Source organism: Melanotaenia boesemani, chromosome 9 (genome assembly GCF_017639745.1).
Source record: "Melanotaenia boesemani isolate fMelBoe1 chromosome 9, fMelBoe1.pri, whole genome shotgun sequence".
Lineage (NCBI taxonomy): Eukaryota > Metazoa > Chordata > Actinopteri > Atheriniformes > Melanotaeniidae > Melanotaenia > Melanotaenia boesemani.
The window spans coordinates 20,032,570-20,154,465 of record NC_055690.1 but is presented as its reverse complement, the minus strand read 5'-3'; the positions used below and the strand labels follow the sequence as shown (position 1 = coordinate 20,154,465).

Below are 121,896 nucleotides of genomic sequence, written 5' to 3'. Positions count from 1 at the left end.
TCATGACACGGATGAAAATGTATTGAAATTCACTTGAAAACCCATAATATGCTAATTTGGGACAGTTCCAGACTTGGGTTGGGCTGGGCAGGTCAGGTGAACATAGACTGAGGCAGAACAACTATGGTCCTCGCTCATATACCGAAATCATCAAATGGAAGCTACAGCCAGACATCAAATTTCCTGAGATAGGGGTTGCTTCTTTGATGATAACCTGTGCGTGTATGTGTGTGTTTGATCATTCCATACAAGACAAAGTGAACAACAGACGCAGAGTTATGAGGGAAATAACCCAGAGCAAAAACTATAATTTGAGAAGTGCTCCACTCAACTGCATGTTAACCATGTGTTCTGTCTTGCTAATGTATTTAAAAATCAATTAGTTGATCCTTCAGCTATACCCACTTACTCCACCAAAGTCTCTCTCTTTTTATTGAAGCCCTACCTTTGTCTCCACATATATACAAACCCCAATCATACCCACACTCGCAAATACAACAAAAACAACAAACAAAAAAGCTATGTTTGATTCAGCAATCTAAATATTACATTATCTACCTACTGTGCATGGCAGAGAAATTGTTAAATCCATCACTGATTTCTTGGCCAACACACCTTTAGTCAACATGAGTGCAAGGAGTTTGAACTACATCTAATGGCTGTTCAGCTGTCGTGGATTGTAACTCAATAACTCTGTCACTGAATGATATAGTGGGTACTATTTATTTGAAACAACTGCTCCCTTTTAATGCAAAGCTTTGTCCTTGAGGGTTTGCAGTGGCAGCTAAAGAAAAAAGATATAGCTCTAAACTAAATATACCTCATGTGTTTGTCAATCATTCATAAACAATAGTTGAGCACAGTAAAATTTGGGATAAGTCTTGTCATTCCAAACCTAGCACTGCAACAGTTTAATCTGAATGCACTAAGGATCTCCCAAGTAAAAGATTAATCCAAGAAGAGGCGCTGACAAAGGATAATCCTAAACTTCATTTGATTTTGTGTTTAATGTTTTTTGCAAAACCATGAAACCTTGATTTATGTAGTTTAAGAACAATTTGCACCTCTGGAACATGAGTGCATATGCTTTTGATACACCTGCTAACATCTCACATGCTGTTTGTGTGTGTGTGTGTGTGTGTTTTAACACATTCTCGGCTGTCTTGCATTGAAGGAGATATGGAGCTTCAGGTATCAGGTTCTCATTTTAATAGATTTAAATACAAATGATGCCCTCTGGTGGTCACATAGGGTACTACAGGAGAAACTTGCTCTACTCTGTTATAAAGGACTTAAACCACAAGGTGGAAGGAGATGCCTTATTATTAGTTCGAACATTGCCAGGGGTTCACGCTATGCTGAGCAGGCTGTTTAAAAGACACTGCAGGGTTGTTTTTATAAGAAGTCAACTGTGTGGATGAAGGTTTTTTCCAGAGCTGATTTGGCGAATTTGGAAAAACAACAGTGCTTAACATTTATGGACGTACAGTTGTATGCATGCATTTATTTATTTACACACCAATATATATGCATAGGGTGAAGTGAGTGACATTTTTGTTCAACAATTATTTGACCAAAAAAAAACAAAAAAAACATTGTTTGGGTAAAGTTCACTTTTCATAATTTGATATGTCTGACTTGTTTTGGTAAATTACATATAAGATAGCGTATAAATGTATCCATGTTAAGGTCAGAGACCAAATACAATGTATATCCAATTTTCCAGATTTCCTCTTATGTCTTGCAAAGATTTGACTGTCAGTCCAGCACATTTTTTTCTTTTAGAACAAAATAAAAACAGACTAGACAAAAGTATCGTGGTCACACAAACTATGCTAAGTGTTTTGTTTGCTGTAGATTTTGGGCTCCAGGACTGTGCACAGTGGAAGATAACTGGAAGAGGGCTCAAAAACAGCATCTAGATTCACTAAGAGCTTTGCCATGGCATGTGTGTATCTGCTTTAGACACATAAAGTTATCATTTGTTTGACTCATTTAGCCTGTTTTGTGTCAGAGTTTTGCAAAAGACATGCTAAGAAGGAAAGCGTTAGAAGTAGACTAGACTTGGATTTCAGTGGGTTGATACAGTTTGTTTTTGTGCACATTATGTGTGAAATATACTCTAACGAACACCATCTGTGTTTCTGTTTGTTTTGATTAATCATTTATTTTGGCAGAGCCTGTTGTGATGATGTGGTTGCACTGTCATGAGGGTGATAATTGAAAATGTCAGAGTACAACGCAGGTCAAATCTTGCATTGCATATGTCCCCACATCCTACTCATTTTTTCCATATTAACAATAACATGTTTAATAGGGAATAAGAGAGCTAAAACTATATGATAATCCTCTGATCCACTCATGTTTTGATTAATCAAATAATCAAAAATAAACTGTGAAATGTCAACCTGACAAAAAAAAACAAAGGTGACAACATCAAGCTTACTGTTTTGTGTGACAGACAAAATGTTAAACTTAAAATGTCATCAAATTAATAAAGGGATACAATTTTAATACTATTGGCATATTAATTTGATAAGTTACTCAGTAATTAACCAGGCCCAACCTAATTAAATATCTAGTTTACTGTCTGTTTCAGAGTTAATGGGAACAACAAGTGGTTTTTATTATAGACAGCTTTGAAAATGCTTATATGGAAAATTACTGTACAAAAATGCTATTTGGTAATATAATTATGAATTCTAACTAATTTATGATAAAAAGAAAGGCTAAATCATTTTAAGCCATTCCTACATTTTAACGAACAGGAGAAGTGATCTTTTTATTTACTGTAAAGTATATAAATCAATGTTTTTTCCTGCAATATATTACATCAAAGAGACACTTTACATGTATTGATTCTATATAATAATGTATAACATTGCCATCAGTGCCTGAACACATTACAGCAGGGGTGTCAAACTCTGGTCCTTGAAGGTCTTCACAATGACCCATTAGTTTCAGTCAGGTGTGTTGGAGCCCCTGTGCATTACAGTCATTTCTAACAATATGTTACTATAATAATGGAGGAATTCCTGCCTTTTTTAATTAGTTATCTGACATTCATGAGAAAACTACCTCAACTGTCGTGGGACCTCCTGATAAAGCAGTCACGTATGTTCTTTCACTCTACACAGATTTTGTGATCTGTAGTTGTCTGCATTTAAAAATGATGCAGAATTCTTCTAAATATAGTAAAATTAACCTTTAAAACACAAAGATTAGAGAAACAAATTTAGGGAACAATTTATCTTTATTAAAGTTCAGAATTTTCAACCACAAAGACAGTCTCTTGTAAATCAGTGTTTGGTTATAAAAATGCTCAACATGCCTGTTGCCAAATGTTTCTGAGATCTGGACTGTGTCATAGAACACTCGCTCTCGGGATAATAATAACCACAATGACAGCAACTCTTCTCTACTGAACCACACACACTCAGCTTGACTGTACTGGTGCAGCTGATTCCTGATGCATGTGTCACTTTTTCATGTGCTTTACAGATTAATGGATCTGGATGAATTCTTCTTCTTTTGAAGCTTTTTTTACATAAAAGAAATTGAATAAAATGCCAATTTTTTTTTTTTTTTTTTTTTTGCTTAGCCAAATACTCCATCATAATGGTAGTTTGATCCCTCATGTAGAAAGAAACTGAAAGTGGTTGCATCTTTTCTATAAAAAATTTTCCGAAGCTGCTTTCTTTGTTTAATCATATATACAAAAAGAGGAGAAAAAAAAACTAAATTAAGCTGTGATTTAGTTTAGATCTTTTCCGAGGAAATCAATTACAATTTCCTTATGTACAAAAACAGGCATGTTTTAATTAAATACTTAAAAAAAATAGGCAAACAATTTCAATTTGTTCTCACTGTTTTAGTTTCTGTTGCATTTGAATATCATATTGTATTATCCAACATGAAAGGCATTACCCTACATCTTTAGTTTCATTGTTTCTATCATTTTATCGTGGCATATTAAATGATAAAGTGCTTTTAAAAACAAAACATAAAAACAAAACCTTTTGTTTAACCAACTTAACATACACTGGGACAATACTTGCAACCCTCTACAGGTCATGAGAATTTGTCTCATACATGTGCTAGAACACATTTAATACTCAATCCTACAGGCAGAAGTTTCACTCAGCAGTGTATGCTCAACCCTGTGCTTCACACTGGTTAAGGTGTTTAATTACTGTTTAGCTTTTGTTTGTTCTTTTTTTTAAAAAATATGTTTTAATCCATCTTTTGCCTTTGTGTGTCTTTCTAGGGCAGTTTTTTCAACAGCATCGACACTGGTCACACCTGTGGTTTCCGTGTTGGTCAGAGCACATTGGAGTCAAGCAGGATCTGCATACGGCGATATGAACGCACGCACGCACACACACACACACACACACACGAAGCGCACGTCTTTAAAACCCTGTCTTGACCGCTGCTGTTGAGTAGCTCGCCTTATATGTCAGGTGCGAGCCGTGTAATTCAGTCACGCAGTAAGAACAGCACAATAAGCATGTAGAAAAGCTTTAAGCACTCTTGGTTCTGTCTTGACAACTTGATCACTGAAAAGTGGTTTTCTTTGCATCATTTTGAGGCCCCTTTTCATTCTAACCCAGATGACATCCCGATTTGTGAACTCTACTTAGTGCTCTATGCAAAGTCAAACTACAGTGTAGAGTTGTCCTCATGTGCTGCCTATAACTTGTAAGCAGATCACTGGAATATTTAGGGTTCATCCTTGAGCCAGGACCGGCAATTTTTCCCTGCATTAACCATTGGATGTCTTGCAAAGGCCTGTCTTATTTTTTTTATACTTACCACACATACATACTTGCCCACATCATGAGACAAGGCCACTACTTCACATAGAAGAAGGGATAAGGAATTACAGGGGCATTAATCTCTGCTGCTTGTACCCCCCCCCCCACCCCCACCCCCTGTGTCGTCATTTCTGCTCCTAGTGTTTTCATAAAAAATAAAAAAAAATTACACCAAAGCAAAGTCAAACATTTATATCTCCATACATCACTAAATCACTGATAACTGAGCAGGCAAAACTGCAACAAAATAACATTGAAGAGTTTTTCCAGGTGGCTGTACTCATAGGTGAAGATGATCTTCGGCACCAACTCATATTTCTGACCTCACCTTTGCCGTAGCCAGCTCACTGTGCTCTATTTTTCAGCCCCATTGTTACATCACAGCTTGCAACGGTAATCTAACAGCTGACACTCAGCAGATGGTGGTGAAGAGCTGCAGCGATGACTGACAGTTTTATTGTGTCTCCCTTTGTAATCACAATGTCCATTAACAGTTCAGGAAGGCACGGAATACTCAGATTGCTCTTCGCTCACTTGAGTTTTATGTTCTGCTGCTTTGAGTGACAGGCACTTGAACACCTTTCTGTCCCGTTGCTATGAACAGAAACAGAAAAAATAGAGTCTCATTTGATGTCACGTTACATTAAATCTTAGCAAAAAAAAAGGTAAAACTAACTAAAGCAAAACTATTATGGGGATGCTTACCCAATTTGTACTTTTCTTTAGCCTCTGACCTCTCTTTGGCATCAAAGTACCAGACTGTGATGGCATAGCTGCAAAACACAGGAGATATTGAAATTAGACTTCAACTGCTTAAGTTACAGTGCCTTGTAAATTGAATCACTCTATTGCAATTTGTTGCTGTATGCCCTGAAATTTAAAAAGATTTGGGGGGATTTATTTCATTAAATCAACTCAACATGCTCCAGCTTATTCAAGCTGAATGGGTTCTGCTGGTGTGCTGCTCTATGGACAGACACTCTAATTTCACCCATGCAAATAATGTTCTCTTGGTTTTTGTGCTTTGGTTGGTATTTCTTAGCAGGTTTGTTGCAGTACCATAGTTTATTTGTTTTTTTTTCCTATCAAACAGTAGTCATAATCGTGCTTGAATGAGTAATGAGAATTTTTTAATATCATTTGAGAATTCAATTCTAAACTGCTTCAGACTCTTTGGCCTTTTCTCTGTCCTTACATGACTGATTGAACATGAGGAGCTTAACTGAACTAATTATGTGACTTCTGATGTAATTGGAATCAACAGATATTAATTATAAGCTTTAAAGCAAAAGGGGTGACTTTAAGACGCTTACGTTACATTTTCACTTTCTCTTAACTAATTTGTGTTGTGCGAACCAAAACATGCAACACGATTCTCGGTTATAGGGTAAAAAAAGTACAAAGTACTAAAAGACAACTGTACACAGTGTTGGAAATTTTGGAAATGATCAAATGTAAAATAAAAAACTGCAATGATGCAAAATGGCCAAAATGCCTGATAGATTACATTAAAAAAGCAAACAGTTTTATTTCCAACCAAAACAGGTACAACATCATCCTGCCTAACAGATATCCCAGGCAACAGAGGGTTAACTTCTACAGTTTCTCATCTCTCCTGTGGGGCTTTGTTGTTTATTCCTGTCTCTCATGTGTGTGCCTCTCCAGCACGAGTCGTGCTATCGAACCTTCCTCCCCTCTCCCTCCCACCAACCTACTCAGGAAACACATACTTCCTGCCTCCGGCCCCACCTCACCCCCCGGCAGTCAAATGGAGAGGAGAGGAAGGTATTTTTCACGTGAGCTTGACATCAGTCCGTCTAGGCACAGAGTGAGTCTATCTCATGTCATCATCAAGGAAACCACAACTGTTGTGGATCCTGCTTAAGCTATACAAGCATCTAACCAGTTGTATTACAATTATTGTTTAACTACAGTCATCACTGACAAAGTTGTTGAGTTCAGTAGGTTAAATCTAAGGTCATTTTGCTAACAAATTCTGTTTAAAAAACAGATTAAAGTAAGTTTAATTATGATGTTATAATTAGGCTATTGTGCATGTATGTAAATTACAGTGCTGAGGAAACTATATGCTTTGTTGAAGTACAATATAAAATCATGACACAATCTCATATTTGTGCATGTGTATGTATGTATGTATGTGGAGTATTAATTACTAACCGAGTGGCGTAGGCTGGCTTCACTTCATGTGGGTTCCTGCGGTCAGACCAGAAGATGAGCAGTCTGTCAAACAAAGGCTCAATGTTGGCCACCACATTTTTGCCTTCAGGGTAGATCTGCAGCAGACCTCCTTGTTTCTACAAAGACAAACACAAACAAAATAGTCAGATATTTGCAGTGCACACACTGGATATGCACGTCTAACATCTATCTATATAACATTTTGTAATGAAATGCTGAGATTATGTTTTTGTGCCTTCTGCCAGCATGAAACTTAGAGTTTAGTCAAGTGACTAAATGGAAAATGCAAAAATGACTGCTGGAAATGCTGGAACCACTCATCAAGATCCAATTTATCCTTTATTCTTTACATCATTTGTTATAAAGTGATTGATGGAGGAAATGAAAGTATGTCACTTTATCACATATTAATTGAGCTAATGATGCTTGCATGAGCAGTCAAACAACTCTTAAAAGTCAACGAACTGATCCAAAAAGCAGATAACCCAACAGGCTATGTACAGCTGTGACTGTCACATAACAGGACACTATATTTATTTCTGAATGTACAAAAATATTGGAAAACAAGTACAGGCCAGGTGTTCAAAGGCATTTCCAATTACAGCACATACCCAATGCAGATTAAAATAGATGTGCATTTTGAAATACAACAATAACTTTCTGTATGAAGCTGACTTAGACGATAAATATACCTTGACATCCCAGTTCTTGTTAAGATAGTAGATGCATGTGATGCAGCGTCCATCACCATTCGGGTTGTCGACATGGCGGACATAACCTGCCCCATTACCTGGATAACAGGCAACCATGGCCTAGAAACAGAAAAAATTAGATCATCAACTTTGCATTTGAAGATTTGTAGAGTTTTCCCACAATTTTTTAATGTGTGAGCAGAGCTGAGAAATGTGTCAGAGTTCAGCTGTTGTTCCCAGACAGAAACGATCTGCAGATACAGTATCCATTTTCAAACAATGGTCTCACGCTGGTATTTCCCCTACTTGACGTCTGAGCGTTGGAGGCCGTGAGGCAGGAGAGCTCTGCTTTCTCTTGGGAGTTTAAGGGAACCGAGACTTGCGTGTAAGCTTTTGGGTCATTGCACATACCAGAAAAGAGCCAGCACGAGACCATGCACCTGTAAATGTTCTGCAAGTGAAATCACAGAACTGCACCGCGATCAAAATGAGCCGAGTATGAGCCTACGTCAGTGTGACACAGAAGCCTGATACATGGGAACATACTCTGCTTTCAGGGCACTGTAAATAGTTTCCAAGCAGTTTCCTCTGCCTGTAATAACTTTTAGTCTATCTCTTAGTAATAAGAACAGTCTATAGCAGATGCTGACTAATGTTGGAAAATACAGTATTAATTATAACCCTGAAAGTTGACAACAAAAGATGGTGTCAGTGTCTTCACTTACACTGCTCCACACGAAAAAGCAAAAGAAAAAAACAACATTTTTTTTAGCTCAGCTCTGGGACACTAACCCTCACAACACTATCACTTTAACTTGACTCGCGCAATCAGTTATAGTACACATTGTGAGACTCTTAGGAAAGATAAACACACCTATTCCTGTGTTGTTTGTGAAACTCAGATAAAGGTGATGCCCTGTGTAGGAGGGCTTCAGTCACAGCGTAATCTTCCTCCTACACTCGGGATGCTTCCCTCCTCATTCACAGCCAAGTGAATTTGGCTGCATTGTATCCTTCTCTTTTTAGCCGCCATTGTCAGCCCTCATTACTGGCCAACGCTCGCAGTCGGAACTTATTAACCTCTGGACTTTTTCCCCCTGGCTCTAACTGCCATGGAGACTCTTAATTTACCAAGAAAATACTGCATGTAGGCAAAAGGAAACTAAATGTGCACATCTGAGCCATTAAAATAAATCATCTTTTTGACAGAAAACACTGAAGATGTACCTTCAGAAATTTGCTGATGCTGCAACATTGTGGCAAGTTGTGGCAGGAAAAATACCAGACAAGAGTTTGCTTTTAACACACTGCAGTCACTTTCAAGTTCACATATCGCCCTGCGTTTCTGATCAATGTGCCAAAGTGATAACAACTGACACTCTTGTGAGGAAACCTGCCCTCATGTACAAACAAGGACCTGCTCGGTTGGTCTGCACTACAAAGATATACACGCTTTCAAAGACAGATATCTTTGGGGTGGGGGGGCGGGATTACAAAATAGTATTTGATTCCTATTGATTGTTGATAAAAGAAAAAAATATTAAAATTATCCAAATACTTCATACATGACAGTAATTATTCAGCAGTGGGGCTTTTCAATAATCTGATCCTGAATGCTGAGAATGAACACATAAAAACTGTTCATCTTAATATATATTTACTAACAAGTTTTGCACCGCTGCGATGGACTGGAGAGTTGTCATCTACCCTGCCTCTTGCCTGCTAATTGCTGGGATAGGCTCCAACTTTCCTGGAATAAGCAATACAGAAAAGGAATCAATGAACAACAGGCTTTGCTCAATGATGACTTGTTAATTTTGGGTCTGCATGTAATAAAGCGAGCACATTTCCTGGTAAGAGTCTCAACAACAGCAATTAATCCCAATTAATATGTGATGTGCCATACGAGACAACTGAGCCCTAGTCTGAAGAATAAACACATTGAACACACATAAACATACAGATTGCCTGTATACAGACAGGCAAACCATTTAGGAGGAGGGTTATGTTATTTATTCTAAGACCACATGAGGCATGAAAAAGGGCATCAGTGTCATTTAAACCAGCTTCATATATATGCTCAACCTTTATATACACACTCAGTCAAACTGCCAAGAAAGAGCACATCCCATCAGTCCTTTCTGGCTTCTTTTCTATCACATCTCTGCTGATTACTGTGCCCACTCTAAGTTTAAATCTAAGTAAAACCTCTATACCAGGTGTTACAATTAATGCTTAAATGGAAGCTCCTGGTAGATACTAAAGCTGAAAAGGCCTCAGCAAAGCAAGATGTTCTGGAAGACAGCAAAAAATATAGGCAATGCTGCATGTATTTTATGATATACGCTCTCCACCATCATTGGTGGAGAGAGTTGAGGAGGCTTGATAAGGCTGAACAAAAACAAGCTAGGAGTATGTGAGATGGAGCTGGAGTTGAAATAAGAAGAAGGATGATTGCAAACACACAGGAGAGTTCTGAATGTTAGTAGATTTTCCAGGTTGCTCTTTTAAAATGTCTTCTATTTTTAAATATAAGTATGCAAGACATGATGACTCATTTTCTTTGTAATTGCTTCCATTTTAATGCTACCATAATATTCAAACTTCCATGTATAGTCTATAGCAGTGTCTCAAACTAGGGGTCACATAACTGTAAAAAATAGCCTATGTTTATCAAATAACTTAGAGATTTTTACCAGGGCTGTTAACTTTAAATTAAACCATTAATAAAGAGTTAAATCTTAATTTTTAGCACATTCATGCATAAACAACAAAGTCAGTACACATATTAAAAATCAGAATTTGACATTATCGTCATGAAAAAAAGCAGATTTTGGGCATGTGGAACCACTGGTCTACAGTCTCCTCTACTTCTCATTGGATGAGCACTGTCAGCAACAGAACTGGCATGTACAGGACAATGCTGAACTTTTAAAGCACAGTATGACCTCTTATAAACATTACCACTTGGAGGTGAAATGGAAAAAAAAAAAACTTTCACTAACTTTCATCTGCATCACCAGCCCTTTGTCCTTTGTAAGAACAATTGATTTCTAAGTCCATTTTTTTTTGTTCTTTTTTTTTTTTAGCAAAAAAAGTTTGAGATCAATTATTTATTCTTTTTTGGATTTTGTTACATATTACTATTACATAGTACTATTACTACCATAACCCAGCAGTTTAATCAGGTATATTTCAGAACTTCAAGTCACAGATAAATTGTTATGTAAATGCAAATTTACAATCAAGGAAATATACCTATACATGTTATAAAAAAAGAAGGAAAAATATGTTTTTCTTGACACCATCGAGTCAATCACACCTCTAAACAAGGGACCAGGCTTCCAGAGTACTATAAATAATTATGGCTTATAATACACAAAGAGCATTAAAGGATAGATTACTGCTGGAATTTGCAGATCCCTGCAGTTTTGACTGACATGCAGTGTCGATGGATTACATGAGGTGAAAACAGCTAAAGAGCCGTTTTCTTAAGCGATTAGCTCATAGTCACTTTAGCTGTTTCTCAGACTGAGATTCAAACCATCTGAGAAGAAGCTCTGCATCTCCCCTAATGTCCATGTCTGATCACCCACAAGCAGCCTGGATGACACAGGATGAGACAGAAATCAGGTCAGTTATTATTAGATCTTTCAGCTAAATTAAATTTGAATGGATTGAAGGGGATGGATATCTGCAAACTGAACTATGATGAACTGCTTAGTCACACAAAGCTTATATCCATATCAGCAACATTCACCTCTATATTGTTGCCCCGATCAGTTGATAATGTCTTTTATTAGTGTAGAAAAGAAAATCATTAGTATGGTAAAAATAAAATGTATAAGTGCTGGTTGGTATGAATTTATGTGTAATTATCTCTGTGTTAACCAATGCTTTTATCTATTTACAGACCCTGACTGTGAAAAGATTTAAGGATCAAGAAAGCAATAATTCTGAAGTGATTCAAACATTGTGAGAAAATACTAGTACAAAGTGTCCCCCCTGACAGGTGCTGAATCACATCAACCCCCCTGCACTTCAGAGTTCAGGGTGGAGCTTGCTGTTTTGACAGTCATAATATTTAGAGACGGTGCTGCTATCTGTATGTTTAGCACAAAATAAATTGGAAACCTTATTAAATATCCCTAAAAATTCTAATAAATGTCATACATTTGTACTGTTGTGTTTCATTTTCCATTGACAAAACCAATTTTTTAAAAAGTTGAGCAAATGTACTCCACCTTTATTATAACTCAGTGTCACTGTGACCGCAGTGACACCCATCATGACTCATCACTGAGCAGCAAAGGAAGTGTGTATGCATTTCAGTTGCTGAGTTTACAGGTACACAAACTACTTGCATTTTCAGAAAAATAATTCCTAAAATGATTAATAACTTAAGTGTTCTTTTGAGTTAATTTACAAAAAAAACAATATGACTATTATATATTCCTCAATTAGTCTACAAAATAATAGAACACAGTGAAATTTTCCAACGTCCCTGAGTCCATGTCCAGCAGGACAGAGTCCAGCAGGAGACTCTGTTGGAAGAATTTCAAAATCAAATTTATAATAATGCCAGCCCAAGTGTTAAATTAAAGGAAAATAACACTAGCAGTCACCTTAGAATAAGGCACTTTATATCAAAATGTCCTCTTCTTTAGAGTCTGCCATGTTTCTATAGTAGCCCTGAATGGACAAACTAGCATCTGGAAATAAAGAAGAACTTCCACCTTTTAAAGGCAATCTTTTATCTTACACTCGTAGAAGAGGACAGTAAAAGACCGTGAAAGTCTACAACCTCCCCATCAGACCTTTCTAAATCCTACAAACTTAATAACAACTTAGATAACCTGACTACTTAAATTCATTGAGGTTTTAACTGTATGGTTGTTAGACCATTGTTTTCTACATTGTACACAAAACCACAAAAAAGAAGGAAAAAAGCAGCATTTACAGCATCATAAATACTGTAAAATAAACCTGGATATGAACGTCGTCTATCAGCCAAGAATAATGTGTGTGCCATTATACTGAAATACATTCAGAATAACAGGTTAATATAGCACCAGATGAACACACTGTCACGACTAGGACAAAAATGAACTGGGAATGATTATAACATACCTATGTTATTAGTGTTTTTTTTTATTATTAAATATTATTATATTTTTTTAGGTGTGCAGAATGATTTGAATAGAAACTAAATGTATACCCAAGTGTCAAGTCTGTCTTTCAATTTATCCATCCAACAATCTATCAGAACAAGCTCACAGCTCTGTAGCTTCACTGCGTAACAGTATGACTTCAGACTCCTGCCTGCATGGTGGCACTGCTGAGCATTAGGAGGGACATCTTAGACTGCAGTGCTGCAGCTGACATAATGCCAAAGCCTCTACTGCATCTCCCTCATTGACTCGCTCAAGTCTTGCTGTTCCCCCTTTCCCTTCTACTCTCACTTCCAGTCAGTCTCCACTCACTTCTTGTATCTCATTCTTTGTGCCGAGTTGTTTCCCACCATCACCTTGGACTTCATTAACTGCATTACAGTTCTTTTTGTTAACACTATAATCCTTCTCACTGTACAGCTCACAGCCCTCAGAACCTGGCTCCTTCCAACGAACAGAAGACAGGCCTCAGAAAGAGTACTCACCACTGGTGAGGCAAAGTCTGGGCACTGCCAGCCGCTCTCTGTTTCTCTCCATCGCTTCCTTACACAATACCCTGTTCTACTCTGTATGGACCTGTTACCAAGGTAACGGCACGGAAATATTTTGTTCAAGAAGCAAACAGGGTTGATAAGATGAAGAAAAAAGGAAGAAGACAACAGAAGAAATAAAAAGCAGGCCAGAATAAAAGTGAGGAAAGAGGGGAAAAAGACAGTTTGGGGAATAACTGACAAAGAAGAGGAGGACGGAAAAGACGCAGAGACGCAGTGACCTCATATTTAGCTGCACTACTGCCCGATCCTCCTTTTTTCCTCTGACCCATGCAGACTCCATCACTTTACCGTTTGCCACACTGTCTACTGAGCTCACCAACAGAAAGGCCCAGATAGAACAGTTTGTACAGCAAGCAGTTGAAAGTTTAAACCAAGGAATTTCTCACAAATACTGAACCGAATAAGAAAGAAAATCAGTGAAGAAATTCAGTGATACTACAACAAGGACAGTTATTTAACCCCCCAGAAACTATTTATGAGTGGATTTCTGAGTGAAACTCTGTGCTGATAAGCATAGCACATTAATTAATGTTCAGAGGATGAATAAATGAATGAATGAATGAATGAATGAATGAATGAATGAATGAATGAATGAATGAATGAATGAATGAATGAATTGAAATTAAATTATGGTGGCACCGTTCATGTTTTACTGAATTCACAAATCAAATGACTCAGTTCTAGAAGCAGCAAAGTCATCCCAAATTGAAAGGTGCAAAGGCCGCTGATGCGCCTGTGTTTAAACACTGCCTCGGGCTTATGTAAATGACTAGACTGCACTCAGGGCAAGGTGCTACACTTGGTGCTGAACAGATGGGGTGAGCAAGGTCGCAAAGCAAATACTTAAGAATATAGGGAAACATCCATATATCAAAACATGGGACAGGTTGATAGAGGCAAAACCCATTTATGAGTACAGATGGATGAATTAGATACTGAAGTTGAATTATCAGTACATTGCTGCTCTGTATATTTAATAAGAACTCTAAAGGTCCATTTATTACCTATCTTATTAAGCAAAATCCAAACAAGTGAAGTTGTGGCTCTGTATCTGCATGTGACACCTTTTCCCAAATTTTCCTATAGGAAGTAGTAATGTGAAGACTACTTAAATCAGAGCTGACATGCATCAAAGTTCCTCCTGGATCTATTTTCCTCATGGCACTTAACATCATACACAGTCTAACATGAATGAAACTATCTCAGCAAAGATTGGACTAACATTATTAAATGTAATTTCTATTTTTTTTCCCTTGCAGCCAGATATTTAAAAACACTTTGAGCAGAGTAGTCTAGAGGCATAACACTGTAAATTCTTGCTGAAGTCAATGGTCTGCTGAAAACTGAAAGCATGAAACAGTCTCACTGGCATGTACTGGTTAACTCCCAGTGTACAGAGACCTATATGCACAGCCATTATGACAGAACACAAAGCTACAAACACAGAGAGGGACTGATGTACAGCAGAAAGGTTGGGAAAGATATATTGGAGTGTTTTTAACTATAATTCAATGTTTTCCAAGTTACATTTAGCTCTCGTGACATGAAGTATCAGATAAAGAAAAATAAACAAAAAGAACTACCTTCTGCCATGACAGCATCACATTTGTGTGGTTAAAGCGATAGTAGAAAATTCTGGATGAGATAAAGTGATGGAAGTAAAGATATGGGCTTTTTTTTTCTTGTTACCAGATTTTTTTTCTAGGTACTAGAGGTATGAAGACAGGAATGGGGGCAGCAACCTTCCCGTCCATGTGCCACCAACTCACATGGCTCCACTTGACGTGCTATGGTGTGAAAGTCTGTGTGTATTTGTGTGTGTGTAAGTATGAGTGTTTACCTGCCCATATGCCGGCATTATAAAGCAGAATGGACAAGACACAACTCATAAGCCACAACCTTAATGATGTCATCAGACAGACGCTCTTGTGTTTACATGCTTGCAGGCTTTGTTTTGCCTGTGATGCAGCTTGAAAAACCTCCCATCTGTAACCCCTCCTCACCCCGTGCATGCTCTTACCTTTGTGCGTCCATTGATGACACAGTTCCCCAGCTGTCCATTGGCAGCGCTGTACATGACGGCCTCATCGATGTGAGCCATCAGAGCCCCGATGTTCTTGCACCCAGGCTCTTGTCCCTCCACCCAGGCAATCTGGTCTCCGCGGATGTTCCTAGAGGGAATGCTCTTCTGGCTCACCAGCTGCCCTCCACGAAATTTCCCACTGTGATTTAGAACCTCCACCTCCTCCAGGATCTTGTTGCCCAACTGGGGGCCCAGGAAGTCATCCTTCACACAAATACCATAGTACTTCATGCAGGGGATGACATACTGCTTGGCAATGCGTTCTGCTGACCAGCCAGTGTCTGCATGAGGTTGTGGGGTTTGGATGGTGTTTATTTCTCGGGTTGAGGTCAGGCTGGTTGGAGCTGGTGAGTCTGAGGATGCCATATAATGTCCATTGTGCTGGTTAATATGGGAGGCAGCAGGGTTGAAGTTTGGGTTGCTATGGGAACCATTGCTACAGTTGCCAGTGGCTGTGAGCGGGGCTACTGCTCGGGCCACTCTGGAAGCCTCTGACGACTTGCTAGCAACAGTTCCATCTGCCAACTTCCTCCTCTTACAGTCTAAATCCCCGGATGTAAAAACTGGGTCTGCAGAGCTTCCTACACCAGTTGACCCTATTGTGTGACCATTAAGGTTTTGTGACCCTATGTCCCGGTTCTCCCCACCCCTCCTTTTTTGTTGTTGTGCCTGTCTGACTTTTAGGTCACCATTGATTCTTCTCATTACTAAAGAACAGTTCTCGTGAGCAGTCCTGTCCCCATTTTCCATCAGACAGCCCCTGCTGGTAAGAGGGAGCGTCTGCTCCGCCACCCCATTCACTTGTACGGGGCGGCCATGAGGAGCTAAAACGTTTGCCTCGTTCCCCTCCACGGTGGCAGAGGTAGACATCATTCCGCCGTTATAAAGCGGCACGCCGGTCTTAGTCAGACCTTGCTTAGTCAGGGTTGTGATTCCATTAGAGTCGGTCTGAGAGGCCAACCCCACGAGTAACTCCTCGGCCGCTGGACTCCCGTTGGACACCGCACAGAATCCGTTAAGACCCATGGTCGCTTGGTACGTGTGGTGAATCTCTGTCGGTCCACCGATGAGCTGCTGACCACTCGTCTTTCTCTCTAGCGAGCCTGAAAACGCTACGGATCCGCGAGAAGAGCTTGGCTTTAAAAGGTCCGCCCGTCCCAAACTCTCCATTTGATCTCGTCATCAGCTGGGTGCGCACGTACCTCACGTCCTCGCTTCATTTTCTAGCTGAGCCGCTGCTTTCTCTTATGATGAGGAGCCCTCCTACAGACAATATAAGTTTCATGTCCCAATCCTCTTCCACTGGCTTTTATCCTACCCGTTCTTGCATTTAGACACTCTAAAGCTGCGTGTTCGTTTCTATGCCCCGTTTAAATAATTTCAAACAGAGAGGGGTATCTGTGGAGAGTAAAATGACACACTTTAATGCTATAAATAGAATATTTACAGACCACCTGTCACAATGACCAGAAGTAAATAAATCAAGAATATTTTGTGGATGAATAAATAAATAGTCACATAAATAAATAATAAAAAAAAATATAGCGTAAACCTACAGCATCCTATTAGGATTTTCATTTAAACATAATGTATTATGAGGTCGTGCCGAATATTAACACCATAATCAAACGCAGACTATCGTACACCAACATGATGGTCAGACTACACTGTTAATTGCAGATCTATTTTCATATTTTGGCAGTTATCGTTTAAAAAAGGAGGAATTGAGGCTAACAACTCACCTTTATTTATTTACATGGGCTAAATAACACTAAATTATACATTTAACGCTACGTAGTTTATTTTTTACAAGTTTACAATGTATATAAATGTATATATTCCAATTACACACCCATTAAAAACGGTATATTTCGTCTTTGTCTGATATGGATCATCAACTTTACATCCTCTTGCCTGGGTTCCCCAAACAAAAAGAGAGGCTTATTAAACTATGTTTCCATTATGCTGGAAAGTGCATTTGTAAAAATGTAAGTTAAGTTAAAAACACAACTGTAACAGTTTTAAAAACATGTCAAATATCTCCCAGGGAGAACACGATCCTCTGCTTACCTACGGTAGTCATACAGCACTGCAAATCCTCAGCGAGCGTACGTGACAGGCTGAGAGTACGCATGTTATTTCCGGGATTGTCTTGGCCGGGTGTGCGTCCCATCCAATTTTCGTGTCGGTTATAAATAATATCCAGGTGGTGACGGCAGCCAACGGCGACTTGACACAGTAAACCTAATCGAGGGACGAAGGCAAATGCTCTGGGCCGCAGAAAGCCCCCTCAGTCTACTAAAAAAGCGCTCCCCGTTGTGTCGATGAGCGCCCCCACTTTCTGTCTGCCTCCCCCCTCCCCCCTCCTCCCTCAGCCCTCCTTCTCCGCTCTTGCCGCCTGCTATTTGTATGCATACAAGCCATGTGACCTCCTACTAGGGCCCACCATCAGCTGTAGACAGACACACTCCTGTATCATAACAGATAAAAATAAATTGCATGTAGCCCCTGCAATGCCGTAAGGTCAAAACACGCTTAACTGCATTAAAAATGTCCCCTGACATTACGAAGCTATTGTATGTACTTAACGTAAAAGTAAGACTTCAGAACAAAATGTTATTTGAGAGATTTTCCGTGTGGTGGAACTAATATCGCGCATTTACTGCTGTAATATTTATTGCATTGTTTATAATAATGAATATAATAACTGCAACGGTGGCTCACTTGTATTCTTAAATAAATCACACGGTATTGCACCAATGACTTTTTTGAGGCTGTAAAAAATAGAATATTTAACAAGGAAAACCATTGTTTCAAATGAATATATGTTTTCAATGGCATCGTGATTTAAAATGCCTTGGCAACATGATGACAAAATGAATGACTTAATAAGTACAAACTCTTTTTATCAGGTATTTTATCTGGTAATAACGGTGTATTCTTACACAGTTTGTCAATTTCAGCTGTTTCAACCCAAATGTATGTGATGTAAATATATTTTTGAGTTCCCAGTGGAATTATACAATTTTATGTAATGATTACTACTAATTTAATCTGATTTTCACGTAAATAATTAAAACACATTTTTTTACAGACCCAATTTATAGCAAACATCACACATACACACATTCTTATTTACAGCAGAGGCTGGAAAATATGTGAAGTTTATAAGGGAAAAGATTTAAAAATCCTGTCAGGTACAACGTTTGACAGTCAGTTGTGGAATGGTTTAAATAATCAAAATTCTAAGAATATAAGTTTTGATATGAGGTTTGCTTCACCCACGATTATCTGACCTCAGTATGACCTACCAGATAACTGCTCACAAAGAATTGTTCACTTATATTTGTATAGCAAGAGGAAATGAGGTAGTGTGCTGTTACAGAGCCAGGCCAGGGGTTAGGGCACTGGATTAATGCCTCACCCTGGAGGATTAGGTAGAGAGCAGGCCACATCCATCACTGTTTCCAGTGCAATCTTATCTCAGTTTATTGATGGACCTGGACAGCGCTTAACTCACATACCAGCAGCTGTAGTGCTTTTTTATGTAAATCCACACAAACACAAACGAATGGCTTGTTAGCAGGCTTCTACAGAGCTAAATGACATCTGCATGAGGGAATGCAGCCATTTGATTCAGGTGTACCGGAGAAGGGTTGCATCTAATAGTTGCAGAATAGTAGATCTCAAGGACTTGACACAGTAAACCTGATGGGCACCCTGATGTAAATGTTTACATTTTTAAAATTTCACATCTTCAAATGTTTCAATCCAGGACCTTTAACTTCTAAAACCTCTAATGCATATTGTTGCATATACAATACTGTTTCTGTGATGGTGGTAGGGGGTAAAGTGAGTACAGCTGAGCTGCTGTGCAAGTGTCTCTTTTGCTTGGACTTTGCCTGCGAGCTGAGAACGTTGTCCAGGGGCTAACTGTGTTTATTCTGAGCCCTGTGGATGCAGCTCCTATGTTTGGATATCACCTGTCTCTTACACAAAAGCTCTTTGGCTCAGCTCAGTATTTCCATACCCAATAGCTGGGCTCTTACACTTTAATCTTTCACTAATGATCAGTGTTGTATCATTCTATCAGTTTGTTACGTGTTGGTCCTTGTTTCTGATAGCTTTTCAATAATCCACCTCTCATCAGCATGAATGTTACTCATTTCCTAGTTAATGCAGGAAACATCTGACTTGATATGACCTAAAGTTTTTTTTTTTTTTTTTTATGTCGAGATGTAAGTTTACATAGTCAAATCTGGCTTAAATGATGATAACTAGATGTGTCAGAAAGTTAAAGAATAAGAACCTTTAATTTATTCTCACTTTATTTAACTTTAACTCATTCTAGCATCTTAACGTCCTCCACACAACACAGTGAAGAAACAGGGTGTGTTCAGAGAGAGGCTTCTTCAAGTTCACTGCAAGACAGAAAGGTGCAGGAGATCACTTCGGCCAGCAGCCATCACCCTCCAAAACGATACTTTGAGTTTTGTAAATTAATTATTATTTCCTTAAGAAAAAAAAAAAAAAGAGAGAGAGAGAGCGAGAGAGAGAGAGAAAGAAGAATAAACATTGCAATTTCCATCCATCCATCCGTCCGTCCGTCCGGCCATCCGTCCGTCCGTCCATCCATCCATCCATCCATCCATCCATCCATCCATCCATCCATCCATCTTCCACTGCTCATCCAGGGACAGGTTGCAGCGACTTTCCTATCCTTGGCCACTTCTTCCACCTCCCCTGGGGGAATCTTGAGGCATTCCCAGGCCGGTTGAGAGAATGAGTCCCTCCAGCATATTCCAGGTCTTTCCCAGGATTTCCTCCCAATGAGACATGCCAGGAAAATCTGTCCAGGTGGTATCCTAACCAGTTCCCCAAACCATCACATCTGTCTCCTTTCAATGTGGAGAAGAAGGAGTTTTACTCAGAGTTCCTCCGGGAGGACAGAGCTTCCCACCATATCTCTAAGCGAAAGCCCAGCCACCTTGCAGAGGAAACTCATTTTGACCGCTTGTATTCACAATCACAGCTCAGACTCCCTCATCACCTTGGCTGCAACTAGAAATTCTATCCATAAAAGTTATGAACAGAATTGTGACAAAGGGCAGTTGACCAAGTTTTGACACCATTCGCGATCAAGACACGATCAAATAACTCATTCAATGGGTCCAGTACTCCATACTCCTTGTGCACCCACAGGACCATGAGAAGTGTGAATCCCCCTGGAACACACCATGCTAGTCCAATCTGCCAGTCCCGACGCACTGTCCACGCAATGTTGCAGAGGTGTGTCAAGCAAGACAGCCCCACCTGATCCAGACCGTTGAAGACCTCCAGGCAGATCTTGTACACCCCTGGTGCAGCTGGTCAGGTGCCTCAACAATGGAGGAAGAGAACACGGCCTACTCCGGCTTAATTTCCCCCTTCTCACCCAGGACATGATTAAAACTCTGACTGAGGTGGGAATTTAAATAAAATAAAATAAAATAAAATAAAATAAAATAAAATAAAATAAAATAAAATAAAATAAAATAAAATAAAACAAAATTAAATAAAATTAAATAAAATTAAATTAGACTTCCAAGAAAACAAAATAAGATTAGTATAGATAGACGGATTTTACCATAAATAATTATGAATAGAAACTAATCATGATCCAAAGCATAAATGGGCCTGTATGTATTGAAGTTTTGGCATTGCAGTTCAATTGACTGGCAAACATGTTGCAGGGGACCAATAACAAATGATTATGCTAAATCAGAAGGTGGTCAATTGTTGAAATTTAGTGTTTTGAGTAAAATAAACTTTACTCATTTCTGGACACAGTAAATTCCTAACACCATGAAATTGATTTTTTTTTTCTAAGTTAGCAGAGTTAAGCAAATCTGAAAAATATTTTAGGATCCTAAACACTGTTTGGAAATTGTTAAATTAAGTGATCTTTCTCTTGATCATTTCAGCCTCATGACAGCACAAGATGGCCATAATGAATGATGAAATTATCACACATTTGAGCGTAAAGGTGAGATTTTATTGACGTTTTAAAGGAAACAGAGACCATCCCATCAATTTGTTGTACTGTTGCTTATATGGAGATGTAGCATATCTGAGGATGTGCATGACTCTATAGCAGCCTTTCCTCTAGTTGGCCAAAGGTCGATTTTGATTGTAGGCAGAGAAATAAGAAGAGATAGTGGGAATATTGGAATAAGGGAAATACTTCTAAATACAATTCGGTGACTGAGTACTTGAGATCAGGTTTAAATCATATAGCACAGCAAGTAGAAGAAAGTACCCTTTCACTCTGAGATTTCTCACTGATAAGCAGCCAGAGCCTTCAGATAATTTCTGTAACAATGATATCATTGTTTCCACAGCATGGAAGATGAGAAATGATTCATTGTTTGGTTTTAGTTGTAAGGGAGAAGCAAGTTCCTGTGCTGCTCTCACTCAAGGTAGTGGTAAGAAAGCATACAAACTGTGTTATGTATGCCGTATGTTATACGGGAATTAACACAGACTCATTCCCAGCAATCATGCTGTGACATAACACAATCTTACATGCACACATGTGCACATGGTATTTTATGACTTACAATGCAGTTTTTACACAATGCAATGTGGGGAGAAAAAATAAATAAATTAACTGAAAAAAGCACATCTGTGTTTACATAAAGCACATCTGAATTGTTTTACATTAGTATTCTTGTGTATTTAATAAGTAGCACACCTACTTGAAAAACACTAACCTTTCTCAGTTCATTAATGTCAGTAAATCATTTGTCTGCTGACCAGCTGAGACTTGTATCTAACACTTGTTTGTCCCAGGGACTGAAAAAACAGCATGCTCTTTGCCAAGGTCAGTGCTCCCTGTGCAGCTGGCTGGAATCCCCCAGACTGTGTAACACAGATTAGTGCAGCTTTGCACGTATACACATCTCCTCCACCATCCCTCTCCCTATCTGTCTTCTGTTGATGCCACAGGACTCAAGTAGAGATAATAAAGGGTTAATGTACACTGTCAAGGCCTAAAAGTAGACTTGCTAACTCTGTTTTTTGTTGTGTTTTTCTGTGCTAATCTGTCTGAATTCCTCGAAAGGCCAATACAGCTTTTCAGCTATTCAAGTCTACTTTTTTTCCCACTATATATATATATATATATATATATATATATATATATATATATATATATATATATATATATATATATACTTGTGCCAAGTTGCATAAATAAAACAAAAGTACTGCTCGCAGCTCAAATGAATGTCCTTGCCATTCAGATAGCTAGCACTTTAAAAATACATGGCAACTTCGGTGTCAAGGAGAGGTTGTATTTTTTTATTAAGACGGAAGATGGTAAAAAAAAAAAGTGTCATGAAAAACACTGAAGGAGAGCGTGCTGGTTTAAAGGAAGTTGAAAGACACATCTTGAAAAATACATCTTGACAGTTTTAAATGTGTGACTTGAGCTAGCCTTAAGATAAGAGGCTACGTTTGGACTTGCAAGACACAAAGATCACCATATAGTGAACTCTACAGGTCAATACCTATTTTAAGTAAAGAAACAGAAAGAAAATTGAATTTGAATTATGCTAAAAACAGCATTGTAAGTCTTGTCTTCTTAACTTGCATAATACATGAAAAACTAGGTGGGAAAACTGAGAATAGGTTGTTGATTAATACTCAAAGAAAATAAAGAGAGTTGCAGCAGAGTTGCTTACAGGAAGTCGATATGGGTTTATGATATCATGAGTCAGGTTAATCAGAAGAATCAGAAGATCAAACTCTGTGTCCTTAACTGAAATCAGGAAGAGTTTCTGTTTGCTTAAACAGTTTTGTTCATGAACGTGAATCTGATACACAGTTAAGATTCATAATAAGGACTTAAATTTTCCCCAAAGAAAAAAACAGAAACTCTTTGTTCTATAACATTTGCCTGTTTTTTTCTCCGCCAGACAGTGCATCATACAATATCATTTCCATCTACATTTTTATTTCTTTATACTACACTAATATCATAGACTAATGCTGGAAGATGCTGTCTGATCTTTTTGCTGTGAGGCTGCGGTACTAACCACTACACCACCGTGCAGCCCAGTTTAATCTAATTTAAATTCATCTAAGTGTTGTCACTGAATAGCATGATTTTTTTAGACTTGTGAACAAAAATTTCTTTCATTCTAAATATGATAGAAGTGTTTTTTCTTTTAATTCCTTGAGCATATATGAAAAAAAAATCTTGTCTTTAAAAAAAAAACTCCTGTTGCATAAAACAGCTTAGCTGTGTTCTTTTATATGCATTTGTACACACAAACATCACTCTCCCATTGTGTTGGGAACAGTGGCGTGACAGTCACCAGTAGGTCAGCTGCGGCATCACATCAAAGATTCGGCTAAACAATCCGGTGTGATGATAGGTGTGGTGTCTCTCTGTCCCAGTGGGCTGAGAAGGTCAGAAGACCATCCACTATAGACCACCTCATCATCAATGAATGCATGTGGAGCAAAGCCCCTCTTTCACAAGTACACACATTAATATACATTCAGCTTATATGCACATACCCTTATACAGTATCTGTATCTGAGTGTTTTTGTCTCTTTGTGACCTTCCTTAGCTTAAACACTGATTTTGCTGGGATCCATAGTGCCAAACATATTTTCTGATGTCTTGATTAGGGTCGGAGTAATGTGCACATTCACATTCACTCTGTTCATTAACAGAGGTTAGTACTACAATAACTCTACGTGTGCAGTTTGTTTTATAATGTTTGAAGACTTTCTAATTCAGAGTATAGTTCCTCCTAACCCATGATAAAGTTTTCACTAAGATACTTTACATTCATTGTTACAGTCACTTCACAGTTTGGCTGTTAATACTAATAAAAGATTTCCCATGAAAATGTGTTGTTTGGATTTCCAACATAAATAAAAAATAGTGAACTTGAATTCTCTACAAAATGTAGAGTCTTTAAATGTCCAGAGTTTACAAATACACATCAAAATGGGACAGAGATAAGGATGAAATTGACAGAAAGCTATTCCAAAAGTAGGGCTGGGCGATTAATCGATAAAATCGATAAATCGAATTTTTCATTTCTGGAGATTAATTTTTTTGAAAATCGGGATTTTTTTCCATAGTTAGTTAGCAGCAGACTCAGCCCTCCCTCCACACCAGAACGTTGTTTGTCTGACAGATTTTCAGTAAAGTGACCCTTCACTCACGCCTGGGATTTAGCTGTACGTATAACTGCAGTGAGAAATGCTGCAAACACTAGTTAAGAGACAACCTTCATCAGGGGAATTATTTCTGCAGTGGATCCTGTACGATAAGGATCCAGATGGAAAGAGATCACGGATGCATTGTGTCGCATATTTCAATGTAAGATATGAAGTCGTTTATATGGTGGAAGAGCTATGACATTATATGCTTTATTTTTGCTAGCATTCATCTATATAAACAAATGAATGTTTTAATAAGTTTATTTATGTTTTGTACAAGAAAAGGAAAAAAATCGGAAATCGGATTTGGTTATAAAAAATCGGAGATTTTATTTTTAGGCCATATCGCCCAGCCCTATCCAAAAGCATTTCTTTTCTGATTTATAACAAATAATGTAACATCTCACTAGTCAGTTTCCCTTCCACAAGAAGGTCAAAGCCTAAGTGGGACATTAGAAGGTGTTAGTTTTTATATAACTTGTCGAGTAGTATGTTTTATGCTCCTATAACAAAAACATTGTTTAGAATTTTAAAACTCACTTGACATGGCATGGTCTAAGGAATCAGAAAGAGCAAACCAATCTGCAGCCAAAGCCTTCTGTCTTTTATTTTTCACACTTTCATTAATAAAACACACTTGTAAAAGAAACTTTTTTTTAAAACTACACACATTTTTCTTTGTTTCTTTCTGATTCGAATAAACATCACAGAGGTCTTGAGTTATTTGTCCTCTAGCGACCTCGTGTGGCCCAAATATGTACTTTCACATTTGAGTGTGACTAAAATCCTACAGCTGTTTGATTAAGAGGGAGAATTTCGTTAAAATAAACGTTGAACATAAAAATATTAAAACGAACAACCACTAAAATTATATTTAAATTAGACCAACACTTCAAATAAGCTGTTTGTTTCGTGTCTGACGCAGGATGGCGCTGTGTTAATCTTGGCCACCTACCACGGAGACTCTTCCGGGTTCTCGTTGACCAGGTGAGAGTTCAGAGGGCATGCGGAGGTCGTGTTGTGTTTTTGCTTTCAGATCGTGTTTTAGCTAGTTGGAATTAGTGATGCGATGTCTTTCTTGAGTCTCTTCACGAGAAGGCAGCTGCCGCAGACCCTGAGCCACTTCGCCCGGGTTGTGAAGCTGAGTCGGCCTCCCTGTAGTTGGGGCTCGTTGAGGAGGCTGCATGGATCGTCTCGGCAGCGTGTCGGGGAGAAGGGGCCGTGGGGGAAGAGTCGGGGGCCAGAGCAGCCGCAGTACCAGCTCACAGACCTTGATAAAGCAGACGCTTTGGTAGGTCTGTCCAGACGGAGTTCCTAGCTTTTTTTCTGCTCGTAGTGACGCTACAAGTTTTTTGCTTTCGTTTCTCTTCTTATTGGCTATTTCCTTCAGGGGTAGCCACAGCGAATCATCTACCCCCATCTCAACCAGTCCTTTTATCCCACACTAGACAGCTTCATGTCCTCTTTCACAACATCCATAAATCTCTTCTTTGGTCTCCCTCTAGGCCTGGTAGTCTCAACCTCAGCATCCTTCTATAGATGTATCATCCCTATCTATACCTGCCCAAATCATCTTAGTCTGGTCCAGTGGTTCCCAAACTTGGGGGGAACAATGACAAAAAAGCTTGTCATTGTTGTCGAATCTGGTCACTCTGACTTTGTCTCCAAATGTTGCTGACAGGTTTCTTTTTCTGATTTTTACAGATGCTGAGAAAGTCCCATGAAACAGGTAATTTCCATTCACCTTTTGTGTGCTTTATATGGCAGTTTGGTACTTCAAAACCCATTGATACAACCCCCCAGTTTATTTCTGTTTTGCTTTGCAGGATTTCTCTCGTGGTTCAGGAACGGCCTGCTGGCAACTGGGATTGGAGTCATTGCATTTGTCCAGAGTGAAGTGGGACGAGAAGCGGGATATGGTACGGACTCTTAAAACATTGTTTTATATACCATAGAGTCCAGCTGCAAATGAGCTCAGTCAACTTTATAGATCAGATGGAGATATATTCTCTACTGTGGAATTCTGTGTGGGCAGATCATGATTATATATTACATAATCTAATGAAATGATCTAAAGTGACAAGGCTGAAAAATTAATATTGATTGGTAATGAGTTCTTTTGTAAAAATCCTTGTGTTGGTTCAGGAACAACTCTTGAGAATCCCTGTAAGTTAACCCAAACTTTTTGCTACATCCACAAATGAACTGAAGACAACAAAGCAAAGAAAATGACCCATATCCAGAAATTTTACCACCTTCTCCGAGCCTGAGATGAGTTAAAACGAGGTGGATAACCTACTTGTGTATGTTAAAAATCAAAGTTTGGAATGATTTTCACCGACTTAAAAACACTAAGGACTATCCAGCTTGTTGTTGGCATACAGTTTAATAAACAGCATCTGTGATTGTATGAGGCTGCATTAGTGCACGTGGAGCATAATTTGCCCCAATCACTTAAGGATATTTAAACCAACATATACTGTTAATATTCCAAATTTCCCAAATATTCCGACTCCACCCAATCTGGCTTCTTCTCAGATTTAAGTGCAGAAATGAATTAGGTCTCTGCAGTAATACCTTGTTAATATGTTTTCCTTCAGCCTTCTTCATCCTGGGAGGTGTGTGTGTGTCGTTTGGTGGGGCCTCATACATTGGCAGCCTCTTTGCCATGCGGAGGCTTATGCTGCTTTCGGTGCCAGCTCTGCTGCTTCAAGGATCCGTGGTGGGCACTGTCGCCCTCTTCTGGCTCTGCGCCGTATCTCTGTACATCGGCCGACTGGAGGTGGAAATCATCCATGAGGAAGAGGAGGGAGAGGACGAGGGAGAATGCCAACAGTGCCGCGATAGGCGTGAGCACCGGGGTTACCGTGGCTCTCATGACAGCGAGGACAATGACGGCAATGGGCAAAACAAGTAGAGATCTTCTAGGAATGGAGAGTGGAAAGTTGTGTGTGTGTTGCTCTGATTCAGGGTTTGTGTAATGTGTGTGTGCAAGCAGATTGCTTATTAATATGCAGGTTGTGTGTGAGTGTGTATGCAAATCTATTATCTATTGTTATAAAAAATATAATTCAGGTGAATTAAGACTTTCTGGACCTTTTGGAAAACTGGTCGGAGAAAATGCTGAAATATGGTGATAATTTGGTAGTTAATCTACACTTTTGGCAATTTGTTTTGTAAGACTTCTTGTAATTCAATATATTTTATGCTGAATTGCTGACATTATTAGTCAATCTTAAAGTTGCATTGATTCTTGTTTTATTAACTTTTATTTGTACATCCTCAAATCTGCTTTCCATGGCACAGGATTAAGTCACTCGTCAGCCAACAGTTACTAGATGCTGTTTGTCTTGTCAGTTTATTTAGTTAACTGTGAATACTTGAAGTTTCACAAAAGTCTTGAAATAAAGAGAGAAGCCTTGAGAACTAGAAAGAATTGACAATGTGCATGTTTCAATATTTAGTTTGAATAAAGAAAACCAAAAGAGGGTTTTTTGTATTTGATATTTTTTTTCACAGTTGCAGTAGCACTTTCATCAGCTTTTGTTTGCATCTAGAGGTATGGAAACAGGATTTTTTTCTGTCATGTTACATTTTGTTCTGTATTGCTGATATTCATGGACAGCTTTAAACTGTAGCCATAAACATTATGGAGTACATTTATTAAATTTATCACAATAATTTCTATTAATGGGTGTAAAAAGTCAATGACGTTAAGTTTGTGTGTTTAAATGGAGTTTACTATGGTTTACTTTTGTGCACCACTTTCAGTGCACCCCACTGTGTGTACAGTAATAAAGCAAAATGCGTCAAAACTTCACTGTATTTCTTCCAGTAATAATGGTTATTAGCATTTGCAAGATTCACCCAAAAATTGTGAGCTGCTTAAATAGATTATTAAATATATTTCATGCAATAAAGAGTTATAAATTAGGACCTGCTGAGGATCATAGTCCACATCTAAATCATAATGGGAAAACAAATCAGGCAGCTTCAGCTTAGCTCTGCTTTACAAAGATCGGTTTTACATGCAAATGCGTATAGTTCGGTGATCCCCATCCCTGGTCCTGAAGGCCCACTATCCTGCAGGTATTTGATGTTTCACTGCTGCAACACACCCATGATTCAAGTTAAATGCATCTCTGACAAGATCTGCACATGGCTGCCATTGAGCCATTAATTTGAGTCAACTGTGTTGAAGCAGGGAAACATTGAAAGTGTACAGGACAATGGGCCTTGAGAACTGGAGATGGGGAACCCTGGTATAGTTAATTATTTTGCAATCAAATGGACATGGGAGAAGCAGATTAAAAGGGTTGGAGATTCATTTTAAAGGTACTGAAATACTGATTATTTTATTAGAAAATATATGCCTACAATCACTTGGTTTTAAACTTGTTTTATTTATCTAATTATTTACTAAGCCTCAGCTTAGTTTCTGGTATGCCTACTGTGTTTTACTGTTAAGAAATCATGTGCATGTTTACATGGCAGCGCCTTGGAGAACAGCCATTCCCATTCTGTGTATGTACTTGATGTGGCGAATTGAAAAGGAAACTTGACTACTTTTTCATAAACTAACAAAGCAAACTTTTAAATGTAATACTTTTGATTATTTATAATCTGAGAAAGAACTATTGTTCTATTGGGATTCACTTAAAGTGACTTTAAAGCTTAAAAAATCTAATTTAGAAATGCAAATCATACTATTAAAGATAAATAGTATACCTCTATTTCCATGAGTGTAAGACACTAATTTAAATTCCAATTTAATTTTATAACACAAATTTTGTCTGGAGTTGGTTGGTACAGCACCTTCCTGGTCTGATGCCTCATCAGGGGGTGGTTAACCTCCACAGCAGGCAGACAGATTAGCGGCAGGGAGCCATCGAACAACATTTGTGTTGTGCTAGTTGTGTCTGTAGGCCTTAATTGCATCACTTAGGCTGCTTTGCTTTTGAATTAGGAGGAATTTAGGGATTTCAGTGGGTTCAGTCTTTTGCTCTGGGCTTAACATTTTCCAGCTTTCACATTTTTGTACTTGACTTCACCTCCAGAAACAGGTTCATCTGCCATGCTGCTCTTGGAAAGATTTCCTCCTTCTGATAATCCTTTGTTAGAGCTGAGTTAAGTGGCTTGTCTGTCAGATAAGTGCAGCTCCATTTGGAATTTTACATGCTTTCATCAGGGATTTAAATGCTACATCACTATTGGGTTTTAAATAATTTCTAACTATAATTTCTCTGGGTATAATAATTGCATGATACACTGCCTGGCCAAAATAAAAGTCATCACCTGGATTTAAATAGGCACAAGCCTCCTATTGGACAATTACTGCATGGGCACAAGATGCACGAGGGGCACTCACCTGTGAACGGCATGTAGACATTCGTATTGTTCATTGTATCATATTGTTCATATTGATCCAAGGAGAGTAATTTTAGCAGGCTGATGGGTGGGTGTTATGATTTTGTGCATGTGTTTGTATGTGTTAAGAATTACTGACAAACATTTGATCACCAAGGCCTCACAATTACAAAACTTAATTACTATATTAAAATGATACATGCTGTTATAAAGACAGCAAACAACCTACTTTACACTTTAATTATTTATTTATTTGCAATAAATCACAGCTTCATTTGATTATAATTAACAATGTCACATTTCACTGTTTAAAGAAATACATATAAATAAATTAAGCAATACTACTCGATAGATAGATAGATAGATAGATAGATAGATAGATAGATAGATAGATAGATAGATAGATAGATAGATAGATAGATAGATAGATAGATAGATAGATAGATAGACAGACAGACAGACAGATTATTCTATAGTGTTGGGACTAAGGGACTAAGCATGGAAATTAGCTTTGCTGTAATCCTGCATATTTACATTATATATGTATATTAATATCCACTGTCCCTTAAAAACAAATAAAAAAGGAAGAAAAAGAAGAAGAAGCATTTACTAAAAATGCCAGGCCTTAGAAGCAACACAGGTGAATCCTTACCTTCTATATACAGGTAGGGGGTGTAGAAAAATGAACTTGTATGATGGAAGCATCATAACCAACATTGAAAACTGTGTGGCAAAGTTGAACTGGTGAAGGGCAGAAGTGACTCGTTTTTAAAAACATCTCTGCTATGGAATAAATACCATTTTCTATCTGGTGGGCAACCTTTGATGTTTGCCTGTCAAGATAAAATAAAAGAGTTTCCAGTTTTGCAGATGATTTTAATGGCACAGATTCCATTCATTTTCATTCCAAGATATTAGCATGACATATGACTTGTCAGACACACAAGACAGTTTGAAAAAAAAGGACTTGTCAGACACCTCTCATTTTTTCTACTTGAGACTCAATTCCACAATAAAGGCATATGGGATACCCTGGGATAAACCCTTGCCAGAACACCATGTGGGAGACTGGTCCTGGACAGAACGCTTGAAAGATAGTACATATACAGTATAACTTTCTGCTTGATCAACTTACAGCTGCACGGACAGTTGAAGGGTTATGGGAGAAAGACTTGCACAATGCTGGTGTTGAGCCTGATTGTTCCAATTTAAACATCATACAAACATAACTCATACATTTCAAGATGATTTGGAGGGCCTATGCCATCCCAACTACTTGCTTTAAGGTGATAATAATTACATGTTCTAACTGTACTCACTGCCAAGATAAAATGCTGGGCGCAATGATCCATACGATTTGGGAAAGCTCCACCACTGAAGGCTATACTGTCGCTGTGGTTTAATCCCACTCTCAGTTTAATTCACCACTGGATGGCATCCTACTAGAGTAAAGCCTCAGTAGAGGGTACAGCAAAGCAGCACAGCTTAATAGAGCCAGACTATTTACTGCACAGGCCTGGTCAAACATAGCTGTATCCGTAAGAGACTACATAAAAAAAGCTTTTCTTTTCCCACACTTAGCCATGTAGGGCCTGAAGTGCTCCAGCTTTAACAGTTAAACAGACAGGCCAGCGGTGCGCATTATGCACAATTATCTATTCTGTTTCTTTTCCCCCTTCTGTCCAGAATTGTTTTATTTGATAATAAAAATTTTGTATTTAAATTTTAATTTATTAATTAATTAATAAATTAATATTTATTCATATTCCCAGTGATTGAGAAATTTGAATCAATGCTGTATTCTTCTTGTATAGTATATTATTTACCTTACCTTGTTTAATTTATTTTGGTTTTGTTGGAATCCTATGCGGCTGATACTCTTAAACACTATTAGGGGAAACTGCCATGTTTGTTACTGTGTTAAGAAAGGGGGGGAAGAAGAACTCAGATGTGAACTCTGCACTGTCCTCTAGTGGATGTATTGTCTAACAACCATGCCACTGTAATGTGTGCAGTGACTTTTGACATTTAAGTACCTATTTAAGTACATAAAGGGAGCATAAATGAGCTCTTAAGGAGATATTGCAGCTGTCATTTCTGTTATTTACCTGCAAGCTTCAGTTTATAAACCATAAAACAGACTATGCAATGAGGTTAAGATTGTAGATTCAAAGATAAATGTTGGATTATTTTATCACAAAAGTGCACAAAGAATTACAAATGGGGTGTTTATAGTTGGTAGTGCAAAAGTACTCTTAACTAGTTAATGTAAAGCAAGTATGCCTGAATAAGCCATTCCTTTCTAATAAAAAGAATCCTGTATTCTAATTATTTAATGTTGAAAGATAATGTTATCCAACACTGAATGTTAGGCGTTATGGATAAAGATTAGATAAGGGTTTAAGGGTTAGTGTTTTGGGTTAAGTAGATAAAGTTTCGCCCACAACAGAGACTAAACAACGCTAGTTAAAAGATTCTTGAGCCCTAAAAGATGACGATATTGATATATAGAAAGTGAGAGAGAAAGGTGAAGGAGAGGGGGCAGGGGGAGCAAGAGGGAGAGAGGGAAAATACAGAAAGAGATAAAATAGATGGAAAAAGACAGAAAAAGAAAAGAGAATGGAATGAGAGGGAGGAAGTGCAGGAAGTTGGAAGGTGAGAGGTGCTAACCTCATGTCTCGCAGTAAGGGCAGGGGAAGAGGTTATGGGTTAAAAATGAGGGTAGGGACAGAGGTTAGGGGGTAGGGATTAAGTGTGGCACAATGCTAGAATTTTAAATTGAATACATAAATATACAGTGTACTTTTTATCTTCATAGTTTGCGACTATTATCTTGTTATGAAAGGGTCTGCATTCTCATTGCTTTAAAAATAAAACAAAGTTCAAAGCGTTGGGTAAAAATGAGAGCGAGAGCATTTTCTGGACTGAGTTTGTGTCTGCAGCTGCTACAGGTTATCTGTCAACCTTAAGAGCTTTGCAAAAATGATGGCAATTATATACACTGCTCAAAAAAATAAAGAGAATACAAAATCATTACCATGTAACTCAAAGTCAGTCAGACTTCAGGGATGTCAGTCTGTCCAGTTAGGAAGTAACACTGATTGTGAGTCAGTTTCACCTGTTATTGTACAAATGGAACAGACAACAGAATGGAACAGGTGGAAATCAGAGGCAATTAGCAAGACAACCCCTATAAAAGGAAGGGTTTGAAGGCACTAAGTCCACAAGTGGAACTTGTTCTTGCAGCCCAGCACCGTACAGCCTGGCTGGCATTTGCAAGACAATACCAACATTGGCAGATTCACCAGTGGAGCCCTGTGCTTATCATGGATGAGAGCAGGTTCACATCAAACACATGTGACAGAAGATCATTTGGCCAAACAGTCTTACAGATCTGAGCAGCATTACAGCTCACTAGCAAAAGCTCATATCTTTCCCAAAACTGTTTCAAAACTAGGTTCCTTTCCCAAGTAAAGAGTCAGTACCATATAACTGCAAAGATCCTTTTTAACTCTTTTGGCTCATTTGCATTCACTTAATGCTTTTGCCAAAATAACCTGGATGGTTCAGCACAACACCGTGGATCACATGCACAAGCTCATTTCTCTCCCAAAACTGTTTACCTAGGTGTCAAAACTAAATTCATTTCTCATGTAGTCAGTGCCCCTAAAATGCATCATCCCTTTGGCATTGTGTAAGCACTGCAAGTCAAAATGCCTAGATGATTTGTCACTGGGCATAATAAGAGCACACAGTAAGAGCAGCCTCCAAAGTTTTACATCACACACACTGCACTCATACTGCCAAGAAAATTGTAACCATTTTTATTTACACTTTCATACATTATAGTATATAAAAAGAAAAAAGTATACACTGTACTGTATATGTACAAAATATAAACACAAACAAAGAAAAATCAAATCTAGCCTAAAGTGCTGTAAATAAAGTTTCACTTTCTCATAAAGTAACACTTTTACTGGTTCCTGTTGTCACCCTCCTTCTCCTGGCCACCATCCTCCTCCTCCTGGCCATCCACACGCTGCTCTGTTTGGCCATAGATTTTCATCCACATCATATTCATATATGGTGTTCTTGACTAATTTAGACAGTTTAACAGACCATTGTACATATCATGACTTACACAATGAAATCACACTGACATGTTTTGGAGAGAACAACCATCCGACTGAGAATCAACTAATCCGTTTATATTAGCAAGATCTATTTATTTGGAAAATGAACTAAATGTGGGCTCATTGTGCTAACTGTAGGCTACTTGTACATAACGATTTGCAAAGATGCACTGAGACACTTGCATCATGTACTATGACATTTGCAATTTGATGAAATCAATGAAAAATGCCATTCTGTTTGGAGATTTGTCCATGTTATTTTGAGAATGTAATTTCTGTTTCATAAAATGAGCCAAACCAACAGAGAAAAACTGTAAAACATGTATTTATATACACAAAACTAAATTTAGATGAGAATTATTCACAGGTTCACTAGCTGTTGTACAATACTTTGTACACTAAAAGCAGGTCAGACAGTGATCAACTTTACAATCCAGTTCCTGTCTTCCTTGAATTGATTTCACTTTCTGAATGATAGAAATTCTCTAAGCTCAAGTACATAGTCTCACATTTATTAATTCCAGTCCCATTAATGACTGTATATTGATCAATTTCCAAACATTACATGTTGCACTTTGTAAAAAAAAAGAAGCAAATATCAAATAAAATCTATTATATGCTCATCTAATTTCACCATTTACATTAGGGTTGTTGCAAAATTACAGTACTGATGCACGTCTTGTAATTTGCTGTAATTAGGTGGTCAGTATTCAAATCTTAAGGTTTCTTGCTATTATCCTTAGCACCCATTTTATAATGGCAGGTGTTTCCCTTCTCCTGTCATTTTAAGATAAAAGATGAAAACAAAGAAAGCTCAAATGTTATCATCTGACATGGCTTGAAAAATGCAATCATGTCAACATGTTTGTGAAGAGATTACTACATTTAAAGATGATCCCAAAACTCTAATCTACCCCTGTTTTGGATGCCACAAAATGACAAATCCTTGAACAATGTCTGTGCTCCCACTGTGTCACTATACATGAGTGGAAAGGCTTCATTGCCCTCTTGTGGTGACAACATAACTTTGATAACAACTGTTTTAATAATTTTTTCATCCGGTATTTAATGAAATGAGTAATGTGTGAGAATGACTGTGGAATGAGGAAAAAGTTTGTGCAACTAAAGGGACTAAGATAGAGGTTTATGCTGACAATCTATGCTGTACCATAAAAGGAATCTTCAGGCTGCTTCTTTGTAGGAGCTGCAAGCCCGACTCAGCTGAAAGATGTACTGTGGCAAAGATCAGACACAGATGGAGGTCACACCACTTTTAAACCTTTTAAAAGAGTCATATCTAAAAAAATAAGACAGTTATAAGCAACAGAGTATACAGAGAAACCAGCAGTTTTTTTGTCATAGTAGTGCAACAGTGCTGGACCATCTCACAGTGTTACTGTGTCTACAGCCAAAGTCTGACCAACCCACTAAATAATGAACTGATCAATACAGTCACATCCTGCCCTCAAATTCTGAACAGTTTTCCATTTTGTTGGAGGCACAAATAAGAAAACCAATGGAGAAGATTTTTTAAGCATACTAAGATCTATTAAGATTTTAAGGATTAGTGTGGACCTATATTAACATGTCATTTTGTTTCATAGTCCCACAAAACGACACCTTCAAGAAAAGCTCAAAGAAAAAATAAGCAGGAGGAGGCATCTCACTCAATAACAATTTAATCTTAAAGTTAGTTTTACCTGTGTTGTACAGACATGCTGTACCAGTGGTTTCACGGTGGCAACTGCCACTCTGAATCAAGGGGCCACACTTTGCAACCCCAGTAGATCTGGCCATGCTGCAGGTGGTAACTTCAGATTTAAAACAGAGATATAATGACGACAATATCTTCGTCTTTACATGAAACGGAGAGGAAAATTTAGGGCTTCATGAACACAGTAGGAAATGTTACTATATATAGAATTATATCCATTGACAGCTCTGAATCTTTTGGCCTGTGTGCCAAATTGACTGCAGCTTTTCCTCTTTGCTTGTTTGTTAGCTCTGACAGGAGCCAACCAGGCATAATCCAGGAGAGCTCAGTCCTGCTCATAAATCTCACTGAGATGGCCATTCCCTCTTCATACACCTTCATTCTTTTTATGGTGTTGTAGACCCATGGTTCCCAACCTGGGGTCTGGGACTCCCGAAAGAGCATAGGTGGTTCCCAAGGCTTTGAACATTAAAAGCTATTGTGAGTAATGTCCACACATTTTCTCTATTTTATGAATAATAATACTAATAAAAACAAAGTAAGGGCTGTGTGCTGTTAATTTAACTTTGGCTTTATCAAAGGACATGAGTCAGCCAGAACACATTATTTATTGTGAGAATCTCCCTTTTGAAAGCATAAAACCAAACATGGTTTCAGCATGGGGTGGGGCAGGGGGTCCATGGCTTTTAAATATTTGCATGAAGGAGGTCCTCAAGGAAAATAGGTTGGGAACCACTGCTGTAGACCAACAAAAACAGATAAAATGTTATTAGTGACTTCAAATACTTATTTGTATGTGTTTTGAATTTGAAATGAAATTAAGAAATAAAACAACTCAGAATTTGGTTAAGGATGTGAAGGTTACATTTAGAAGATCTGGCATGAAAATAGAGTCATCCACTTTAAAGAGAAGTCCACTGAGCCACATTGCACTCTGTTGGTCTCTGAATGAATGAGGTACATACACAATGAGGTTAGAGTAAACACAAGGATGGAGCCTAGTTAAAATGGAATCAGATTGTCCCGTGTCTTTACTTTTCATCAGCCATCTGGGATCCATGCAGCATAGTCACACTGGGATTAATCAAAAAAACATCAGAATATGGCTACAGATGTTGCATGAGGTGTCTGACTTTAGACCCTGACTTTAGACCTACCCTGCAAGAGTGAACACAAGAGAATATAACACTACAGCAGCTGAAAATAAAATAGCAGCAAAAGCAAAGAAAATATTAGAATCATGTTCTCCCTCATAGAGAAGAGCAGGAGGGCAAAAGGAGTATTTTTAGGCTATAAAACAGATGTAACAGCCATTCCAGTTCAGCTCTTACGTGTTCATTGCTTACCATTTAAGATGCTTCTTCTGATTGATGGAAGATATTTGTAGAAGAATGTAATGCCTTAAAAGATGAGACAAAAAAACTTGACATTCTGTCTTTGTTCACAAGGTTAAATCTAACATTTGCTCATATTTTCTGTTTTACACTATGTCAAGGTTGAGCTACTTTTTCATTAATATTTGCTATAGTCTAGTTTAAAACAATGAGAATAAGTTACAACACTACACACAAGGGAAAGCTACACTCTGTATTAGACAGATGATATCACAGTAATAATGATCTCATTAATTTAGTGTTATTCCATCACTTTGGTGTCTTTATCTCTCAAAATTAATTTCAAGGAAATATATTCTCAATTTTAAATAAAGCACAGCTTCACTCAAACACTCATTTATCTCACATCATGAACCATGTCCTGAAGCTGATAACTAAACAGTGAGATATCTAGCTGTCTTCATCTAGAAAAAAATTGCCTTAAACTTGAATGCAAACAACCTCTCAAATGACTTCAGTATATCTTTATCCTCCATCTGAGCTTTCAGCTTCTTTCCAAATGAAGTGAAGAAGTGTTTTCTGTTGATGAATCAAGGTCTAACTTAGACGGCATCAATATCACCACCTTTCCAAACACACAACAGTAAAGTCAGAGAAATGAGTAACTGCACACGTACGGGCAACCCTTAATATCTGAAAGGCTCCCCAGGTGTTGCCCCAAGAATAGACAATCAAATACTAACAAATATTTAGTGTAAACTGACCTTTACTGGGATAAACTTCACATGCCTATGAGTGAGTCAATATAGCATGTTAAGCACTTCTATACTTTTGTAACCCAGCGGAGATGTTAAGATACATTTATTCTATATCAACAATTCCACATGCTTGATCATCTCAAACAACATAATTTCAGCATAATTACCTATGTAACTCTTTGCATTTAATGAAGAGGATATAAAAGTCATAAAACCATCAGATATGATTGTGTTAAACAGAAAATACTGAAAAAACTTGTTACCACTTTAGTTGTAATTAAAAATCTACAAAAAAAAAAAAAAAAAAAAAAAAAAAAAAAAAAATCTACAGGTTATTTTGGTTTGCTCAGATTTATAGTTACCTATAGACACAAAGTAGTCCCTGTCTTTTAAATAGGACTCAAACCAATTAATTGCTGTGCCAGAAAGTCCTACCCATTTTTTCAGCCAGTCTGGTTACCGCTGATTGTGTCAAATGCAGCACTAAGATCTAGCAGTACCAGGGCTGAAATATTTCCGCTACCTGTGCTCAGGCAGACGTCATTAAAGACCTTAACTAGAGCAGTCTCAGTGCTGTAGTGTGGCCAAAACCCAACTGGTAGACATCAAAACAATGGTTTAGTGTCAGTGAGTTGTGCAGCTGTTGAAAGACAGCTTTTTCTACAGTCTTACTAAGAAAGGAGAAGTTTGATATCGGTCTGTAGCTGCTCATGAGTGACAAGTGTAAGTTTTTCTTTTTCAGTAGTGGCTTGATAACGGCTGTTTTTAGGGTCTGTAGGAAGACACCTGAAATCAGAGACGTGTTTATAATCTGTAAAATAACTAAGGCCATGCATCCTGAAACATTCTTAAAAAGCCAGGTTGGCAGGGCATCAAGACAGCAAGTGGTGGTGTTCAGGTGGCCAATGATCTCCTCCAGGTTTTTAGAACTGATTGGAGAGAAGTGTGACATGGTGTTCATGTCTCTGAATGGACACAGGCAGATATGTCTTCCCTACCTGATTTTCTAAATTTTGTCTGTAAAGAAGGAAGCAAACTGATTACAGGCCAGGTTGGATAGAAGTTCTGGGGTTTTCTGACACAGGAGGATTAGTTGGCCTGTCAACAGTAACGAACAAGACACGCACATTATTGCTGTTTTTTAGCAGTGATGCTAAATTCAGAAAAGAATGGTCTGCATTTCTCAGTTCAAGATCATAAATCCTCAGTCTCTCTTTATAGATATCATAGTGAATAAGCTACTTTAGCTAGGCTGATGGGGTGGATGTGGTTTGCTGTGAGTTAAGGTAGCTAGCACAATTATTTATCTGTTTCAGTGTGTTAGTTTTACTTGACTGCAGGAATCACCAACTCTGGACCTCTTGATTCAGTGTCCTGCAGGTTTTTGATGTGTCCTGCTTCAACACACTTTACTTAAACAATGTGGTGTTAAGAGGCTTGTGCAGAACTTGACAACAAGCTGATTTAATTTAAACCAGATTCAGCAGGGAAACATCAAAACCCTGCAGGACACTGGCCGAAGAGGTCGAGATTTGGTGATCCCTGCGCTATGGGAACACTCAAAAAACACTTATCAAACCATTTTGAAGGATTGACACCAGACAACCTGGAAAAAATAATAATTTGGCAAGATTTAATAAAAAAAAATTTACCCTCAAAATGAAGCACAAAATATGTTCAAGTGAATCAAAGTACACAATCCCTTAAGTCAAGTTACCTTCTGATTCTAATTTAAATGAAATGTCCACCACTGAATTTGCAGATGGAAATAGTTAAATAAAATGTATGTCTTTCAATTAACAGTAAACAAAAATACACAACAGCAAAGCTCACTTATTAACACATATTAACCACTTAAACTCTCTTAACAAATGGGCCCAGACACTCCACACAGTGGAGACGACACTAGCTGACCGAGACTTACTGTGAAACTTACAGCTACGTCCAAGAAAAGTTAAAACATTAAAATAGTTTTTTTTAAGTCTTTTTTCCTGCAGCTTCTCCTGCCTCCACCTGCTTGTCCCTCCTCTGCAGCTACTACCAACTGAGCTGGACCTACTTTCAGCCTATAAAACGTTGGAAAAACAAGGAGCTCTCTGTGTGTTCTACATTCTGTTGCTCTGCATTACTGCAAGACATTTAGTCAAGTGATTTTACTCCACGTTTTAGCTACGCATCCTATATTCATAAATCAATTAAACACATTGATATTCTTTTATCAGACATAAATCCTACATTTACTTCCTACTTTGTTTAAACCTGTGTCGTAAAACAGATTCACATTTCAAATAAACTTTTCATCTTTCATTGACAATTGATCTTTCTTTTTTATTCATCACTCTTAAAAAGGTACTAATTAATTATCTTATTTTCCCCAGGAGCCATAGTGTAGTGACAAGTAAAACATGGTAAAATGAGTTTTTTTTTCTTACTCTGCAGATTAAAAGCTCTCAGAATAAACTGCCTCATTGTAGCATCGGTTTAGAAATCCGATAAAAGAACATGGAAAAATATTATCTTAATGCTGTGATTAATTTGCATTAGCATTGTTTATTTTTAGGAATGTAAACTTTTCAATTTTATGATTCTGTCTGGATGAATATTAAAATGTGTTAACAAACACAAATCCATAATCATTTGGGCAAGACTCCCAGTGATTTGTAGCTAGGTTAGATTCAACACTGAAACTTGGTGAATTTCTGTATTATGGGTATAAACATGACTGTAACTGGGAGAAAAAAAAAAAAACATTTATAAGTGGGTTGAATCATTTAACAAACTGCGGTAGTTGCACTGTACCAAATGTACGCACAGCACCTATACTCCCTCTGTCAACTTAACCTATACTATGACTGCAAACAAGAACAATAACATTAAAGGTTTTAAAATAACTGCATGCATGGAAAGATTATACAATAAGTGTTTAATAGGCTCTGTAGTCATCATACCCAGACAGAGAATAATGACAATGTAGACTCATATTTGTCAAAATTGTTGGGTTATTGTGTAACTAAACAAGGTCAAATGACCTTTTTTGTCATGGTTGTTGTGGTCCAGAGATTGGTTGGTTTGAATATCTGTGCATCTATTATCATTAAATACAACAATAACCTAATTTAAATGGACTTGAAAGTAAGAAAATTTAGACTGACCATAAAAAGACTGTGTGACTGAAGTCATCACATGAATTTTAACTAATTCATCAGCCATCAGCAGGGAAGTAAACAAGCATACAAACAAATAAATAGATAAACAGACCAATATAACATCAAATAAATAAATAATATACATCTAGCCTTTTCCGAACACTTTAAACATTTACACAATTATTTTTGTGTATCAGGAGTATTTCATACCCGTCTCATAGCCAGCAACAGTAAATTGCAGATAATGAAACTCCTCTTTTATTTTGACTTTGTCATGTTTTTTTTTGTTTGTTTTTTTTTGTCTTACTTGTTGTCTGTAGTAGGTCAAAACTAATACTTGACTTAAAACTTTTGCCATCAGACCCACCACATGTACATGGTAAATTGAGACATGCACCCAAGTTTGATAAAAGCAAAGTTACAGAGAACAAGACACACTGCTTTGCAATAGGAAAAGAAACACAAGGGCATAAGAGACTTTAAAGAGAATACACTCCATGACTAAGTGCTACAAACTTTCTCATGGAAAATGAAGACAAAATGTGCAAACAGCTCTTTCCTAGATCATAAGAAATCAAACAAATTATATTTCAGCACACTATTTGCACATAAAAAGCTTCCTCCTAAATCAATGTTTCAGAGAATGTGGTCACATTTTTCTTGATTATGCAAACCAAGGCCCAGTATAATATGTGAGTGCTGTCAGAGTCAGTAGTTACTCTCCCTATATGAGACTCAAAAGATGTACAAACTGTGATTGCTGCACATGTATAATTTTTATAATGAGCTGCTCATCTGCACACATATATATGAGCTGAGTGTAGCAGCATGTGGGTGTTGTGTGTGTGGGAGTGTTGGTGACGGTGGGGTTCTGTCTGTGATAACTATCTCTGACTAGGATGGGGCGAAGGTCTGTGATATCTCCCAGCCATCGACACACCGTGTTGCTGTTGAGACTCACCTCAGAGTCACCCCCTCTTCCTCTCCTCTCTTCTCCTTTGCTTCCTCACACCTCTAATTCACTGATTTCCAAGGCATTTCAGTGCAGTTGTGTTTCGCATGCAGAGTGCAACCGAATAGCTGCTTGAGTATGACCAACACCCCACCTCCTCCTCCTCCTCCCCGAGCTCCTCTCAGCTCTTTCAGATCCTCTTCTACCCTTTCACCCTAGAGTCCTCTTTTTCTGGTCTCCTCCTCACGTTCGCCTGTGCTCCCCTCCCTCCTCTCCTCCTCTCTCCTCCGTGGCTGCATCTGACTGCACAGGTCTGTTTGGCATGCAGGAGGCTCCCGAGGCCTGGCGCGTCTAAAGGGCAGGGTGCCCAGAGGCAGGAGACGCACCCTCACTGACAAACACCATCTACCCCAGACCACAAGCAGCTATAGAAACCACATCATCAGCCATAGTCTAGCCTTATGCATCTCCAAACCTCAATTTCACGTCTACACTCTCAGCCCTGAAAGTTGGAGTCGTAACCTCTGCTCATTTCTAGCACAGGGTGCTCATCTGCTCTCAGGTGTTAAATGCCATATGTATGGATCAAAGGATATGCCTTGAGAATGGCATTAAGTATGGATTGGCCTAGAAGACAAAGAGGAAATTGTTGGGAAACAATGACAAAGATGAAAACAGCAGTAGTAGAAAAAGGATAAAGGGAAAGAAGAGCAGGTGGGGAAAGTTGATGTCTCCTTCCATCGTTTACTCTGTTATCTCTTCTCTCATTCTCTACTCTTTTAAATGCATTTACATGTGCTAAGGTATTTCCCCTGGGGGCATGGCTGTAATTCAGGGGGTAAGATAAGCCATCAAAGTTAGTGACAGAGAGGGCATATGGGTGTCTCAATGACAGGCTGAGTAGAAGACAGTCAGGAAGGCTGTCATGACTTCCTGACTGCTCATGCACACACATGCACACAAATAGTGCACAGTGTTTTCAATTGCACAAGCCACACCTTTACTTCACTATACAAAGACGTTATGAGATAAAGAGGAAAGGTTGTTTTGCAGCCCTGCTCACAGTGTATCAGTCCACACACACACACACACACACACCCTCCTATACAGTGCATACGGTTTTGCACGTACAATGGCATTTTCTCCCCAACAACTGCTCTTGTTTAGTATGCGCTTCCTTTGGTCTTGAGGAGGAATGATCCTCACTCTAATGAACTAGGGCCTGCCACTTGAATGTAAAACAGGATTTAACCCGTCTTCAATGTCAGAGCCCCTCCCTGGGGCTGCTTCAGACAACACACACAGATTCACAGAGATGCATACGCACACCCATACACACACACATACACACACACACACACACACAATGCATACACACGCATACACTGTGACACGCACTCGCATGTATAGTCCCTTATAAGTGAGACGCTCTCCATACGCTCTCTGTTCTTTTGTGTTCATTTCGGATCAATTTATAGCTAAGTCTTTTCTGAATCCCTGACACTTGAGTGATGTCCTGCCAGGATTGCTCTCACCTGCTCCACACGCTGATTTTTATTAAGGATTAATAGTGTTTTTGTCCAATTCAGGGACACACAATATTGTCAACTTGCTCTATTAATAATAAGATATAAAAAGGGGCATGCATTTGCAGTAACAAAAATAATTTTGTTTCTACTACTGACTTGTCCCATTTGCTACTCTTCTCTGCATGTTATTTATATATATTTAATCAATACATATACAATGAAAAGCTATTTGTAAAGGTCAGTAAATTAATCAAGTGTGTGCTCTACCTCATGCCAAAACAAGAAATAATCTGCAATTGTGAGAACAGGCCTGGGTATCCTCCAATAATACCTTAGTGATATTTTAATCGCACATAAAACCTTAATAAAGCCCTTAGATTTTATGCGCTCTCACAAGCAAGAAAAGAGTCAACAAAAGCTTGAGTTGTGCTCCTCTACTGGAATATTTTATTATCATCATCTGTATCACTGTTTTTATTTTTACACTTGTTCATTTCATTTGATAGGTGGGTGAAGTATTCACAAACATGGGAAGATAATGTTAGATTCACAGTGATGGGCAAGGGGGTTAGCTGTTTTATTCAACAACAACAACAACAACAAAAACAAAACAGAGGACACCTTCACGCAAGCAGACACACACTCGCCCATTCATACAAGCATTTTAAACCAGTAAACGCCCGAGAATGCGTGGGCTCACAGACACACGTGCAGTGTTTGTATATGGCAGCTACAGAATGGATGCACACACCATATCCAAACTATTTTCTCTCCTCTTTTCATCCTGCCAGACATCGGAACATAAACATCAGTTTTTCACATATCAACTATAATCTCAATTTAGAGGCAATGAAAAAAAAGTAAGGAAAAAAAAAAAGTGCCAGAAACGTCAACAGATTACATAAATTTCTATGTATTTGATAGATTGGTTTAAAAGAATTTATTTCAAAGTGCTAGAATGGTTTTTAATATACATTTATCATAATACTTTAAACTCACTTCTTTTGAGTGTGTCTGGCTTGAAAATGGTTGCATTTTTTTTTTTCATTTTAATTGTAATAATTCGGGGTACATTTTCTCAGCAGTTTATTCAGTTGTTATGATACAAAAACTTTATTTCCAACTTTTGGAATTGGACTGAACCTTGTCTCAGAATAATTCTGCTGTTTTATTGACCTCTGACGGTCATATTTTTAATGGTAACATGTCATCTTTGTGTCAAATGAGCATTTTTTCACTCTGTTGCACTGTGGTTGGCTATAACATTAGTGACTGCTTCTGCTTTGTTTTCTGTTTTAACAGGATCACACATCCGAGTCAATGAAGTGCTTTGAGTACACAGCAGGACAAATTTTAGTAAGTGCTCATAAAAACACAGAGGTCTAGGTGATAAAAACACTTATGTCCACCACCATTACTCCCTCCTAAAACATTTTCAGAAATATATTTTCTTAGGCAATTTTAAAAAAAACAAAACAATAACAAAGAAAAAAAACATCAGATGATAGAGTCCATCCAGTATAACTAAGTTACTGTGTGTATTTTGATATATTCAACACCTTGCATCCATGTGTTTGAAACAAAAATCAATACAAATAATAAAAAAAACAATATGGCTTTCATACACAAACACAACTGCAGCATCTTAAAGAATATACTATAATTGACACTCATTTAAACATATTACTGTCCTATTATGAAATAACAGAAGTAAAATCCTGTCTGCATTGCATTTTCCCTTATATATACTGGAATGTCTGGGACTACGTTACTCATACTCATGTCCCATCAGTGTGCTTTAAGTATGGCTGACTGATGAATGTTTTTTTTTTTATAATTTTTTTATTATTATTATCTATAATTATTTTGAGTCTTAATACAAAACAACAAAAGGCTGTCTCCATCTATTTTAAAGGAAAGCCTATAATTAAATTCTCACCTGGAGCTCAGTGTAAGAGACAATTTGTGTAATACTGCAATGATAAAAAAAATTTTTTTATTCCAAAGTCGCTTTCATCCTGACAGGCAAGTGTCCACCTCTTTCGTCTGGTTTTAGGGTTAATTGGGTTAATTGGGCTGAAAGTAACAAGGATGTGAGCTGAGGGTTTTCATGGTTTTGTCCTTATATACATTATGGCTTCTCTGAGTGGAAGAGACACATAAATCAACACAGTCATCTAGAGAAAGACACAGAGCAGAGTTCATTATTGTTGTGGAGACGAAAAGTCTTGAGGGACAGCCAGTCAAAAGTTTCCATGTCCCGTGTTCTCTGAGAGTCACTGTCACTTGTCCACAGTAAATTCTATGGCAGCAGCTTGTCACATATTTTAGATTACAGTTATTCAGCTCATTGTCCAATTAGTAATGTCCTTAGAGGTTTAATATCCTGCCATTTCTGTCTCTCCTGCCCTTTTCAACAACTCTTTGTCTGTTTTGTCACTTAACGCCATCCTTCATTTTTATTTTCTCATCTCACCTCCTCCAGTTAGACTCAATCCTCCTCTGTCCCAGCAGCCCCCCTCAGTCCATTCATACAGAAAGGCAGGCCAGAGGAGAAAGGGCTGTCAGATGGGGTGAAACCACTGAAGGGTGGCAGGCCGGCCAGCCGCTGTAGGTGGGGGAAGAAGGCCGGTGGGGCTCCCTTGTGGTGGTCTGAGCGAAGCTGCAGGCCATCACTGTGTCCTGCACTGTGGTGGTGGGAGGGGGGTAGCTCGGGTGGAGCGTAGCGGATAGTGCTCGGGGCATACAGGCTCTGAGGGCCCTGTGGACCGAGGGCTAGAGGGTGGAAGAGGACCCGCCCTGCTGCACCACCTGCAGCCAGTCTCTGGAGTAGCTCAAAGTCAGGGCCGCTACCTGTATTGCTGCTACCGCCACTGCTGCGACTGACCACCCCGGACACAACCCTCTCCTCACGAGGCAATGGGGAGGGTATGGACATGGCAGGGGACAAAGAGGGGGAAGGAGGAGTGAACAAGCCTTTTGGTGGGGCTTCACTGCTGGAAGAGGAGTCAGGGATTGGGGTTGTGGGGCTGTCACCGTTCAGGCTGCTGGAAGGAGTGTGCGGATGTGACGGCTGGGGATGAGAGGTGTGTGTATGAGCAGTGGACGTTTGTGTGTGTGATCCCCAGCGCCCTCCGGTGGTTAGGACTTCATGTTCAGTCTTGATGCTGGGGCTGCCAGGCAAGGGAGATGGGGTCACCACACTCTTCAGCTGCTGGATCACTGCCCGGCCATTGTGCACCCTCCCTGTCCTCTCCCCTCTAGTTGGGGTGTCTCCTTCCCTGCTCTGTTTACCTCCTCCCCCACTGTCTTCCTGTTTTAATCTGTCAGTATCTCCCCCCTGGTCCCATTCTGCTTCTTCCTCCTCCTCTCCGTCGCTTTCGCTCGCCAGGTCTGAGGAGGCTGAAACAGCCTCTTCTGCGTGTTGAAGCTCCTCTAGTCTACGACGGCTTTCGGGGGGTGCACCAGCTGGGTCGGACCTAAGTGAGCGTTTCCTCCTGTCCTCTGATTGGATGGAAGAGGTGGTGAATTTCTCTCTGCCTTTAGTGTCAGGGTCAGTCTTTCCCGCTGAGCTCTTCACTGGCTGTGGACCTGAGGAGGAAGGGAGATGTTGATAAAAATGCGTTTGTCAAGAGACATCACAGGAAGGTAGTTATGTGTACAGTGAGTTACCTCGAATCTGTGGGGAACTTTCAGTTGGGGGCGAGCTAACTCGAAGACGCTCCGCTCTTAAGCTTTCTGGTAGTTGGAGCAGATCCAGGGGAGTATCAGGCAACTCTGTTCGACTGGATGGATAGATATTAAAGTGGAAAATGAAAAGGGAGAAAGAAAAAGTAGATGTATACAAAAATGATCATCAACCACTTAAAGCCACTTACATAAAAAAAATAGTAGTGCTGTGCTGATTTGAGTGAATACTTAGAGATGGAAACAACATATAATCAGCCTAATAACAGCCTCCAACAGCCAAAATGCCTCACACCCTACAACCTGCACCTAACACACACCAAACCCTTTAAATAGCCCTTAACACTAAAACACACACATTAACACATGCAAACAGACTCAAGAGCAGACCCCACCCTTCGACACACACACACACACACACACCCACACACACACAAACACTGTGCTCCACTCAGCAACCCACCTATACAGAGTTAAGCTCAGACAAGGAGGAGGCTGTTGGAGAAGTTAATGAGCTCTTGTAATTACAGCACTAATTAACTAAAACACCATTCAGACTGAAAATTCTGACATCCATTTGTACTAATTATATAGCTTCAGTCTAATTAGCACTGAAATACAGCCTACACCTCTTGTTTTCGTCAGACTGCTCTGTCAATGGGCTTTTTGCTATGTTCTGTATGCACCATGTGCATATATAAGCATATTTTGTAAAGGCTCACATGGAAAATAGATTGTAACCAAACAGAATATAAGGCAACATTTAAAGAGCCATTTAAATTCATACACACAGTAAAGAGGTCTGAAATGCTTTATATTAGTTTAAAAGCTTGAGCATTATAATCGCTCTAACTGGAATCTTGGTAAAAAAAAAAAAAAAAAAAAAAAAAAACATGCTTGTCAGATTTCTGCAAAAACTATATATTATTTAATATTATTTAATCATTTTCAAATTTCCAAGAATATTTTCGGCTTTCAGACGTAACAGCTAAAGGAAATGTGATTTGCTTTTATGTCGGTATCCTGCCCACTTTTCTTACATTTGAAGCAGGGAAACTCTTCACCACTAATTCCAATACATTTCATCATCATCACAGACAGTAAGGTTTCTGTATAAAATGGGCTCATATCAGGACTCCTTGACAACAGTCCATGACTGCACTGACCTCAAGACATAGTTAACCCAGATGACGTTGCGTTCATGGGGGGCTTTGTGGTTGATGGAGACAGTGGCAGTGGACTGGATCCACAGGTAGCCTCCTCTCCTTTGCAGCCAGCGATAGTAACCTGTCACTACCTGGCCTTTCCTCAACACTAATGGAGAAACAGGTGCAAGGAGGGAAAATAAGATGTATAACAGGAGAAGAGGGGGAAAAACAAACAAAAAAACAAGCTGTTAATAGTTTGGCAGTTCATGACAGTGGCAGCAGAGGGCGCCTACCACAACAGTACAATGTGAGACTTTAACAGGCTTTCCAAGACCCCTGTACCCCTCCAAACACCCCACAAATTCAGATCCTTTGAAAAATAAGAGGGATGAGGACGATTAACTTTTTACTACATATACATATGTATGTGACTTACAGTCCTCATGGCTCTGCCGGAGATTTTCCAGGTCTTCAACGTGGATGAAACGATAACAAGTATGTCCCACAACCTCTGCTGGGGTCAAATCCATATACTCCGAGATCCTGTGTAGCAATGCATAAACAAAGGAGAGAGAGAGAGAGAGAGAAAAATCTTTTGTCAATCAAACAGAGGCAGATATGTCTCTTAAAACTGCTAAATGGCTGGGTGCTCTGCCAGCTGCTCATGAAGAAACATGACTATGAAAGGGCTCAAAAAGCAAAGATTTTACACATTTTAAAAATGTGTCACGACATTTTACAGAAAACTCTTACCTGTTCTCACAATATGTAACCTGGAGATCCATGTTCACTCGGAAGACAAACATTTGGCTCTCCATGCGCACTTCATTAAGTGTGGAGGGTGGGAGCGTGTGAGCCAGTGCAACCAGACCCATCGGGCGACGGACAGAGCGTGTGGAGCCCGGAACAAGTGCAGGGCGGCAGCGGATTCGTCCTGTTACATGGATTACCTGAAAAGCAGAGTAGATTAATTACACACAAATCTAGTTTGTAGCACAGCAACTAATTTAAACAGACAGTTTTAATTCACCAACAGACAGTAAAGAACCAGTGAAGAAAATATAATCTTACATTCAACAATAAACACTGAACATGATCATGAATGGTTAAAAAAAAAAAAAAAGAACAGCAGCTCTGGTATTACAGCAGTGAGTGCAGTAAACTGTTATGTGAGGCAGTTCAGTGTGAAATAAGGTCACAACCATAAAACATAGAGAAAATGACCAACTTGACAGTGCTATGAAACACTGGCAGCACAACAGAAAATGACAATGTGCTGCTTGTATATTTTATCATCCAAACAACAAGCAGAAGAGTTAAGGTGTGCAGAACCTTGGTTCTAATTACTGGAAATCACTTCCTTAGATACCTTGTAGCCAGAAGACTTGACATGCAGGCCTCTTTTTGTAAGTGTAGACTTCATACGGATGAAGAAGCCACGGTCTGGAGGATCGTCAGCAGGAGAATGAGGACTAGATGGAGCTGCTGTGGAAGACAAAAATAACAATTCTACTTCATTTGTCAGAAATTAGATTATTTAATTTATGTTCATTGAATTAGTGAACATAACAACTGCTTTTTTTTACAAGAAAAAAAGTACCAGGTTCAGGGGTACCAGCTAGGGATGAGGTGGATGCAGAGCTGGAAGCGCTCTCAGGGGCAGTGTGACAGCCAGCCTCGGCTCGCAGATGGGGCCTGATTCCTAGCCTCTCTGCCATCTCGACGTGGTCCGCTGGGTGGATGTAGTCGAACACGCTGCTGCCGGTCAGCTCCACCTGAAGAGGAGCATATAGACCCATCAAAACCAGAGCCTTTGAGCACAAATAACTGCACGTGAACGAGTACAGTACACACAGAAAAAATCAATATATGTTATGACAGGAAAATGAAAGTACCACTATGGGTTACAACTCAACAAGGAAAGTGGAGGTTGTAAAGCATCCCCCACCCCAAACTAACACACACACACACACACACACACACACACCTACACACACAGTCCAGTCTCAGAGGACCATGTCACTACAGTAGTACACAAATAAAACCAGGGGAGATAAAAATCAATTGTATTTGCTGATTAAAAACAGGTGAACTCTAACTATCTCCAAAGGTCACATTACTATTCGTCTTACTGTCTGTATCCCTTCCTCCTCATTCATTCAGTTACAGTCTTTCCCAGCAGACATAAAGAGCAGAGCAACAACTCTATACGATCCTATCATCATAATGCATCATAGTCGCATCTCTAATCATTTAAAGGTAATAATGGTGCTGCTCTTGCATGGCATCCATAAAGCAGCACAATCTGAGAAGGTGTGATTCCATCTGAAGCTGTATAAATGTGTGTGTGTGTGTGTGTGTGTGTGTGCACATATGAGTGAGAGAAAGAAACAGAGAGAGAGCGGCCCGGGGGGGTGATGCATGCTTACACACACCAATGCAGCTTCTATTACATCTGTGAATGTTTTCTTGTGTGTGTGTGTGTGTGTGTGTGTGTGTGTGTGTGTTTGTGTGTGTGTGTGTGTGTGTGTGTGTGCAGCAATACCATTCCATCTGATAAAACCATGGCTGCAGCAGCCTCACACCCTTGTCTGTAGGACACAGCCATTTATTACCGGATTAGAGCCATTTACTGCAGGCTTTATGGGAGCTTCAGCAGGCCCTCAAGGACATCACAGTCAGGGAGAGGAAGAAAGCGAACAAGGGAGGCGGGCGTAAAGGAAGGAAAGCGACCGATGTGGGGAGGAACGATGAAGGAAAGCCCTCAGAGTGAGGGAGGATGATAAAAAGCAGATTTTTTCTCTTGTTTGTTTTTTTTTTTTTTTTCTTTTATTCCCAGACATGCTGGGTTAATTTATTGATGCTTTGCTTTTTTTCAGAATTGTGCCACCTGTAAGAAACCAGCAGATTCTCATGGACGTTTATGAGACTGTCACAAGACAGAATTTATTGATTAGTGTTCTTTGAAATGGCTTTCTTTATTTGTACAAAGTCCATATTTCGAGGGCGGATGGATATTGTGTATCAAACATGTGCATGCTGTTATCTGCACAAGTTCGAGAGGGACAATAGAGAATTTTCTCTGACTTTTCTCTGACCGACTATCCAGGAAATAAGTGCTGATATATAAACCTGGAAAACTAAAACAGTTGCTTTTAGATGTAACTTTAATTCTGGGATTTGGGTTTTGACAATAAATGTGCAAGGGCATTTACCGCAGAGACACACATTTATCTGTCATTATTAAAAGAGTGGGTTAGCAGAGACACACAGATTCCTTTTTTAAAAAAATTATATGTAGTTACTTCAGCAACACAGGAGTGACTCTTCTTAATGTTATGAAGCTTACATTTTTCTTTTCTAATTAAACTGGAATGCACTGACATAACAGGCTCTGACCTCAGAGTAAGAGTGGAACTACATGCACTTCTTTAAAGAGCTGTTTGGCTTTCTCATACAGATTTTTTTTTAAATAAATTAGCCTTAAAAACATTGTCACAGATGCCTCACAGCCAATATGCTTTCCAGATACTTTCTGGAAGAACTTCAAGTACAGTAACAATGTAAATTTATGTGTCAAATGCACCATATTTTTGCAGATTAACCCAACAAACTGTTCCTATGGGAGAGCACATGAAACAGTTACAAAGCATTTCACCAAACAGTCATGTATTCATTGCTACTTCATGTTTAGCAGGCAAAAAAATCACCATCTGAGGGAATGTGGGATGGTATTAGATAAGTGCTCCTGTCAAGTGGAAGAGCCCATAAAATTAAGTCTTGTGCTGATCACAGTGGATTTAGGAGTGAAACTGGTTTGAAACCTGTGTGTCACACAACCTAAGTTTATCTCCCAAACTGGTGAGTATACTTTACGGTATGTGCAACATATGAATGAACATCATGCTGGACTTAGTGAATTCATGTATGATAGTAGAGTTCATACAGTGTATGCATGATTGGTTCTGTGGATGGCTGAGATCTCTCCTCAAATGAGCAGGAATAGTGCAATTTGACACAAAACACAGCAGGTAAAAATTAAAACGGGCAAAAAGTTTTATCTTATAAAGATTTGAATTAAACAGAAAGGCTATTGTCTGTTGGCAAGAATGTAAAACAAATGGAAAATTTAATTTTCATGTTTATTTCTCATTTTTCTGTGTGGATACTGTGGTTTAAACGAAGCACTTCAAAGCAAAGATCATTTTACATTACACTCTTGACAACAAAAACTACCTGGTTAGGGTTTAAAAAACATCCCAGCTTGCCTAAAAATAGTTTATCTCACAATATCTTCTGCATGTTTGAAATGATCTTTTTTTTTTTTTTTTAGCAAAGTGAGATATTGAGCCCAGTTTCTTCTGCAAAAGACAAAAAGATTTTGATTTTATTATTTTTATTTTAAGAATCATGTCAGGTGTCACAATAATGCATAATTAACAGTAATTAGCAAAAACAATATAATTTCTGTTAGGCTCATTTTATTATTTACTATGAGACAGGGTAATAAATGTGCTATTACTAATGCTACTATACCTGATGGGGACCATAAGCTTAATCAATATATTATATGTTTGGGTTGTCACTGGTAAAAGCTTACTTACTTATTTTTCACCTTACACCCGCTCGTTGTGGGAATCACTTACTTCTTCTAGCAACACTGTGGTAAATTTCTTAGTTTTACATTTCAAGTGGTTTTTTTTTTTTTGGTTTTTTTTAATATAAATAACACCCTAAAAAGTGAGCTCAAAGGATAACCTTTTATTCTTTCTGACCCCTCTTTGCCTCTCCATGCAGATGTAACATGAGCAGTGTAATTACTTCTCTACTGAATCTCTTCTGATTCTGACATCAAAATGGATTCGCTCATTAATCTTTTAAAATCAACGTTAAGAGGCTGGATTTTTTTTTTTACAAATAGAATGATGGTGTTTGGTCTCTTAAACTTTGGATGAACCTCACTTTGAGCTTTTATTCAATTAAAGATTATGTCAAGATCTTTCCATCTCTCTGTCTGTTAAAATCTGTTTCATAAATTGCAAGTGAACTGTCATTTTCAAATGAGTCCTAACTTCATCTCTGCTCAGAGCACTGGACCAGCCACCTGAAAGGGACACAATCCCCTGGCCCTGTGATACTGGAAAACAAGGTAGTGAGACAAACAGGTCCTTATGGGCTTTACAAGGCTTAAGACCCATCCGAATAATATCACTCCATCACAGGCAGGAGGGAGGTATTGAAAAAAGATCAGATAGAAATGAGAAGATGAGAAAAAGACAGAGCGATTGAGAGGATGAGTCAGGCTCAGACATAAAAACAGGTATAGAATGTGGCGCAAAGGGAGACGTGAGGAGAGAGTGAGATCATTCAAATTTCTGTGTGTGTGACTGTGTGTATGCAAGCACACGGCATGCCTCTGTTTCTCTGCGTATGTGACTAGACTGTCTGTTTTTATGTCTCTGCGTGTCATTGTGTGTCATTGTTTGCGTGAGTAGTTGTCTGTCAGTGCATCATTGTGTGTGTGTGTGTGTGTGTGTGTGTGTGTGTGTGTAGAGAGATGAACGTGCATGTATGTATGGTGGTGTGGAGGGGATGAGGGGCAGCAAGCAGGGGAAGGAGAGACATGATATAAATAATAGCAGGGGGCTTTAATATGTATGAGGCATCCGGGCAGTGGTCCACAACATACTCTCAGCCCTCACTGACTGATGGGAGAGGAGAGAAGGAGGGAGAGTGGGGGAGGGATAGGGGGAAGGGGGACCGGGGGCTGCATACTAACCATTCGTAGATCAATTCCCTCCTCCCTCAATATCCCATCCTTCCTCCCTTCTCTTTACCCTATTTATCCTTTTTTTCCCATCGTGCTGGCCATTGGTCTTACTTCTCAGTCCTTCTCATATCGCCTCCCGTCTTTGTCTTTCTGTCCACTTCTTCCATCCATTCAGCCCTTCCTTCTCTTCTTTCCCCATTCATCTACTTTGTGGAATTCCGAGGTTTATTCCCATGGTTCCATGAGAGGGGGGAAAAAAAGATACCTGTAGCCGCCAGGGAAGCTGGTCAAGGTGCCTGACCTGGGCTAAGCCGGCTAAGCAACCCCACTGTCAGGGGAGCCGCCCAGGGTGTAAGCCAGGGCAGAGAGGTCAGACGGAGGGGGGGACAGTAGACACGGAACAGGGGCGGTCCACAGGGGCGACATGCCCTCTAAAACAAACTACCAGTTATACTTTTTTTCACTCATAGCATAGTTTGTTTGTCTGCCCTTCCCCTCTCCCCTGTGACTGTCTCCACTCGCCAAACAAAGCATACCAAAGTGTTTTTGTCCTCTCCCACCCACCTTTCTCTCTTTTTGTATGTTTTTCTTTCTAGTTGTTTCTGTCCATAAACACACTCTATACTCCCTCTCATATAACCCCCAATTCATTCTGCCTACCTTGTCTGGCTGTCTCTTTCTGATCATAAACCTCCTCTGTCCCCGCCTGGTCCCATCTTTTCAGGAAGGTAAATGCAGAGTTGTGTGTTCAAGGTTTTGAATGTAATCTTCGATCATAAATAATTTCATTAGAATGCTGATGGCTTAGGCCGTGTTTGAGTAGATGTGATGGGTTAGGCCATCTGCTCAGCTGATAAGAACAGCTCTGTTTTATTAGCATCTCCACCAAAGCCTCGGCTGCCTTGTTTACCTAGGCAATCCCAAGGCGAATTTCATTCCTACTGCACATTTAAGCTCTATTTACACACTCACTGTCTCACACTGTCTCTCTTTCGCTACCCTATTCCCTTGCTTTATTTTCTTTCTATCTTTTAATTGTCTGCCTGGTTCTCTCTTTTAGTCTCTTTATCTCCCTTTCTGCTTCTGTCTTCTAGCTGCCACCAGTTTTACTATTGGCTTATTAACTTTAAACGTATTGAATGTGCAAAAGTGTACATGAAGATGTGCATTTTTTTGTGTCTTTGCAGAGAAAAGATTAAAAGTTCCAGAGCAGGTCCAAACAACTCCTTTCTGATTTGTTAACACAACTCTGTTTAATGAATCCCTTTTTAAAATGATCCTGGAGTCATCCTGGAGGCCTTCCTCCACATTATTGGTGTGAGGCAATCATCACCCATAGGCTTTGGCAGATGTGTGACTTTGCCTGGGTATATAGAACTAAGGAGATATCACATAGGGACTGCAAATCTGTTAACAGTCAGCTTGTGTTTTTTCTACAAGTTTCAAATTCAACATTGTTATTTTTTATGCTCTTTGTTGGTTTAACTCTTCATCTGGCGGCAGTGATGTATAAGTGTACTTCAGGACTTCACAGTTGGGTGTAATGATGTAATGTAAGCAATGTGACAGGGGCTAAGTACACATACAGCTAATGTAGTTAATAAATTGTGGTTACATCAAGAGTGGGGAAGCCCAGCGCTGTTTTTCAAGTAAAAAGAAACAATCCAACAAAATCTTTACTTTTAACAAAAACAGGCACATTCTGTGGCACGTTCTGTATCTTAAATTTAGAAATTCTCAAATATTGTCAAGGAAAACTGACATTTCTATGTGTATAAATTAAAGCAGCATATAGTGTCATCTTCACTGCTCTTAGAGTCTCAGACAAACTATTTTTAGAACTTCATTATAGTAAAAATAAATGGTAATACAGTCTGGCCTTATCATCAAATTAAAATAAGAAATTTTGGTTGTTAGAACAAAGCAAATGTAAAAGAAACTCCACATGTTCCTTCTTAAGAGCATCTTGCTCTTGGATTACTGTCTCTATGTTTGATAGATATTTCCAGTTGGGACCGATGCGACTGAGTCTTGACATTGAATCAATGTAGACTGATGTGTTGTTAAATCCCTACAAGCAACCAAAATGGTTTGCAATGTTACCTTGAATAAAATGAGCTACTGTTCCTTCATTCATGTAGATGGATATCTCAGATGTATTAAACTTTTTACTTGTCTTGATATAAGCAGTACATTTTTAACCCAAAATACAATATCTACAATGTTATGTGCACAAAGGGCATGTTAGTGCATATACTGCCACACATGCATCCATGCATTAGCATGAAAAGTACAATCAGGACTGAGTTTTGATAACAGAAAAGTACCAGAAAAGTAAGTGTTGAAGTAATACAGATTATTCATTATTATTGGAATTTTTACTGAGTTAAATGCCAAGAAAAAGAACTAACTCAAGTTGGAATGATTATGTATTTATATGTGAAGCAGCCAAATGTTTGGTCAAATCTTCTGAATCAAATTGCAAATAATTGACTCAAGTTTTGAAAGTATCTTGTTTTATATCAATGTCATTGCTTTATGATTATTGTGGAAAACAGGGCAATGCGACCATGGAGTATTTGGCTTTTATACCAAAGAATATGCTGATATTATTTTATGATGTATATTAAAAAAAATATAACCCTTTAGACTTTTGCGTTTAGATGCTGTTTTGGTCTCGACAGGGATTGTAGTGGTTGTGAAAGTGGACTGTGCATATGTAGGATTTTTGTGCTGTACATATACCTTTAAAATCCACATATTCTGGGGGGAAATTTATTTCTAAAATTTACCTGAAAGTAATGAGAATTCTGCTGAGTTTCTGCTGATAGTTTTCAAAAGTCTTAATAATACAGAACCACAATACCTATCAGAGCTTTTAAACTTTCACAGTCCTGTCAGAGCACTGAGATCAACAAACCAGCTGTTCTTGACAGCTGCCAAAACCAGATTAAAAGGCAGAGTTCTTTTTGTTGCTGCTCTCAAACTTTGGAGCAGTCTGCCTTTTAATATCAGATCTGTAGTTAATCACTGATCCCTTTAAATCATTATGAAAAACACACCTATTCTCACTAGCTTTTCATCCAACGTGAGCATTTTCATTTGGCTTTTAATGTGTCTTATATGTATTTTTATTATTTTAATGTAATATATTTTGTTATAAATGTTTTACCTTATTAAAATATTTTGCTTTATTAGATATATTTGTTTATTTGATTTTATTGTTGACTTAGGGATTATATTTGTTTTGTCTTGTACAGAACTTTGGTCAACTAAGGTTTTTTTTTTAAAGGTGCTTTACAAATAAACTTTATTAGACTCGATTTATGTAAACAAAAAACAGCTGTCCAGAATTAATCCTCTGCCATGGCTTACTACCGATAACATATTCTTAAACTACGGTCAGATGATACAAAATACCTGCAATACTGGAAAACAACTATTTGATTTAGTTTCTTTATTTAACAAAGCCTTTTTTTGTATAAATTGTGGATTTTCGTTGCATTTCTTACATTGTTCTCATGTAACAATGGGCTTGATTAATAGTCAATGGGATAGTTAACAATCACCAATAACTTTTTTTTAACATGGTGTATGAATGCAGTACTCTGACTGTTGTACTAAAAAGAAAAAAAAACACATTTTTCCTTTAATCTTGCCAATAAAGACTAAAAAACCCACCCAATTTCTTCTTTAACTGTTGCACTAATTATTTCTCTCTCTCTCTCTCTCTCTCTCATGCTGTACAATCCCTCTTCATCTCCTTCTTATCACACCTCTCCTCCTTTCCTTCCCCTCTTTCTCTCACTGGCTGTCTCTATCTTTCTTCCCATCCCCCTTGGTGTTTTTCCCCCTCCCTACAATCAATGTGGCTTTTAAGATGCCTATCGATTTGTTCCCCTAGACAGGCCCAGTGCGCTGGGGCGACACTTTGATTGCTGGGCCAGTAATTACTGTTATTATTTATGCATCTGGGCAAAATGGCAGGACTTAACATTCACAGTACAAGAGGCCACAGGCAATCAACAGAGGTGAGCACCTGGAGCGGCGGGGGGGAGGGAGGGTGGGAGGTAGAAAGAGGTAGGGGAGGAGAGAAGCATTGCCCCTGTGAGAGTTGCACTCCAGAGATGAACGCAAGGAGTGCAGTCATAGATATTCACACTCACACACATAAGCACACACACTCCTGGGAGTGGATATGAAAGCGTGAACAGAAGGCACATATGTGCAAATGCACAGACAATACAAATAATTATTACAGTGTGTGTGTGTGTGTGTGTGTGTGAGAGAGAGAGAGAGAGAGTGAGAGAGTAAGAGAACAAGAAGAGGTAATCTTACCTGTGAGAGCCCCAGGTAAATAGAAACTGTCTCTGAGATGTAGAGGAAACGTCCCTCCTGACTGACCACAAACACAAAGCCATCTAGAGACTGTGCACACACACATCACACAAACACACATGTATACACACACACACACACAGAGACAAAAAGGTAAACAGAAACAAGACAGACAAATTAGTGCAATTAGCGCGTATCGAACAAATTACAATGAGCTAGAGAACAAACAACACGTCACCCTTCGGCCCTTTCTCTCAATTCACAAGTGCACCTCCACACATACACATGCATAATCGTGAACAGACATTAATAGACAACTCCCGTCCGGCTGCACACAACAGCTGTGAACAGGACCTGCATTATCAAACACAGAAGGATGCATGGGCACATGTCTACAAACACACACAAGCACACGTAAACAAATTGAGCAAAGAGACATGTGAAACTGAGCTTATAGACCAGGCCTGTTTCAATCAGCTGTAATAAACGCCGACTCAAAGCCACCTCCTGGTACAGACAGATAGAACAGAATCATTATAGTTTGCACTGACTCTAATGAGAAGTGAAAGGTATACAGCCAGCCCATTAGAGGGGACTGCTTCAGAGAATAATATTAATCGTCATAACAGGCTTCCAGGAGTGAGCCAACGCGGCCTCAGCCTCACACACGTGCACGCAGATCGGGCCACTTCGCTGCAGAAAAATGATTGCTATTTTGGCGGCCCAGTGCTTAAAGTGGCGGCGGTAATTTATGCAACTGACACATCCAGTATGCAAATGAGTGGCCGGGGTGTGGGGCGTCATGTGTCGTGGCGAGGAGAAACCAGCCGCCTGAATGTCGGAGAACTAAAGTGCAATTATCAGGCTATTACGGCAGGAGGGTAGCTGGGAGGGGAGAATCATACAGTTTTTCTGGAGCGTTAATTTGATTTCTATCAGTGCCATTCCCTAAACCTCCCTTCCTCTTTAAAATGCCAGAGGAGAGCAGTCACATGCGATGTTTCTTTGTTTTACCACAACCTTCTCACTTCTAAATTCTCAACCTCTGAAGCATTTCACCTGTTCCTACCCCTTCTTATCAAAAAACTCCTCTCTTCCTTTAAACTCGTACTATTTTAAAGTACTATCTGCAGTGCTACCTTCATTGGCCTTTCTCTGAATCTTTGGCTGTACATTCTACACTTCATCATTCCTGCTGCTCTCCTGCCCAAGAACACCCCTCAGGCTCCATTCATATCTCAGTGCAAAAGAGAGGCTCTCAATGGCAGCCAACAACGGCTTCAGAGCACCTGAGGTTTATCGGATATGTACGCCTCTGTATGTGAATGTGTTTTGGAGTTTGTGTAGAAATGAATGTCTTACACCGAGGACGATACTGACGCATTGAAGTTAAAATAAACCATGCACACACTTTATAAGCTTTACAGATACACATAGAGCCTAAGTAGTCTTTTTCTTTTTGTACAATCTGGTACAATGTACATCACAATCATCACAGAAGCATTAAAAAGATGTCATGGGTGCTGGGTTGTTACCTGCAAAAGGTGTGCCCCCAAGTGCTGCTCAAACATGTCAGTGGCCAGAGAATGAGATGATCGTCTAACTGTAAACAGAACAAATACAAACATGTATCAAATACAGTCTGACAATACAGGTTTTCTTTATTTATTAGTTTGCTTTATAACCAGTAGTCTGCCTTCCTTGCACACATTTTGGCTTACCATTGACGGAAAACGAGCAGGTTTTAATAATAATGATAACAAATAACAATAGAGTCCCAGTGAGCCATGGCAGTGAGATAGCAAGGCAGCATTTCTATCTCTGAAGCAGCTAAATGGAATTCATCCATTATCACTTTTATTACACACACCTGTTTTCCCAGCTGCAGCATGTCAAAATGTCTGCTGAGGAAGAAGTCAATAATGGAGGATAACTTCCATATTTGACGATAATAGTCAGGTTCTGCCATAATAAGACTGAGGCAACTTTGAAGGCAAGGCAGTTTATTTGTATAGCACATTTCATGCACAGGACAATTCAAAGTGCTTTACATAAAACAAAGGCATTACAGATTTTTAGAAATAGTAAAAGGCATCAACACATAATCACAATAAAATAATAAATTAAAATGATTAAAAGCAAGATAAGTTAAAAAAAAAAAGTTAACATGCATATTTCATGCAATACAGTACAATATTAAGGGGAAAAAGGAGGGAAAAAAAGCATTCAGAAAAAGAACAAAATAAAACAACTACTTAAACTAACAAAACTTTAAGCTGCTTCACTTTGTCTAGTTTTAATACTTGGACTAGCATGTAATCTAGTCCCACATGACCTGATGGAGCTGGATCCTTTTTAGTATACAAGTACATCAAAGGTCTATGCGGTATTTTGGAGGCTGATTTTAGATAGTATTTGTCAAAGTAGTGAATATTGTGGAGTACAAATATAAAGGATAAGGTATAAAAATATCTCAATATCTGAGATATGACTGTGAAGAATTTGTCCCCATTAAGAGCAGGAGTGGAATGTAAGACTATACTTCTAAAGTTTGTATTTAAGTGAAGTTAAGGAACTTATACTTTACTTGAGCACTTCTGTTTAATGATACCTTGAAGTCCCACTGCATTAAACTTTACCAGAAAAAACTCCAATACAGATTTAGTCACTATTTAGTTTTTTTTTTTTTAAGTTTAAAATGTTGCCAGAGATTAAACTGGTATTTTAAATCCTTTTTGGTTGTCAATGTCTGACAAAAGCAGTGTGGTCCCATTTTAAAGTGTCTATTAAAAGTTAAAAGCCTGACCAAAGAGTGTTTTTGTCCCATTAAATATCTCCTATGCTGTCATTAGTGAATGTTCACATGATCAAATATTTAATTTAAAAAGAATAAAACATTTGAGAAAAAGATGAAAATACATTTCTTCTTCTCTCTTATAATGTGTCATAGCCAGATTCAGTCTGATTATTCAGGAAGCCCAGTAGAAACTGTACAAAATGTTATTCAAACTAGTAAATCCAACTGCAGCAACAACAACCCTCTGCTGCTTACATCCCTGTGTTTCAGTATTACATAATGCCAAATACAGTATACATCAATCAGCTGTGCCAAACTTTCATTTCTTCCTTCATGCTGTTATTTCATTTTTCTGCTACTACTCAATTTTATTTCAGAAGGGTCTTTCGTGCATGATGTTTACTTGTAAATGAGTATTGCCGCTGTGGCGTATTTGTATTTTAACTTTAACGATGAATCTTAATACTTCTCCCACCATTGCTGTGGGCTTTTTGTGCTTGATAAATCCCATCCCTTTAACCTCTTTCTGTCTTCTCTCCACTCTTAGCGCTCATATAAGAATAAAAAAAAGTGTTGTTAGTTTTTTTCTGTCTTTTCAAAGCCGCATAAAGTTGCAGCAGAAATACAAATTGTGAAGAAAAACTGCATATTTGAACAAAAGGCATTTATAAACTTGACTCTTTAAAGTTGGCTCAGTAAAGCTTACTGATAATCATACAAAATGATGTGCAAATACTGAGGTTTTCTAATGAAGTTGCATCTCTGTTATTTCTTTGAAGCAATTATGTCTGATAAAAGAGAAATCGACCGTGTTTAAAAAAAAAGAAAGAAAACTGTGCCTAAGGAGGGGCGTTGTGTGACACACACCACTCAATCTCCGCCAGACACACAAACAAACACACAAACACACACACAAAGTGTCTGCATCACCACTCTTAATGCATCCCAAACACAAGCTATCAGAGCTGCTTCAGTGCCAAAGTGGTGCTGTTTACCAAGGCAATTACAATACAAATAGAGTTGGAGGTGGTTAGGTGGATGGGGGAGGGGGGAGGGTGAGGATAGGTGTGAGAGGAGCGGAGAGGGTGGGGAAAATGAGAAAAACACTAAGGATGGCGAGAGTGATCACTTTCTCCAAAGCAAACGTGGGCACAGGGGGAGAGCAGTGACGTGGAAGATTAATTTAGCAATCAAGCGTCTTTACTGTTTTATGTCAGAAAGAGTATGTGATGGCGTGTGTGTGTGTGTGCACCTGCGAGCATGTGATTGCAAAAGTGGGGACCATATGTGAGAACTAATCTCACTCCAACAGGGCTGCTTTTGAACACAACATTCCCTATCTGGCAGAGACAAACTATTTGTGTGTGTAAGAATGTGTGTACACAAGAGCATATGAATGTGTGCATGTGTGTGCGTTTGTGTGCATGATTTTAAGGATCATTGGATATGTGTGTGAGCGTGTGTGTCGCTGCAAGGCTGAGGGAAATCAATACACGTTATGACAGGAAAATGAAAGCGCTGCTCTGGGTTACAACTGAACACAGAGGGAGGAACACACATGCACACACACACACACACACACACAGTCATGCACATTCACACACACATACACTATCATATACACATCTATATATTGCCCAGCTGCCTGCTTGGGATGTGGGTTTGGTGAAAAAAAGAGGGAGGCATTCCGTTAGAGCTATAGACACGCACTTCAGGAGTACACACAGAGGTGAATTCTCATGCACAGACTACACAGCAGCAACATGCCCTCCGATTAAATAATACACCCCCTTCACACACACTCACACACACACACACACATACACACATATATACATCCGCACATACAAACTCTCTCACACACACATATAAATACAAAGTTGCCGGACAAAGCCACAGTGGCATTGTGAGATTGGGGTCCCCCTGTGTGACAAAGTGTGAATATAAATAAGGCAAGTCCATTCAGGGCCTGTGAAAGGGGGTCTGGTGCTGGGACCCTTCAGCCTAGTCAGTCGCTGCCTGGAGGGGGGATGGGGAGTCCATCGAGCTCTTTGCTTGCCTGTCAGGCTCCCCTCTGGGGTAGAGATGGAGCTGCAGAGCTCGGAAGACTGAAGGAAGCAACCCCCATCATGACCACACATGAATGAATCGAAAAGGACTAACACACACACACCTTGATGTAAGTTAGAAAGAATATAAATACTTGTAGTGTGCGTGTATGCATGCATGTGTCATGTTACAGATCCCTTGTGGGGTGAAGGTGATAGTGGGTGATCAGTTGTGCTGAGTGGTGTCAGTGGGGAGAAGGAAATACTGGATGTGACATGAGGCCAGCAGGGCTGACAGATGAGTCACACCCATCCAAACACACACATGCACACACACACACTGGCAGACACAAATACACAGAGGACCATTTATTAAGGACTGCCATGGCACAATAGGGCGGGCCAGGAAACCAAAACACTGAACCTGGTGTATGTGAGTGTGCGTGCATGTGTGTGCTTGCACACATGTTAGGAGAGAGTGTCTCAGCAGTGTTGGTATCTCACCCAGAGAACAAAGATCCTTCTGTAGTGGTGCTGTGAACCCCTACTTCTATGGGTGTGCATGTGCATGAGTGATTTTGGTAAATATTATCACTTCTATAACATTTGCTCTAATTATAAAACACCCATTGTGCAGTCATCCAAACATTAATTTAGGTTTCATTTTCATAGTTTTGGTTTGTTTTCCTGTCAGAATTGAGAACACTATCTTACTAAGAGCTACAAAAGAGGAAAAGGACAAGACACAGTAAGTCAGTCAGATGTGGACAAGCCAGCAGCAGTTTGATCAGATTATCTAAACAGTCTTTAATACCTAAACTGTACAACAAGGTGTTCACAAATTATTAATAATGATTCAATTTCTGATGAAATATTCTCTAACTTTATATAATTTGGGATGTTATTGTTTATTGCATTGAGCTAAAACATTTCATTTTGAGGCATCGGTAAGAAGCTAAACTCCGTGTGCATTCAACATCTTGCATCTCACAACTTACATGTTACAGATCCCAGATTTCGGTAGCCTGTTTATGCAAACAGACTTTCTGTCTACTTTCAATAGAGGCTCTCAGCAGTAGGTTCGATTACTCAATGAGATAAAAATGCAGTGTGTCAGGATTATTTGCCAGAACCACTGGAAAAACCACCATTACAGTTGAAGCAAAATGGGATTATATCCAATTAAAAACTTAAACAAACAGCACAACTTAAGAATGTGTTGTACTGCTGGTGGAATTCCCTGCTTTGATAAACTGTTGCACAGGAGTGAAGGTTGACTTCTAACCAATATTTAAAGTTCCAAAAATGTATGTCTTAATCTGTACTTAAATCTCACACACTTCCTCAAGTTTTAAAAAAATATATACAACAAAACACAAAACAAAATTAATGTGATGAAACTCAAACTGCAGCCTTCTGCTTGTATGTTTAGTATGATGGTTACACCTCCATTCCAGCATCCACCTGCAAGTCAGGAGCTGGCAAATGTGGGCTTCCTTGCTTAGACAGCTGCCCCCAGCGACCCTGGGTGAGCGGCAAGGAAATGGATGGATGGATGGATAGATGGATGCTTTTTTTTCCACTGCAAGTGTCATCAGTGCTGTGACTATTTGCAACATGTTGGATTGTCAGTGTGTACTGTGTATATTTGCAGCATGTATGTTCTTAAACTAAAATGCTCTTATTGTTTGCTTGTTTTTGTGTAGTACTATATATTTAAAATTGTTTTCTTAAGCTGCAGAGCATTTAGTTTTCTCTAGCTTCATATTTTGGCAACAAAACTATTCTATTGTAGAGGAATTAGTGTTTGTTTCAGATAAAGTAGCCAAAATAGCCTGGACAAAATGCTGGCTTCTTTCAAACCTGTCTGACTCTGATGACTCATTCCTTGCTTTGTCTGGCCTTGTCCTTGCATTGTTGCCATGCTCCCAGATCTTATTACTGAAGTTGTTACCATAGAAATGTTGGACAAAACCGAGGAAATAAGACATAAATTACAGTCATTCTGTAAAATTCTTAGTTTAATAAACTATTAATTCTTTGTGATTGCGTATTATAAACACATTTGCATGTCGACCTGGATGCAAACGTGTGAGAGCAACTGAAATCTTTGATCATCCCGCTCTGTCACACTTCCTTTTCATTAGCTCCCCAGGACTCTGCTGTGAGGTTTAATTTCATTGTGGGAATAAGAGACAGAATGGGACAGGGTGTGATCGGACACGTTAATTATAGTCTAACTCGCAGGTCAATTTTCGGGGTCTCCCCAGCGCCTCACAGGAAGAAAAGATTTGAATGACTGAATGAAAAATCTGAAGGATTTTCATTATACCTCTGTCTAATACATAATTTAGTCTGACTTAAGTCCATGAGTGATGGCACCACATACACATCAACACACTCATCCCTTACTTACATGTACATACACACACTCACCATTTTCCTTTCAACCCCCACAGTGTCAACCTTTTTAACCAGGTTAGGATGTTACCATGGGAACCAAACAGATAACACAGAGTGAACCATTGTTTCAGTCCCTTTCAATCGCCACTTTCTGTCTTCTCATTCTTCTTTTTCTCCTAAGTTTGGCTCCGTAGTCTCACCCTGATCACATGCCAAGTTGTTTACCACCATCCAAATGTGACGTTTTGGCCATTTGACAGTGTGAGTTAGAGAAAGTGACCCTAATCACAGCGTCCTTCTCTGGCTCAATTATCTTCTCACTCTGACATCCATCCCTCCCTTATTCCCTCTATCTCTCTGTCTCTTCTCCATCGCTCCCTCGCTCCTTTTGCGGTCGAACATAATTTGAGTGCAATTAACTTCCCTTAAAAGCCCTGGCTGCTTTAAACGCTGTGAATTAGAGGGGAGGCAGACACAGGGAGATCGTGAAGAGGTGGGGGAGACAGAAGAGAGGTGGCAGAGACGAAGGCAATGAAAGAAAGGAGAGAGAAGTGAGGGGAGGCTGAATGAAAGTCAATGTCATCAGTGTTGGGAGGAGAGAGGTGTGTTTGACCTCACTAGCCGAGACAGTAAAACACTTCAGCTGCCCTGTTGCTGGCAGTGAGTTGTCATTGTACTGTACCTTGTAAAAGACTAAGGGGTTCTCCAGCTGCTGTACTGCACCTGTTGTTTTCTCTTCCTGCTTCATTTAAGGTGAACAAACTGTGAATACATGAACTTTACACTGCATATTTTTTAACAATGGATGTTTTAACCAAAAAGTCTTTTTTTATTATTGACTATAAATAACTGCTTGTGCATAATTGCTAACTGCAAATATCTGGGTATTACCACTTTTATGATTTATGACATAAATTTAGATTAGACTAACATAAAACTACAACTTTTTTTTTTTTTATCTGACATTACAACTCCAGTCTTTGCACACATCACATCATGTTTCATCATGTTTCATCTGGGGCAGCTGGTTTAAACTCTGCCTTTTTTTACTGTGTCATCTTCTATTAATTGTTTTCCCAGGCAGAACAATGCCTTACTTTTTATCATTTAAATTTTTGATTTCACCCACTGTTTGTTTATTGGTTTTAAAGGAAAAAACTGAATTGGAAGTGATTTGGTAAAAATCCAGCCTTTCCAAGTCTACACATTCATCAATTCATCATAAAATGTTATTATGTGGCAGTGTGTTTCAGTGGGCTCTTGTGGCTCAGAAACAAGAAATTTTTTTGTGTGTCCATGGATGTGAAATGCTGAGATGAGCCACATTTGTGGGTTTTTTTTAAAAAAAAATGACTAACTTTAGCATCTAAACTTTTGCTGTCACATTACACTTCTATTTGCAGACTGACTTTTAAAAATCAAGTTATCAATTATGAAAAACTAATAAATTATCAAGAATTTATCAATTTAAAAAAAATAGTTCTGGACTGGTTTTTGGCTTTTCTGGAGAAAAAAAATAAAAAGAGTTCTTTCATAAGTAGAGATGGAGAGATTTTTTCACATTCTGATGTTTCTAATTGTTTGTCTTGCATGAATAATCACATCCACAATGAGCTGTTTCTGCTTCTAGTGGAGAAAAACATGACCAGTACTACCTGATATAATACAAGGTGCCCAATTTCTACATGAGAATTGCATGTTATCATGTGAAAGTTCACAATGAACACTCTACCTTTGGTGTCACAGCATCTGGTAATTTACTTATCTTTTTACTGTATTTCACTGTAAGCTTGTTTGCTCCATGTTTCTTTTCTTTAGTAGAGTCCAATAGCCAGACCCATCTCAGCACCAGTGTGTCAGTGGTGGTTGGTCAGTAACATCTTAACATGTTCTGTTAGTGGAATATGGGTAACAAAAAACTTTTTGGTTTGTTGTTTGTCCTTCTTTAAATCCATCAGATTTTGGTGTTATGTTAGTAAAGTTAGAATCAAGCAGTGGCACAACAGTAAAATGTTGTCAAGAGGGAACATGGTTCTGAACATAATTATCATAAACACTGTTAACATATCATCCTTGTTTGTAACTTTTGATTCATAGATGTAAAAAAGCAGGCCAACTTCGCTTTATGATCCAAATCTTTGTCAGAACCTACCCTTGTCAGTGTGCAGCCTGCAGCTTGGATGTTTTGTTTACAGTAAGGTGAGAGATTTTATGAGTAACACACAATTAGCCAAAGAGGGGAGATTGCTGTTAAAAAAAAGAGAGCAGCCTATCAGCAGGTTTACCCCAGATGCCGACAGTCAGACTGGCTCTTTTATGATGCTGCTGCTGTTTCCTGATCTCAGTAATCAGTGTGGTGAGCCCAACTTTATCACAAGTAATAGAAATTTTAAGGAATAGTTCTGCTTAGAATAAATCTGACTTATCTTTTAATGGTACATTAATGAAGGCAGGGAAATAGAAGAAAAAGGCGTCCCCCCCCCCAAAGCAAAAGTGATTCAATACAGAGGTATTGAAGTATAAATTATTTCAAATAGTCCTTCGATATGTTGTGCAAATAAGTGCACACACGCAGAATCACAAACACACACCAAATGAGAATGTACATCAAGGGTCATTTTACTTTTCCCTGCCTTCAGCCTTTTCTTTGCATTTGTGCTTTCTTTCCATCTGCTTCTCCTCCATCTTCCCCCCTCTGCCGCTCTCTCAATCTCTCCTTCTGTCTCTCTTTCTCTCTGTGAAGGTCATGCAATTGATTTTCTTCTGTCTATTCATTTTTCAAGACTGGCTTTGAAACGTGGGAAGCAGACAAAAGCCACTGCGGCCCCTCCCCTCCGCTCCATCCCTCTCCTCTCCTCCACCTTCCACCTTCCTTCTCTCTCCGCTGGCCCTCGTCCATCCAAAAAGCCTTGGACAAGAGGGAATGTGTAGGAATGCAACCCCCTCCCCTCCTTTCTCTCACTTCTCTCCTTCCTCCCTGCTTTTTGTCTTTATTCCCTCTACATTTGGCCCTTCCCTTTCCACTCCAGCCTCCTCTCCCTTTCAGCCACATCTTCGACCACATTCCACTAACGGAATTAAAGTCATGCATCACACTTAAACCCTGCCAATGCATTGTGGGTTGACTTGTCCAAACTGATGTTCAAATTAGTATTGCATTTTTAGCGTTGGCCTTCAGGGGCTGTGCAAGCTGCTTGAATAACTCTTAAAACATTAAAAAGATATCAGATTCTGACCTGTTGGACAAAAAAATTAATCCAGCTGTAATTGTGTCGACAGCTGTCATGTGTTGAAGTTGAGTGGGTTTTTCAAGCCCCTGACAACCAATCACCTTCACCTAGCCACTGCAATATGTTACTGTTCACATTTATACGAAACATGCCTCTTACACTTGTCTTTCTACACTGGCTTATACACATAGAGGCACCAGTACCTGCACACATACTCTACTTAACAGGTGTTTCCAGTCAAGGCCACTGAAAATCTGGAATACTGAGGAAAAACAATTCCCTTTGTGTAGAGTACAGTCAAGGCCACAGCTACAGTGTATAGATATTTCTCAGATTACTCAGACATCCAGATTGTGCTGCACCGCATGAAAGATTAGATATTAACGGATCTCAATGAATTTACTCTTAACAACATTTCAGATATTAGAGCTTTGAATTAAAGCTGACTGTGTGTTTAACTCTACTTAGTGGGACACATTTGGTTTACAGGAAGATTTTATGTTAAAATAGTCAGATTGTAAAATATTTCATATATTGCCCCCTTGGGGTTGCACTATGGATCAAGCTTAATAGCTTCGCTGGGTCTGTTGACACTAAAGAGAGTTTTCAGTGTCACTAATGTGGCCCTCTTGGCTTAGCTAAAAGTTAACTTGGGAAAGAGTAGATAAGGCTTATCATGGTTTATACTGACAACATAATCTGATCGGGAGCAGTGTATACTTTATTACATTTTCTGATTAAAGTATTAGTAAAATGAGCAATCATTTAACTGATTCTTTTCTTGATGATATCCTGGACGTTAAATCAGACTGAAAAAACATTTAAATGTCATCATGCAAAACTATTGGGTCTGACATTATGCACAGATTGAAACACTTGACTGACATTGAATAAATGTTGAATTGTCTAAAAACAGGCAGAAGATCAATAATTTATCTTTCAACAGTCAGTGAATTTAGACACTCATCTAATGTTGGTATTGTATTGCCAAATTTAAGCAGTGGTCATTTGTTTAGCGCCAATTCACAACAAAGTAATCCTTACATAATCAACTCAAGCTAATTCATTGTGATCCAATTTTGTTCATACAAGCATACAAGTGAAAAAATGATTGCCCAGCTAAGAAAACCAAGGGATTGCATCAAATCTTGACTTCACTTCAATCCTCCAATCCAATTCAAACCTGCCAAGAAGCTTCACAGTTACAGTAAAAAAAAAAGACTGGAGGGTTTGCATCACAATTACCTTGGGAATCAGAATGATGTACTGTATATTTTTATATTTTATCGTTTAAGTCCATTCTGCTCCGCTGATATTTATTCTACTGGAGCAGACGTTAGAAAATGAGTTTGATATATTCTACATGTTGAGAATGATTTTCACGTTTTATGAGACAGTGTCAGAGTTTAATGCACTTTTCGAGTATGAAACAAAAAGTTTAAGCCCATAATGATTTTTATATTCTTCACACGCTGTTGCTTTATTTTATGCAGAAAAAGCATCAAATGACATTTAAAATGCCCTTTTTATGTTTATGTTATATTATGTCACTCCTCAAGCTTCCTGTAATAAATCTGTGGTTTCCAAACCAATCAGGGGATGATATATCACTATTTTAAAAAGATAATGTATTTTCAAATAAAAACTAATCTAATCTTTAGATGTGATTTCATCTTTTTTAAAAGGAAAAAAAATGCTGGAATGCTCCTTTTGGACAGTTTCATACATCTTCCACCATTGTGCCACGTGCAGTCACAAAGAAACATGACATTATTACGACTAAGTTTCACTTGCATTTCCTCAAATTGGTTGTGAACAGGCATGAATAGACACACAAACACACATTTCTAATTGTACTGTAGCTGCATCGTTTCCCCTCAGTAATGGTAGCAATTAGACAGGCTGTATAATTACACTGTCCTCGTTATATAGTTAATTTCTGTAATTACAAATTACACCAATAGTTTCCTCCCTCTTTGTGTATCATGTGCCTCACTCTTTTCTCTCTCTCTTACACACACACTCAACACATAAATTAAATCCATTTTTATCTTGGATAGCTTGTATGATTATATGCACATATACAGTAAGTTTACAGGCTTGTTAAAGAACAGGTGATTGTGTGCAAAGAAATACAACAGTGAGCATAATCACTAATAAGAAAGTGGATATTTTGGCTGATGTCTCAGTGGGCGATAGTATGTTAGCAGATCACACTGCTGAGGAAAAGAGGAAAAACCATGATGTCTGAGTTCTTTGGCAACAAATCGGCATGTTTATCTCTACTATGTAATTTTCTTGCAGGCTTAGATGTTTAATTCGTTAGCAGAAAATGAACCATGTCTGATTTAATCATTCATGCTGTTGCATTACTTTTGTCAAAGATAACTTTTGTTGGCACATAAATCCATCTATTTTTGTCACAAGAAATCATAAAAAGCATTAAGAGTTTAAAAACTTTTTAAATGTTCCACTTAAAGGCTGAAACAAAAATTTACAACATACTGGTCCAAGTCTGCTCCCATGGAAGGAAACCTTGGCCAAGGTAAAAAGGCTCTGAATATTTTCATTGGATTTATAAATCTTCTGAAATTATACAGGGATGTGACAATTGTGGGGCCATAATAAGCTTTGCATGCCTCTTCATGTTGCCAGAAATGAAAATCTAGTAGGAAAATGACTGTATGAATCCTTTCATTAGCTAAATGTGGTTAATATTGAGGAGACTGGATCTACAACAGTTATAGTTGTCAAGTCAAGTCTATCTGATAGCTTTACTGGGGATTAAAATCAAATAAGAACAGTGAGATTTCTTGTAGGATGTGGTAAGAATTTGCTCTGCTATAACACATTTTAAATAGTTTTTGATTATGGCACAAATGTCTGCTATATTTTAAACATGCAGTGTTTGAAGTGAGATAAAAATCAACATTTACCCACAGTGAACTCAAGTGAACCATTGCATTTTTTGGTACTACTTATTCAATGTAATATTTTTCTTTAACTGTTTTTCCCCTTTTGCCCACCTTTGCTGCAGTTGCTGTCCCCCTCCAGCAGAGGGCTCCACGGTGGGTCCCCCTGGCTGGCAAAGGTGCGCATGTGCAGGTAGCTGATGGTCAAGCGGATGACTGAAGCCTTGTCCAGCTGGCTTGTGATGGCCCCGGGCAGTGGCAGCATCTTGGCCAGCTCAAAGAACTCAAAATTCTCCTTCCCCCGCCGAGAACGAGCCGCATTGCGAGATTTCTCTTTACGCAGGTTCTGGAGACTGGGAAATGCATGTGAAGAGTAGAAAAGACAAAAAAAGTGAAAAACAGAAGTAGCATTAACAAGCAGATGAATGCAGGGAAAAGAGACAGAGAATATATTCTGAATCAGCACTGTATGAAACCAGAGAAACTTGCTTTGGTGTCACTTAATGGCCATTTACTGGCCACCTGTTGATTGATTCATGCTGTGAATGATTTCAACCTCAATCCAGAAAATTCATTTCATAAATACATATAATAGTAATGGCCCATGCAATCGAAGTGAAACAATCTCCATTCTGATCCTTTTTTTCAGATTGGCTTGATAACTACAAACTCCTCTCTTTTATCTGGTACAGCAGAGCCCTAATAATACTATTGGCTCCAAAATCCATACGTGAACACCTGCACACAGTCTTTGGCTGCCTGTCTCTGACTTTCTCTCCCTCCCTCCTTCTTTCAATCCAAGCCCTCTGCCTCTCCCTCATCTGCTGGTCCCAAGCTGGTGAGCTGAAGCCGTGATTGAGGGATCAATAGTGGAGGGAGGGGCAGAGTGACAGAGGGGGGCCGGGGCTCAGGTAGCCTGTCTCTGTGATTGGGTATTGACTCTCCTCAATGGGGCCTGAGTGGTGGAATTATGTTGTCACAGCCACTTCACAATTTGTGTCGGTGCTGCGCTGTGCTGTGTGTGTATGTGTGTGTGTGCCATTCTACATGTCTGTGTTGTTTTCATCCTTAAAAAAAGACCACCAGTAGTGTGTGTGTGCGCATATGTACAATATAAGTGTGATAGCAGAAAAAAGGACAGAAAAGAGCTGCACATGGTGTGTGAACATATGTTTATATCTTAATCAGCTGACACAGCTGTTGTATTTCTCCCTGTTAGTCTCTAATAAGTGAAATCATTGTGTCTCTCTGTAAGTGTGTGTGGACTCATGCTGCCAGCCTGCGTAACATCTCATTATTATACTGCCTCGACCCCAGCCACCGAGAACAATCAATACAGACACATTGATTCTGCTTAGTTTTTATATCCGCCTGTAAATGACTGCCCATTAATAATTCCAGCCAAATTTACTTAATCTCTTTTAAAGGGATGAGATTCACAGCTCTGACAGGATTGGCAGGTGAGTAACAATACAAGTAAAATGTAGCCCAGAGGAGAACGTACTTATGTGTTTCATTAATTTTCTATACCATTTAGTCCAATTGAAGATTGCATGGGGCTGGAGAGGCAGGGTACACCCTGGACAGGTTGCCAGTCCATCGCCGGGCCAACACAGAGAGAAAAACAACCACTCACATTCACATTCACTCCTAAGGAGAATTTAGAGTGACCAATTAACCTAACATGCATGGCTTTGGATGCTGGGAGGAAGTCGGAGTACCTTTAGAGAGCTCACGCATACACTGGTAGAACATGTAAGAAAGGAAAGAAAGACAGAAAGGCCACTTTTCGAACCCCTCCCCAGCCAAGGTTCAAACCAGCAACCTTCTTGCTATGAGCCACAGTGCTAACCACCACACCAGTGTGCAGCCCACATTGTGGTTCATTAATGGTTCATTAGGCTGTCAGTGTGTGTAAAGGTGTCAACACGTGGATTTCACCTTGCAGAGATTAATTCATGGGCATGCTTGTAGGCTTATATGGTATCGGTCAATGTGTGTATGTGTGTGTGTGCATGGTGTCTCACCAGGGTAGGGTGGGAGGCTTAGCAAGTAGTCCTTGTAGGAAATCCCACTCCACACTTACGCATTTCCCCTCGCTGACAAATGGCATGGTTGCCATCCTTTTTCCAATTGTGTGCCGACGCTGCTGTTAACGAAGGCTGTGATTGGCTTGGGATGTGACAGACTCAGACCTGGAGGTCCATGAGAAACAACAGACAAAAGGAAAAGAATAATAAGTCTAGTGATATTAGCTCAGGTGCGAAATATAGCTATAAAATCTACATGAACAGCTTAAAGAGGACATAAGGATGTGATCATTTTTGGTATATATTATTAATCACATTTTAGAGAGTCTAGAAATTTAATAAGAGCAGACAAGCTGCCACTAACATGTATATGTTCTTTACTGAAACTCCATCAGCAGCTTTGAGAGAGCAAAAAGCCTTTTTTTTCCACTAACGATTATACCTATTTTTGCCATTTCCATTAACCCTTAATAATTTGATGAGATAAATTATTTTCCTTATCTTTCTTAGTGGCTCTATGAAAGATGCATTAGTTTCTTAAAAAATACAGATATTCATTCATTATCTTGACCACTTATTCCATTACGGGTCGCGGGTGAGCTGGAGCCTATCCCTGCATTTTAACAGGTGAGAGCCAGGGTACACCATGGACAGGTCACCAGTCTGTCGCAGAGCCAACACAGATAGACAAACAACCATTCACACGCACACTCTCTCCTAAGGAGAATTTAGAATAACCAATTAACCTGTCATGCATGTCTTTGGACGGTGGGAGGAAGCCGGAGAGAACCCACGCATACACGGGGAGAACATGCAAACTCCACACAAAAAGGCCACCACCTTTTTATATATATATATATAAAACGTTCCTTAAGCATGTTATAAAAAAAATTTATGCTGGTGCTGGAGCTGTTGTGAAAATGCTTGTTTAGGCTGTAGAAAGAATATACAAATTCAGAAACAAAGAAAGAGAAAAAGGAGAAAAAAAGAGGTTGGGAGGGCGCAATTAGTCTCTGTAGGTAGTTGCCCACATTAAGGTCAGGGGCTGTTCCCAGGGTAATAGACATAAGACACAACACTAACTCTCCTCTGAAGTCACAATTAGGCTGAATATCACACATCTCTAAATGTCTCCCCTCATCCTCAGGAGAAAATTCAAACTTGTGATTGGAGTTTAAATCAAATATCTCTGAAGACAAAGAACACTGTCCACCGTCTATTCTTTCACTGCCTTCTGCCTGCCATCAAACCTCCTGCAATAGAAGTTGCCAATACCCTCAAACAGAGCTTCGTTCCTCACCAGTTTGTCTCCCCTCTGTGCTGTGTTGACATTTAAAGGGCTGGTGTGGCCCCGAGCACCTCGGTGTCATGCCCTTGGGCCTGAGATGCCCTCTCTCTCTCTTACTGCCTCTCTCTCTCTAACTCTCTCATTCTTCAGGCCGGCTGGGTCAGCACAATCGTGTCAGTAGAGCTTTGCCAGGGCAAAAGAAAATGGATTATGTTTCGAGTTTAAGCATGGCTGTGCTGACCTTGGCTAAGAGGGGGTCAGCAAAAGCTGGGCAGGTTTGGCAGATATCATTTCACAAATCTGGGCTTAAACAGCCAACATTAAATGCATGCAAGGAAACGTCTTGGACTGATTTCAAAGGCAGAAAAGTCAATAATAAGTTCAACAAAAAGAGAGAAGGAGATCCGGTTATCTTTCATAGTTTTATTCTGTCTTCAGGCAGCAACAGTGAGGCAAAAAATGTGCACGTTTATTCTAATGCGGTCCTGGGTCAGTGTTAGAAACGCTGGCCTCAGTGGAAAGTGAGTGGATAAACATAAGCATGAATATTTAAATCATCCATGCAGAAAAGTATAAATTAACTGATCTTAAAGAGCAGTCCTTGCTAAACACCCAAGAAAAAGTAAGTAGATTACCTGAGTCAAGTAGGCTACTTTTACACAGTCATGACCGGCATCTATGGCAATGCAACTGATACTGAAATATTTCAAAATAATGAAGTGTAGTGGACTGACTCCAGCTGCAGTTTGTGAAATGGAAACAATTTGCCCTCTTGAACATGACTTTCTCTCTTCTGCATGAACATGGGCACAAAAATAGTCATGTTAACAAGTAAAATCTCACAACATGCATCTCTCATGTCCCAAAAGGAGAGTTTACCAGTTTGGACAACAAAAAGGTCCATGATAGAAAGCTGGAGTCATACGCAGTTATCATCAAGGAGGTGGAGTTATCTCTGCTGATATGTTTTCAACTTCATATTCACTGCATGGTTTAGGTTTAGGCAAATAAACCACCTGGTCAGGATTAGGCTTTAAAGAATTTCTTTCTTTTTGGGTGAGAAGTTTGGTAAAATCTGCTAAAGAGTTTGGCTGATTTCTGTGTATGTGAATCCAAATTTTTCAGAGGAGGACGAAACTGGTTTAAGTCTAGCTTATTTTCTTCTCTAAATTTGACTCCTCTTCCATGAGCATTCATAGTAACACAATATATAACCAGGGGTCAAGGATTAAAGGATCAGTATGCAGCAGTTATAGAGAATGTGAAGCTGACATCATGCTTCAGCTTGTTTAAAGTCCATATTGCATTCTGGCTTGCTCCGATATGTTTTTGTATGCACAGAGCCTGAACTGTTCTAATCCATATAACCAAATGTTTAATATATCTATTAACTGTATGTTAAAATACACACGAGTATCTTTCAATAATACAAAAATCAGTATAATCAATACTGTGACTCATCAAATGTATTATATATGAATCGATAACATAAACACATCACTCAGTGTATATGGAAATAATGGAAATAATGCATTCATTATAGAAAAATGGGGCTTGACTTTAGCAAGGATCAGATTTCAGCACAATACATGCTAGATAATTAGCATATGTTGCATTCAGCGGTGTAATCAAATAACTCCTCCTAAGATCCATCTTCGCTCTCCTTTTTATTTTCTTCAATTTTTCTCGTAAAAAACATTGCTGATTCTTGTTTTGCTTGATCTGGGTTGACTGTCTTTGTTTCTGCTTCTTTAATACAGTTGAATTACTGTTGTTTTGAACAACTGAAAACACTGATAATATAATACAGTTTTCTCATAGATATTTGTTTTTGTTGCACACACTGTATCTGTAAGGCTAAGGCTTTATTCTACTATAGCAAACCTATATATTTTACTCTCAGGCTACCAGCCAGCAAAATTGACAGTCCTCTTCTCATAGAATCTGCTGGAAAGAAGACAGGGTCAAGCAGAGGGCAGTGCACCTCTGTCTAACAACTTCACCTTTGTCACCTTCTCTGCCTCACCTGGATAAATGTGCTACATGCCAAATTAGACTGCATACAGGAGGACAGAGATCAAAAGGAGACAAAGGCAGGAAACAATTTTCACTGCCTCAAAACACACACATACATAGCCTGTCTCCAGCCCATACCTGTATGTTTATCTCCTAATTGACCCTATCTGTGCTTATCTAATCTCTCCTCCCATCTTTCTGTCTCAAACTATCTTCCCATCTCTCTCGGCCTCTCTCTCTATCTGAGCAGACACACGGCCGTAATGGACAGGAGCCTCCACAGTAATTATTCAATCAGCCTCATAACCTTGTCTCAGGTTGGGAGGCCCATTAATGCACTCACCCAAATGGACCCCACCACTTTGACTGCTAATGCTCTGGCTAGCTAGCAGAACAACAGGCTGAATGTCAGAAGTGTCATCTACACAGAGTGTGAAACCCACTCAATGGGACTGAGTCGCCTTATTCTGTCATGGAACAGTATGAAATATATGGAAAAGGAAGGTGTGACTTCTGAGAGCACAGGGAGTAAAAATATACTGCACCCACAGATGTGGAGATCAACTTATATCAAGTGTGACCGCAGGTGTTCAGAATGTGTTGCTGCTCTGCTACATATTCATTAGTGTTGTGTATGTGTGTGTTTATCTGAGTGTGTGTTTGAGACCCCTAACCTATAGAGTCGTGCTCTCTTGGCACGGTCTCAACAGCAACAGAGAGGAGGGCACTGCAGCGAGCGTTCACAGCCGCTGTTTGCTGCTTGCTTGGCTCCCGCTCTGTTTATTTTCAGCAGGGACGTTTAATTAGGGCCTCCAGCTGTCAGAGGTTCGTTAGTGCGCCCCTCCTCTCCCCAAGCTGCCCCTCCCTGTAGGGAGTCAGGGGCATCAGGCAAATGAACACATTTAAGTCAAACTGCACGCCGACAGACAATAGCTCCACTGCCATGCCACCAGCTTCCCTAGGTGGAAACATGGTTGTTTTATGCCTCATCTCCACAACCCCTGGGGCCCAATACAGAGACTGGCCAAGACTGTGAATGTGGAGGCACAGGAGCTCTCATAGCCCACTGGAGACTACATGCTTGCTGCAGTCTTTCTAAGGTGAAGAGTAGGACCAAGCCTGTGCACAGTGCAGTTTGCAGCAAAGATAAAAAAAAAAACTGTTTAGGGAAATTCTGCAGGAGTACAAAAAATACATAACAGCTAAAACAAAAACAAAACAACAGCAACAAAAGTTTTAACCTGTTTGTTCAGGAGGTGAAAAAAATAAGAAAAATATTTTGTGTCTTTTCGTGCCATGGACATCCTGATTGATCACCTACACAGTGGCGAGTCTAATACTATAAACCATGATTGTGAATTCTCTCGGGTTTGCTGCACCAAATTTGAAACATGAAAACTGCAATTTTAGATAATCCTCCCCACACCTGTCCACACTAATCAAACTCCCATAAATGAGCCTTGCACCACTCATAAATCTTCCTGCAATTTTAAATGGGCAGACATTTGTGGCAATATACCCTCAACATTTATCATGGGACCCTGTTTCAGAGTCTGGCCAGGAACCTTCGTCCTTCTACTTCTCATCGTTTCTTGGATTTGCCAAGAAAATGAAACAAAACCAAAACCAGAAAACCAAAATACAAGAAAAAATATTAAGAAAATGGTATTTTAATATTCTAGTCATCTCAAACAGTTATTTGAGATCAGTTTTACTGATAACCCTTTTAAGACAGCTCCCCTCTGGTTCTCTAGCACCCACTCTTCTTTAATTATCTCACACCAAAGGTACAAGTGCAGCACACATACAACAACAACGTAAAATATTCCTGTGAATAATATTTTATCAAATAGAGAGCGTTCAATATCATGGAAGATGTTGAAAACATGGTTGGAAATAACATGAACAGAATATTTGATGTAGCTAGTTTTCTGTCTTGCCTTTCATGTTGTTGAGTAGTTGTAAATGAGTGTCTGGAGCGTCCAGGGAGATGAAGTTTGGTATTCTGGTTGGAGGGTTGAAAACTACTTATCATGCATTACGGCCCTGGTTGGACCTCAGGATTTGGAAGTCAAAAGACTTTTTAATGTACAATTTTTCAGCCGCTGATCAATCGACAGCTCCTGGACATGAAGATCTCTCTGCCTCTACTCCCGCTCCCCATATTCCGACTCGCTCAGCATTCTGCTTCCGTATTGAAGCTCCGGGTGTGATTGACCTTGACGACTCTGGATCACTCCCAACCCAAGGTTCTCTCCAACTCTCAAGGGCCTCGGCGTCCGCCACCTCTCCCACACTCACACCCCACACCATCTTAGCCCTCCCATCATCCACGGCCCCACATCCTTCTCCTCTAACCCCCTCTTTGCTCCTCCATGGCCCTTGCCTGGGTCATTAATTATCTAATGGAATCAATACACTGTTAGATTGGACTGGTGTGACCCCGCCCACCCCCAGGTATCTCTGAACTGATGAGGAGGAAGAGGAGGTGGTCAGGAAGGGTGTAAAGAAATGATGATACCAGCCCATATAGTCACACTGTGGACCGTCCCTAAACTGAAAGAATACAGAATAAAGAAATCAGCAATAAATAAATTATTAGAGAGAGGGATGGAAGGGGGATGGGACACATGGGGGATGAAGGGAGCAAAAGAAGGGGCAGAAGGAGGAAAAACAGACAGTAAAAGAGAAAAACAGAGGGAGGGAAATGATGGACAGATGAGGACATGGATGAAAAAAAGGAGAAAGAGATTTGCTAATGTTCACCCTTGGTAATCAATATCTTTCTCCTCCTCCTCTTTTATTACAGAGGGCTTTGGTGAGCTTGCTTTGATGTCCACTCCTTACAGACGCGGAGCTACACAGAATCCAATCCATGCCTGTCATAATTACCATCTACCTTGGCCTGACTACACAAAGAAATGCTCAGCTGCACCTTCACTATACCACATACAGGGCCGAAACAAACCAGCACACAGAATCCTGATTACCAGTAAGACAAATGATTCACTCTATAGATCGTTTTTAACTCTTCAGTGTCCTCATCGGAATAAATACATTGATAAGAAATAAAATTATTGTGTTTATTTGTTTTTCCATTTCCCTGGCGTAATAACATAAACATGACAAAAGAAAAAAAGAGTGAGAAATCGTTTATGATGACACTATTAAAAAAAAGCAATGGCGTCACATAAACTCACTTTTAATCAAGGCTCAGACAGGTTTGCTTTCATATTTCTTTTTTTTAATAAGATACAGCAGAGACTGAAAAATATGCTCTGCCAAACAGAAGAAGAGTTAATTAAAAGAACCTACTCCTTTAGCAGTAAATGAAAAGCTCTACATGTAAGACAGACGCAGATGTTGTTGTTGGGTTTTAGATATTATTTTGGGAATCGGAAACATTCTGTGCATTGTTAAAGGCAACAGGTTAACATCTCATGTATTGCTTCCGAAGCAGCCACATCTACGTAACAACCCAAACGTAATAGATAACCATGTTTGGTTAAAACACAATTTATGTCATTTATATGATAAAATATCTTATCTTAAATTTAGACTTTTTATTCATTTCATCACTTTAAGCTTAAAGGTTCAAATTTCCTTTTAAAAAATATAGATGGGGGATGATGGTTAAAAAAAAAAGACATCTCTGTTACCAGCTCACCAAAGTAACTGAATATATGAATATAAGTGACATGACTTTCGTGACACTGACACTTAAAAATGCTGTATAAATAATAACCATATATTATTTTTTTAAATAAATCTAAAATAAAAAAAAAAAGAATTGCAGTTTATTGTGACAGGCCAAACTCTCCCCATATTTAATAAAAATAAATAGTGAACAAACCAAAAAAGTAGAAGGAGAACAGAAAAGTCTCTTTCTGACTGTAGAGGAGTCAGCCAAGTGGATTCAGTCCTCTATCCAAGCCGAAGATGGTAAATCCACTCCCGCAGGCTGCACCACATCAGCACTGACCTCCGAATAACCACAGGCCAAAGAACAGCTCACAGGGTCACTCACTCGCTCTCACTCACTCAGGAGTTAAAAGCACAGCAGCATGGAGAAGCCCACATGCTAACACAGACACATTAATGAGGAGGGTGCACATGTCAGAGTTCAGAGCCCTGTCAAACTCTTGATAAGAGTTGCACAAGTTGTGTAGGTGTTCGACCCTGCACCACATTCCCACAAAGTGTTTGGAGCTTGATGTTTTGTGTGAATATTTTCACATGTATGATAAATATATGTGACTTCTATTATTGAATGTGGTGCAAATTGGAAAATTAGAAAGAAAAGATTTGAAGCTATGAGTGTGAGCAAGATTTAAGTTCAGTAAACAGTTGTTGATGTGATATTCAGCTTAGTGACAACGTGACTGTGGATACCGTTGCATTATATGCATATCACAAAGTGACTGCATGTGTGTGAGTGTGAGCGTAAAGACTGGTGGATCCCTTCAGGCTAGTGTGTGAATGACAGCGGGGGTTATGTAAGGAGCCACAGCGGGGCCGGAGTGGACAGTCCAACCGGAGATCAGGTCAGCAGAGTGTGACACTAAACACATCTCCCTGACACCGCGCTGACACCCTCTGTCACAGACCCACACACTGTCTGTCAGCACTCTTCTCACACACGCACGCACGCACAGCAAGAGCAAGAAGTGTGTGAGCGACTGTCTGTCAACATGCCATACACTGACCACCTCAGTGTGTGTGTATGAGAGCAACAGAGAGAAACAAAAATATCAAGAGATGGGAAGAAAAGAGGTGAGGTGTCTGTCTACCTGCAAACTTGTCAATGAGTCACAAAAAGTGACATGTGGAAGATAAGCTCAGCTGCTACTGCTGAAGTTAATGACTTTATCTACTCAGTGTTCTTATGTGTGAGTGTTTTCATGCAAAATGGAAAGAAAAAGTCCTACATCATCATCACACACACACACCTGCGCAGATCTTTTACAGGCAGAAGAGTAAAAGACGAATGACAAAAACTACCTTTAATCCCATCTGCCTCTGCTTCATTTCGTGTCCAGCTGGGCAATATTTCACTTATACAAAGTAATCCAAGTCAGACTCTGCCAGACACTCGCATCTTGGTATAAACTGCAGTTTCCTTAAACCCAAAAAGCCAAAGAAGAAATCCATGTCTGGGTCTAATAAAAAGGGCTTAAAGAGAGGTCACAACCAAAATGTCCTGCACATACCAGATCTGAAACAAATGGAGAGGCTCAGTGGCTCAGAGGGCCGGGGAATAAACTGTACCATGCTCATGCAATGATTTACTGTGACTCTGTTTCATGCTGGTGTATTTATCCAATCTTTGCTGAAGCAACCATTAAGTTAGAAACATTTGCTACAAACAATTTTTAAATTTGCAAAGAAAGGGTTCCTCTTGAGTTTATAACAACTATTATGATAGTGGCTCATTTCCCTCATTTCATCCTGGCACCTGAAAGAGTGACTCTGTACTTAAGGTAGTTATTTGATGGGAATTTATCTGCAGCACCTGCAATCTCAGCAGGTGTAGATGCAAATGATGTTGTTGGCAGTGCACAAAACAGAGCACAATTTACAGCAATCTGGAACACAGTTTGGGGGTTATACGATATAAACGGCCAGGACAAATATCTACATATGGACAGACTCAGATGCAAAAACAGAATGTCACGGGAAATGTTACATCACACAAAAGCCTTTATACAAAACCAGTTCTGCTGCTTCTATAGTCTGACTTTTACTGATGCACAAAAATTCTACACAATAATAGAGATCCTACAAAAAAAAAAAAAAAAAAAAAGACAAATAATGAAACCTGGGTTGACTGTGAGATGGTTTGATGTTGTTATTTACTTTACAGCAGCACTGAACACTGTGTGTTTGTCACAGTCATTCTGCCAGTTTGGACCACCTGCTGCAAACACCCTGAAGGCAGCAAATGTTACCAAGCCAGTAAACTGTGACCAATTCTGCCTCTGCAGGTGGAGACGTGCACGCATGCCGCTCACTCTCTGCCTCTGTATCCCAAAACGGCACACACATTCAAATATGCTCACAAAATCTATCAGAAACACGTATTCTCAGAAGAAAATAAACAAACAGGATTATTTGACCGATGTGAACAGCAGTGATGGTTTTTGTCAGTTTAAACTAATAAAAGAACTTTGAATAAAAACTAGTAGAGTGTGCTTCAACTGCAGCAAAAAAAAAAAAAAAAAAAAAAAGGTCTTAACTGATCAATAATATTGATTTTTAACATTATTTGCAACAATGTTTAACATTTTTAACATGTCTATTCATTTTTATCCATTTATAATTATTTTTTCTAATCTTACTGCCTGTTCTGCAGGCTCTCTCTAAACAAGCCCGTTTAATTTTCATTGTTTTTATTCCAGTAAAATAGATGCCACAAATATTTGCACTAATTTAGTAACACAAATTAAATGATTTGTAATATTTCTTATGTCCTGTAAAGTCATTACCACTTCTTATAAGCTTGCTTTTTTTATCTAAAGAGAAAAATAACTATTGGGGGGAAAATAACAGATTTAGATCCAGTTTGAAACACACATCAGGATGTCAAATTCAAAATCTGATAAGGGAGCATAACTTTCTAAGTATGCGTCTGGTTTGCGTGTGTGTGTGCAGGTGTGTGTATGTGTGTGCATATCCCGCCACAGAGTGTGAAAAGTGTGTGTATGGTCATGCATGTGCATGAGTGTTGGCTGTAAGTTTTTAGATCCATTACTCACCTGACGGGCATTTCCAGTCTGCTGCTGTTGATCTGATCCACTTTGTCTTCCTCTTCCTCCTCCTCTTCGGTGCCCCCGCTTTGCCCCGGCAGTGCCCACCCCACCACACCACCTCCGACACCTCCACCACCAGCAGCACCTCGAGCTTAAACACAGCAAACAGACACGGTGTGTGTGAGCCAAGGGGGCTGGAACAGGGGCAGCGTCAATCGCCCTCACTTTCACAAAAGCCGTGGCCGCGCACCCGGACGCATCGTGGACTCCGTTGCAAGTGTGTATGTGTTTGTGAAAGAAAAGGAGAGAGTGTGTGATAGATGTGTGTGTGTGTGTGTGTGTGTGTGTGTGTGTCTGTGTGTGTGTGTGACTGTGTAGAACTAGCTGATGTAGCTCTCCTTGGCTCTCGGACTCACTTCACTAACACTCTGCTCCGCTGCTTCTTGGAGATGGACTCGGATTAGGACACAGCCAGTGTGAGAATCTCTTTCTCTCCGTCTCCCTCCCTCCTTCCAGCCGGCATGCTCCCTCCCACCCTTCCTCTCTCCCGCTCACTCATTCACTCTCCTCGCTGAGCTTCTTTCTTTTCATTTCCTCTTGGGAAAGCCGTGCACACCAGTTGTCTCTGCCTTCAGCTGCTCCCTTTCTCCCTCCCTCCCTCTCAGTCACTAGTAAATATAAAAGGCATGCTTGTACAGCCCCTCGCCTCAGTCTCTCTGGCTCTTCCTCCCGAAAACTCGCTGTGTCTCATGCTTTCGTTTACCCCCACCTCTGTGCGCCCCCCCACCCGCTCACTTTCTTTTCTCACTGTCAAAGCTGCCTTTCAAATGCTGATTAGCAGCGAGAAAAGAGAGAGGGAGACACAGAGAAGGAGAGAGGATGCCTGAAACAAGTGGGAGATTCCATCACATCCAAACATATTGAAAAATGTGACTCCCGTCTTGTACACACTTGTTTTTGTCACTTTGTGGGGGAGGTGATACTGCGTGGACACTTAATCTAACCAGACCAAACACAAAGTTCTACTGCCCAAAATGCATTTTAAATTCTGTGCCATTATTTTCATCCAGTTTCAAAAATAAAAAAAAAATATCCCAAATTACCATTACTTGTTTCCAGAGGAGTGCACGCATGACCTGTATTTTCTGATCTGTGGAAGTTTTGACATCTTCTTTGACTAAACAGGGTTTTAAGACTGAAAGCTTAAAAATTAATGCTCTACTTCTATCACTGAGTTGCATAAAGTGGGTTTTTGTGAATAAATCAATAAACTAGTTTAACTGTAAAAATTGAACTTATGAAAATAATGGTGAGTGCAGAGGAATTGCATCCTAGTGTTTTTTTCAGTTAAAATCTTTTGAAAAATAAAGTTTATTTATGACTTTTTATTATTTTGCTATGGAGAAATGTTAATCACCATGAGTATAAATTAGAATGTAACATATATGGAGATATGAAGCAGTTGCCTTCATCTACATTACCACAGGTTTTATTCACGTGAATGAACTTTGAGTGCTTCGATTCAGAGTGCTTCACAGTTGTTCCTTCACCCCCAAATTAACGCCTATTGTTCTGAGCAACTTGGGTCTGCCATGCTGGTGACCATCCAATCGTGCCAGAACCATAAACTGTGGCCAAGACGGATATCCATGTGGTTGGACATGCAGCGAAGGGAATTCAGCAGCATTTTCCTTCTAAAATCAGGGCTCTACAAAGTAAAGCTTGTGTACCAGCAGCAAGCTTAGAATATCAAATCTAAGAACTTATCAGCTATATGGCTAGTTAGTTGAAATTGTTAAATGATTTTACACATTTAAAACAGCTAAATAGTTAATCCACATCTTCTTAATTTAAGATTCAAGTTATTAATAGCACACAATGGGAAGTAGTCCCTAAACTACTCCTTACATTACTTTTATGTTCATTTTCAACACTGCTTGACATGTTGCCTCTGTATAACATGTAATGACTGCAAATGAAAACAAATCAATGTCTTAACAGCACATTTCTTATTTATTATTATTATTATAGGAACAAAATTATTCTATTACACTCTATATGTATATGCACACTATTTGTCTATACTCTACATTCTGATGCATTTTGTATGTCAAAAAAATCTAATACACAAACTTACTTTTAACCAAGAGTTTCAAATAACCTTTGTGGTTGCTTAAAAAGTAAACAGATTCACCTGTGGAATCGTAGTATCACACTGCTGTCTCTGCTAGCAGCACTGGAGATCTTTTGATTTCTTCTCATAGTAATGCATGAACTGTCGAGGTGTAAAAATGCACTGTTTCATATCAGAGTCTGATTTTAACATTAAAGATATCACATTGGTACAAGGCCTTCTGAATTAAATAAAATGTACCATAAAGCAGTCACAGTTTGTAGTTGGTTATCTCAGGTTTGCTGGAGATACAACATAGGGAATGAAAGATTTCCTTGTCAAAGGAAGAGTAAATATCAAGAGTGGGCCAACACCATTTACACACACCCTGCTCGGTGAAAGCAGTATCTATGTCCACCAAACAAATGTGTCAAACAAACAAATAAAATGTTTTAGACAGGCGATCAACACTGACATGATTGATGATACACAATCAAGTCTAAAGTTTGGAAATGGTTTGGATTTCATAGGAAGGAAGCAACACTGGAGAAAGAGATGTAAAGGAGTGATTCCAAACCCTGATCCTCAAGGCATACTATCCTGCAGGTCTTAGAGCAAATCAGAACACTCATCTGGATATCGTAATGAATATGTCGATGTTAATATAACTTGCATAAGCAAGAACAACAACCAAAGATAAAGACACAGATGCTGACAACTTTTTAAAATTACAATTCGGCCACAACTAAGTGAGGTCAATGGTAATTACATAATATTTTCCCCAATTTATTGCTAAAGATGTATGACCTTACTTTATAATAAGGAGGACAGTTTCCCTGGCCTTGTATGAAAAATAGGCCATTATCTATTTGAATGCAACCAACCAGTGGCACAGAAATTATTTGAATGTAATATGAATATTTAGGCTTAATAAATAATAACTGAATAAAACTGCATTGTATCACACTAACTTGTATCAAACTGTTCTGTATATAAAAGCATAGTTCCTGAATTGTATCCTACCCTGTTTATCTATACCAGAGATGGGAACTCGAGTCTTGGACTTGGACTCAAGTTGCACTCAAGTTGCATTTCCCGTGACTTGAGACCTGACTTGGACTCATGAGACTTGTGAACAGTCTTTTATTTAGAATATTTTCTTCATGATATTCTCGCTATCTGATCTCCTGTCTGTGCTGTCTGCTGTCATTTCCCCAGAGGAAACCCTGAGAAAATGTCACACAAACACAAACGTGTCCGCACATACAATAAATAAAAACAATGTCAGCCTCGGTGAACACATTTGTTGCTGCTGCACTGTTTCAACTTTCGAGTATAAAAAACTTCATACAACAAGGGACAAATAAAACAAACTGAAACATTTGTGGCATAAAAATCCTGGATGAGGGCTCCACCACACCCACCTTCATCCTCCTTAAAACACACATCGAGAGGTTATTCTCTATATTAAAAAAGCTAATGTTAGCATAACAAGCCTAACGCCCCAGCGCATAAATGTTAGCTTTTTGCTGCCTTTGTACTAAAAATATTAATGCAATCAGATTGGCCTCACTGACTGTGTTCAGAAGAAGAATGAGACTTTTACTGAGCACACCGAGTTAAACAGGGACCAATAAACCATCAAACTCATTTTAAGTTTTACTGGGTTTGTTTATTAGAAATATAAATTAAAGCTGTTACTACTTTAGTAATTTTTGCTATATTTATTGGACCTATAAGTATTGGATCTACATTATCATAATTGAAATATTAAGTTAGGTCTTTTTAATTCAATTTTTAAAAGTTTGATGTTCACATTTTCTGTACTCACACAAAGTCATTTCAAGTATTTCTTTCTTTCTTTTTTTCTTTCTTTCTTTCTTTCTTTCTTTCTTTCTTTCTTTCTTTCTTTAAAATCCCAGAATGATAAAGTTTTATCACCCACTCTGGATCTTTTGGGTCACTGTCCTGAAGGTTTTAGATATTATCTTGCTATAACACACTCATCTCAAATTAATGGGTCATAAGAGGCTTGTGCAGAAACTGACAACAATCTGTTGGAGATGAGATTTTTGTACGTAGGAAAAAGTCATGGTCAAGTTAAATGTTAAGAGCAGTTTTACTAATCTGAAAAAATTTCCATGTTCAGTTACAGTTTTTTAATTGATTTGAACTTGGAAAAAAAGACTTGTGAAAATCCATCTGATCAATATGAAATGTGTAATAGGGGAGAGATACAGACTACTGGCAGACATTCCTCTTTAACTAGACTAAACTTTGGATCAATTTTCAGGTAAATATTTGATGGCACAAGTGTTGTTATATCCAAATGTGAGTAATAAAAAGTACTCAAAACCTTCAACTTATATAGATTCTAAGCAGGCTAATGGAGGGTTTCAGATACCTGAATGTTGTGTTCAAAATGTTGCTTTCAGGCAATCAACATAAAATCCATTCTGTGTATGTATGTATAGCTATTTGTGTTCTTCAGCATTACATGTTTGTTTTTGTGATGCAGGCAAGGTGCTTGTCATGGTGCGATGGAGGTGAAGTCCCAATAGCAGACTTAAGAGGCAGGAGGTTAACGAGTACAGGAACAAAATTTATTAGAAATGAACCAAGGCAAAACAGGGAACGCACGAGGGGGAAATACGACAAGGATCTGGCACACACTGACTGAAACCAAGGGATATATATAACTGGAACACAACTAACTAGATGTAGGTGGAATGAACGAGGTGAGCTAATGAGGCTCTGGAGGCAGGCCTTGCTTACAGTAGACTGAGATCAGGGGGCGACAGTGAGGTCACAGCAGGCAGGAGACTGGAATCAGGAACCGCAGAAGACGGAGGACGAGCAACCTCTTTGGACACAGGAATTACAGGAGGCAGAGCAGGAACCCCCTCAAAATCAGGAACCTCAAGAAGTGGCATGGACCAGGGCTGGGACGCAGGTGGCATCGACCAGGGCTGGTACCTGGGTGCTGGCGTGGCACGCTGAAGCGCTGGAGGCAACACTGGAGATGTGGGCCGAGGAGACAGGAGCTGGATCTCTGTCAGAGCAGAGTTACGCTCCACCCTAGTCTCTTCCAGAGGCTCAGCAACACCCAGAAAAGACAAAGCATAGGTCTTGCACGAAGCATTTTGTTGAAGTCTTCAGCTACATGCAGTCTCTCCCAGGGCCCAGTGTCCTCTGCAAGAATGTCAATAAAGGCTTTGACTATCTTATGAGCTGCCATGAAGTCCTCAGAAAAAAGAAGGATCACTGGGTCCAGCTCCAGATTACAGTCCACTGGTCCATGGCCGGTCAGATCCATCTGTCATGGTGCAGCAGAGATGAGGACACAATAGCAGGTGCATGCATTGCTTAACAGCCATGACAACGTAAAGGAAGCATAGGAGTATGAGGGGCAGTAACATTTGAAATGGATGTACCTATTTATGTAAAGGGAGAATAAACGGGCCTTCAAAGTGGCTCTGTTATGCTAATTTCAGGCTAATTTATTTTAATATGTGAGTCTACAAGGGCAGAAATCAATCCAGCATTTTTTACATACCCCTTTATTTATTTAAATTGATCCTCTCCATACACCTTCAGCCCCACCTCCCTCTGATGCAGATTGCCTCTGATTGGTCAACTGCTGAGAGCGTAGAACTGTTTGTGTCATAGAAAAACACAGACAGAACTGAAGTAATAAAATATACTTAGTAAACAATGTCAACACTAGACATACAGCCGAATCAGAACAAATACAAATGTTGGTGCAACTCTGTGGCTGGCTTTCAAAAATAAACTCCATCCATTACTGTCAAACCACTGTTTAGTTCAGGAATTTAAGAAAAAAAAAAAAACGTAGCTTTCCCTCACAGCCAAAGAAGCATTTCTTCATGTTGACACTGAAAATGTTGCAGTGTCCACCGCAGTGTCTTCCGCCTTACACTAAGCAGTGAAGGTAGGTATGCCTTTCTTCTCGTGAATGTGCACAATCTGGAGAAAATTACCAATAACTGAGGAACACTGTTTATTTATTTATTTATTTATTTATGTATTTTTAATTATTACGTCACTGAAATATCAAAGTAGAAAAAAATTCTAAAACTCTCTAAAACCTAAACTCACTTGTCTGATGAGTATTCAACACTAAAACCCTGTAGAAAGCTCAGAAAAGTCAAAATAGCATAAAAGGCCCCTTTGAATGAATCAAGCTTTTCCACACCAGAATCTTTTGAGTCTAATGTGACAACATTGTATGCTTCTTTCCTTAACTTTTCCCCCAGTTCCTGTTTAGTTAGGTTTTGGAAAAGATCATAGAAAGCATTAAGCATGCATTCTACCTTACTACCAGCAGGGGGCGACTTAGCAGCTGAACGAGGAATTAATTCTACATTGAGGTTTGACAAAAAAAATTATTCCACTTCTAACTTGACTTGTGACCAAATTAGAGATTTTTTTATTGGGTTTATGGTAATACCTAGCTGATTCCATGTATTTCCCAATACAATGTTTGTTTTATAAATTATGATCACAGTGAAGAGATCTTACATTCTGACTGACTGACAAGCAGCTACCTAAAAGAAGTGTATCTTCAGCAGAGATCTTAAACTCCAGTCCTTGATAGCCACTGCCTCCAGGTTTTAGATGTTTCTGTGCTTCAGTTCACATACATGAATGGGTCATTGTGCAGAACTTGACAACAAGCTGTTGGATCCATTTGAATCAGGTGTGTTGGGAAGCATCTAAAACCTGCTGGACAGTGGCCCTTGAGGACTGGAGTTCAAGATCCCTGATGTACAGTCTCTGTAAGACCCACCACTTGCTTTTAAGTTCTGGTTTTATAGCCTGAATGCTAAACTTGGAAGATTCAGAAACTGAGTTTACAAAACAACCAACACAGAGGTCGTGTACATCTTTTTTGCTCATACTTTCAATTTGTTTAGCAAAAATACAGCTTTTTAAAACTTTGCACATTTCTCATTTAGCATGTGACAGGGTGGGAAAGATTCTGCTCTCTTTTGTCTGCACATTGTTTAGGTTATATGTATCCCCGGTCTCCAGAATCATAAAATGGCAGTGTTTTACTCCGGTGACTGGGTTGATTAAACTAATGGCTCAGCATATTAAACAGGGACCCTATTAAAAAATATTTGGAGTCTGTAGGAAGCCTGTCTGGACCTGCTGCTTTTCCCATTGAATTATTCCACAACAAGAGAATATAAGCTACTTGAAACAAAAAACAACAGGTGCCTCAAACTTGAACTAGTCTACATGTTTGAGTAAAAGTACGCGGTTGCATTCTAAAGCTGAATGTATGAACTGTCATGCTTTCAAAGACACACGGCCTACAGAGGATCAAAGATGCACACACATACGAGCATATACGTGAACAAATAATCACACTCAGAGACTCACTCAAGTACTCTCTCTCCCACCAATCTCCCTCCCTCCTCCCCCCTTCCCCCTCTCCTCTATTCGTTCCCCTTGCCCTCAAACACTACTCAGAATATTGATACATCACCCCCTCCTCCTTTCCTCTCTCTTCGCTCCGTCTCTCTCTCGCTCCATCACTCACTTTCTCTACTGAATACTGATAGGCTGTCTACTCCGTGGTCTGAGTTTCAAATCTCTCCCTCCCTCTCGCGCCCTCCTTCCCAGCACCCACGACAAAAAAAACAGCAACATAAAGGAGGAAATAGCAGAAGTTAATGCACTGAGGTAGACATAAATTCACTTAAGTACCATTTCAGATTATGTCAAGCTAAAAATGGGCTTAACATTGTGGAAAGGAGGGAAGGGTGGAGGGGGCTGACAGAGGAGGGAGGAGGAAAAGTGTTTCTTTGGTTGGCTGTCTTGCCAGCGGAAACTGGCTGAGCAGCTCGTAGGACTGTAGTGAACTGGCGGCTGGCAACAAAAGGGAAAAGACGTGTGAAAAGTTCAGGCAAATGAAGACACATTCAGTGTTTTTTTTTCTTTTTGTCCAACTCCCACCCCCCGCCTCATTGTTGGGCATGTCGACTATGGCACAGACGAGGGGGAGAAGTGGAGAGTGAATGAGGAGGTCGTCAAAAAATCCCAGTGAGCCCCCTTTGCTTTACACACACACACACACACACACACACACACACACCAAACATCTTGAAACAGCTGAGAGCAGGATAGAGTGGAAATAAGAAAAAACAACACAAGCAAAAATGTCTTGCTTCTCTCACATGGATTGGAAGGTGGCAGGGCCTTTCAGGGTATTTGTGTGTTTAAGTGTGGGTAAGTGTGTGTGTGTGTGTCTAGTCTCTTTGGAGGAGGCTTTCTGTCTGCATTAGAAGTGCAGTGCGTCTGAGACACTGGGAGAGGGAGTGTGTGATTTTGTCCTCCAAGTCTTCCCCAGGCGTCCTTGAAGGAGACTTGCAGGGAATATCTGACTGTGTGTGTATGTATGCATGTGTGTGTGACAGTGTTTGAGCCCTCACAGGCTGAGTTTAGTACCCGAGGCTTGCCTTGCAGAGCTGTATTACAGGTGTTCCCTTCAAAAATTTCTTTAACAGAAACCACAACCTTCAGCTAGGAAATGAACCCAGTCTGATGAATAAAAAATGTAATTAAAATGAATGGGTGATAAAAGTAAAAGAAATCCTGAGTCAGTTTGTTTCTGTGTGGGTATGTGGGTGTGTGCATGTGTGTATGTGTGTGTACCAATGCATCTTGAATAGCATGTAGACCTCTGTAGCAGGCAGTGAGAAAGTCACACCCATGTCTGACCTTGTTTCTCTGCCTGTCTACACATGCTATCAGCTGTGGTCAGTTCAATGCAATGACAGGACGCTGCTCTCTCTGAAAAACAGTGCAAACAAGCCAGAAGGAGCAGAAACACCAACAACTAAACAACTAAACCAACAACAACATGTATAAACATTCCCTCAAAATTTAAGATTATAGGGGCAAATGTTACTGAAATGACGTTAATAAAAAGTTTGATATATGTTATTGTATATAACTAAGAATGCACCATTTCAGTGTGGTAGAACATTCAAGAGCAGCTCATGCTATATTGTGTAGATACTTGAAATGTCAACATGGTTCATATTTAAAAAGTTGACCAGGCAAAGTTACTCCTGATGTCAATCAAGTGTACATAAGAACAAAACAAAATTCAGGAGTTGTAGAAACTTACCTCCTTGTAGTAACAAAGTAATAAAAATCTCAACTTCAAAATGCCCATTAAAGTTTTTTTTTTTCTTTTTTGGAAGTTTTATGTTAGACTGATGAGATTTATAATGTTTTCTCTGATGTGACACATCTTATTTAGTTTCCTTGGAAGTAAAGACGCAGAAAATGCCTGACTTTTTAACAAAGAAAATCCACAGTATTAAATGGACATATAAATGTAGAAATGAGATTTTCACACTCAATGACTTTATGTATGAAAACACATAAAAGCTACAACAAAATGTAACAAATAAATGCATCAAAAACTTTAATTGGATAACAGGCAAAGTGTGTAAAAAGATTTAAAAAAAGAAAAGAATAAATACATTTTAAAAATGTAGTAGAAGTAACGTAATTGATAATGAAAAGTAAGGAGCCTGTGTCTCTCATTAAGATAGGGGTAGGTTCATCACATTGTAAAAGACTGCATGTGCAATAGTTCAACAATTTAAGAAAATGAAGAATTTTCTCTGGCTTTGAAAGAATTTTCTCATCCAAAATACAAAACATCATTGGACACTTGAAAGAATATAAAGAAATATCTGTATGCACAGGACAAAGCTGAAAACAACACTAAGTGGTTGTAATCTTCAGGCCCTCAGGCAACCCAGCATTAAAAAACAAACACTACGGAACAAACACTAGAGATCACTTTGTGGGCTCTTGATCACTTCTGAAACCATTGTCACTGAACACAAACTGTTGTTGCATCCACAAATGCAAGTTAAAACTAACCACACATCTGCGCCGTCTGGGCCATTCCTCACCAACAACAGACAAAGTTCTGTCCTGTTGTCTGACAAAGCAATGCAACATAATACAGAATCATGACAACAGACTGTATAAACATAGCACAACACATTTCACGTGTCATTTAAACACATTTAAGCTTTTGGTATATCATATGTTAAAATAACTATCAGATCGTTAGGGTTAAAGTTAAAAAGTTCAAGGCAGAGTGTTGAAAAAGATGTCTTAATAACACACAGCATGACTATTTTTTTCTCTTTTTTAATTGAGTATTTTAACATCTAATCATGATGGTTTCTCAAATTCAACCAAAGTAGTAAAGTTGTGGAGTGAAAGCAAACAAAATTAAGACAAACCAGTAAAATTTCAGTCTTGAACTTGCATTCAAACACAATTTCTTTACTTTGTTTCTGGATCCTTCTCTTTACTACAACATCCTTGAAATCCATGTTACTAGTATATAAGCCAAAAACAAAAACATATAATGATGTTTTCCTTTTGCTGTCATCTATTGGCACAGGCTGTGCTTCTTCAGAAGGATAACCAGCAATATACAGCACATCCATATGTGCCTAAAAGTAATGGTAAAGGAGTCTGAAAGTATTGGTAAAGGAGTATGTCAGCATGTGACAAATTGGGAATGAAAACATGTTGAACAAGACTCTGTCATGTAGTTATGAATATCTGTTTTTATATTCTCTGATGTAGATGTAGACTACACATGCTAAACTGTTCCGCATACAGTCAAGACCTGTCAGCTACTGATAATATCTGGTAAGTTACACGACACAGAATGTGACAAAAGAGGCCCTGAAATGTTTCCCTTTCTGGGAAACATTTAGCTTTTTAACAGTTGTTGCTCATTTCAGTTCCCAAGAAACACTAATTTTGTTTAAGCGTTTTAATTCCTTACAAATTAAACACAGAGAAAACGTTTTTTTTAAAAAATATCTCAATGAATGAAGATTGAGAATTATTTAAAATCATGAAATTTCATTTATAGATCATTTTTAGAAAAAGGTTGTACACGGAGTTTTGAACAATAAAGAAGTAGTTTTTTCTTAATGATCAAACTAGAAGAGATTATAGATACAAGTTATCATGAAACTGCTATTTTACTCACAACACATGCGCTGCTCTTGTGCAGCATTTGTTAGACCAGAAAGACACTATCACACTGCATTTTTTTTCTGCATCCCCTACCGCAGCTCACATGAATGATATGCATAAAAGGGTGTTTAAAGATAACTGCCACAGGGTAGATAATATTCTAAATCTATCAGACAATAATTCTTTGAGGGCGTGTGGCCATTAAGGAGCCATTTCGCCTTTTGTTGAGTATGCTCCTCCATATTTCATTGAGATGCATATCTGCCTCTCGTACTGTCTGCCCGCGCTGCTATTCTCTATTCAACAGTGACCCATTGCTCCCTGCCATACAATCCTTCACCTTTCTGGGCTTAAAAGTAATTACCACTTTAATTTGCTGTCTGCTTTTGTGCATGCCTCAGTCTATCTAGCTGGAGTGCTGGCTGTGTGTGGGGTACATGTATGAATAAAAAGAGATAATAAGGTGCATGTAGTCACATTAATGTGAATAGAAAAAATTAGCCAATAATTTCTTAAATGAACTCACAACGCTTTATAATTAGATGTTAATCAAGCTACCATAAATAAGCATACAGTCTCAGATTCTTGCATGCCAAATGGGATGATTTGGTCATGTTATCAGCAGAATATATCCTATTTGGACTGTTGGTTAAACAGAGCAAGCAGATATAAGACATCATGACTGGTGTCATGAATTTTTACACACCATTATTAACTTTTGTCATACGTATAACACATATATTACAGCCTTATTTGTGCCATGTTCAATTAATTCAAATGCAAAGTGCATGTGAAAGGATGCTTGAATATTTGGAATATTCAGCAAGAAAGTGTGAATGGATATCTGTGTTTGAATGTTTTTTTAAATAAAATGTGTGTTTATGGTTTGTCTCCCTTTGGCCCAATTACTTCAGAACCAAAACCCCACAGCATCCAATCTCTGCTAAAATCCCTCACCCCACTCACCTCTCAGTCCCTGTGGTCGACCCACCAAATAACCCAACCCTAGACCCCACCACCACCCTGCTGCTGTTCAATGCCAGTCTGTCCATTACAATACCCCCAACTCCTCCAAGGACCTCCACCACCTCCACTTTACACCTCCTGCTCCACCATAATTTGCACTCGATCAACACCATTGCTTCTGCTTTGTCCTCCCTTCTGCCTTCATCTGGTCTTTCTCCTGCTTCATTTACCCCTTCCACTATTTTTGCCCCCGCCTGCTTCTCGCATCTGCCCCCTCATATTTTTGCCTCCTCTCTCCCCCTTTGCCCTCCCCTGTTCCCAGGTGAGCTGACGACACAAGGAGAGCAGAAACACTCTGCGAATATTAATGGTTTGATCTGAATATTAATAAACTATGCATCTTAATGATCTATTAAAAAAAAAAAAAAAACAAAGAGCCACGGTCAGGGCTGTACTGCTGGGATACGCATATACACACACCCACACACACACAGGCCTATACAGAAATGCACACATGCATGCAACTGAACTATCTGTCCTGCACCGTGTAGATTAGTTAAAACAGGGCCTTATCCTCCAACCTGCTGTTTAAATGCTGAGCATCACGTTCAAGACAAATGTGTTGTCTGTTTTTTCCTCTCAGTAAATGAAGACACCTCTTCTTTCCCACGTCCTTCTCCTCTATCTCCTCCTGTTGCTTTCTTCATTTTCTTTTTATCTCCTTCTACTCGTTTAGTTCACGCAGTCCCCCCTCCTCCTACCTCTCACGGTTGCCCCATTTCACCCCTCCTCCTTTCCACTTTACCCACCCCTCCCTCTTTTATTTCCCCCACTATCTCACCCTCCCTCACGCTTTCATTTTAGATTACCCCATCTCTCCCTCTCCCCCCTTCTCCCAGCCTCACCTACTCGATATTCCAGCCTTGTTCTCCTGCAGTCTCCAGCACAACTTTCTGACCCACTTCCTCTCTCCTCCCTGGCCCCCTGATCAAAGCCTGCAGGACGGCATCGCCTTGGGCAGAGGAGAGGGAGAACGGGAGATGGGGGGGGATGAAGGGATCTGAGCTGGGAGAAGAGAGGAAGAGACGGATAGAGAAAGGATAGAGCAGCACGAGAGAGTGGGAACAGAGAGATCACAAGGACAGGAAGAGGAGCCAGGTGCCCTCTCAGCCCAAGGACAAAAGCTCTTCCTGGCTGATCTCAAACACACACACATGTGAGTCCTGTCAGCGCCGTCATTTCTGGTCATGTATGATGTGTATGACGACAGTACTGACATTATTATAGAGAGGTGAAAAATGTCTTTTTTTCTGCAGCTGAAATGCCCAAAACAAGTCAACTTCACAAGTGATGGCCATTAAAATTCAGGAGGATGTTTAATAAATTACACTTTCAGATTACATGTTGTCCCATCTTGTTATTCTGTTTTGCATTCCAGTACTGTGCAGGTGAGCTCGCTGACAATGTATATCAGTATCTCAGCAGGTGTCAGCCAGGGCATAAACACTCCTGCTTATGAAGTCATTTTTGTCTTATTTCCAACAAGTGTTTTAAAATATACTCAGAAGCCAGTCTTTTTTCTTTTGTATTTTTCTCTAGAGTCATTCTAATTTTAAAAGTCTTTGTCTGAGTTAGAGATGTAAGGTTTGTCCATCCCAGTGGCCGTGTCGGCTGGGCAGTTGGGGCACCAAGAAAGGACGGAGGAACACCAGCCCATTTGTACCCAGAGCGAGGTGGCGTGTACTTTAACATTCCCCACGCATCCTGACAAAGAGCACTAATTATAAATAAATTAGGGACACGACACGGTGTGCCACAGGGGGACCAGGCAGAGCAGTCACAGAATAGAGAGGCTGATAGAGAGAGAAGAGGGTGTGTGAAAGAAATAGAGAGAAGTAAGAGAAGACAGAGAAGAGCAGACTGAAGAGATTTGGCAATGACATAGAGGAGCAAGCAGGAGAAGAAAGCTGATAAGAAAACAGAGGAATGGAGCAAGGGGAGGCCTGGGGATAGAGGGAGAGTAGGGGGAGGGGGGGGGGGGGGGGGGGGGGGGGGTAAGCGAGTGTATATACAAGGCCTGAATCCTCAAAATATAGCTTCAACATACATCTGCTGCCAAAATACTGACAAGATTCTCTCTAGATGACAGAGGCTGTGCAATATGTTTGAACAGAGATAGAAAAAGGTGACAGGAAAATTAAGAGGCAATGTGAAACAGAGGGAGACCTGAAAAATGGACCTGATACGAAATGAACTCAAGAGAAAGAGCAAAATGGAAAAAATGAATCTGCTCCATATCTGCTCGAAATACATTCAGAGTATTCTAGACGTAAATAATATGAATCTGATTAAATAAATACAACACAATAATCATAAGGTGCTGATATCTAACAGAATGTTGCACACACTAGTAGTCAACACTTTCTACCTGCCACTCAAGTTTATCTGAGATGACTTGTCAACCAAGCAAGTGTATGTCAAGAGACAACACTATATGTGTGTGTGTGTGTTTGTGTGTGTGTGTGTGTGTAGAGGGAGAATAGAGATCTGTTTCTGTCTCTTAGTGCCCAAGTGAAGTTGGTTTTGTGTGTTTGCAGGCACACATGAGTTCACATGTGTGTCTATTTGTTGTTTGTTCAGTTAACTGTGCGTGCACATGTGCAGGAAGGCAACCTCACTCCGATATCTAAATGGATCGCACTTCAGGAGTGTGCCACCATTTCTCAGAAGCTGCATGCAGACAGACATGCAGGCACACTCAGAAGGGATGTGTGTGTGTGATCGTGTGTTTGTGGTGTTTAGCCGACTTTCTCCATTCAAGGTTACGTCCTGTCTGAAGTTGAGAAGTGATGAGTGGTGTCACAGAGGGAAAATGTGCCAGAGTTCAGGAGGAAAAATAACCATTGTCTTCGCTAGCCGGTGATTCTTTGTGCAATGAGAAATGCTTAAATGATGGAAGAAGAACCTGCCTGAACAATAAAGCCAAGAGACATTTATCGCCCCAAAACAACTGGTTTGTGTCTCTCGGTTGGGCCGGGACTTAGAGCTGGGGGTCAAAGGTCAACTGACTGCGACACAGACCAGGAAAGGTCGCCTGACTGACCTGCGATTGGCCCCTGACATGACGATCCCCCGCTGACACCATGGTATCTATGGCTACTGAGCTACAGACAAACAAGATGTCAGTGTAAGGGTCAAATAATAACTCATCTAAGATTCTCCTCAACACACTCACATTCACAGACAACCAGCTGCTCTCTGAAATTTTCTACAGCTAATAAGACTCTCACTGTGGCTGATTTGTAGAACTAACATGTGAAAAGTGCAAATAACATGAAAGAGTTGGGGTCTCCATTATCAAAGTCTATGCTTTTGTCTATGGTCTCTAAACTTTCTGCACTGAAGAGATTTAAGGAGAAGAAAGGTAAAGAAGGGCGGGAAGACAAGAGAGGAGCAGCTTGTTGCATTAGCATTCTACCAGCAGAGAGGCTGTCTGTTTGCCTCTGGCAGCAGCCGAGAGAGGGGGACACTCTCTGCATCCTCACACAGCTCGTCTATCTCTCCCTCTGTCACTGTCTATCTCTCCCTCTGTCTGTCTCTGCCTGTCTCTCTCTCCAGCGCCCTCTCTCTGAATCTGTCTGTTTCATTTCTCCCTCCACTCTGCTCCTGCCTGTCACTGTTTTTCTCCACTCTGAACAATTTTCTCTGCAGTCTTCTTGTATCTCTCTATCACTCTGTCTCTGCTGTCATAGTTTTGTTTATATTTATTCCAACTAATTTCTGTTTTGCCCCCCTTCTATTCATCTTTTTTCGTTGCTGTTGTTTTTAATTCAGAAGCCATGTGTCCCCAGTTTTCTCTAGAAATGAAACTATTCACTGCTAATTGAGTCCAACTGAGAAAGCCTTTTCTGTATTATTTCAAGAAAATGCCACATTATTTTGTACAGAAAAATGATGTAAAATGTTTTCTGGACAGAATTAGAAGGAACCTGATATGTAGCTATTGAAGTTCAATACCTGGATCATCTATCATTGCTTTTAATGGATATCAGAGCAGACCCCAAACAGTTTGCCAGTTCATCGCAGGTCTAACACAGATAAAAAAAAATCATGTCTGCTCATTTGTGGTCACTTTAGAAACTGAGATGCATGTTTTGGAAATATGATAGGAAGCTCGAGAGACTATGCTAACTTCACACAGAAACAGCCCCGTACAGAGATTTGAACTGGGAAAACATGATCTAAATGTTTTTGTAGCCATCTAAAAGCTCCTTGCCCTGTTTATGGGTAGTTTCACTATCACTATCACTAAGGGTTCATATTTCTTTAGAATAACAAAATTCAGATCTCACTAAAGGTTATTTCATGTGACTTAGGTTAGGATTCATTGGTGTCCATTATAGGATTCCCCTTTTTTTTTTACTTTTCAACCATTAATTTGTGCTGTTGGATGTATGGATCATTGTGTTATTGAAATACCTGACACCTTCCCCTTAAACAACATTAGATGCAGCAAAGTTAGCATGACATAACTTCAACTATGCTTTACTGTACATATGATTTTTTTTCCTTCCATGTAATCTTGACTTTGTTGTATATAAATAGACATGGTTGCCTTGGATTCCTAAAGAAAGCAGCTTGGTTTTCTCATTATTCCACTGAGCCTGCCTTTCAGTAAAGTGTACTCCTTGGTTTAATGTGCAGAGTCGTATGAGCTGGAAAACACACATCCATATTGCATTGCTCCAGAACAGTCTGTAGCTCTTTAGATGTCTCACCTTGTGTTTTTTCTACAACCTGTGCCAACCTTTCTACAGAGTTTCTGACTGAGACATGTCTTGATAATATTACACCTGGTTGAAAAGAGATTTTTATTTTAAAGCCCCTTTTTAAAATAGTTTTTCATCATTTTTATAAATCTTTGTAAAATATTCAGGTTTTGTTTTAAAATTTTTTTTTATTAATTTTATTTTACCATTTCAAAAATAATTCAGTTTTTTTCTGGATATGCTATGAATTCAGTTTGTAGAATAAAGGGTTGTTGATAACGGACTGTACATACTGCATTATCCTCTTGGGACTGTTTCCCAAGAGATGTATCAGTGGTGTAAAATAGAAATCTGCAAGTTCACATTGGGAAATGCGTAACAAGCACTTTATGGTTGTTTTCTTTGCTGCTTTCAAACACAAACTCCTGAAACAAGACTGCACAGATTCAGCTTTAAGCATTTATATTAAATTATTAGATTTGTTCTTCGAAATAGTGAATGCATTACAGAACAAGTCAGTGTTACTGTAAAACCCATTCTTTTGGTCTATATGATTTAAATAAACCTTGACCATTACAAGCATACAGATATATAGCAGCCAGTCCACTAAATTATATCATATTCATTTTCAATTATTCATTGAATGTATTAAAGGTTGCATTTTTGCATCAATTATTAAAAGAATTGCTGTAAATGAATACAGGGAGGAAAATAAAGGAGCACAGCCAAACCAAAACATTCAGTTTCATCTTGTGTCTGACTGTACAGCAGCTGAAGGAAAAAAGATGTTCATTCACCGCCTTATCTTTCCTGGAAGATGACAGCAAGTGGACAAATGTACTGTGTAGTCCATAAGTAGCAGGACAGTGATTACATTGTTTTGGTTTTGTACTTTAAATTGGATTTTAAATGAGGTTCAAGTGCTGACCTTCAGCTCTGAGATTTCAAGGGTGTTTGGTGGGATAATTGTATCAGATGAACAGTCCAGGAATTGTAACCTTTTTACACAAACAAAACAGACACATTGAGGGATCTTGACTAACCAGGTCAGTTTCTTCATCTTATTATAAATTTAATTTGTTGACTATCAAACTTAAGACAGGGCATATATGTAGATGGATATAAAGATGCATCAGAGATTATTGCAAATTTCTGCATGGAGCTTTGGGCTTTTGTGCTAACACACAATCTTATTTTTCATTTGATTGATTTAAATTCAATCAAATTTAAATTCATCCCATTTACAGGTATGTTTTGATATTTGAGTTTTTAAGAAACATAGACCTTATAGATAAATAAAATCTGTTCATGTTATTAAAATACTTTTGAAAATGCCCCTGCTTTTCAATTCAGCCATTCTACGCTGCCAAGAAGAGTTTGGCTCCAGTGTGAAATTATTGTTCAGAAGACCTGATTTTTGTAACAGCATAATTGTCTTTTCACCTTTTAACTCATCACCACCTGAAGCTTTGTTTCAACAAAGCTTTCTAAAACCTGGGGGGTTCTGGAAACTTAAAGCTGTCTCCTTAAACAGTTTTTTTTTCAGCCTCTGAAGAAAATAGACATCAGGCTCTGCTATAGTGACTGAGAAACACTGAGATGACACCTATCGCTGGTTTCCAGGAACTTAAAATGGCAATGCTTTTCTCCTGCAGCTGAGTTGCTCTTATAGGGCTAAAACCTTTGCATAGAGTTGACAACGTGCAAATATTTTATGTATGCTAAAGAGATCGTTTTTTGGCATGACAGCACTTTGGAAAACAGCTCTCCAGAATGCAACTTGTACAAATGTGAAGCAGAAACCTTAAACCTTCAGAACAAATGCAATGAGACTAAGCTTTAGACATTTACAAGCTTGAAAAGGATTATTCCAACTCTAATTGAACTTTTTATTTAAAAAAAAAAAACATCCCACATGTCTAAATGGAGTATTTAATAAGCTGTCTACTTAACTACTATAGAAAAATACGTTTCAATTGTTACATGGCTCAGTTAATATGAATGTAAAAACACAAATTAAAACTGAAAGCAGTTTTAATCAGATAGTAATTCTTTCATTTAGAATCCAATTTGCTAAATTAAGTAAGTTTGATCCAGCACTTTGCTAAACCAGACATCTTCAGGTGATTTACATGAAAAGCAGACAAGAAATGCAACAGATATAAACCCAAACATAAAAACATCACCCTGTCAAAACAACTGCAGCATATAACTGTCTGTTCAAAAACTGTGCTGTTTAACAGGTATGTGCACCCGCTTGAACTGATTTGCAAAGAAAAGGGACTCTTTCCCATGAAAGAGTTCAACTTTTGTCAGCATTTTCTACCAGTATGAGTGACACCTTATGAAAATCCAGCATAGTTTACTGGCTTCCTAAAAAGAAGGGACGTCTGCTTTGCTATCCCATCGCCAGCATACAGCAAGAAGGTGAATGCAGCTTGAAAGATGTTCCGATATGAATGCAAAATCTTTAAATAAATGCATTACATCACAACTAAACAAAATCCCTGTATCAGAATAATGAGAACTCACCATAATTCTCTGATGATTACTTAGCTTTATAAAATTTATTTAGCCTGTATAGGCTTAGGCCTAAAAATAGTTGTAAATCACATGTGGTTGAAGGGCTGTTCTTAAGCCAAGCCAACTCTCTACTGTAGCCACAGAGAGAAAATGCATTCAAACAAATTAATAGTCCATTAAATAAAAGCAAACTTCTGCCAGCTAATAGTGCCTTAAAAGCATATTAGCTTTAGAACAGGACAGACTCTCATTTGTCCTGTAGGAACATGTTTTAGCTGTAAGGAACTGAAGGATGACTTAGCAGCTTCGTGTTTCCTTTTTACGTACACTTCTGGTGGAGGTCTTTATACTTACAATGCTATAAGTGGTAGTTCAACCTAACCCGGACGTGATCAATTCTACCTTTTTTTTACACCCTTTTTCCCTATTTTTCCTACATTGTTGCTGAACTCATCCTTCTCATTTAAAAGGTACTGTATCTCGCTTGTCTCAATTAATCTCACTCCCTCCCTCTGTTTGCCCTTCTGCTTTTCCTCTCCCTGCATTCCTGCATCCATCTTCTTTCCTGCCCTCCCCCTTTCCCCAGGCCCAGCCACCACTCTGGTATTCCCAAAGTCATCTGCAATCAGACATCTTCAATGGATTAATTACACTGTCCGCACACAGCTTGATTGAGCATCTAACATCTACACCCCACCTCCTCAGACCACGATGCTCCCTGCTCACCTCCACCCACTTACGGGCCTTGAATGCTTTGTTCTAACCATCTTTTCATCTCTATTTCTTGCTTCATCCCTTCCTTCCCTTTTCCATCATCTCTTCTAAACCTCCACCTTTAACTCTATACTCCCTTCCAAGCTCCTGCTCTATAAAAAGACTAGTCATCCCCTGTCGTCCGACATCGATTGGCAGGGCCTTCCTCATGATCTCTGCTGCATATTGGGATCAAACTAATTGACTGTGCCTGAAAAGGGGAAGCAGGAAAGAGGCAAAGACAGACAAAATGCTTTAGCTTAAAGAAATACAATAACAAACACATGGGTGCATCCAAGCACATGCACGAGGCCCACTTGCAAAATTAGGTAGACAGGCAAGAAAAAAGCTCTTTTCAAGATAAAATAGGTATAGACATTTTACCGCATGGTAGGCTTCACAAAATGTTACACTGATCATTAGTATCATCTGATCTTTAATCAGTAGCTCTTCCATTAGCTTCCACAACAAAGATCAGAGGGAAAATTTAACAAACTCCTCCAGTGGAAGAGACTTCACTGCAGGCCAATCATCACTTATTTTCAACAAACAAGCACACACAGTCTCTTCTCACAGCTCCCTCCAATGCACACATCCACTTCACATCAATCACGGCTCCCTGACCACAACCCCAAAAACAGAGCACTGCTTAGAGTCATTCTAAAAATCATGATGGATGACAACTTCCCAAAGCAATCCCTCTGCGTGCCAGCATCATTTAACTAAAGGCATCAACCTGCCCCAGCTAATACCGCTCCTCTGTTTCACAGGCCTGAGAGCGCCGGACTCCTCCTTTCAAACCCCCGACGTGTCTCTAAAAAAAATGGTCCCAAGGAGATAGATGAAGGCTGCCACAGAAGAATGCACTTCACCCAAGTTTCTGATCATGAGCCTGTACTGGCCCCCCACCCCATCCCACCCCGCATGAGCGTCATGAGCTTTGCAGAGACTGAGACGAGACTGCGAGGAGGTTAAGTTGACCTCAGGCGTTCGCACTTTGGAGCAGCTTACCCTGGAGTGTGAGATGACAAAACATTTAGTCCAATCTCACTTGCAGCTCACTGACAGCTTGAAACAAAAGAACGGCCTCGGAGGAATTTAAAATCATTGAATGAATGTCAATTAATTTAACGGGATGGAGTTGAATTGATTAGAATATAAAACAATCTTTCTTGAAAGCAAAAGGGAATTGATGTCCAAGGCCTTCAAAAAGCAAGAGTGGGAAGACAGAGAAACGACAAAATGAAAGAAAGACAGATGATGTGGCGTGCATTAGTGTGTGTGTTTAACAGGGCGTGTGCTAAGTTGCCTGTGCCAGTGTGTTTGTGTGTGTGTGTGTGTGTGTGTGTGTGTGTGTGTGTGTGTGTGTGTGTGTGTGTGTGTGTGTGTGTGTGTGTGTGTGTGTGTGAGTGAACTCAGCAGTTGCGTTGCACGCTTGGCTGGCAGGGTGTGTGTAAAGTAATTAACATGATAGCCTCCCTCTCAGCCTGATAGCCTGTTCCCTGCAGCGAGGTCGTCCAACAGACACCTGAGCTACGTCTCTGACACAGCCCTGCAACGCATCACTAATGCAAACACACACAGAACACAAACATGTTCAACCCACATATGTCTGGTACCGACAAATACAGAAAACATTCAGGTATCAGCAGAAATGACACAGTACATGCTGTCAACAGTGTATTGCATGATAGCTGACAAACTGTTCAGAATGAACTGACATTCATTAATTCTCCCTGACAGTCATATAGACACAATGTAAATTTACAAAAACATTTGCAAAACAGTCCAAACGCTCAAAATAAGCAACCTCTGTCACATTTGCACACTTAGTGGGATTAAGTATTTTAAAGTAATCAAGTTTTAAAAGCACATCTGCATTGGGAATAGAAAAAAATATATATAGTATAGACCTATTTCTTGGAGGTTGCACTCTCTATAAATTCTTGGGAAAACTAAAGTTTTGTTACAAGATGACGTTTGCAAAAATTGCACTCATGACCAGTGGATCATAGCTAATTAAAAGCTCAATTTACAAAAATAACAACTAAAATTTACATGCAATCGTTATTCTTGCAGGTCATTTTTTTACAACTTTTTTAACTTGGCAATACATGAAACATGACAGAAAAAGAAAATAAAACAATGTACAGTAAAATAATTCATTAAAAAGAGAATAAGCAAGGCACAATTTTAACTTTGCTTTTTCATTGTAAATATGAGTAAACTTTTGAAAGAGTCATATAGAGTCACAATCTACACACACACTCAAATGTAAACCTTCATGGTCTGCACTTATAATTTGATCTTGCAAGGTGAAAATCAAACAAAAACAAAGGGAGAAAAAAAAAAGAAAAATAAGACAACCTCTTTCACTGAGGTAATGAGACCACTGGTGACCGACACAATGCTGACAATATCCCTCCTTTTCCTGCCCTACAATCTTTTGTTTGCCTCTTCTTCATCCCTCATAACCCCTAGACCTTCACTCTGGCCCTCTAATCCTAAAACTGTGGCTTGACGCAGACACCCAAACACCCCCTTCAGTCCCACACAGCCCTCATTTGCTAAAGGATTAGAGGGAGGGCACCAAGGTCAAAGTTTGGCCACCACTAGGGACCTTGGAAAAGAAGAAATGCACACAATCCAATGACCACAGAGCCAGTGCTACACACAAACACACACCCATTAGCATTGTGTGAACGTATGACACTGCTTTGGCGCGCACAATCTAAGAAGCGAACATCATTATGTATTCACACACTGTAGGTGTGTAGACAGGACCCCAACCCCCAGACACCTACTGAAACAGAGACACAAATTTGCATGAGCATGAGCAGAACTAAATAAATTGACCTTAACACTAAACTCAAAATATACAAATGCATATTTGTGGAATTAAAAAAAGAAATCAGAGTCAAGAAACTGTTTTTGGGGTAGAAAAAGGTTGATGGTAAGGCAGCACAAAGCACACCTTCGAAAAGAGTCTAAGTTTGAGAGAAAGACAGAAGAGAAAGTTTGCAGGAGAAGAAAAGTGATTGTCAGGGAGAGAAGAAACATCACTCTGAAAACTTCTAAAGAAGGCCCTGCTCTGGGTTTTAAATGCTCTCCTCCCTCTATCACTCCCTCTCTCTTCCCACTTTCCTCTCATCCCTTTCATGAATTAAAAGCAAGGCCGGTCTGTGGGGAGAAGCATCGTTAATTCCGATCAGATCTCCTCCTCCCCCCTTTCTGTCTCCCACCACCTTCCTCCTCCCCTCCCTCGGCGACGGTTGCCGTGCAGTCTGACAGACGGAGATGGGATCTGACAGTAAACAGGCGTGTGGATGCCCGGCGCGTGATTGACACGTAGGCAGGTCGGAGGGGGCCCGCCCCCCTCCTAATCCTGCCCTGTCAGCTCTAATTGGGGAGGTGGAGCTCCATGTCACCAAGGTGACTGATTGACAGGACCTCAGCTTTGCATAGATATGAAGGAAAGGTGGGGAGGTTCACGCATGGCATAACACTGTTAACACTACTATACTGCTAATAGAGATATGTGTCTGTGTCTTTGTGTGTGTGTGTGTGTGTGTGTGTCTGTAGGTGTGTGTGTGTGGGTGTGTGTGTGGGTGTGTGTATGTATGTTTGAGTGTATGTGACTGCTGTGTGCTCAGACACACTCACAAACACCTAGTTGCAGGTGAACACACTCAAGAACATGGCTGAGCAGTCAAATAAACCCACCACAATAACAATGAACAAAATCGACAATGCATGTACGATGTCCTAACACAGAGCGCATGTAGAAACACACACACAGACAATCCCCTGACATGCTGTGATGAAGAGCAGAGACTGTTAAGGCTACGAGTGCTAAGATTTAAGATGCAAAGCAGAATAGTCTAAAGGTCTTTACTATGTCAAGGCCACTGAGTGACAGAGATAAGACACTAACAGGTCTACAACTGTGGAAGTTCAAATGTGTGGGTTAATGTGGTAAATGAAAGACTACTGGAAAGCATATTTGTGTGTCTGTACTGTATGTGGGGACACATTTCAGTGTCCCATATAAAGTATAAATAAAAGAATATGTGTTTAGGCACAATGATGCTTTGAGCTAAAAGTTCAGGGTGACACGCTAACCGGTTGACACGCTAACCGGTTGACAATGACAAAGCACAGAATCTAAGACCTGAAAAGGATACTGGAATATATGGACATAGTATGAGAGTTTAAATTGGTTTAACTTACAGCCAGGAAGAAGTTTTATAACTTGCACATATTGTAGGAGTCAGTGAGAGCATATTGAATTTAATGAATTGAATTGAATAATACTTTAATTCCCAAAGGGAAATTACATTGCTGCAGTATACTTTAATGGGGAAAATTTATTAGAAAATGCATAACAAAATTAAAACAAAAATAAGTTGCAAGTGTGGCAGAGAAACAGTTTGGTTGAAATCTCCATATTTGCTATAGATGCATCAAAGTGTTGGCAACAAAGTTGATGTTGTCCCTTTTGAACTTAGTTCAAAATATAGGCAAAAAACATGTAGCCAACAGCTCAGGATCAGGTTGCAGAGAGACTTCTCTCAACATCATATCTAAGACTGCACCAACTTTTCATTACAAGCAGTAAAATACAAAAAATAGTACATTCCCTGAAATTTCCATGGTGTTCATATCAGGACTACAAGCTTGTCTGTTTTATTTGCCAGCAATCTTCCCTTCCCCACGATGATCCAGAGAAAAAATGTTTAAATTTCCTCATCCTTTCCCTCTTTTTTTCTCCTGCCCAGCATCCTAGATGTCTCCTCCTCAACTTGTTTGGAATCGGGGTCTTATTCCTGCCCTTACTCTGGCTTTTGAAAGCTCAGTCAGCTGCTCTCCAATTAAAACAACTTTTCTGTTGTCATGTTAATAACATGTTAAAAAGTACCAGACATAGAGGAAGAAATCGTTCTAGCAGCACACCATCTAAATTGCCATGGAAAAGGTTTCAAAGATCAATGTTTGTAATGGAAAAAGCTTAGCAGAAAATGTAGATACAAAAAATAGACATGGTATGACCAGAGCTGCTACAAGCATCACCTTGTGCAGCTGCTCATCAGACTAAAGAATACAGTATGACCAAAAAAGGGAAAGGTCTGGCAGTAATATAGTATTATGTTCTAACAAATTTGAATACTAAAACTACTAATGTATTTTATGAATATCTTCAAGCTGACCTAAGACCAGCTGATCTGTGATAACATAAATGAATGCAAATAAAGTAAACAACAACACACGAGAAGTACAAATATGGCACCAGTTGCAGCTTCACACAGTAAGTCCACATGGTGCACACCCAAGAGCTGATAGATAGATTAACTGATTATTAACTGCAGGTGGAGATGCAGCAGAACAAGGAAAGATATTGAAGTTGGAAGTGCTCATCTACAGATTGTAGCAAATCTTTAAAGAAGCTCCTAATAACAAGTGTAAGAGTATGTCACTCTTATTCGCACCAAGTAAGATCTTGGCTAAGACCACCAGTCAGCTGATCTCAGAAACAAAGGATGCACAGGTGAGAAAGGTGCATCTTGGTTTCTACAAGAAACAATGTAGACCATATCCTCAATCTGTGCCACATAATCTAGCAGAGCACAAAGAAGCATAGGCAGGTGTTCATCAAAGATATTTGACAGCATCCACAGGGATAGCCTTCGGTGCATTCCGAGTGTACAGAATACTGACAGAAATGACTTTGATCATCAAGAGCTTTTTTACCAACCTCATGTGCTACCTAGGGAACGTCGACATTTGCTTTGCAGAAAGCACAGGGTTGAGACAATGCTGTGTGATGTCCGCTGTACTTGTTAACCTTGTCATCAAATGGGTTGTGCTGTAACAAATCAGGGAGCATCAGATGGTCTGTCTTCGCAACAATAGCAGATTAGATTTTTCTCATGACCTTGGCTTGTTGTCACACATCCACTCCATGTTACATGTAGGAGAAAGCAGATAGGCTTAACAATACAGGAGCAAGGAGCAAGAACTAACTGGACCAAAACTGAGGTCATGACCCTTAATGTCAAACAACCTGCATCAGTCACAGTGGAGGGAGAGGATTTACCAGCTCAAACAGTTTCACAGATTGTCTCTGGAATGTGTGGTAAGACACACACGAAAGCACAGTCCCTTCCATAGTGAGCTCAATAAAACAAAAAGGAACAGTGTCTGGATGTCATCAGAGTACAGCACCCATACCAAACTCAGGGTCTATCTGAGCTGTGTTCTCCCGACCTTAACAAACTGCCAACCTTTTACACCAAAGCCCCAGGAGAATCCTGGGCATCAAACGGTGTATGTGACAGAGAGCATGGACACCCCTTAGATGTGGACTTCTCATATCATCAGAAGCAAAAGAAGCTTCATTACAAAAACCGTTCTACACTGAACATCAGAGGGAATATGTAAAAGAGCATGACATGAGAACATATAGCAAAGTATATGGATCCAAACCTGTAGACCTTCAAAAACAGCTGTAATACCAGTCATCACTGACAAACAGCTGTACACAACCATTAAAGGCATCAACTTGACATGCTTGCTTGCCACTGTTTGCTATTTGACATCAAAGTACAGCTTAGGCAGAAGGGAATGTCATTAGCTCTGCATGTAATTAGTTGTAAACCAAATTATGGAACAAACTGAAATTTTGACTTGATGAAAGTCAGAAGATTAAAGTGATAGCATTTTATCCTCAGGGATACACAAATGTGAGTCAAACAAAATGAGAACCCATCAAAAAATTGTTGAGATATTTCACTTTTGTGATGGAGGAATACTCTGGATAACTTTAGTGTTTTTGGGATTTATCTAAGGATCATAAGTTTTCTGTGGATGAATTATTACTACTACTTTGACACACTTTCAGACTCAAATAATTCTAAATATCTTGTCCAAAAATCATTTCTTGCTTTCCCCAAGCCATTAAATTCCTCTTTCCTCCCTCTCTTTTAAACCAGTGCATCTTTGCCTTTAAGATAGCTCTTTTGTCCGTGGTTACTACACTGTGATGCTGTAACAATACTAATTTGAATCAGGTAAAATCTACGTATTGCCTAATACACCACACATCGTAAATGCATGCAGTCACAGTAGCGGGTTGGCACACACATTAGGGGTGGGTCTTAATTAGGCTTATGATCTGCTTGTTAAGTAATCCTATAAATCTCATTATTAACAGAACGTTATCTGCACTGTCCAAAAATCCCTGCCTCATGGTTTTCCCTTCTTCTAGCTACCTACCTAAAGCACTTTTTTTTTTACTCAAATCCTCAATGAAAACCAAAAGAAAAATTTGTGCAGAACATTTTGAAACTGCCTTTCCTCTTAGCCACTGAAACAATCACATATTGCAAAGAGTAAGAAATAGAAAGGTGAAATGAATGATAATAGCATTTTCTTTGTTTTTTTTAAGGTTGACAACAACTATGGTAAACAGTATAAGTGCAATAATACATTTGCAAGTAAAAATCCAACATCTATCTGCGGTTAGGAAAACTACAGGGGGAAATTGTCTCTTTATATTTTTCCCAGCAGCATAACACTTGCATATCTAAAGCTGTAGGGGTCGAGATGGCTCAGTCAGTTTTGCCTATGCAATTATTTTAAGGAGACATAGTGAAAAATATTAGCTCTGTCAAATGGTTGATCTGTTCAACGAGCTAAACATTCAGACAAGAGTTATTCTTAACTGCTCCCATCTACCACAGAAATATTTAATACAACCTTAATGTCTCACCAGGAAAACTCTGACCTTCTACATTAATATAATATCTGATCAATAATATCTGATAGTAATTCTTGTGTGGTGCTGAAGTTTGGGATCACTGTAATCGGTATATCTAAGAGAAGTAGAGAGAAATATTTAGAAAAGTGACCAATGACTAAATAACAAAATGTTGTCACTCCTGCAGACTGATGAATCCATTATTTAGCATTATTGTGCTACCAGACTTTATCTTTAAGTCTTTTTTCTTTGTGAATTCCTGAATCTTTACATAGGCATGTTTCAACTGACCAAGGAAACCACACCCATGACCAAGATGGAGATACTGCTTCATTTCAGCAAAAGTTTTAGGATCTCTATATTTTTCAAATAATCTACTCAAAGTATCTCTATTATAGAGCTAATTATAAAATGTTAATTTCTTTGCAACTTTCTTTTCAGTTTTTATTTTATGACTGTGTAAGGACGCGTATGCACATGAATGTGCGCGTACATGCATGCGTTTTGATTGACAGCTGCCACTGACCTGTGCCAGTCAGAGTGCCATGCTGCGGGGCGGTGGGGTCGATCGCTACGGAGATGACCTCCGCCCTCATCTGCATCCTGCCTTCATTAGCTGAGCCAGGCAAGGAGAATAACAACCCAATAAATTAATAAAGAGAAAGAGGGAGAGCGAAGAGAAAGAGAGGAGGGAGGGAGTGGATGAGGGAAGTGCAAGGGCAAAAACGGGAGAGAGAGAGTGAGAGGAAGGAAACAGGCATCAGAAAAGAGCAGAAAAGGAAAGTATAAGAGGAACGAACGGTGCACTGAAGTATGGAGGGCAGGGAGTGGGGAAATGGAGGGAAGTGCTGCAAAAATGGATGTGTGTGTGACGGATACGGGTGTGTAGTCAGCCCAGGCAGAAAAAAGCCGGTAAATGAAAGGCTAAGGAAGCCTTGAGAAGATGGTCAGAGAAGGTAAAGGTAAGGTTTATCTTTATCAATAAAATCCAAATGCAGATTAAAGATGCAGGAACAGTGTGACAATGCACCAAATCCCAATTCCATCAAATATATTTGCCCCAAATTAACTGCAAACAGACATTGCCAAGAACATCTCATGGGGCTGATTTATAACTGTGGCAACAAGCCTGGTCTGAAAGAGTATTGATACATTACCATCTGCACTGTCTGTTAAATGCCAGTACAGACACAGATTTTAACTGGCCCATGCAGCTGCATTCAGACTTGTCCAAATACGCCTGATTTCATTCTCATTCATGACTGGGACGAAGTTAGCATGGCAACCGCTTGAAATCATGTTAATAAACTATGAAGCTTGATCACCTGCTGTTTCACTAGATACATACCCTCACTGGTCTTGTTCACAAGTAGACAAAAACAGAGAAAAATGCCTCTTGAAAACCTCTACACTTGCAGTAAAAGACATACAGCAGAGTCCGGGGAAACCTTGCTCTTTAAATAAATAATGAACAAGTATGTTGTGCAGGATAGGCTGTTGGTTGGGAGCTTTCCCAGGAGCACTGTAGTAATGATGCTTTCTCATCTTCCAGCAGAGCCGTATAGCATCACATTCCGTTGCTCCATCTTCATCAGCATTATGGATGGAAATACAACCCATCCTGATGCCAAAAGCGCCATGTTTTAGATTTTTTCAGTGCGTTTCAGTTTCCAGCAGTTGATGCATATTTCAAACTTCTCTGGAGTTGTACACAGGAGTGCGGTGGTTTCTCAGCTGTTTAATATGATGTAACCCCTCCACCCTTACAGATCAGGTCTGATACCTTAAATCCCATCATTTTGTTGTGTCTTAATGCTTGTTTTAGTACAAAACTGAACAGGTTTGCTTTGACAAAAAAATCACAAAATGACTGCAATATAATCCAAAACACCACTACCTCTTTAATTTATCCTTTTGACATGGAAACAGTAGATGCATAAAGTGAATGACGACTTCAAAAAGATGTGGCAGTGGAATTAAGCAAATACTGTCATCCAAGAAGCTTGTACTAATTTTCAGTTCAACCTTTTACTTTTTACACTTTTACAGTTTTAAAATTCATTTTTACTTCATGCAAATAAGTATTACCAAGTTATTTCTTGCAGCTATATTAACCTGATTCCTTGTGCTCAGGAGCTACATGCCCATTTCAGTGTGGAATTCAGTCCTCCACACAAACATTTTAATAAGAAAAAATATGCATGCATGGGTGCATAAAAATTGTTTGTGTGCATGTATGCAACATAACACAATTGTACAGTCAGGTTTAGGCATTAACAACATACATATAGTTCAATAAACAATGTGAATATTTTTAAAATAGTTTTTTCCACACTACCTTGTTAAAAATCTCCTTTTTCTAGCTTAGCCGGTGAAGAATCCCACCCCTTCGGAAAAACATCATGAACTGTAGTTTAGAGATTCTTGGTTTCACAAAATCCACTTTATCTATAAAATTTGTTTCATCCATCTGCAAAAATACAGTGATTATTTCACAACTTATCGTGAGGCAGGGCTGGTTTGCTGCGAACATTTAGACTATTATGACTACTAGTCAAATAGGAAAATAAATTATACACCAAAGTGCCTTTTCCTAAAGAAAAATGCTGTTCCAGATGGAGTGAAGGTAAGCTCAACTTAACTTATTTTCTTGGCAGCGCAAATGAATAGAGGGCAGGATATCGGCAAAAGGACTTTTACGTTGAGGAGAACAGTCGCCACGAGGATTACTCTGTAGTCAGTTTGCTGTTGCCCATTATAACGGTCTCCAAAAGTACTGGATCAGTTCCAAAAACTATTGTTCCTATACACATTTAGACTATAAGAGTTGGAAAATACAGCCCATGTTCTACTCATAACCATTTTCCCATGACTCTTTGCTATTAAACCATTTATTTTAAGTCTTTTAATCAACTATCCTTAATGCACAGACTTCAGCACTTACTTGCAGATTCCTGGTTTTACCCTTTTTTTAAGCTGGTAAAATACTTTACACTCTTTCCAACTGTACCCATCCAGAAGTACCTGATACTGCATCCCTAATTGAAAATTACTGTAGTGGAAAACCGGTAACAAAGAGCTTCAAATTGATTTATTCTGACTTTTTCTTGACTTAGTAAAAGGCAGGCTAGAAAGCTCTTTTATAAATATTTAGACTTCACTGAGCCGATCACAGCAGAGTCTAACTGAATTAAGAGAGGCAGCAACACCGGTGCTCTCAGTAGCAACATTCAGCCTGACATAACCACATAATAACACACATCACATTAACAAGATCCATCTGGTAAGGAGACAGGTATTGTGCCATGGTCCCATTTTCTATGTCTCTCTAACAGAGAAGTGCTAACTGTTCAGGGTTGAGGAGTGTGAGCACCAGGGAGCTGGGCCTGCTGTGCTGGGGAGGAAATTCTCAGGACGATCGATGAAGAGGATTAGGACCGGCTTTGGGGCTCAGAGGCCTGGATCTGAGCAGTATTCTCAGTGGGGCCCCTGGGAGAGTTGGAAAGGAAAGCTGGAGGGAAGAGAAGAGGAGGGCCAGGGAAGCTGGGAAAGAGGGCTAACCTGGAACTGTCAAGAGGCTGAGAGAGGGTTGGCCAGGCTGGGAATAGAGGAGCAGTCAGGGTCCCAGTCCACATTATGAATGGCACTGAAACTCTGCCACCCACTCAGATAAACACACACTGGCTAGCCTGATTGGGTAAGCTGGAGATCACAGAGGAGGAAGGATAAGATTCAACATAACAAGAACAAAAAAAAACAAAACAAACAAACAAAAAAAAACAAAAAACGACCAGACTAACACAGATGAAGTTGATTTTTTTTCCTCCTTACATTCAGTCTTTTAATTTTCTTCAGGCCAAATCACTAGTTGTCTTCTAACTTGATGAGAACAGTGTACAACAAAAGGCTGCCTCAGTCTGTGTCTGCCTCTGATGCTCATGATTGGTCAGCCCATTCGCCAGCTCGCCGCTTTCCCCCGGGTACAGACGGTTGGATCCATGATTCATTTTGCAATGAGAAAAAAAAAAAAAAAAAGACAGAGCGCATATGAGAGAAGAAACAGCCAAGACCACTGGGAAATTATACGGTGGAGCGGCATGGTGGATCTGGAATTAAACGGCATAATTAATCAAGCAAAAAAACAAGCACGTTGCTCATACATTTATTATTTGCATTTTTTTCCACTTCAGGAGATGTAATCAGCAGATATACATCCACATTCTAGATACTTCAGGTCACAAGGACCTGAAGGTCAAGTGCCCATTTTGACCACCTTCCCTACAACTGTAAAGTGGCACCAGTTCTGCCCTGCACTTAATTTTTTCCTCACTGACTATTGTCTCCACACAATGCCCTCTGCCTCTAAAGTAATCTCCACAACAAGCAGAACAAGTCCACAAATACATGTTGTTGTCCCTCCCAATCCTTTCATTTAGGGTGTCTGCAAAATTGGGTTCACAACTCTGAGCTCTCTGTGGAGTTGTTCAGTATTATGCAATTTGTGCACTTGGCCCCAAATAAGAAGAAAGTACTTTCGTATGGAAGGATAGTGCAAATATCACAAGAAATATGGATCATGCAGCTTTTTTTTTGTCAAAATCACCTCATCAAAGACATTTAAGCACTGCTACAAATAAAGGTCTTCCCTTATGCTTTGCTTAAAAGCAAATAAACTGGAAATTTGATGACATAACTTATTTGAATGCACTTTCTTTCCTTGTTCATCATACTATATCAGTTGTGTATTTGTGTCTTTAAGTTCCTTTTAAATCATGTAACTGTAGTTTGTGTATTAAAAATGAAACTGCAAGATGGGAACAGATGAGTTGGTTTATTTGACTTTTTAAGGCATTAATGTGACACGTGTAAAGAAGTTGTTGGTACCGTAATCATTTTGAACCTAAACTCAATGACAAAATTGGCAAGGACAGCTACTAAATATTTCTTGTAGCCATCTAGAAGCTTCTTGCTATTGTCTCCTGGTGTCAGTCACTCCTCCACGACTTTTCTTCCAAACTCTTTTAAATCTGCAGTAGTCCTCATTGCTAAGGTTTTAATCACTTTCAACTCATTGTTAGCTATTTTATAAGAGTCCAATCTTTTGAGATATTCTTTTTCACTAGATGTGTTCTTTGGCTCGATGCCCTGATGACAGACAGAAAACCTTAACCTCCAACCAAGTTTGTACCATTGTGTAACACTGGGATTCCTTAATGCCACATTCTGGAAGCATCTTTATGGTTTAATGACTGTAAAGCATCTTAATAACATCTCAAACCTTTAAGACCATTGGTGATGGCCTTGTAGCCTTTGAAATTGTTTTTAGACCATTTTTTCATACTTATACTCTGAAGACTCACTTATCCCCACCATTGTGGGAATGCAATCAGAAATAGTCCTTTATATAGAGTGGACCATTATTTATTGATGAAGTCACATGCTCACAACTCAGAAGATCAAGCAAAGAGAAGCAACTTAAAAAATATATATATATATGTGTGTGTTACATTTTGTATCAGGAACATTTTTGGGAAATTCTTTTTTTTTTTATTGTAATTTAGAAACTTAAAAACAGTCTGATTTGATTAATTTAAGTCAGATTTATTTTATAATATATTGTAAATTACAATTCAATTCAGATTACAAATCATTCTAAAGATTGTAGAAATTCTAAATGTGCCACAAAACACAATCTCCCCAATATTTCCCAAATATTTAGATAATTTATTTACTGCTCTGCAGTAATTAAAGGCTATGTGGAAAAGATGTCAATATGAATAGGTTAGCTATAATTATGAAAACAGCCTTATTTTTCTATCAGGGTGGCTGATTGAAATGCATCAAATTTATCTGCACATATAGATGTCCTGATCTTTCCAGCACCCTGATCTAACCCCATTAATGCTGAAATACATCCGCCAAACACTTTGAAACATATCACTTTCTGGCTGGTCAATATGACTTGGTTGCTGAAACGCCGTCATCAATCGAGGTATCAATATGGAAATACCACTGTGACCCAGACATTAATCAATCAGGATCCTCGGGGAGGAGATTGAGGGCAAGAACACCTAAAATCATCAATGAGACGGATCGGCCCGGAGTCAGGCTCGGACAGTTTGTATTGATAAGAGCATTTCCACCTGTAGCGGCCGGAGCGGAGAGACAGGTCGCATCTGAATTCAATACCCGCCGCCGCAGCTGCGCGCTCCAAGCCCAGAAAGACACGCTTGAGCGGAGATACGTGCCTCGACTCATCATAAGACCAGTCTCTTTCTCTTCATATATGTCCCCTTCTTCTTCCTCCCCCTTCTCCTCTTCCTCTTTGCTGTCTCTCAGAACTTTAATGGTATGCCTGCACTACAGAAGCATCAATCCTTTAATACAAGAGCAACAATGCCTTGAAATTAACTTCTTTGTCTTTATTCCTCGGCTTACTTTCCTGAGCACTCCCCCTACCCACATTATCTCTGGAGTTTAGTCAAACCTATTTCCTCCTCTAACTTCAAACTGTGAGAGGGGAAGTGGAGCTCAACATCAGTGAGAAAAGTCTTCAGATGCTCGTCTCTCGCATTCATCTCACCGCGAGCGCAGGATTAAAGCGTCGTCTCACCGCTGACATCCAAGCCTTGACCCAATCAATTAGGTCCTTCCTTTGCGTTTGCTTCCCTCTTTCAGATAACATCAGGGCTGCATGGGTAGCGTGAAACAAGTCAGCCTCCTAGTGGTGGGTTTGTGTATGCACAAGAAAAAGCCTGGAAATGTAAGAAAGGAAAAAGGATTCCAGTAGAATAAACTAAAATAGAATATTAGACCAACGTGTTTTACTGATTTATAAAGACTGTGGAACTCTAAATGTCAAATCAGACTAAGTGTCACATTTTAAAATTGTGCATATGCACCAAATAATTCACTAATCATAACAACATTTCCCACATTTGCTTGTCAAGCAGCATTGACCATCCTCGTATTTGACTTCCAATCAAAGCTTACGCTGCTCTCTCCCTCATGATACATCTTAAAGGTTAGAGTTCAATGGTCATGTTCCTGTGTGCACACAGCCCTGCCCTTTTCATCCCCAATCAGCTGCTCTTTTTTTCTTCCTGTGCCAGAATGGAGAGATGCGCCACAAAGGTCATGGACATGGATTTTCTTTGGTTTGACTCCATGAAAAGGTCAGATGAGGGCAGCATGAAATGGCAGTGAGGCCTTCATACTGCCCTCTCTGGGACCAGAGTCCTTACATCACCCTCAAATGGCACAGACTGAGCCCACACTGAGGCTCTCATGGGGACTAGCAGGGTCCTGTTGGCTGCTGTGACCTCGTCTTCTCTCCCAGTGGTTTAGGTGTCCCTTGGCAGCATGAAGCAGAACTGCAGTACGTGTGTGTTTGCATGTTGAATAAAATCTTTTCAATGTGGAAAAAAATGAATCAACACAATTTGTTCAATATATGACATCTCACATAGAGATCAATATATCTCTAGCATGTAGCCTATTGTTGATGGGTTGTTACAGAAACTAATCAGGATCAGTCAACATAAAGAACTGAATAAAAGGTTTCTGTCCTTCCTTGTGAACCATTATGTGTAGGTAATGTTACATGAATAACCTGAATAGAATGATGCTTTTATGTTGTCAAAATCAGGCTAAAATTCCCCATATAAATATAACAAATCTGAAATGTTGCAGACAACATCCCCTTCATCTCTCTGCTCTTTATTTTCCATGTATAAACTTGTGGCAGAATTGGCATCATCAGCTTGTTTTTCTCCTCTTCTCTCTCAGCAGATCTCCTTGGCTAAAAGTTGCAGTGCCTGTTGGTCTCTCTTCGCTGTCCTCTCCACCCCAACCGGTCGAGGCAGATGGCCACCCTGAGCCGGGTTCTGCAGGAGGTTTTTTCTTCCTATTAACAGTGAGTTTTTTTTTCCTTTCCGCTGTCGATCACCACCTCATGCTTGCTCAGGATAGGCGATTGAATCAAAGTCCGTTGGTTTTCCTAGCTGAGCTATCATTTTTTATGAACTGGCTTGTGTGAATACTGATTGGATAAATTGACTCAAATTGATTTGTCCATCATAAAGTGCCCTGAGATGATTTTGTGAATTGGTACTATACAAATAAATTATAATTGTCTTATAATTTATTAGTCTTTAAATGAAGAATAAACATATTTGAGAAGACAAACTTATTTGTTTATACTCATACTAAAGCTGGGAGGGGAGGATACTTGCATCACTTTACTTTAATGCCATCTAACCAACTATTTTAATTCAGCTGAATGAGTTTCTGCTGAATGATTAAAAAAAATCATTTTAACTTGACACAATGGATTTTAGAAATTTTTACAGATGGGCCACAAAGGGTGAGTCATGTTTCCTCCACTGGCTCTCTTCAGCAATATGCCTTTCACTTCTGCTGTAGAAGTTGTAGAAGTCTAAGAACTGGCACATCCTAAAATTGGCAGACGAAAGGGTATATTGTGAGTCTGCTGCATGGTGTTGAGGACAGCCATGGATCAGTGGTGGAGGACTTTGTTAAATGGTGCAATGAAGCCAACCTGTATCTAAATACTAAAAAAATAAAAACATGGTTATTGATTTCAAGAAGTCCTCTCACTCAACATTACAGACAAAATCAATGGCAAAGACACAGAGTAGGTGAAACACTACACATATCATGGTATAGTTTTAGATAACAAGCTTAAATTTTATCCTGATATGGAGGCAGTGACTAAGAAGAGCCATCAACGCCTGTACTTCCTGAGGAAGTTACAGATTTTTAATATGGACAGAAATATTATGACTTTTTAAAAAAGTCTTTTATTGAATCAGTTTTAACATTTTTCTTTTTTTCCTGGTTTGGAAGCTTTGGAACCAAATATTCTACCAAGCTAAGCAGGGGGGTGAAACTGGTCAGCAAAATTATAGACTTCCACAGTCCTTACTACCTGAGCAGGTGGTGAGAAAAGGGAGAGGCATCTTGGGAAACCGGAACCACCCTCTGCATAAAGACTTTAAAACTGCTTCTCTCAGACTGGAGATACAGAACCACAAGACCCAGAAATAACTAAAAATACTCCTTTTTCTTAATAACATTAGCATTTTTAAGTAGCTACAGGTTATTTTTTATATAATCACATTTTGTGTAGTGTTTTAATTCTTTTTTAGTGTTATTATTTGGGTATTTTAAATTATTGAAGGGTCATTTTCCTTTTTAGTTCATTAGCAGTTTTTATTTTATTAGTGTTTTTTATTGGGGATTTTATTGGACAGTCATGTTTGGTGTATGCAAGTGGATTTTAATGTTTGATGTTATGTCCTGAGAACCTGTCTGTAAGCAAAGTTCCCCATGAGGGACAATAAAAATGACTTCAACTTGGCTGCAAAGAAAAAACAAGAACTGGAGAAGTCGCTCATTTGCATACCACGAACCAACTGCTGGGGGTGGGGAGACATCTCTGAGTGTTGCCTCACCATCCCAAGATGTTTTGGTGATTTAAGGGGTGAAACACTAGCAAAGTATGGTTCCCAGCTGAGGGTCCAGCAGCTGGTATAATGGGCACCAGCAGAGGTGCATCAGGCAGGTATCAACACCAACCTGGCTAACAACTATTAAATACTATGTTTGCATGCACAGTTAATATGAGCTATGGTTACAGATCCCGGGCCATTTAGTTGGACTAGCGCACTGTCTTCATAAAAGAATAAACGCACGGAGGAGGAACTGAATTAATAACAGAAGTCTGTTAAACGCCCCAACACCGTGACCAGTGTGAGAAAACAAAGTCAGTGTACATGTAAGTATAGCCAAATGAACTAAACAGATGTAAACGTTATTTGAATGATTTTTTTTTAATGACACTGCACTTA

At 39.3% G+C, this 121,896-nt stretch overlaps 3 protein-coding genes across 5 annotated transcripts; 1 reads left to right on the top strand and 2 right to left on the bottom strand.

The window, feature by feature from the left end:
- Nucleotides 1-3,234: 3,234 nt before the first annotated feature.
- On the bottom strand, nucleotides 3,235-17,868 carry egln2 (egl-9 family hypoxia-inducible factor 2). 2 transcript variants are annotated; one of them, XM_041994306.1, is made up of 6 exons: nucleotides 17,587-17,868; nucleotides 15,454-16,914; nucleotides 7,709-7,828; nucleotides 6,996-7,132; nucleotides 5,523-5,590; nucleotides 3,235-5,411 (listed from the first exon to the last, which is right to left on the bottom strand). In XM_041994306.1, exons 2-6 carry the CDS (start codon nucleotides 16,684-16,686, stop codon nucleotides 5,359-5,361), a joined length of 1,611 nt encoding a protein of 536 aa, XP_041850240.1. In that variant the 5' UTR covers nucleotides 16,687-16,914; nucleotides 17,587-17,868; the 3' UTR covers nucleotides 3,235-5,358. The 2 variants fall into 2 exon arrangements, with proteins under 2 accessions (XP_041850240.1, XP_041850241.1); XM_041994307.1 differs by having other exon boundaries at nucleotides 17,591-17,868.
- A 7,863-nt stretch (nucleotides 17,869-25,731) lies between these two features.
- Nucleotides 25,732-28,301, top strand: tmem160 (transmembrane protein 160). The gene is made up of 4 exons (XM_041995867.1): nucleotides 25,732-26,029; nucleotides 26,443-26,467; nucleotides 26,565-26,657; nucleotides 27,339-28,301. Exons 1-4 carry the CDS (start codon nucleotides 25,808-25,810, stop codon nucleotides 27,653-27,655), a joined length of 657 nt encoding a protein of 218 aa, XP_041851801.1. The 5' UTR covers nucleotides 25,732-25,807; the 3' UTR covers nucleotides 27,656-28,301.
- Nucleotides 28,302-44,090: 15,789 nt separating this feature from the next.
- Nucleotides 44,091-84,552, bottom strand: npas1 (neuronal PAS domain protein 1). 2 transcript variants are annotated; one of them, XM_041995786.1, is made up of 13 exons: nucleotides 84,504-84,552; nucleotides 84,094-84,238; nucleotides 74,032-74,199; nucleotides 72,119-72,357; nucleotides 60,150-60,217; nucleotides 58,615-58,704; nucleotides 50,107-50,281; nucleotides 49,876-49,991; nucleotides 49,260-49,456; nucleotides 48,943-49,049; nucleotides 48,525-48,672; nucleotides 47,344-47,456; nucleotides 44,091-47,262 (listed from the first exon to the last, which is right to left on the bottom strand). In XM_041995786.1, the coding sequence occupies exons 3-13, from the start codon at nucleotides 74,124-74,126 to the stop codon at nucleotides 46,163-46,165; spliced, it is 2,448 nt and encodes an 815-aa protein (XP_041851720.1). In that variant the 5' UTR covers nucleotides 74,127-74,199; nucleotides 84,094-84,238; nucleotides 84,504-84,552; the 3' UTR covers nucleotides 44,091-46,162. The 2 variants fall into 2 exon arrangements, with proteins under 2 accessions (XP_041851720.1, XP_041851722.1); XM_041995788.1 differs by lacking the exon at nucleotides 84,504-84,552 and having other exon boundaries at nucleotides 50,122-50,281; nucleotides 84,094-84,426.
- Between the last annotated feature and the right edge of the window lie 37,344 nt (nucleotides 84,553-121,896).

Excerpts from the sequence above, each read along its gene's own strand:
- npas1 (XM_041995786.1), bottom strand. The coding sequence starts at position 74,126 with ATGGCAACCATGCCATTTGTCAGCGAGGGGAAATGCGTAAGTGTGGAG. Across the intron at positions 72,358-74,031 it reads AAGCCTCCCACCCTACCCTG|TCTCCAGAACCTGCGTAAAG; the intron begins GTGAGACACCAT and ends TGCATTTCCCAG. Across the intron at positions 47,457-48,524 it reads TGGGTTAACTATGTCTTGAG|TCGAACAGAGTTGCCTGATA; the intron begins GTCAGTGCAGTC and ends CTATCCATCCAG.
- tmem160 (XM_041995867.1), top strand. The coding sequence starts at position 25,808 with ATGTCTTTCTTGAGTCTCTTCACGAGAAGGCAGCTGCCGCAGACCCTG. Across the intron at positions 26,468-26,564 it reads GAGAAAGTCCCATGAAACAG|GATTTCTCTCGTGGTTCAGG; the intron begins GTAATTTCCATT and ends TTTGCTTTGCAG. Across the intron at positions 26,658-27,338 it reads GGGACGAGAAGCGGGATATG|CCTTCTTCATCCTGGGAGGT; the intron begins GTACGGACTCTT and ends GTTTTCCTTCAG.
- egln2 (XM_041994306.1), bottom strand. The coding sequence starts at position 16,686 with ATGGAGAGTTTGGGACGGGCGGACCTTTTAAAGCCAAGCTCTTCTCGC. Across the intron at positions 5,591-6,995 it reads AAGCCAGCCTACGCCACTCG|CTATGCCATCACAGTCTGGT; the intron begins GTTAGTAATTAA and ends TGTGTTTTGCAG. Across the intron at positions 5,412-5,522 it reads TAAAGAAAAGTACAAATTGG|CAACGGGACAGAAAGGTGTT; the intron begins GTAAGCATCCCC and ends TTCTGTTCATAG.